The sequence below is a fragment of the Apteryx mantelli genome, chromosome 5 (genome assembly GCF_036417845.1).
Source record: "Apteryx mantelli isolate bAptMan1 chromosome 5, bAptMan1.hap1, whole genome shotgun sequence".
Taxonomy (NCBI): Eukaryota; Metazoa; Chordata; class Aves; order Apterygiformes; family Apterygidae; genus Apteryx; species Apteryx mantelli.
Window position 1 is genome coordinate 7,233,441 of NC_089982.1, and position 121,896 is coordinate 7,355,336.

The following is a 121,896-nucleotide window of genomic DNA, read 5'->3' on the forward strand; positions in this document are numbered from 1 at the left end:
GGCATTTGCCAGATGGGTGACAGGTTGTAAACTGTAAATTATAAATCGTACAGGGGTGGATTGCAGCTCCAGGTAAATGGCAGAGCATTTAACCAGCTCTCCCCTATGCCCATATTTGAAAAGCTAATCCCCAGTGATTAATAGCCTTACCCCTTGCTGCCCTGCTACGGACCAAGTTGTGTGAGCTTTAACCCAGGGACGAAACTACACACACACTGGGCTCAGTTCTCATTAAAGAAATGGTTTCTCTCCTGCTTATTCCTACTTGAAAATGAAAGCCTTTTACCAAGAGTAGGTTTTCACTCTATCCATGCATTTAAGGTGTTGGGCAAAAATTAGGCAGGATAAAAATGGCTGGTATTTTTATCTTAGCTTAGCCTTTGTTTTAGCAATATCTGTATGAATTTCATATTATAAGAGCTAGAATATAATTTAAAGGCCTTATAGTTCACAGGAAAGTCAGTCCATCCAACTGCCTGTCCTCCCTATGTGGTTAACACGGGCATACTTCCCTGCAATTCCCTTTTTATGGATCTGCTCAGGGTGTTTCTAGCCAAAAACCTTGACAGAGGGGAAGAGCTCCAGGAGAAGAGTTACAGTGATGCAGACTGGCTCTTGTGCGCAGGTCTAGCTAACTGCAAAGTTAAAGTGGCGTGGCAGATAGCTAAATGATAATGTATTTTTCCTGCCAGCTTCACCTCTGCTCCAGTGCCTTGAAAAAAACAGAGGTGCAACGTAAGTACAGCTATTATTTTGCACTATATCGGAAGTGTGCCGGTGTGCACCAGCCCTGCTTCGTGGTGCTGTGACTTCCCTGGGCTGTCTGCAGCGCTCGCAAAACAGGGGCCGAGCTCCTGGGATGCCCACAGCCTGCTCCTGCATGAAGGGTGGGCTGCCAGGGACAGTGAAATCTGCTGGCCATCCCCGTGCCTTCTCCCGGGGATGTCACGGGTTACATATCACAGGGCTTCCCAACATACGTTTGGAAACCAAGGACAGAAATACTCACGGGCGTCGAGAAGGCTGTGCTTGCGAGACACACGCATAAGAGGGCAATGAGCATCTTTGGCGATTCCTAGGGACACAAAGCCAGGCGTTACTTAACGGTTTTGCGCTGCGTGTGACTGTAAAACACACACGTGAAAGCAGAGGCAGCGTGCCTGAGGGGCTGCAAGGCTCTTGGGAAGGCCAGCTGGCCGGGTGGGAGGGCGCCATGGGAAGAGGCTTGTTCACGTTTTCTCCCTGCTGCCTGCACCTAGCCTTGTTTAACCCTAGCCGGGTGGTGAATCACGAGCACTATAAATAGGAGCTGTAGGTGAGTTACAGCTACCTCCGCACAGATCTGACATTTGCTCTGCGGAGCCTGGATGTCTCAGACGGGACCGGGAATAAAAGGACCAAGAGCACAAGCTCAGGTGATAGTTTTATGATGGTCATTAAAGTTTCTTCAGCTCTGGTTCAACAATTCTTGCACAAACCGTTTGGTCAAAGCAGTTCTCAGGGACAGTCACAATAAATGAACACCAAAATCTCTGTCAGTTAAGAAATACAATTGTACCTGGAGTGATTCATGTAGCACAAGCTTCGCTGTTGTTCTCAATCTCTAAATTAAGAAACTTTCACACATACTGACTTTCCTATATGTTGTTTTCAGCAGCAGTAATAAATGGCAGGCAACAGCTAACAGCTATGTTGAGTAATAAGTCTCATTTCCTTCATCCTTCCTGGCCATGGCTTGCAGATCTAGTTGTAAAACTAATTTTCGGCTATGCTGATATTTCTATAGAAAACATCCAAAGGAAATTCATACATTATGATCATCGGTACAAAGCTTTTCCACATACTACATTCTGCTTAGCCTATATTGCATACAAAGTCATACATACTAAATTCATCTTCTGTTGGCCACCTCAGTTCCCCCGGTGAACGGACAGGGAGAGAACGCCAGAGCTACTCTACTAGGGGAAAAAAAAATCAATTAAAAGGCAGGGGAGAGACAGGGTAAGAAAATTACCTTTTATCTTCAGGAGGTGAGGTCCCTTGAGCAGCGTTTGGAGGCTCCGTGCACTTTGCTGAAATTTAAAGTTGGCTATAACTCCCCGGAGCCAATCAGCTCCCGTTCACGGACATTTGTCAGACCTGGAAGTGCCCACAGATAACCAGGGGGAGTAATTTTAATCTAAAAATGTGTTTGTGGTGGAAGACAGCTATCAAATGTTCCACCCCGTCGAATAAACAGAAAGTACAGTTTATAAATATCTGTTCTGAAGCTTAAATTGCTCGATAATTAGCATTGATCTTAGCACGGCACGCTGCCAATTATGTTATTAATAAGGAGGGCACACAGCAAGGCGCAGGGTGTTTACTGTGACGGACATGGGAAAAGGAAGGGACGTGGAAAGCAAACAGAGACCGTGGAAAGGGAGAGAACAATATACGGTGTCAGGTGCCCGTTCGCAGCCCTGGCGATGCCCACCTCCGCCACGACCTGTGCCGTGGGGCTAAGCCCCGGGCCCGGCTTCACTGCATGACGCCACTTTGAAGTTATAAATGTCCCACAAGGCCAGCGTTCAGCTTCCGTTGCAAGTAAATTTAAAACAAGCTAGGAAAAAAAAAGGCCAAAATCGGAAATAATTGAGCTGCAAAAGGGATGCTGGTGCCGGGGTGCCCGAGCAGCGCCGGGGCTCGCTGCGCGGGGGCAAGGCGGAGGCTTTGGCGCGGCGCCCGGGCAGGGGAGGCTTTACGCAAGCCTTACGCAGGGAAAGCCTTACGCGCCCCGTGGGAGAGGGCTGCCGGCCCCCGGGAGGCCGAGCCCCGCTGCGGCCGGGCGGCCCCCCGCGGGCACCCCCGGCGGCCACCTGAGGGCTTCCTGACGTGGCCGCTGTCCCCCGGGGGGGCAGCGAACAATAGGGCTGCGCTTTCCCACGGCGCCGGCCCTTTCCTGCGGTGCCGGCGTTGCCGGCATTGCCGCCCCGCTAGCCCGTGGGAAGCAACCCCCAAGGGGGCAAGCAACCCTAAGGGGGTCTGCAGCACACGGTGCCCCGGGCTACCCGGACGAAGGCGGCCAGAGCACGGCTTCGGTGTAATTAAAGAGGTTTTGTAACACGGCCAGCACTTGGCGACGGCCGCGCGTGAGAATAGCAACTCATTTTCCAGGTCGGCCTATATTAGGAGTTGAACACAGGTTTCTTTTCTAGAAGTGTGAAGGCAGCGCAGTAACTCCCCTTAACCCTCACGGTGCTCAGCGCAGGGCCCCAGCTCCTCCGGTTTTCGGCACCTGCATAAGGGCACCCTTGCTGCAACACCGCTGATGCAACCCTCCTCCTGCCAGCTGCAGACACCCGCCGGCTCTGACCTGCTCGTGAAGCTCTGGCTCCAGCCTTGCCCACGAGGAGCTGCCTCCTCCCTAAACGACCTCCTTGAGTAGGTCTTTGCTTTGTAGCTGAAGGTGGTTTAGGGCAGGGGGCTCGAAGCTGAGTAAAGAAAAAGTGCCCATGCGCAACCCTGAACGCCGGGCAGTGTCTAGGGGTGCGCCGGGAGAGGTTAAGGATGCCACCGCAGGTGGGTGCTTTTGGAAAATAAGCCGAGCCGTAACCATGTGCCAAGCCTTAATTACAGTATCACCATAGCAAAGTCTTTAGGAGGTGAATTAGAGTAAATCCAGACTGAAAGTGGTTTTAGATGGAAAGCAAAATTTGGCTCTTTACATTTACTAATATAAATATTGCCTGATATGTGCAATGGAAAACATATCATTGAACAATGGAAGACATGGTCATGTTATCACCCAGATATCGCAAATTCATTTTAACTGCACCAGTTTTATATAGGACACGCTGTTAATCCACAACAGTTACCCTAAAAACGCCTTTTGGTTTTTCTGAGGTGACTCCGGAGAGGGGTTTTCCCTTAGCCTGTCTGACCCTAGCTTCTTATGTGTGCGTTTGAGATGAAATATGTCGATTTGACCCCATCTGTGAACACACAGATCTAGACCTTGGGCCCACGAAGGCCACACGGCTCTGCCAGCTCCAGCCCTTGGGGAGGTTTGTACCAGCTTGAGGGGTTTCCCAAGGCGCTAAAAAACTAGCACCCGAACTGCAAACTCACAAGCCAGTTCTCCTTCATCACGAACACGTTCGGTTCAGTTGCTTTATTTTGATTTGATTCGTGAGATATAAAACCAGACGAGAGAGAGTGCTCAACAAAACCCCTTCGACAGCCCCCTCTGGCATGCAGTAACTCTTCGGACGGGGTGGAAAACCAACAGTCCCCACCGGCGCGTGGCGCCGGGGAGGGAAGGGACCCGGCGTGGGGGGGTCTCTAGCCTGCGCCCCTGCCCAGAGCAGGGCGCCGGAGCGGCTGCTGGGGGCTTTGCCCCGGCGGATGTGCCGAGACCGGTCAAAGCCAGTGGCCAGGACGCGGCTGAGCAGGGAGGGGGGTTTTGCTTTTTGCAGGCACGGCGGGATTGCATGTTCCTGAGTCAAACCCGGGGAGGAGAGCGGGGGACAGGCGGGCAGAGCGGTAGCGCCGGGGGGGGAGGCCACCACGGGCTCCCCCCTCATTGGCTGTAGTAGTAATCTTGGCCGTAAACGTCGTAGCCGTGCCCCTTGTAGTAGCCGTACTCGTCCTCGTAGGCCCGGTAGCTGTCCCCGCGGGCGTCCCCCTCCTCGTGGCCATAGTCGTCGGTGCGGCTCTCGGCGCCGCCGACCGTCACCTCGTACTCCCACTGGTCCCTGGCCGCCGTGGTGGTGTCCTGGTAGCCCGTGTCTCCCGGCGTGGTCGTGGCGTAAAGCCCCTCGTCGCCCGTGGTGCTGACGGCGGTTGTCGCTTCGCTTTCTTCCTTTTCCTCCTCTTCCTCCTCTTCCTCCTCCCCTTCTTCCCCCTCCTCCTCCTCCTCCTCCTCCTCCTCCCCAGCTGTGCTGTTGCCTTCCTCAGCTGCGGTGGTGCCATTGCCATGAGCCTCGTCTCCTCCCGCGGTGGTGTTGGTGCTTGTGCCGTTAATGCCCTGCCCGTTCTCCTCTACCTCCTCCTCGTTTTCTTCCTCCTCCTCCTCCTCCTCCTCCTCCTCCTCGCTGTCCTCGTTTTCAGAGTCCTCGCTGTCCCCGCCCTTGGCAGGACCTTTGCCCGTGCCGGCTCCCGCCAGGCCTTTGCAGTCCTGGCCCTGCGGGGGCCAGCGGAAAAGAATTTGGCGTTAATCGTGCCCGTTGGCGTTGCCGCTTGCCGAAGCCCGAGGAGCAGAGCCGCGGCCCCTCGCTGCCCCGAAGTGGCTCGTCTGGCCCCCAGCCGGGCGCGAGGAAGCTGTTAACCCACCCTGGAGCAATGCCCAGGGCTGCCAGCAAACCGCAGGAATCCCAAAACATGGGCAAACCGGGTGCAGGAAACCCCGCGGGTGCCTGTCGGGGTGCAGCCCCCCCGGGGGAGCTGGGGGGACGCCCCCTCCCCGTCCCCTCCTGCCAGCGGGGTGTCACTGGTGCCCCCCCACCCAACGTCACCTTCTGCGAGGCGCCGGCCTCTCCTGCACCTCCGGCGGCAGCTTTGGCGCCGGCCCCGTCGCCCACCGCCTCCTGGCCCTTGTGGGTCGGCCCCTGCCGAGAGACGACGGGTTCAACTCGCACGCTTAAAATAAGGGTACGTACGAGCCGGGAAACAGCCCCGCGCCGAGCTGCTCTGCCGGGAGCCCGGGTGCGCTCGCAAAGGCCAGGGCAAAAACGCACCGCTCCCTGTAAAAGCAGCGGCGCGCCACCAGCGGGACAAAACCGTGCCGTTTGCCCCGAAATACGGACTGCCGTCGCCCAGGGTCGGCGTGCCCGGCGCCCTGCTTAGTGCCAACAGGCCTTTGCAAGGCAGCCCGGGCGCTCGGCGAGGGGTGTCCGGCCGCAAACCTGTGCAAACGCCAGCCAGCTTCTTGCGCCGGCCCTCCCGCTGAAAGCAAGCAATCACCCCCAATTTCCCACCTCGTGGGCGGAATTATGGACTGCTCGTATTATTAAAGCACCGTTTTGCACAGTTTGGGGATCGAGGATGGCACTGTTCAGAGCAACGTTTCGCAGTAGTGTTTCTTTTTTGCTCTTGCTGTTGCATTTGAACCTCCCCGTTTCCATAATTCAGCCAGGCCTGCTTCTCTCTGAGCCACCGAAAACGGAAACCCCCAAAGTCTGCCTCTCTCATTCTCCTTCCAAAAGGAAAAAGAGAAAAGAAAAAAGCAAAAAAAGGAAAAAGCATAAAAGCGTTTAAAGTCCAGAGTGGAAGCCTGGGGGCAGTCAGTAGTCCTGACCACAAATGGCGGCGAGCGGAGGCTCAAAAACACAACATGCCCCCAATTTTTGCATTTGTTTTTCACGCCGCTGGTTGGTTTGCCATGCCAACAGCCACATGAGTACCTACCCCCTCGTCCTCCTCCTCCTCCTCGGAGCCGTCCCCTTCTTCTTCAGATGAGTCACTGCCCTGCGGAAAGGCAAAGTGAAGGGAAAGTGGGTTTCCCGGCGCTTCCGAATGATGCAGAAGGCCTAAAAACCCCGGGCGCGCTCCCCGGCATCGGCCCGCTCCCCGACACGTGCGTGCACGGTGGCAGGGATGCTCCACTGGGGCCGGCGGTCTCCAGGGCTGGCTGTAGCCAAGGGATGCTTTAGGTCATCGGTGTCACGAGCGCGAGGGCCTCAGCCAGACCCCGTGTGCACGCTTCACCCCAGCCTTTACAGCCCCCAAAAGACCCAGCTGGTGCCTAGCCCGGCTTTGCAACCAAGAGGGTCGTGGCAGGAAGGGTAGCGACTATGACCCTATTGAATTTGGGCTAGCGTCCCTGGAGCGCGCGAGTGGCCAAACCCTCAGCACTTACCCGGTACCTCCTCTGTGGAGGATAGGCATATGCGTATCTGTAAAGGTAGTACCGATGCCTGCTCTTCAAAACCTACCAGAAGAACGAGGGAAGGGGGAAAAAAAATAAAAAACTCATCAGTTTTGGTTTTGAGGACAGAACTTAAAAAAAGCTGGACAGAGCGATCCGAAGGAAGGTGAGCTCCTACCGCGTTTTCCTCCGAGTCGTCCGACTTGGCCCGCCGCAGCCAGCTCTTGACCTGCGGGGAAGGTGGGGGCTGAGCGCAGGGGACCCCGGCGCAGCGGTGGCGGGGAGGGGGGGACACTGCGGCGTGGGGCGAGCGCGGCTACTCACCGAGAAAGCGCAGGCCACCCCCACGAGGCACGCCAGGAGCAGCGCCGTCCTCATGGCTGCAGCCGGGAGCTGGGAACTTAGCGAGACACGAGGGGGGAAGAGGGAAGGCGGCGCGGGCGGGACGGCCGCGATCCGGCCGGCCTTCTCCCCAAATCCCTGCAAACAGCGACCTGTTGGGCAAACACCCTGGCCACCGCTCGCCCTGTGCTCGCGGACCAACACCCCCAGGAATCAAATCACCCCGGGAAGAGTTTAATCTCGGCAAGAGAAAAAAAAGGTATCAGCCTCTGAAGTCTGCCATCGATGAAAAGAGCCATGGCCAGAAGCAAACGCAAGAAGCCCAAAGCAAACCACGAATTTCCCGTCCTGGAAAGGGGCTGTTTCTGCTCCACGCCAAGCTCGGCGTGGGGCACCTCTGCCTGCTGTCGCCCCGGCTCCAAGCGGTGCCTTCACCGTCGCCCGGCTCCAAGCTCCCCCCAGCTCCATGCACCAAACCTGCCTTTCCCTGCTGCATCTCCAGCCCAAGCAATGACCAATCCGGCCTTTCAGATGGGATGCAGCCAAAATAAAAGGCTGGGCACCCCCTGGGATCAGATGCTTCCCCTGCACGGAGGCCGGGATATACACCCGGGGCTCGCAGCCTCGGCTGCATCACGGTTATTATCATATTTGTCTGCACTCAGAGTTTCCCTGTGTTCATGAAACTCAGGCCAGAAAACAAGTGGCTCTGGTTATTCAGCGAGGCTTTGGATGAATTTCCCCTGCTCCTTAGCGCTGATTATTTCACTCCACTGGAGACCCAGAAAACAAGCCCTGGTGCAACACAACCCCGCTGGGCTCCTGTCTGGGCAGCCCCAGCTTCACGGCGAGCCCTCAAACCTCAACCCTTCGGTCCCCTTTCAAAGCAGCGGTGGAAAAGCAGGTGGAAATAAAAAAGCAGGTGGGGAAGACCATCAGCTAGGAAACCACCCTCCCTAAACCTAGCAGCCTTACCCGTTTGCAGTCCTGAAAGCCAGTCCAGGGAGTGAGCGGACACAGATTTACTCTGGCCTCTGCTTGCTCACTGCCACCCTTCTGGGATATAAACTCTATTTTTGCCCTGCAGCAGCCAATCGCCACCTCGGCCGGTGTGACGCCAGCCGGCGGGCTCTCACCAGAAAACCCCCAAACTTCGACACTTCTCCAGGCACAGATTTAGTATATAAACATAAAGCCCTGCCCCGCTGCCAAGAGGTTTGTACCATTCCACTTAATTGAAGGTCTGGTCTGAGATGAACGGTTTGGAGGCTGAAATGTATAATAAAAGTTCTTGATTTAAAATAAAATAAATATTGGGAAATCTGTTTTAAGGGATTTTTCTAGCTCCCTTTTTGGGAAATTCTGTCAGTGTTTTTCAATAAAATAATAAAAAAAAAGCCCAACCCCCCCCCGCCCAATTCCACTGTCGTTTAGACACAGACATTAACCAAAAAAAAGCTACAAAAAAAAAAATCATAGCAAACATTGCTGTCTGCACTGTCTAAGGCCCGTTTCACCTCTCTTTTGAAAAAAACAGGCTCCAAATGTCCCCTAAAGACCAGTGAGAATTGCTGCTGTCAGGGACGCCCCACAAAACGTATGGCTATTTAGCCTCTCCCCATCGCCACACACGCACAAAACTCTGCCTAGGGGCTCATGCCCTCCGCTCGCAAAATTCAGCTAGCTCTAGGCTGAAACGTGGCAGCTCTCCACAAGTTCCCAGCAAAGCCAAATAATCGGCTGGGGCGACAGGCAAAACATACCCTGCTGGCCACCCAAACTGCAGGGGCACGGGGACCTGCAAGGTAGAATATAGCTGCTATATTATAGTCTAGATATTCTCCCAGCTACATGGGAATTTGGTCGGGCCACCGGGGACACAGTCCCGCCTCCGAGAAGCGCTTGTGGGCGCCCGCCCGCGGCCGAGGAGGGCCTGGCTGGCGGGAGGCTGCAGGACCCGCGACGCTTTTCCCAGGGCTGCAGCGTCCCCAGTTCCCATGCCTTTCGCCTGCCGCAGGGCCAGACTTTTGGGGGAGATTTGACCCAGCCGAACGCAAACGCTGGTAAGACCTGGGCTTTGGTACCGAGCAAAAAACTGGAACAAACCACTGCAGAGCGGCTGGCGTAGCATGTGATGGGCACATTTGGGGTAAAAGCCTGCTGGAAACACAGGAGCTGGTATTTAGGCAGGGACCAAACCGGCCGGGCACCCCGGCATTGCCTCAGCTTTCTACGGTGCTGCCGTGTCGCCTTTCCCAGGCTCGCACTGAATTCGTTCACAAGGGTCCCTTGGATAATCCCGCTTTTATTCGCTTGGCCTGTAGCCGTCCGAAACATAATGCCCAAGGGAATTAATGCCCAAAGCGAGCGTCGCTGGCTCCCAGCCTAGAGACTAAGCGTTTCAGCTCCTTTCCAGCCCTGCAGCGGCTGGTTGGAAAAATCCTTAAAAATCCCCACGTGCAGGGAGCTGGGGCTGGCGGAGGTGCCCAAGGGGGGTTCAGCCCCTCGTTGGGGTTGCTCTGTGCAATAAGGTCCCTTTCCGCCATCCCGGGGCCGGGTGGTCCCAGCGGCAAGCTAACCCATGTGTCCCACAGCCCGTCGCCACCTCCCTGCTGTCCGGAGCTCGGCGGTGGGCGCTAACGCCGCGCCAACTTCAAAGCCTCGCGGCAGCTCGCTGCGACGCATCCTAATTACAAGGGACGGCCAGAGCCGGCTGCGGTATTCCCGCCGGGGCCTCGGGCCAGGCAAACCCACAGAATCAAACAGCCGCTCCGTTCCCTGGTGCCAGCACAGCAGCCCACGGCCCAGATGGAAACCGCGGCCTCAGCACAAGTGGCCGCGCCACCCCTGCCGGGTACCCAGCGCCTGAACCTCCCGCCCCCAGCACGGGAACCCCTCCGGCGCGGGAAGCCCCCCGGCTTTCTGTGCCGTCAGGGACGGGGTCTTGCTTGCGGCCAACATACCCGGCCTGGGAGTCAGACGTCCTCCCGGCCCGTTTTCGCAAATGTTATGGAGATAGCCCAGGGATTGCTTGGCATCTGGCTTCACCGTGGGCTTCCCCAGGCGGGAAAGCAGCAAGCACTCGCTTCGGTTTAAGTTTACATTTAATTAGAGCCAGGCAACGGAGGGGGCTGGCGGGAGGCATTTTTTAATCTAATTAAAGGGCCGCTGCTCTAGGCTTTTAAAAAAAGCAGCCTACCTCTCCAAATGCATATTTCGCCCAAGATCCCTAAAAAGTGCTGGCACAGCCGGGACCTATGTTTAGCTTCTGGCCCACGAAAGCAAGGGAAGGCCGAGCCGGGTGAGGGCCAGCAGACAGCAGCCAGGCCTTGCGGCACCACGTGTCTCCGGACAGGAAAAAATGACAAGCCGAAGGGCCCCGAGCTCGGCTCCCCCGCGTCAAAAACCCAGCAGCAGAAACGCCTCCCCAAGCACGGCACCGAAGCGAGGCACCGAGCGGGAGCCCCAGCTGGAAAATGAGCAAAAGCGGAGGGCAGAAACCACACGCTGCAAGAGAAAGGTGACTCGGCGCCGCCGGGCGTATTCGTCGCGTCAAACGCTAGCGTGTCCCCGTTTCAAAGGGCCCGGGGCGAGCGCGCCTCCCTGCCGAGCGCGTCCGATGAAGGAGGAGAATTGGCCTAATTGCAGCCTTGGTGTCCGGAGGAGAAACGACTCGCATCCCAACCTGCGCGCAGCAGGTACCGGATCCTACCAAACCCTGGCTTTGCGGCGCCGGCAGCACGTGGCCGGCGAGGGGCGGCTTGGCCCCGCGGTGCCACCGGCGTGAGCCCGCGACAACATGCGGCGGCGGGAGGCTTTATTTTAGCGTGAGCTCTTTTCCCCGGGGCCCGATGCCTGCAAGGTGGTTAAAATTGGTTGTCAGCACTAAAAATGGGTGGGTTTGTGCCCAGAATTACTAGCCTGGCCAGGCACAGTGACAGGGTCCGTTTTTATTTTAATTGCCTGCGTTTTCTAAGACCTGACGGTCAGAGTGTCCCTTTTTGGCACACATTGACCTGGTTGCTATGTTCAATTTTAATTATTATTTTTGCAGGGCAGTAAATGAGAAGAGAAGCATCCCTGGCTGTGCCCGGGCTGTGGTCGGCGATGTGACAGCCTTCAGGCACCCTCCGCCTTCTGCTGCCCTATTTCCATGCTGTGCAGCTATTCTGGAAAGAAACCTCAGCTCCAAAAATAAGTAAAGAAAACAAAAACAGAAGCGTACTCGTGAAGGTCGGGGAGAGACCGATGTGCTTGGTGCAACTGTGCTTTTTCGTACAGGCAACAGCCCCATTTCTTCTACCGTACCCAGGGGCCCTGCCGCTGGCCCCAGCTCGCTGCTGCTGCACCTTAGCAAAACCCAACTTCCTCACTTAGGCTGGGAAACTACCTGCTCGCGAAGCCATTTCAAAATAGGAAACACCATGAAAAACAAAGCGAAACGCTTCTGCGCTGGGGGAGCCAAGGGCCACATCTCAGCTAAAATGCGCCAACGTAAACCATTAGTGCACATTTTTGATACATAGCTGCACTACAAATAATCACGCCATTTAATTTGCAGGGGTTTGGGGGGGGGGGCAAGAAATCAGGTAAAGGGAATCAGTTTTACCTGCGCATTTTGCAAAAAGCAGATCACAAATAGCACCCAAGTCCCTGGCCAGGTGGGAGCCTGGGGGGGACGTTGCAACTTGCAGCACAGACAAGGAGATCCGCGGACACCAGCGGGAAATTGCTGAGCTGGAACTGACTTTGGAAAATTGGTTATTATGCATTATATGTTTATATACATAGATGGACGTAAACAGATAATTATATGCCTAAGTGCACAGTAAGCACTTTAAACTTCAAGTAACCATTTTATCTTTGGAAAAAAAGAAGGTTCTGAAAGTATTCAGACTGTAGTGAATCTATTTTTTGCTTTGCAGCTGAAACTGAATCAGGTTTCCAATGGCAGAGGACTGGTTTTGTCTCCATGCAGTTTTAGACTCTGCTCCTGCTCAACAGAAACCCGGTGCCTACTGCTAAAATAAAAAATCACTTCTTTCCAGCTTTGTATTAGCGGGTGATAAAACATGAAAGCACGTACTTAGCCCCTCTGTAGCTTTCAAGTCTTCCCATTAAGTTATGGGATGCAGTAAATTTATCACACTGTCTCCGTTAATTATAAAGCTTTCACTTCACATTTAGTCTGATGGTGCCTGATTACCGTGGGCACCAGCGTGGGTCAGCAAAAGTCATAGCACATCGCTGCAGACTGGGAGGATGGACACTATAGGTGTATAGAGGCATTTAAGTGTATAGCACTAAAGGGAGCTGAAAGAACAATTTCTTTTGAAATGCTTATAATATTTGGGGGTTTTACTAAGTTCTGAGATTGTTTTCCCATGGTTTAGAAGTTTCTTTTGTTTAGATTTATGACAAAGTTTGTATCTCTGGGTTTGTTCCCTCTCAGCGGGAAGGACGAACACACAAGCTGGATTTGCTCAGCCTCGCTGCACATTTTTGCCGGCAGTGATTTCCCGGCACGGAAATCATCGGGGGAAAAAGAGAAACCTCAGATCAAACTGCTTGTCCTGCACATACCCTCGTTTCGCCAAAGGAAAAAGGCGGCCAAGAGAAAGTCCTCCGGCCCTGGTGGGTTTTGGCAGCACGGCTGCAGCTCTTTAAATCCCAGCTACTGACTCCTAGCTAAATCACTGCCTTTGACTCCAGATTGCACCCCCAAGGTAAGAAAGAAAGGTAATGCAAATAGACAGGAAAAACTCATACACTGACAGGCATTTTTCCCTCCTGCCTAACTCATCGGGCAAAGGGAACCTCCATCATTCCTCATGCGGTCAGGCTGAAACGTAATGGAGAAACACCTCTAATGAAAGCAGAGCCCGGGGCTGACGTTTCCAGCTGCTTTGCCTTTGCGTCAAACAGCACAGGCGCAAAAACCCCAGGAGCTCTCCCTTCGGGTGCCCACCCAGGAGAGCTACGTCCCACAAAAGTAAACAGAGGGGATGCTGCCAAAACTGCTCAAAATCCTTGCCTTTCGCCCACGCTATTTCTGGCCACCCAAAACCTCCTCCCGTGGGGCGCTGCTCCAGCGGGTCGACGCTGCAGGTCGCCACCAAGCGTCCTCAGGTTGGCACCGGTGTGAGCTGCTGGGGGCACTCCCAATCCTCCATGGGACTCCCCCCAAAAAAAGCCCTGCTTTGCACTGCTGGCTCTGCTAACACCAATAAGCATCATGCAACGGTGGCGTCCCGAAACGGCCTGGCCACCCCTTGGTCAAGGAGGACAAGCCTTTGGGCGGACCCTGACCATTTTATAGAAAAGGGCCTCTGAAATTTGGTGGGAGGCAAAGCAGGTGGCCGAAGGGAGGCACCACGCAGCACCCGGCACCAGGTTTGGGGAGGAGGCTGAAGCTGGGAGCTGGGTTTTGCCACCGGTCCGGGGTGAGCCGGGGCTCACGCCAGCGGCTCCCTCCCTGCCTGCCCTGGTGACGCTGGAGACTTTTCTCCAGAAAGGGCAAACGCATTTCCTTCTGTATGACGCGGGTGAGGAACAGCCTCGTGGGAAGCCGCCCTCCCGAAACCAGCCGTCGGCGGGGAGAGCTGGACCCAGCTGGATTTGGGGAGTAGCCGGAGAGAGGTCACGTTTCCGGGCAGCCTCCTCCCCACGGCCGGGCAGGGGTGCCGGGAGCTGACAGCAATAGCTGCAGCGGAGAGAAAACGCCCTGTGTCCAGCTGGGGAAATACCCTGGGTTTCGAGACAGGTGTTTAGTGCCACTCCTCTAGCGAGCACTGTTTCTCTCGGCAGCCTGCGCGCGCCCAGCACCTGGGCCCCATCCCACGTCCCTGCACGGCCAGCCCGGCCTCACCGCAGCCCTTTTGGCATTGCTGCGGGCTCGCTGCAGGGCTTTTGGCGTTGCTGCTGGCTTTCAAGGAGGTTCCCGAAAGGAGGAATCTCCCCGTCCCTGTGCAATTCGTTTCCTTCCAGCATTACCTTTGATTGCCTACCAGATCCAGAGTAAAATCCAGCGTCAGAAGTACGTCGTTGACCTGAGCAGCAGCACCACTTGCTGGACACGTGAGAATTCACAGCACCATATCCTACCCTGAAATCACCACACAGGAAAGAGAGCAAAAATGTTATTACTGCAATTTTTAACCACAGTGATGGTATTCACCTGACCCTTTTCACATATGGGGCTGCAGTCAAGCTTGTATTTGCTGACTTTTATCCCCATCATCCCCCAGCCTTCATGCAACTAACACAGGACATCCAAACAGAAGGGGCTGCAAAGTGGCTGCGGCCGGGCGCCTATTGCCCTTGCAGTGACCCAGACCACCACCGCAGCGCGATGTCTTGGCAGCAGCCGCCAGCCCCTTCCAGGAAGAGGCACGTTGTGGAGCTGACATACAGAAATAGTGAAAGCTTGCTCAGGACAGGAACAAAAAGTAAATTCCTCTAAAACCAAGAGCTGTTCAGCTCAGAGCTTTTGCAGTGGTGGACGGGGTGCCTGTGCCTACAAATTAAGTGTAGTTTTGCTATAAGCAGTAAAAAATTATCTAGCTTCTTTTCTGGTTCTTTAATTGATAGCTGCATTGCAATGCCCAGCAATTACACCACCGCCCCCAAAGAAACTTAAAACACACACGTTCCAGTCAGCACCTACCTGTTGAGTTTAAGAATATCCACTAAGGAGCTTCAATTCCACGTTGCAAAAATGTACAGCTAAGCAAAAGCCTAGGTGTTCCTTGGTTTTACATAAATACTCATGTTTATTCTGTATATTTTGCCATATAAAGATGAACAAATAAGAAGGGTTTAGATGTTTTGGGTTTTTTTTTAAAACAAATACTGTGTCATTTACTTGTTGTAAGAAAAAAAAGCATGTGAAGTAAAAGAGTCTTTATCAATGGATCTATCTGGCCACGATCCCCAAGACACTCCTAAGGTCTCTGTAATGATTTTGCCAGAGCCTGATGGCAAAATGCATCAGTCATGTCAAATGCGTCCAAAGACACATTTTCTTTGCGACACCAACAACTGGGGATGCTGAATGGGCCCCTCTGAGCTCCCCGTGGAGCAGCACATCCTCCATCACAACCAACCTCTCCCAGAGCCCAAAATACAGCGCACAAGAGAAGAAAAGGCATTTCTTAGAAAAGCCAAAATAGCCCACAAATACCACTAATGTACCTCACCCGTATACTTAGTCCTCGTCCTCCTCCATGGACTGCGAGAGGCTACCGGGTCCCTTAACGCCACCCTCTCCCCTTATGCCCTGCTCACCCACATGCTCCTGCTGTGCTGCAGGCGCCTGCATCTCCGCTGTCGGAGACCTCGCGGCGGGGGTGCTTGGGGTCCAGGTGTCATGGCAAGTGGCTCTTGCCAAGGTTTCATCCCCCTAAAGCCTTTCCCCGTGCTGCCTGGGCCCTCTTTGCTGCTGTGGCCCCAGGGCTCCCCGTCCATGCACGGGGTGAGGGCAATTGGAGCAGGAGGTGGAACCCAGGGCTCCGAGGGCCATGACCACGCTGTCTGCAAAGTATGGTCTGGCATCAGCTTTTATCTTTGAGTCACATTAAAAGGTGGATTGAGGCGCTGGGCTGTAATTTTAGCAGCTCTTCACCCAGGTCCCCAGGCCCTTGCACTCACCTGCTGTCCGTGGCACCTCATGCATCACCCAGGAGCTGCTGCCCCGGCTCCTCGCTATCGCTGCCGAGAGGCACGGGCCAGCCGCGGGCGCCCAACCACAGCCCTGCCATGCTGCTGGCGGCCCCCCAGCCTGGGCCGGGCCCGCAGGAGTGCTAAGCAGTGCCTCGGGGCTGCTGTGGGTCTATGTGTGCGTGTGTTTTTGGCATGACCTAGTGAAAACCAGCACGCGGGCTGTCTCCTCAGAGGCCTGTGTTTCAAAGGCAACGCATGACACCTCTGGATTGCAAGTGTTCAGTTCTCCACTTGGAAATAGCCTGGGATTTATTTCCTGCTCACTGAAGTTTGAGCCCCAAATCACAACACTTGACACTGCCAGGTCAGAATAATAATAAAATCCTGAATCGTGACTATTTAGTCTGATGTTTTTAATATTAATTAAGGAAATAAACAGGATTATTTAATTTTAACTTTGAAATACAAGTGGTATCAATGCAAAAGGATACAATATAATGTTTTCTGTACATTTATTACAAAATATTACATACATCTCATACTGAAGTGGTACTTCATACACTGTGTAATGCATGCCGAGCCAACATGCACTGTGCATATATTGGCTGCAGCTTTCCTTTTTATGTGCAGTACACGGAGTTAATTTAAAGTTCCCTTTGGGATCTAGGCAAAGGATTTTAAGGAAGTGGTAAATACAAGCAGTGATCGTAGGGAACCGTCCTCTCCTGCGTATCCAGGCACAGCTCTCAGCAACGCTCCCAGAAATGATGGAAGAGATAGAGGCAGAATCAACCTGCTGGCATGCCGTCCTCACCCTCTCTCAGTAAGGTCTGATCTCATTTGCATTTGCACCTAATTAGCTATTAGCTAATTCTGCTTTGTTCCTGGTGTGTATTAATTCAGTGTGATACCGTAAACCATTTTCTTTCTTAGTTTTAGTGTTTTCATTTGTTCGGTGCCACCTTTCATTTCACTTCACATTCAGCAAGCTCTGGTTGAAACAGTCAGCCCCTATGAGCCCTGTCCATTTTGTCCACAGCATATTCTCAGGAAGAATTCAACCTGTCTATGTAGGAAATAAATTAAACTATTCCTCCCTCCAGAAAGAAGTCCAGGAGAGATGAGTTTGTAGGGCGTGTTTTAATACCCATCCTGGCAGTCATTGTCATCATAATCGCCAATGTGTTTGTTGTGATAGGCATGGAGCCTTCGTTTCCGGTTCTCGCTCTCCAGGCTCCTCGGTAAGCTGTTGTCTCCATGGCTGGCGGACTCATTTGTGGCATCCTCCCTCGAGTGACTGTTCTCTTCTGCAGAGTGACTGTGTTCCTCTTCTGTGGAGTCACTGCTATCGCTCTCAACAGATGTGCTGTCTTCGCCCGGCACATCTTCACTGTCGTGGGAATCGGTGGTGGGGCCCTCTTCACTGCTGTCACTCTCGTGGGATGAGCTTTGGCTCTCAGCTGACTTGCTGCGAGATGGTGAGTCCTCATCAGGGATGGAGTCATTCCTGTCCTCTTCTGATTCCAAGCTGTCCTCAGTGGATTTACTCTTCTCTCTGGATTCGCTCTGATCCCCCTCGTCTTCTGCGGATTCACTGTCAAGCCCAGATGGCTTGCTGTTGTCCTCAGCCGACTCTCTGTCTTCCTGTCCCTCTTCAGACTTGCTACCACTGCGTTCATCTGATTTGCTGAGCACTTCTTTGGAGTTTTCTTCCTGTGATTCCCTACTCTCTTCATCTGACTGGCTGGCAGGTTCCTCCCTGGATTTGCTGTCCACATCTTCCCTGGATTTGTCAGCACTGTTTTCCTTTGATTGACTGGTCTGCTCTTCAGACTCACTCTTGTCTTCTACAGACTGGCTATCTTCTCTGGAGTCGGCATCTCCCGCTTCCACAGACTTGCTGTCGTCATGTTGCAGGCTGTCATCCTCTTCTGAATCGTCAGGCCCATCAGGGAGCTCTTCGCTGCGGGACTCTTCCTCTGATTGATCGCTGACCTTCAGCACAGCCTTGCCTGCCTCCTGGCTGCTTTCCTGGCTGCTCTCTTTGGAACGAAAGGTGGCGCGGAACCCTTTGGAGTTGCTGCCGAAACTATCAAAGATGGATGGGTCATCGTCCTGCATTTCTTCACTGTCAAAATCATACCTCTCCTCCTGGCTGCTGCTGTCGCTGTCGCCTCCCCTTCTGTAGGTTTGGCCATACCTGCTGGCAATGTAGTTTTTGTATTCCCTGTGATCCAGGCTTCTGCTTTCACTGCTGCTGCTGCTGCTGCCATGTTGTTTTCTGCCCATAACAGTATCCCTGTGGTCACCATTTTGGTCATTGTCACCAAATGTGTCGTGTTCACCTGCTTCATTAGGGCGAATGGTGTAAGTAGGGCCTTCGCCCCTCTCCTCTCCCTCGTTGTTCTCATCAAAAGTATCATCTCCACTGTCATCCTCCTCATCCACCAAGTCACTTCTCTCCCTGTAGCCCCCTCTGGGGAAGAGTCCAGCGGGTCTGTAGAGAAGCCCGTTGCCTCCAACGTTGTAGTTTTCGGACCCATGGCTTGCGGTGCCATAGCGCTCTCCCTTGTCACCATTATCAGCATTATGCACATCCTCCTCCTGTAGATGTGACAAACCAAAATTACTGCAAAGGTTTGTATTTCACAGGCACTATCAGTATTCTTCACTATGCATGCTAAGCATTACTCTGACTTGTGCCAGCACCAGTCCAGAAAAACCTGCAGCACTGAAGAAACACAGCTTTGGAAATAATTTGGCCCAGGATCCATTAAGATGCAAACCTAACAGATAAAAGTTGTTACCATCAAACAGAATGGTTATGGTCACATTACTCCTTTTGTTACTTCAGAAATCATGAAATATATTCCCTAAAAGCTCACTGATCTAATCGGATACATTACATTAGATACATTTAGTATGAATGGAGGACCGCGTGTGCCACAGATTATCTCAAAGCAGGTCAGGAATTCTATTATTTTTGAATTGCCATATAATTATCAAAATCCTCACTTTCAATCCAAAGTCCAGTTCAAGTTTTCAGTTCAAGAACTCCATTCACTGAAGTGAGATAAGATTTAGGGTCAGATTCTTACACTTTTGTATTTATGATGAGTTAAATCTCACTGCGGGTATTTATAGCAAATCATTCCATTGGGTTTGATAAGTAAGGCTTAATATGATGCAAGTAAGCAAAATCTCGTTCCCTCTCTCACAGTCCTTAGCTGAAAACAGCACCTGATTCAGTAAGAAAATACTGCCTTAAAATGAATGGTCTGTGCTATATCTGTAATGGAACTGCACATTTACTGCTTAAGACATTTTCCTGGCAGACAACTGGCAGAACAAGAGTTCTATCTTTCAAACACGTGGTCTCAATAGAGAAGAGCTCAGGACACTCACCAGGAAATGCTTCTCATCCGGGTGTTGGCCAAGGCTATTCTCATGTTGGTCTTCTACCTCATCCAGGTCGCTAGCGTCCTCGTGATCGACCCAGTTCTTATGCTGAGCCTCCCTAATTCTGATTCTCTCAGCACCACCGTTGTGCTCGGCGATCTCTTCATCGACGTCATTTCCATCTGCAGGATCTGGATCATCAGAGTCCCCTGCAATGTCCATCTCTCCCCTTTCTCTACTGGCATAAGGGCTTCTCTCATCCTCATCATCCAAGCCAGCCAGCTCATTCATATGTTCTTCGCTTGCTGTGTCCTGGATGCAAAACATTGTAAAGTATTTTTGGTTTACTAAATGTTAGTGCACATTTACTGATACTACTGTAAGACAACACATGGCTCCTAAGTCATGTAAGCACTGAAGGCCTTTTTAATTGCTCCTGACTCAACAGTTCTGTTGGTTTTGGTGATGCAAGAAAAGAAATCACTAAAAAAAGTAACCGATTTTATTTTGCAGCCTTTACTAGGTTGAAAAAGATATAGGCACCAATGCATTTTTTGACTTTTTAGCCCATGCACTTTGAAACAGTTCTGTAAATTTTTTCTACAGAAACAAATTTTGTTGGATAAAACTAAAGAATGTTATTATTACCCTCAGATGAATAAATACATTAAAAATGAACAATCATGCTTAATTATGGCCAGATATTATTTAGGACTGTAATCTTAAATGTCACTGTAGAGATATGCAAAAGCATAAGACGACTTTGAACTCTGAAAAGTCCCAAGCTATGGTGGTTTGGAGCACAGAAGTTCCATTATTTAGGACCAACACAGTGTAATGTGTCAGAAGAATTGAGGCTATATACAGGGAGACTTCATCCTCTTCAGGACCAGAAAGGTCCCATTTAGCCCTGCAGCAGGAAGAAATACCAGCATGAAGGCTGTAACACTTCAAATCCACAGAAGCAGCTGAACTGCTCTGTGCCTTGCACTGCCGCGACTGCAAGGGAGCGCTCTCTATTCCGGCAGTAAAGGAGGGCGATTTAGTCAAACTGGCAGAGCTTCAAACTCGAGCAGGCTCAGGGTAAGTACAGCTCCTCAAGGAACAAGTTACTGGATGGCGCACAGCTGTGGGCACACATTTATCGGTTGGCAATAACCTCCGCTATTGGAGGGACGGAGGTCTATGCATGCTTGTAAAATTAGCTGAAACCATTCTAACTGCAAAAGACTCTGGATAAATGGGTACAGCTCAAAGACCCACAGAAGTGGCAGCTCTTCACTTAAGTGACTCTTCTGAGTACCATTCGCTGTGGTTGACACAGATTGCTTTACAGGCTATTTCCAGCTGAAAAACTGCAGGTAATTGGCTTACCTCCCACTCTGCAGAGCTCCTGGGATGAGCAGACATGTGGTTGGGGACCTAAACACATCGAGGAAACATCTTATGAATGAACAGAAGTTGTACAGGGTGTCTCAATTATGTTAAAATGCTGAGGGCTGGGGTTGAATATTTCTGTAATGGATACTTACAGGGTGAGTGTAGGCTAAAGCCCAGAGGAAGATCATCAAGAAAACAGTCTTCATGTCGATTATAGTCCCTGGAGCTGCAATGAAGTGGATACGTTAGAGCAAAGTATTTATACAGGCCCCTAGGTACAATTCAGCCTCACAAAGCATCACGGCACCTAAAGCACACAGCAAAGCTTTTCTAACTGACGTAACCTTGGCTGCCTCAGCACTCAGTGCCCAATCTGAGACGCCTTCAGAGGAGTCGAGGATTTCTGCTTATGCCCTTACCTTGGCTCCCAGGATCTCTTACGCATTAACTTTCCTTTGATTAGGAGTTTGAAATACTTGAAAATGCTCTTGCAGATTCTTTTTAAACTTTGTCAAGGAATGGGAAAACTCCTCAGAATTTACCATTCCCACAGCAACGACATCTGCAACCCAGCTAAGCTCAGCACCAGGGATTAGAGCTGGTGCCACAAACACGCAGCGCCACAAGACCCCGGGATACAGAATTATATCTTCCACCTGAGGCACCGTAAAGCATCCTGCTGCCTGAAAGTGAAACAGCAGAGGAAGACAACGGTGTGCAGAGCCCTAACTCCAGCAGCGCTGCATCACTTTGATGGCACAGCAAACAACACTGCGGGACAGAAGTAATGACAGCATGCCAAATTTCAGAAATTCCAGCAGTTACTACTGCAAAAGGTGAAAAAAAACACCTTAACTTCTGCCGTGTGCAGCGGGCGGTATCTGTCACCCTGGCAGACACTGTGCTGGAGCTGAAATATTTGGCTCCATGAGCTGGGCGACAGGACGCTGACTGACAGCCCCAGTCAGGACCACTGTGCCCGGGCGCAGAAGCACCAGAGGTTTTTTTTCCTACCTCAGGGCATTTCTCTGTCTCATTTTACAGAGCCCCTTAAGCAAACAGCCTAGCACCACAGCTCCCTGTGACAAGTTAACTGCTCTGTGTGTTACCAGGTACCCGTAATTCATTGCAAAATTCTTCGAAAAAGGAGCAGAGAGCTGAGCTGATTTTTTGCCTTAGGAAGCAACATTGAAATCTTGATTTACAAGAGTCTCTCCTACTCCCTTCCATAAATCGCAAAGAATCCAAACCCAAAAATAATCCAAGGAAATCAAAATCCTTACCTTGAAGTGTAGCTGAAGCCAGCTTTGCCTCGGGCGCTCAGCGCTGGTGGCGGGGGCCAGCTGACCCCGGTGCTAGGTGCCTCAGGCTGTGTGCCCTGGGGCCGGCGGGCAGGCATTTAACCGCTGCCTCGCTGGGGCCCGGGCTCCGGGCAGCCAATGGCACAGGCGGGAAGCACTGCCATGTGCGGAGGCGGCGCCGGGAACCCGGCCTCCCACACTTCCGCTAGCCTCCGCTGGCGTGTTTCCCCTAAAAAAAGCTCCTTGTGGTTCCAAAATGACTAGACAGGTTCACATTTAATGAGGGATTCTGCTAGCTCTTTATTTGGATTGCTAAATTTATTCCATTCACATACCTCCCACTTTTACGCACATAAACAATTACAGCGTCACCCACACCAAGTGCCGGACCCGGGTCACAGCCAGGCTGGGGACAGCTTCCTGTTAATGTATATTTTGAGTCGCAGCTCACGCTTGCCCCCAGAACTGTAGGCAAGCGCTTGCATACACCTACGAGCACTGGCCCCTTTTGCTCACCACCGCAGGTGCTATCACTCCATTCCCTAAATCTGGTGATGGAGGGTCCCATGCCGGGCACCAACAGGGGTTTGCCAGCAGCAGAACAGACCGGACCCCCAGGAACAGTCATCAAAGGGAACAGGATTTTAGCCCAAAAGATGCAAGAGGCCAGGGGGGCTGCCAGCACAGACACAGGCAGCTGCCCAGTGGCCTGGGGCTCCCGCGCTCCTCCCTCGGCGTTTGAGACGCCCAGCGTGGGGCGGACGACGGGACACGTTCCTGGCTGGGACGCAGCCCTCCTTTGTGCCTCTGGGCAGGGACACAAAACTCGGTGCTGCAGAATGAGGACATACCTATTTTTGTGTGCACGTATGCACACACACGCATGCGGAGAGAGCAAGAAAATACTAAACAAGTAAGTATACACAGATAAACGCACCAATCGCACAACACGACAGGGAATCACGCTACATCTCGCCACCCCCGGTGCTTCGTCCAAGTGCTTTCCAAAGGATGAAACCTCTGCTCTGGAAAACACAGGCATCAACATATGCACATGTGTATAGGCATGAATATGCCTATATGGTATACACAGATGTGCATGCCTACTTTTTACATATACACTAATATGGACTTCTCTATCTTTTAGTGTACAAATTATATAGACGTGTATATATATATATATATATACACACACACACACACACTTAGCACACATCCTTCTCCCCAGTAGTGCCCACTTGCCCTTGATTTTGTGCAGGCCATCTGAACAGGCACTTCAGCTGGAGATGTGTTTTCAAGGAAAGTTATTTTCAAAGGGGGTTAACTGAAGATCAGCTCCATATACCTGAAAACCACGTATTTGCAAACACGTACCTGTGCAGATACACACGCATATATGTACAGGCACACACACTGATAAAGTACTCCTGCACATCTCCATATACATAATGTATAACAGTACCAGCACACACCTGCCATATGCTCTGGTGCTTTCCCTCTCTGACGACAAGGGCAGTGCTATGAGAAAAGCACCTCCCTCTGTCCCTGTCCTTGAGGACGACAACTTCCTTGCCTTTATTTGGCCATTGCTAAATCCGCCATGCCAGCAACACACCCCATTTTGCTAACAAAAACACACTGAATATGCAAGTACTTTGTTTTGAAGTGGGCTACACGTCACCATTCTGCAAGTTTTTCTTTTAAAAAAGAGCCTTTCTGCATGCTCCCCTGAGATAGCCTCGCTCTTCTCCCCACGGACAAGCTGTAGGTGACGAATACTGTTATACCTCGAGGGGAAATCCTGCAGCAGGCCCAATGTAAATAACCCAGCCTGAGCTGCTGACCACGGTTTCATTATGCTTCATTCACAAGTGGTGAGCGGAAGAGGAAGATGACTACGTGTGTTTTATCAGGGGGAAAAGCACAAATAATTTCAGCAGTGTGCACTGGGCATTCCTGCTCTTTGATGAGCATTTGCACTTCCCCCTCTCACCGGAAGAAGGTATTTTTGTTTCCCTGGGCAGAAGAAAGAGGCCTTCATACTGCGGCTGATGCCAGGGCCTGCTCCAGGGAAAGAGCTGTGGAAGCTCTTTGTCAGGCCAGCGGGAAAGCCCTTCAAACCCGGCTTGCGCCCCACACCCACACGGCTCACAGCACTACGTCACGCTGCAAAACCCAAGGCAAATTAAAATAAACTACAGCTAATAGAGCCATAGTTTAATCCTCAAGTTTACTTTTACTCAAGTTTCTGTAAGTCGCACTATATCTCGGTGGTGAGTGAGTTCTTCCGCGACCTTGGAGTCTCCCTTGAGTCCATGTAAACTCATAACACTCACAACATCCCCTTAATGCAGGAACACAGGTGCAAACATGAGTGCAAGGTCAGCTGGAAATGCCAAGGAGAGTGAAGGCGCAGGCATGCCCTGACCCTCTCAGTGCTCTACGTACCTCGCTAAAGGAAAGGCCTCTGAACAAGCAACCAGCTCCAAAGAGGAGTCACCTTTCTACTCTTTCATGCTCATGTAGCCTGAGAGGGACCTGGAAATCAAAAAACCTTCTGGGATTTGGATTTTAGCAGTGTCTCTGGCCTCCACGCTTCGAGGGGATGAGTCCTTAAGGATCACTGCTTCCATAAAGCATCCCCTTTGCTGCGACACAAAGGCTCTGTAAAGCTGCTTGGAAAACAAGATGCTTGATGTCATGCTGGTGTTAAGGACATATTATTAATAGTGAGGTGACAATATTCACCTACCTAACAAGGGCCGTATGGGGATCAATCATTAACAAACGTTAGGTATGCTGATGTACAGAGCACCACAAATGGGTTAGACACATTCTGCTGATAAACATTACTGCCTGCTCATATCAGTTCTTCTCATACACAAAAACCCTTGTGTCTTGCTGCCTCCCTCTTATCATTATACATATTTTCTTTAATTCTGGTCTCTCACATACAATGCCTTGAATCCTTATTTTTGTATCTTCTCATATCCATCCTGTATCCGCTCTTTGATCCATCAGTTCATTGCTTTCATGCTACCTCATTTTTTCCTTGCTGTCTTCTGCTTTCTCGCTGTTTTTCTCCTTCCTCTGTCCCCCTACCTCCATCCAGGGTGGCACCCATGACTTTGCTTGCTATTCCACTGGTCTCCCTAAAGCCCACTGCAGTGGGCAGAAGAACTCCCCTGGGGTTCAACAAGCACTTGATCAAACCATTTGCTGTCAAATGCGCATCTTCGGCAGTTACTTTCCCTCTTCTTTCTTATCTGACTATTGCTGTAGATACTGTGGGATGTATTTTCCTTGCAACCTGGGACAAAATTATACCCCTGTCCTTTGCCAGATACGAGTTCACGTTACAAATCTTTTTTTAGGTGCCTTAAACAATTACAATGTGTTTTGTTTTTTTTTTAAATTGAACCTGCATTTAACTCAGCCTCCAAAGACCTCATGTTGCCTTTGTCAAAATGTCGCTGTTTGAGAAAGGGATAAACACCAAGTTTTGCCCATCTGAAAATACACCATGTACCCATCCTTTTTATAACGCAGCCAGTTAGCCCCGGATACCTTCAGAAGGTCATTTACTACAGTCGTATCAGATCATGCAACAGTTGCCACCTCCAGTTTGTTCGCTGTTGGGGAGAAGGGCTGCAAAAGATGCCTCCCTCACCCCCGACTGCCTGCAGCACTCAGGAAACCAGGCCACCAAACAGCACACGCTCCCTGGACCCTGCTTGGATCCAAAGCCAAGGATAAAACATCGGTGAGCACCTACAGTGTAGGGCTGCTTAAACGATGAGAGAAACCTTTGAAATATGGTTTATATAGGCGAGGTACAAGGAAAGAGAATTGCTGCTTAGAGATCGGCTATTTTTACCGGCCCAGTTTTGCACTCCTACTCAGGATGACATCAGGTGGAGGCCATTTTCCAGGTCTCTATACATGTAAGACCAACATGGATCCCTCCCCCTCTGGGTAGCAATCAAAATCCTGCTGTTTTTCAGTTGGGAAGAGAAGGGTTGCAAAAAAAGGGCATGCATCATCTCAACGTGCTGAGGTTTGACACCCTCAGCATGGTGGGCACCATACTCTTTGGGGTCTAAAAACATGCGTTTTCCCAAAACTGGAATTTTAAACTACAGACAGGACTCTGCAGTGCCTGGTCCCCTGTCCACTAGGGTAAAATAATTAACTTTAGTAGTCCTGAGCTGAAAGACCAAGGTCTGTCCCCCAAAACCTTTCTAGAAAGGTCTCTAACACAACGAAACTGGGGTCAATTTGCAGTCTGAGAGCAAATGGGCTAGGTTAACAAAATCTTTAGCGCGCAGGTTATAAAATAAAGTTTGCCCCCGCACAGGCAGGACGGATGCAGGCTGGGAAAGCATGCAGCAAGGCTCCCGCAGGCTGCCCTGGCTGACAGGCTGCCACTCACTTTGCAAAGTCCTTCTGTTCTCACCTTTCCTGGCTTCTCTGCAGATCACTTGTCACCTTTATCACCTGTCTTTCTGACACAGCAATTTGGTGTATAGTAGGGTTTTGGAACTTGGTCCAAAGCTATTGAAATCATGGGATTCCCAGCCCTTGAGTCTTCTCCTTTAATCTTTCCATAACAGCACACAACATGAGGGTACCTGTGAATTTTTCTGACTGACCTCTAGTGGTAAAAAATGGCAAGTAACTAATACAGCCTTCTAAAATTGATGAGATGGTCAAATTTTGTTGTGGCTGTGCTTTGTCATAATCAGAAATAAACCTGCCCTGACTGTTGAAGTCAAGTCAACACCAGTTTTTGGTCTTGAACCCAAATCCACTGAAGTGAATTGAAAATATTTTCATGGATTTCATTGAGTTTATGGCCATCTTAAATGGTTTTCATTTGCTGCCCTGCCAAGAAAGTATTTTCAAGGTCCTTGGTACTATTGTCAAAAAGTGGCAAATAGTCGCTTTTATCAGATCTGTGAATTTGTTGCTAGTTGGAGGAAAACCCTGTTACTGGTTGTGCCAGGCACACATGGATACTGGCACAGGCTCTTGCTCACCTTCACGCTGTCGCTGTTTCCTTCTGCATTCCAGCCTGCCTCTCTGCTGCTCTCCCTTTCATCACCTTTGTTATTCTTGACCCCAAGGCTTTTCTTCCCTGTATCCCCAGCACCGTCTTCTGCATTCTTGCTCTCAGAGTGTCTATCGCGCTCTTTGGCATCATCTTCCTTACTGTTGCTATCAGAGTAGTCTTCACAGTGCTATCACTTCCATCACTGGTAGTGGGATTTATTGCATGCGTGTTATCACTGCTCTTGCGCCCAGTGTTGTCATTGCTACTGGCTGCTCTGGGAATATCCTGAAAAAGAGAAGGAGAAAAGAAGTGCTTTAGAAGTGATGGAGCAGTCACTCTCATCTGCCATATGCAGCACTGTCAGCGGAAAACAGACTCCTTTCCTACCTAACATTGGCCTTAGCTGAGTGGGTCAGGGAAGATACGTTTCCTCTGCTCTCATCAGTGCCCCACAGGAGAGGGGACATGTCTTTTTGACCTGGAAAAGACATTTTTACTCTGTGTGCCAGTTGTTATACCTCCTAATCATTATTCAGCACACTAGCGAAAAAATGTTAGAAGCTGTAAAATGCAGGCACAGGTTGCTTAGCTGTTTTAGGTTAGGTGTCAAGAAAGACCCTGATCCCAGTGAAGCACTTGGGCACATCTTTGATGTGAAGCAAGGGAAGCATCCTACCAACAACCTGAAGCACATGAAGATTTTCATTTAAGTACAGGCATAATTGCTTTCCTCTTTCTGCAGGGGTACATGAACAGTTACTTAACATGTGTGAAAGAACTGTTTGAATACACAGAAAAAATAAATTTTACGTAAACAGCAAAAATTCAGAACGAGTAAAGAAAAGCTATTTTTTTAATGACACAGAATTTAACTGTTTTTTAAATGAATCATTCAAAACTTCCATGAAATAGTTAAGAAGTCCATCAATTGCTGCTGTTTTTTCCTTCTGCAGCAAGTTTCCTGGTAAGGTTTTCCACTACCTTTTTCAGCACTGTATTTTCAGACCTAGACACTCAAACTGCACCCTCAACCCCACCCATGCCCGTTTGTTGCTCACAGACATGCTGTGCTCTTGCAAGTAAACGCAGACATGCCTCACCTGCCTGTCACAATGAGGTGTCGATCCCTACCTAAATCCCCAAAATGTCTCACCAGAATTTAAATGCAATTTGTGTATTTGCTTAAGTTCCTTTGGAAAGCACAACCCACAATTAGAAAAATATGAATCTAAATTTGTTTTAATTTAACATCAGGCACAATTCATAGACTAGCTTTGAAAACTATGTCCAAAAAAATAACGCTGTAGGAAGTGATTTAACTGAGCTTTGTTTTCCTCTTGACTCAACTCACTAATTCCCTGTTACCCATGATTTCAATTGCTTTATGTACTGAGGCAGTATATTTCATAGATAGCATCAGGAGAGGGTTATCCACCCAATGAATGCTCCTATGATAGAAGAAGTAATAGGTAGCTTGGACACGGCTAAGACTCACAGCTTTGAGAAATAATACATAGCTCCATTGCGCCCATGTATGAAAATCATTGCCCATCCTTGCTTCTATTCCCATTAGTTGTTTTGTCCTTTGAGATGGCAGACATGAGAAGTAACAGGGTAAGGGAGATAGTGAGAAAACTGGCCAAGCTAAAGATGGCATACTCAGACTACAGAGGAGGAGGTAGCTGAATCAGAAGAAAGATGACTGGCAGGACTGGTACAAAGATGCAGAAATATACAGCTTTTTGTTTGGACTGCAGTGGACTACACGATGTTCATGAGGAAAAAGAAAGAATACGAGTGCAGGCAGCAGGAGGGATTAGAGAAGCCAAAAAGAAAGATAGAAGCTGGCACTGCAGAGAAGGTGGTGATGGATGGAGGCATATAAAAGCTGTTCTCCAATTCAGAACTCTCAGGATCAAAAACTAAAGAAATTCATATTTTTCCAAAAAAAAGCATGGTTCCATCTCTTTCTTCAGTGCACAGTACCAAAAACCACTAGTGTCATAATATTTATCTTGTTAGTGCACTTTTCTTCTGATTACAACTGTCAGTTTTGACAGCAGCACCAAAACCCCAAAGACTAGAGAACTAGAGAAAGAAAAATCAGAATCAGATCAGGACTCAACACATGAGCCCTCCTTTTTTCAGGCACTACCAGCTCACAGCTTATGTGCAGATCTAAATCCATTTGCCAACTACTTACTAGTGACAGGTGCTAAAATGCAGTGTCACATTTTAAATTCGGAACAGACAGGAAAACCATTGTCTTTAAAATATTAGTTTTTCCAGAATGTACCACATTAGCCTCGCAAATTAACCAGCACCAAATCTGTACCACATTGCTTTGCTTCTTTAAAAGGGGTACCGAATCCTGCAAATTAGCTATTTTTTTCTGTCACTAGATGGTTTGTATGGGCCCAGTCCTATTCCCATTAAATGAACAACAAAACTCCTCTGAGTGAGCAGCACCACCTTGCAAAAGCTGTTGTCGCACCTCCCACCACACCAGTGAGCAGTGCAACTCCAGTGCGCAGGTTCTTCCAAGGCACAATGTTTTTAAATAAATGAAGGACTGGAAGCTGGTGAGACACACAACTGGTGATAATTCTAGGTGGATAAACCGCAACTAGCAGTTGTGGACACAGAAGGGGAGAAGCAGCTTGTTTTTTTGTCTCCTATGCACCTGGAAAGAATCTAAGCAAGTGCATTTTTCTTGTTCTTTAAAGTCTGAGTAAGTATTATCAGCACTTAACAGTGTTAATATGACAGAAAAATGCAGTGGCTAACGATAACGTTTTAGACATTTAAAGAATGGCATGGAGATTTAACTCTTCTCCCTAGAAAACCGACAAGTTACAAAAGGTGTGATACAGCAGATGGAAGTCACCATCCTTGTTTTACAGTGGGGAATCATGTGCAAGTTTGACTTATACTTGCTCTTTAAAACTTGAGTATTTCTCCTCACTAAAAAAAAAACACAAGAAAAAAACAAATCACAGGAACCTCAGTCCTGGAGTCCTGAATTACAGATATACAGGGCCCCCTAAAGGTATAGCCATACATTTTTATCAAAAAGAAGAGCCTTTTTCCTTTGTCTCCTTATAGGAGATAGGATCATTAACCTACTTTTAGACGTCTATGATTAGGCTTCCTTTACAGTCAGAGAAAACAAGTGGTTTTTATGGCACAAATCATTTGACCTATTTTAGATGTCTATTTTAGGATGAAATAAATTGCATCTGTGAAGCATCTGTTTCTCTCCTCTGAAGTGTCACCAGCTCCGATGTAGACTGTACATTGTACGGTGCAGACCTCTGACACTTGTGCAGAGAAATCCCTTCCCTGGTGCCTGTTTAGTAGTTCCAGGAAACAAACTCATAATTAGTGTCAGTCAGATTTTCTGCCAGGTCCACTTAAAAACCTCAAGCTTTAGGTGTTCAGCACCTCTGGGGTGGAGGGTTGGGAGAGGGACAAAAAGAACCCCTAAAAAGCTAGCCATATTTAGACACCCCAAAATGAACATACTCCAAATAAAGACCATTTGTAGCAATGCAACCTAATAACTCCCCAGGGTCAGACCAGAAGTCAATTTTCTCTTTCTGTCTCCCTCTGTTTCTTGCAATTCCCCAACTTCTCATGTTTTGTCATGTTAGAACTGCCATCCCAGAATTACTATGCTTCACCTTAGCTTCCTTATTTGCTGCATTTGGCATGAATAGAAGAATTTTCCTGAACATATGTGCCCCTGCGCTTGAAATTTCACATTTCCTTCAGCTGAATTAATAACAAAACTCAATTATTTTAATGAAACTAATGCCGGAATCATTTTCAGCTGTTAGTTATTCAGTAAAGTGATGAGATGTATTCCCTAGGAGACAGCAGCAGAACCTCAGCATGCTATTGAAGAATTTGATCTCGCACAAAGAGATCAATTATTTGTTCAGTTCAAGCATTTATTATGCCGTATATTGGTCATGCCAAAGATGTGCTGGGCCTTGCACAAACAAACAGAGTCCTTGCCCCAACACTGTAATATTCATAACAGTTAAGCCTAATGAGGACTAAATGTATGGCAGATATTGTCAAAGGTGATGAATGGGCCGATAGGCTTACGTTGTCCTGCCAACAGGACACGTCATGTTCTTTCAAGACTATATCTGTGTTACCACTCCCAGCTCTTCTGGGGACTGTAAGCACACAGACTTGTCAGCAATGATTCTTGCCTTCAGGTTGGGCTGAGCAACCTATCAGGTCAGAAAGGAGCAATTAACTCTGGAAATTAAAAGAGACTATGAGAGTAACAATTCAATTAATTTTTCTAGAGCACAGGGATTGTGAGTCTTGTGATGCTTAAACAGCCTGAGAAATAGGAGAATCCACCTTTAAATAACAGAGAGGTTGAGATCCAAAACAAAACATGCACTTTCATCCAGAAAATCCCTTTTAGAAACAGAGGAAAGAGATAAAGACTTTTTGGTTTCTGTGGAGTAAGAAATAAAGCAGGCAAGAGAATTAGGAGGAGGGCAAAAAGGAGTAGAGCTTGCCTCAGGTTCTCCATTGATGCTGTCATTTCATGCTTCAGTTTGATGTATCTGTGGGGAGAGAAAAAAAAGGATGGAGGGAATTAGTGGGTGTTTCAGGTTATTTAAAGAAAAGAAGGGATCAGTGGAACTAACAGAAAAGCCAGTTCATTTTGCTGCAAAGCACTGAAGCTTACAGAAATAATTTCTTCTTACAACAGAAAGACTTCCTCTGCCAGAAGCGGACCCTTTAGCATAGTAAACAGTAAGTGAAAAAGTCTACACTACTTTCAGAGAAAACAAATCACATTATTCATATAATTCATCAGTGAGTTAAATTCATATCAGTGAATTAAACTCATCAACTCATCGTTCACATAACTCATCAATGCGAAGGACCACTAAAGTCTCCAGCCCTTACAAAAGGAAGATTTGTGAGAAAGACTTACTGGAATTGCACAAGCTATCATCGCGATGTAAAGAAATATAACAGTAGCCTTCATCTCCTTTAGCAATCTCTCTCTGGAGCAATATAAATGACTAGGAAGAAAAAGACTATATATTGACTATAAATCTGAACAGGCATATACACTTTCAATATTACTTAGCTAGCATACTCTGTTAGAGACTCCAGCAGCAACATTTTTTGATCCAAAGCCCCACAGTTCAAATACTATACAGATAAACAGTCATAGCCCAAGTAAAGCAGGGGTATAATAAGAACATGCAATAATAAAAAACATCTATAGACTAATTCACTGACTTGACTGAAAAGGCAGATTCAATATACTGCCTATAAGGACTAATGCTTTTATGAACAAAGGATTTAACAGTCCTTACCTTTGGTTATGGCAAAAAACTGCAAAACGTGTCATACAGTGATCTTATTCACAACATTGTGATGACATGATATATGCATTACTGGCCATTTACGACAGAAAAGTGTTTCAAATTTTCCTTTTCGGGATTCTGTTTTTTCCAAATTTTATATGGCAAATTGATCTTATCTAAAGAGTCCACTAATCAAATAAGATTTGGCTGAGGGCCAATTCTGCTTCCTTTAAACTTTTCAGATAGCAACTTACTCCTAAAGTATTCCATTCATTCCCGTGGACCTGAGGAGTCAAGTGACACCCAGTTCAAGTACAAATACCACAGTGCAGTCCAATAGCTCAGAAAGAATTCCAGAAAGCAAAAAATTAAACATAATAAAATATCAAATCTATTCTTTTGCCATTTAAACTTAGCCAGTAAGAAGAAATCAAATGGACCATATGCATAAAGAGTATCAGCCTTTTAGATACCATAAAGCAACTAATCAGCATACCTAGCAAGTTATGGACGAACTTAAGTCCTGTCTCACAGTGAGACGACTTGCAGAGTTTGGGATTTGACCTTAGATTTCTAAATATATTGCTATTCTAATATTCTTTGATGTTATTCGTAAAGCAGGACAAGGGGAATATATTTTAAGTGTAAACTATAGTCTGTCGGTTTCCTTGATGTTGGACTGTTGTTACTTTTTGTGATAATTCAGTTACAGATCTTGGAGTCCAACAATGCACCTGAGGACTACGCAGTATGTGTGACCTACAGTGGCAGACAATTATCCTGCTTACTGTGGCATAATACATGACAGCTAATGCAGGTGAGCAATCACTTGCAGGAGTTATCCAAGTAAAGCAAGTGAGATTGTTTCTACATGCTAGTGCTTACCAGAAGGAAAAGGTATTTGTGACCTAATCCTGTATTAGCTGAGCAGCTCTCACTAAGCTGAACTGCAGAATGATAAAAACGTAAAATATTTGCCAAACAGTGTTCCTTCCTGCTACAGACCCTGCTCCCTCATGTTCCGATTTGTGCAATACGCCAGGTTAGCCAATGCCCATCTCTTACCTGGATGCCCAGAGGAAGGACAGTTGGAGCCAGCAGTTCTCCAGAAAAACTTCCCTCTTGCTTGGAAAAATGTGGGCAACAGCTATATCTTACTTTAGCATGATGCACTTGGTACCTGCTGAAATTTAAACTCTGTTCACAAAGTTACGCACCAATCACAACTCGCACACCCTACATGCTGCAGGAAGGGGTAGCTGGGACGCTGAAGCACATATTAACCTCCCACGCTCCATTCAAGGGTTGTCCCAAGCTCTTTGGTTCAAAGAAGCTAGAGGGCTAGGTTATCATGTTAAATATATAGAATCAGCGCACAAAAGGATCAAACGGTGCCTTTAAACCTTACATTTTTGTTCCCATTTTGGTCTTTTTAATGTCTAGGTTTTTGTAGTAACTAATGTGCCCATGTGGATCCCCTGCCCAGCCAGAGAAAGATTTTAAGGAATACACTGGTGTAATTGAAGAAATCACTCCGTTAACTGCCACTGATGTGGTCCCAGTACCACAAGACCCTGTCTGAGACTACAAAAAGGGCACTTAATGTTTTTGCCTTCAAGCAAGAGCTACCAATTCATGAAATGGTTTCTCTGCCTGAAAATGAACTCCATTTCAGAACAGGTACCTAGTGTGCTACGATAGCAGACAAGATTCCTCACAGCACTTCGCACCCAAGAAGACCCAACCCACAGCAGCCCATGGAAAGCCAAAGGCAGGGCTGTCTGGCAGCTGCACAGATGCACAACAAGGAGAGGGAGCAAGAAGCTTCAGTCTTCGATGTAGCTATGGAGCAGCTGGGCGCCGCCACAATCTCGTCTCCACATGTGAAATCCACTCCCGCACCGCGGGCTGCTACACTCTGCACCTTTCTGCAGGCAGTTCTTCTGCTGGCCTTTGGCACAAGGTTGAACTCTGTGTGGGAAGTGCATACTATTGTTTTTCAGGCAAAAGGGGTAGAAAGGAGGTGAGTCTCCTCTCCTTTCACACCCTCAGAGAGGCATGTTGAGAGGGTGCTGAGACAAGAACTGAGAAACATGCTTCATTGTATCAAGGACAACACAGTGCAAGGCAATGCACTTTGCTCCAGACCTCTAAGTTGTGAACATTGCTGCTGTTGTGAACGTTACTGCAAAGCCCTCACGTTTCACCAACAGCCCTGTGCACAAGAGTGCTTTAACTGACTGTAGAAATGAATACATGAGACGCCGCACTTATGAGCAACACAAAAATCACCACCCATAGCTTTTAGTTTCTAGGGATGTGAGGTCATTTCGTGAGCCTTAAAAGAAGAAATCATAAGTTATCCAGAGCTGTGTAATTCATTTTCATGAAGCTCTAAACTACAGAATTCAGAATACAGAAGCTTAATTAAAGAAAACAATGTGGCTACACCTCAGCTATAATAAAATATGTGTTTGTTGACCAGGCTAGGAAGAAAGCAAGTCGTATGTGCAGGAGACACACATGCCACTGAACCGCTCTTTTCCCAGTGCTATTATAAAATTGTAACAGTGTAATTTTTTCCTTGGTCCTTAAAAGTTAAAAGGGAAAACAAACCAAACCACCGCATGTTTCCTTGCAAAGAACATCAAAAGCACCCTGCCACATAATCTGTGACTATGGCAAGCGACACACTGTTGGACTGAACTTAGAGAGGTCATTTCCACTGCAGAGACGCATGACCTAGAAGAGACTCCCTGGAACAAAGTCAGTCCTTGCCAGCAGCCCGTCGCCAGCAGCACAACGTTCCTCTGGCGCTAGCAACCCTGAAAGAGACACACAGGCTGCTCTTATCCCAGAGACCTGAAAAGGCTGACAGTGCAGACGCCTTTGTTTCACACTGCTGTTGCAAGTACAATGTTCCAGAGTTGTGGAATGGCATCCAAGAGATAAGCAGTGATGTGCCAATTGCATATGTCCTCCCTGGATGCCAGGGCCCCAAACATTAAAGCAGTCACAGCCCTTTAAATCTGGCAGCCTGACTGCGGGCAGCACGCGCACTTGTTGAGGCAGCAGTGTGCCAGGAGGTGCACTGCTGCTCATATTTCAGAACGGATGTAAGATGGTTGGTTGACAGATGCCAGCCCCATTTCTTTTAAATGAGCGAGGAATACTATTTGTGAATAATTCAGTATGTCCCTATTGCTAACTGTTGATCTTCCAACCAGCATGTAGGCAGCACACTTGGTAAACACATGTAAAAACTGCTTCCTAAGTGGCTACAGCACACAGAAATTAAAAACAGAGGCTGTTCAGCCTGTTACACTTACATTTTTAGGGATACGTCAAGGCTGGTTCCTCCGCAGTTTCTACCTTTCCTCAGCATTTTGATGCATACGCTTCAGTCTCTTTGCGCAGGGAAACTACAAAAACAGCAAAATACATTCATGGCCTGTTTGCATTCAGGCCCAGAGATGCTGTCTGGCACTCCGAGACAAGAACAAGCAAGACTTCCCTAACATTATCGCTGTACTCCCCATTCACCCACAGGGCCCAGTATCTTCTGGTCTCCTCCTCAGAACTTCCTAGTCCTGCACTCCAGGTCTCTCTTGGGATCTGATTCATAGGACAACAGTAATATACCCATTACTCCAATTAAATTGACACTGAAATAGAGAAAAAGCTACCATTTCATATTGCACAATGGCAGAAATTCCTAACCGTGCAACACATCCTACTGCTACATTAAGACAATTGATAATTAGATGTAAATTACTGAACCTGTTCAATGCTACTTTGCAGTTTGTGCTTCTACTCAGTGCAAGAGCAAAATATATAGAGCAATTATTGGTATTCACAATTGTATCCATCACAGTTGAAAATCACAGCTAAGCAGGTAATTAATGCCATTTCTGTCAAGTGTTTATTACTAGACAGAGCCTGACTAAAACACAAGGAGCCAGATTCTTAGGACCTATAAATCCATATTAATCTACTAACTTCAGCTGACTTCACTAATTTGAAGTTATGACATCACCAGCTATGGACTGGGTGCCTAGTTTTAGATCTAACACTTCTAACTTCATACAGATATTACTAAAGATTGCTGGTCTCAGTTAAATGACAGTAGTTTTAGATGCCTGGTTCTACTCTGTGTCAGGAGCTAGTATTTACACAGCTTGCACGGCACACCAGGGAGTCCTGGTCAGCCGAGGCAGTGGATGGCTCAATAACAATAACAACAGCAATAGTAATAGCAATGACAGTGACTCCTGGTGTTTGGTTACTTATAACTTCTAAAATTTCATCTCAAATATGATGTCTTCTATAATTATTCTCTGCTCAGAAGTCAATCTCTTTGGAAGCAGAAGCAATCTTTGAGCACAAGCTGGGGAGTGGTAAGATGTCTTAATGTGAAAAGGCCTTGCCAACTTTCTCTGGGCATACCAGGAGAATACACAGCTTGCCACAGAGAGCTGCCATGGGCCTCACTGCTCCACAACAAGCCCTTGCACTGTTTCTCAAATTTTATTTCAGTGAGTCACAAAGCTATGGCCTGTGCATTTGTGATGTGTATTTTCCATAAAAATCCAAAGCATACACCTTTGCCAGCAGTTGCTGCTCATAAGAAGAGGAACCCGGAGAGGATATGAGCACAGAGCCCAAGCACCACTTGGCTCCCAGCCTGAGGCCCTGAAATGATGGCAGAGTCTTTGTGGTTGCCCAGAGTTAGTCAGCTAATTGCCTGAGTTCAGGTGAACTATCCGCATTGCTGAAACCAGAGGAGATCCTGGGGGCCAGCGGATATCCATCTCTTCTCTGTCAAGTGCACAAGATGAGCACTGCCTTCTCCCAGGACAGAGGGTTCCCAAGGAGCAAGGATAAACCCACTTTGGCTGGATTGCCTTCTCCAACTGCAAGGCTCCTGCAATGCAAAGGAACGCAAGCAAACACTCCCAAATCAATCTCTGAGGCCTGGTTCACAGGCTCGCTTCCCCCCAGCACTTTCCACCAAATTCACCCACTCTCAAAGTGGAACTTCGGAGATTTGTGTCACATACAGGCAAAGCAGTGCAACTCTTAGGAAATAAGATAAAGCAATGAGCTGGGCCCAGCTTTGTCCTGACATCAGCTTACAATTTTGGGTAATACGCTCTGAGTTTTAGGTTTGAAATACAGCCAGCTGCATTTACATGCCTATCAGATTTCCATAAACATTGCATACCACTCTGGTTTGTTGTAGGGGGAAAAATATACAGGAAGAACTGATTGATCTAAATGATTGTATGAAACAGGAACTCCATGAGTGAAAACAAGTGGGTCTGAGGCACATGACTGACTGGAACAGCCAGTGAAGTCAGGAACGTGGTGGGCTACTTGAGGGAAGAAGAAATCTATATGGACAGCCAGACTTTCCTCCTGGAGAGCAGCCAGTACTCTTCTGGTTTGTATACTGTAATTATGCCTCCCTTTTGGCTAAATTTACCACTGCTCAATGTAGCTGGACAGGAAGCATTACCACAGTCCTCCTGAAAGCCTGGAAAAGCTGTATGCATACAGTCAGTATAACCCTGACTAATAGATGGGCAGCAATTTGACTTGTACTTCCCAAAGACGGAAGCCATTTTTCAAAAGCTAGCAATATTTTCCTCATTATGAGCTTGATCCGGTGAAGAAGCTAAGCAAGTGCTTGAGTCACAGCTCCTGAAGAGATCTAGTGTTTCACTTATGCATAAACCTATTTAATTCCCTTGGAGCAAGGCAAAGTCATCATTCAACAACACCAGTGTTCTCATCCTCAACTAGAATGCCTCAGAGTAACTTATTGCAGTTTGAAAAATAAAAATAAATCTATGTTTCACACTGATTGTTTTAAACCTCTTCGGTTGGATATTTCAGATGCAGTGCTCTGCATATCCTTCCCCAGGCTTCAACGAGCCCTGGATCCGATCTCAAACATTCTCACTGAATGCACTTTGAAAATCCTACCTATTTATGAATAATCAGAAGATACATATAATTATAATTCAATATGAGAAAGATTGAGACTTATCCAACTAACTAACATTGCAAATAAAAGTCTGTGCCACTGTCAAAATATCACATGACCATTCATCATGACAAGATTTGCACACTTCTCTTAGAAATATCTCATACTGACCCTACTGGAAAAAGGAATAACAAATCATAGGTCTGGAATATAAATTCTGCTCCAAAATTTCTCCAATTTGCAATGTGCTAAATCCCTGAAATATTTGAGTTGAGATGTTCTCCCCTCATTCTGACATCAAATTTTTGCTCAGCCTTATTTTTTATCTTCAAAATGTTAATGAATTGGGGGGGGGGTAGAGAATTCTCAACAAATACAAGCATACAAAATAATAATAGGACATATGATATTAAATCTTTGCGACAGCAGAAACACTTTCACACAGTCAAGGCGGCCAATTTCTTTATATCCACATTTCCTCCTGCAGTTACAGAGTAATTAAAATCTCTTTGTTTAAGACCAAAACCAAACACACTTATATGGACCACAACATACATTTTGTTAAAGTTTTCATCTGAACTGAAGCCATGCATCACACTGCGTGGGACGTGCACAGTTTAACTGGTCTTTCCATGGCAGAGAAGGGAGATCAAACACTGTAAGAAAATATGTTCAACACAAAAGAGGTAAGAGGAAGGTCTGAAGTTTGCTGGCAGGATTACCTTTCTGGAACACACACTCCAAATAAGTCAAAGAGGAAGGCCAGTCTAAAGAAGAAAGCAGAGATGATCATTACCTGTCTAGAAAAACAGTATTCTGTGGGAACTGTTTGTACATGACCATCTTTAAATATATAAACTAGAGCATATTAAACATGAGAGAATTTTCTCATGTGGATCTTTTGGAAGCTTAGACATAACACAATGCAATCACAGGGAAAACAAAGGCTTTTTTTTTTTTTTTTTTTTAATCCTCAGGAATCCCAGACCCTAGAGACCACGAAGAAAGTCTGGAGAAAGGAAGACTTTCCCTTGGTTGAGGAGAATTGGGTTAGAAATCATTTAGGCAAGCTGGACATCCACAAGTCCATGGGCCCTGATGGGATGCACCCACGAGTGCTGAGGGAGCTGGCAGGCATCATTGCTAGGCCACTCTCCATCATCTTTGAAAGGTCATGGAGAACAGGAGCGGTGCCTGAGGACTGGAAGAAGGCTAATGTCACTCCAGTCTTCAAAAAGGGCAAGAAGGAGGACCCAGAGAACTACAGGCCAGTCAGCCTCACCTTGATCCATGGAAAAATGATGGAACAGCTCATCCTGGATGCCATCGCCAAGCATGTGAAGGATAAGGAGGTGATAAGGAGTAGTCAGCATGGCTTCACCAAGGGGAAATCATGCTTAATGAACATGATAGCCTTCTACGATGGGATGATTAGTTGGGTAGATGAGAGGAGAGCAGTGGATGTTGTCTACGCTGACTTCAGGAAGGTCTGTCTCTCATAACATCCTCATAGGTAAGCTCAGGAAGCATGGGATAGATGAGCAGACAGTAAGGTGGACTGAGAACTGGCTGAAAGGCAGAGCTCAGAGGGTCATGCTCAGTGGTGCAAAGTCTAGTTGGAGGCCTGTAGATAGCAGTATCCCCCAGGGGTCAGTACTGGGTCCAGTATTGTTCAATTTATTCATCAGTGATCTGGATGAAGGGACAGAGTGCACCCTCAGCAAGTTTGCCAAAGATACCAAACTGGGAGGAGTGGCTGATACACCAAGGAGGCTGTCCTGCTATTCAGAGGGACCTCGACAGCCTGGAGAGATGGGCAGAGAGGAACATCATGAAGTTCAACAAAGGCAAGTGCAAAGTCCTGCACCTAGGGAGGAATAACCCCATGCACCAGTACAGGCTGGGGGTTGACCTGCTGGTCAGCTCTGTGGAGAAGGACCAGGGAGTACTGGTGGACACCAAGTTAAGCATGAGGCAGCAATGTGCCCTTGTGGCCAAGAAGGCCAATGCTATCCTGGGTTGCATTAGGAAGAGCATTGACAGTAGGTTGAGGGAGGGGATCCTCCCCCTCTACTCAGCCCTGCTGAGGCCACATCTGGAGTACTGCGTCCAGTTCTGGGCTCCCCAATACAAGAGAGACATGGAGCTACTGGAGCGAGTCCAGCAGAGGGTTATTAAGATGATGAAGGGACTGGAGCATCTCTCTTTGAGGAAAGGCTGAGAGAGCTGGGCCTGTTTAGCCTGGAGAAGAGAAGACTGAGGAAGGATCTTATCAATGCAAATAAGTATCTGAAGGGAGGATGTAGAGAGGATGGGACCAGACTCTCTTCGGTGGTGCCCAGCAGTAGGACAAGAGGCAACAGGCACAAACCGAAACACAGGAAGTTCCATCTGAATATGAGGAAAAACTTCTTTACTGTGAGGGTGACAGAGCACTGGAACAGGTTGCCCAGAGAGGTTGTGGAGTCTCCTTCTCTGGAGATATTCAAAAGCCATTTGTACACAATCCTGAAAACGTGCTCTAGGTGACCCTGCTTGAGCAGGGTGGTTGGACTAGATGATCTCTAGAGGTCCCTTCCAACCTCAACCCTTCTGCGATTCTGTGATTTTGTGACCTCTTAGTTTTGCTCTGTTGGCCTTAATATTTACGAACTTGCTCGCATACAGCATGGGGCATAACTGTTCTCCGAAATGCACGGTGCAAAGCCTTTCCTACAGAGATATCTGCACGTGCTCATTCTTCTGCCCCATCCGCGAGCCTGTTGAGCATAAACACACTACTTGCCTGGTGCAAGTCACTGCAGGCTAAGTGTAGGATCATGTCCAACTCCCTCAAGACACCATGCTGCCATTCCCAGTACCTAGGAAAGACTTCCCATCTGAAACAGGAAAACGATTAAGCCACATACGAGATTAGCTTGTTAGCAAAGAATTTTGAAAATAACTTTTTTGTTTTATTCATGGAACTTGAGGTGAATGTGCTTCTCTCTAGAGCTGATATGATTCCAGAAACATCTTAAATTACCTTCAGGTCAAGCCACATGTTAGCCAGATACAGCTGTAGAGAGGCAAAATATTAAAAGTTGTCTGCTTCCTCTGAGTATGAAGCAGGGAAAAAGAGGGGTACCAGACATGTTCTGGGTTATTCACAAATATTCTTGGGAAATATGAAATCGACAGCTTAACAAAAGACAAGGAGCCTAATAATTTCATCTGCTCCTTTATCCTCAAAAGACAGACAGGTGAAGTGCTTCTGATAGTAGATTTATTGGCAATTCAGTGTCATTTCCAATACCAAAATGATTAGTAAATCCATTCTGATTTTCTTTGAATATACTGTTATTAAAAGGTATTTCATAGGTGTTTTTGGCATATGCTCTTCACTCAGTTGGTGATCTAACACTTTATTAAATATTATTATTACATGAATGCTGTAGCCACATCTTTCATAATGATATCCCATATTATATGAGGGTCTATATAATAAAAACCCTATAGAAGTTATTCTGCATTACATAAAGATCTGCATCCTAACTTTAAATTGCTGTCAGTAAGAAACAAGTATTTAATCAAATGTTTGGGTTTTTTTCTTCTCATTTTCCCTTAGTTCCTAAGAAGTTGTTAAATACTTGGGGGGGGGAGGTGTTTTGAACATTAGAACAACAAAGGAAAACCTGAAGTTGCTAACTGGAAATCTTTTTCCTGGAGAGAAACAATTAAAAAAACACCACACATAATTTGGTGTTGTAAGTAACAAACTAGCAACAGCACTACAAGAAAACAAGAAGAATTTATGTACAGCTTTAAATGAGATCGTGCACAGAATACTGCCAAACTACTAAAAAGTAGCTCTTGAAAATTACTTAAGTACTGAACACCATTCACTCAGGATCCTTAAACAGTAAATTACATATCCATTCAACATGCACATGGATTTCAACAGGAGCTGCATCTTAATATTTCCGAGACCTAGGTTCAGAAGATTTCCTATTTATTCATCCTAGAAATCAATTTACCTAATTCTGATTCAGATATCAGTTATAAATCTGGATCAACCATTCACTTTGAAGAACATTTCAACTTTAACACTCTTCCTAGACTGAAGCATTTGTGAATAAAGTATTTTTTTCCTATTCCTGCTTTCTATTCTGTACCAACCCATTTACATGAGCACATTTTAAATGACAATCTAAATTCTGCTGAACAAGTATATTCACACTCTGTTAAACTTCCAAATGAATTCAATGGTACACCTCAGAAAAATTAATATACATGTGATCACATGTGCTAGTAACAACCTTTTGACTTGGACTATTTCCTATTCACTGTTCCCAGTGTAAATCACTATGATCACACAATCTATTTTTCTGCATGCTGAATGCACACAGGGATATTGCACAGGAGATAATACAGCAGAAATCTTTCAAAAAGGAAAAGATTCACGAGAAATGAATACTAAATAATTATCTTCATGCACAGAACTCACACTTCTGTGTGACCAGTTATTAACAATTCACTCAAACAGGAAGATACAGAGATGTTTGATAAACAAATAGGGAACACTGACACAAACAAATACAGGAGAGATTCTGGCACGGTTGAGATAGGCTTGCTGTTTTCAACCAGTTCTTTTGGCTTCTGTGGTTCCACATCTCAAGCAGATACACAAAGCCTTCCTTCAAATTTTTAGAGCAAGTTCAGGACTCAAATCATTGGTGAAAACTTTCCTGAGGGTTTCTAGTATTTGTGCTGCTTGAAATGTTTATGAGTTGCAGACATACGTATCGCTGAACCTTCTCCCTGCTGCATGTATTGAATGCACTCTCAAGTCACATATGTTAACAGTAAAGTCTCTGAGCTGCTGGGGCAGCCTTGCTGTGCCTAGAAGTAATTATACGGTATGCTCTGCGGTTTCTTTAAGGAAATTGCATAAACCCCACTGTCTTCTGCAAGACACCTCTCCAGAAACAACAGAAATGGAGAATACAAAACCATAAAAGGACTTCCTTCATTAGCCTAGGCTTCTGGAGGGTGAGAGGGTGGAAGAAGGATCCCTCAACAAATCAGAAAGACAGCAAACTTTGAAAGCCTTTTTAGTGATTGTTCATGCAAGATTCGGTTTACCAAATCCACTTTTAACTTGCATGACAGCTCTAAAGAGTAAACCAAGGAAAATGGTCAAGGACTGTTAGTTACAATCCAAAGGTGGTAACCTACAAATCTGGATTGTGCTTTTGTCACCACTGCACCTCAGAGCCTCACCTTGATCTTTTTGGTGCCATACCTCAGAAATACTCAGGTATTCAATCCCCACTGTAAGCAGCAAGTGGCCTAAATAATGTGAAGACAGCAGCTTCTGTTAAAAGCAGTTCAATAGCACTGCCTGCTTCACACGATCACTCAATGCACAGTTACTGTTATAAAACCATTCTGGGATCCCAGAATGAAATTTGATTACACTGGTGACGGACACTGGGCTGAAACAAACTAAAAAAAAAGGTATCGATGGAAAACCTTGCAGCAAACTGCACAACTCAGAGTGCCTGGGCATCCTGCAGCATCATGAGGGCCTAGGCACTTCTCACTGAATAAACAGGGTCCGAACTGTAAAAACCGACAAATCTGATCTTTAATCTTCTCAGAACTGTGGGCTTAAGCACTTCACCCACCTCCCAGCTATACTGAGATTTCACGGATCTGAACCCTTGTCTGCAATAATGCAATTAAGTACTTTCTCAACAACAGCCAGTCCTTTCTTTCAGGAGATAGATGGAGGGATAAACTCTCTTCCTTTCAAGAAAAAACTGTTGGTGTGTATGACTTTGGATTAAATCACTTGTTAATTGGATAAACTCAGACGTAATATGGAGCTGCAGACCAATGAAGAAAAAACAAAGGTGTAAAAGCATGTTAGCAAACATAAAAGTGACCCCAAGTGGATCCTAAAGTGAGGAAAAAGAAACCAACTACACGAACATCATGTTCCTCCTAGCAAAGAACGGGGATGCTGACAGCTCCCATAACACCCGCTGCCGCAACCAGAACGAGGGCCTGAAGGAGCAGAGGAAGGATAACACTAGGAAAATGTATAGAAACTAAGAAATGTGTGTTTAGCAGTATTAACTGTATTGTTATTGAGACTTTTTCTGTATAGAAGTATTCTAACGGTATTATTCTTTCTTTTTCTGTAACAATTAGATCTGGATTAATAATGATTACACTCTTAAGACTTCAGTTATACCAACAACAGATTCTTGGTTATATGTAAGTTGTGCTTCTTCTTTGCCCATAAAGAAGATTTTGAATTTAACAGTATTCATTTATGGGCATGAGCTCATACTGATGTAACTATTGCAGAGATCTCGGTCTTAAATGTGTGGTACTGATGACAGATTGTTTTTTTTCTGTCTGCGGACCTCAAATACTGAATTTCTGGAGGAAGGAAGGTGACAGTCATAACTTCCTGCAATGTAGTACTTACACACTATGTTCTTTTTGTTCTTTTTTGGTTCTTACTTCCTTCTAAGTATATAGAGACATAAACGCTTGCTTGCACAGGGAGAAGTTTTGTTTCTATAGCACAATTCTTCCCCAACCCTCCCCCTCCCCCCCCCCACTCGATAGTAAAACTATAATTTGATTCCCAGTTTTTTCCTCTACCCACAGTTATTTGGGGATTTTCAGCATTGAAATTAGTACAACTCATTCAGCACAGGAAGTCACTGCTTCTGCACTAGATAAGGGTACTTTGAAATAAATACCATTCTTCGATTAAAAAAAAAAAATAAAAACCCATTTAAAAAGGTATATCATTTGCTTGAAGCAAATACAGTGAAGCAGCAGACTGGATATAGGTGCCATATTCCTAGGCCCAACACATTTAGTGAATGATTTAGGATTTTACTTACTCAACTCACTTTCTACTGGTGGGAGCTTCTACATTGGTTGCTTAATTTTTCTGAATTTTGATATGCATATCCTAGACAAAATTTTCCAAATAACTACCTAAACATCCAGCGATTAACATTTCCTACGACAAAACTGGATCTGAAAGGGTAAAGGGGGAGCCTGAGGTGTGAAGAAACACACAAAACCATAATGGTCTTCATTAAATGGAAGCTGATTTTCTGTTGTCAGTGCCACAGGGCAGCAGAACTTAATATCAAAGTTAAACAAGCACTGTGTAAAATGACTGGGATTCAAAATACTCTTTTTTTCCTGTCCTCTTTAAAATACAGGGTTCACCGTAGTTCTGATTTTCAGGATTAATTATGGGTGAGAACCTCAAGAGCAAAGTGTCCAGGCAAATAATTCAAGAAAATATTCAACTCTATTAGTTTGTTTAGGCAAAAGTCAATGGAAACACTTCACAGACTTAAAATACTCTACAACTTATCAGAAAGTTTCTGCAAAGGAGAGGAAATGATCTAACAAGAATTTTTAATGAGAACAAACAACATGACACTGAAATAAGTATAAACCAAAGTTCTATTTGAGATGCATCTTGAACGCTCACAACAAACACAATGAAGACTGTTTGCAGTAGTCCACAAAGTTCTCACTCAAACAGTAATACGCATCCTGTACAAAAAAGTTCAGACCTATTAAACTTTCCTCTACAAAGGCATTACATTTCCCAAATCTGCTTATCTGTGATGCACATGATGCCAATAAATCCATGATACTGCTCTAACTAGCACACATCACATACAGCAAGAACGCGTACTGTCTGGCACATTATCTGTATTGGAAAGGTGTTACTGTGCAGAAGAGAAAATCTGCCTTGTGCAGGGGAACATCTACTGTGTTCTGTACTTAACATTATGCTTAGTAGGCAGCTAAAGCATATTTGCACTTGCTGCTAAATGTTGATGTTTGATTGGGAAATTGCAACTACTTTGAGATGGATTTTTGTCCTAAGTCACCTTCTTGGATTGTTACGAGTCAGCCATACATCTTAAATTGGCTTAACTAAACCAAACCATCACTAACCGCAAACCTTTGCCTAAAGGGGAAATGACGACCTACAAAACCCATGGGATGTAAATAGCTTTCTTCGGCAGTTTCTGGTTCTGGAGGAGCTAGAGATGATCAGGAGCTTAGATGGGGCTTTCTGACAACTCTGTTCTTCCCCAAGAGATCTTATGGCCAGAGCAAGGCACTTACTGCAGTGCTTCTCTCTCTCCACTCCCTTGTTCTTCTTCCTCAGAATGTAGGTAGGTAGGGGTGTGGGTGTGGGTGCGGGTGTCTCAGGATGGGGGGAAGCTGCCTAGTTATTCTAAGGCAGCAAATGAGCCCCAGCTCATCCCATTTTACTCCTGCTTTGCTCCCACTCTCCCTAATACAAGTGATCTGAGCTACCTCAGAAAAAGCACCAGGACTAGAATGAAAAACATCAGCCATTGAAACACTGACACTGCCTAAGTCTGCATGTATTTAGCTCGACTCAACGTCCTGTTCCTTTCATGCTTAATTTTGTTTTTAAATAGGCATCTCTTCAAATACCTTTTTCCACTAGAGAACTAAAATGTTTTGGGTGTGGACTGCCTTCTAAAACTGTTCCCATCAGGTAATTCACAAGTCATATTTTTAAACTCACAGATCAGTGAATGACAAGCATTACACCCACCCATCCTCCCTCGCTCTTTGTCTTGTGAGAGAGGGCTGTAAAAAAGTGAGACATCAAGCAAGCTAGATGACAGATTTGATAGGAGCTTGACCTTCATGGTGTCACAAATAATATATGCTCCTCAGCATCTATTTCTTTTTGAGAAAGAGGCAATTGTACGAAATTATGGATGCCTGAAGCAAGGAAAAAAAACCATGAGAGAACGGAAGAGCAATCACGTATGACAGAAGCCTGCGGCCCAGTGTTGGGGAGGATACATGGACCATTCTGTGTCCTGAATAACTCTGAAAGGAACCAACTAGTGCCAGGGAATGCCTAGCTGTCTTCAGCAAAGTAAAAAGATCCCTAAGAGCTGCACTTTCTTCAAAGGAGTCCTAGAGCTCCTGGTAGCAAGAGAAGCTGAATCAAATTCTTCCTCGGAGTCAGTAAGGCGTAAATAGGGGGTTAAGAGCACCAGCCTGTCCAAAGGGTTTTAGCCCGACAGTGACGCTGAATACTTCCTGTCCAGGGGTGGACACATGCAGCCACAGCATGCAGACACATGCAAGAAGGCACAGGTTGCTTGGTCACACAACGCATTGGCCTGTTTGAATAGTAGGCCTAAAGCCCAGAGCTATCTCAGTAAATCAATGTCTGTGGTCACTGAAGTTATGCATCTGTAATGTTCTTCCTTATCACATACTGCATTTTTCTAAGAAATCTTCGTGCCTAATTGTTTCCTCTCCAGAGGGCAGTTTATGCTCAAAGCAGTCCCAGGTATAGAGGAAATATATTACTCTCTACTCTCATTAATTATGTCATCAGGCCATCATCTGTAGAGAGGCTGACCTTTTCTTTTTCCTCATATTAAAGACTCTGCCTATCCTTATACAGCCTTTGATGGGTGGTCACAAGAGTGATTACAAGTATCACTCTACAATTTCTGAACACGTGGCTGTCATTCAAAGAGCCTGGAAATCCTGCAGAAACTTATCTGCCTATAGCCAATGATATACGGTGCGATGTAACAGCAAGTTGACACCACAGTGATTCAGGTCCACCACATGGCGCTCACTTCCAGCTTCACAGTTTAGACAAGCATGAGATATGGCTTTGAGGATGCACTCTTCAAAAGACACTATCAATATACCCAATGGGAGTGTAAAATGTACAGTTGCTTAACAGCTTTCAGTAAGAAGACTACTAGCAATCTTGAGTGACTTTTAAAAAAAGAAAAATAACAATTGTAATTGTAAATTGAAAAATAACAATGCATTTTCCTGGTTACATTCTAGCCCAGTTAATTAAATTCGGCAACATTGAGTCCTCTCACCATATTGTAAACAACTAGGACAAAATTCACACTTCAGTTTGTTAGATTGGTAGCGTACTTAGGGGTCCTCTAGATGAAAGCCCTTCACCAAATACAGATTTTAGAACAAGAACGCCCTAATTAAGGGAACCTGCCTTTCACCTGTAGCTCACTGTGAAATACTTTCGCTGGATAGTGAACGAAGCATTATCTTGAGCAAGCAGAGTCCTGGAAACACTGGCACAGGTGTCTGGTAAGATCATGAGTCATGTTGCATCCTGTGACTATTGCTTTGTTCAAGTTGTTTTGTCTTGCGACAGCCATAGGAAGTATTTAAAGCTCCGCCAGAAAGACTGGGCCTAGGTTGTGTTTGCAGAGAACCAGGGAAGAAACATGCTCTATTATTTTGTAGCAAGAGAAACAAAACCGAGCCACAAGCTGAAGGATAATATGGGTAGAACTTTAAGTTTTATAGCTGTCCCTGTGAATTGTTATGGGCATGTATTCATTAATACCTAAGGAGTTTTCCGTGGAACTTTTTCCAAACCTTTATCCCAGGATAAGTGGTACCCCTTTATAAGCATCAATGCTTGGTCTTTCTATGACTGAAAATAAGAGGCTTTGTCTCTTTTGTTTCTATGATCCACAACACTGAATTATTAATGCTGTCAACTTATGCATTGATAATAACATAGATTTGTTGTGGAAGATACTTTCCAGTTACATGTCATTTATTGGTAAAACCAAGAAAACTATTCCCCAAAGAAATCCACCTATTTGTGTGATGCTCATGCATTGCCTCTGTGAGGTCTGAAAAGATTATTAGTCTCTATTTTATTCATGGTTTCACAGAGAGTAAGCAAATTCACACAGATTATCTAAAAAATGCCCATAATAGAGCTGGCAAATAAACACACATGCTCTGACTCATATGTCCTGTACATTTCAGTCCACACCTAGATATAATATATTGTTTGAATGCAACAACTCATGTGACTGCTCAGCAATGAACTGAGATAGGATGTTGTTTCTAAAAAAAAAAAAAAACTTTCAGAAGACAGAGTGACATAATCCTAGCTACTCTTGGTAAAGTCCCATGTCACAGAACGTTATACCTGTCTTTCACAGAGTACCATATTATACAACAACTTTCAAAAACTGATCCAGCACCATCTTAAAATTACTGGGGTTTTTGCTGCCAGCACTCCTGCTGGAATACTGCTCTAGAGTCTCTCTAATGCCACAGCTAGAAGCCTTCCAGTTTTCAGCCCAAATGTCTCCAATGCCAATTTCTACCCATTTCCTCTTTGGCCAACTTAATCCTTCAGCTTAAATACCTCTACCCTTTCCTCATTGTTTATACATTTATAGGCAGGAATCATATCCTTTCTCAGCTCTTCTGTGAGACTAAGCAAACAAGTTTTAATCTCCTCTCACATGGCAAAGCTCCTCTTTCTCCAGCTCTCCTTAGTTCCACTCTCTGGACCTGTTCATTCACGCTGCCAGGAGAGCCTTGCTGAAAACATGCTGGGATCACATTTGTTTTTGCCAAGTTTTTATCTCTTTGGTTACTAATGGTCATTCTGTGATCAACTTGTACCGATGGATCCTACTATTCTGGGACCATTTCCAACTGATGAACTCCTCACTTGCAACAGATGTCCTTGGTACTAGTCCTTCGGTGCACAGCTTCAAATTCACATCACTGACTATTTCCATTTATATAAGTTCAGTTCTCAGGGGCATCCTTCCACACAAAAAGAAATCCACATACACATCATGGCTAACAAATACCACCAAATCTACAATAAATTGCCACAGACAGCCCAGTAGGCAACTGTCCAGTTCGCACAGACCTCACTTGGTGTGGAGAGTGACTGGTACGTGCATATCTCTGCTTTCAGAGGTAGCTACCTTTTGCTCGCCTCTGTCCCTTCTTCAGCCAATGGTGGGCTCCAGGGGGCAAAGCTAAGGCAGTTCTAGTCACTTCTCAATATCTCATCTAATACTTGTCACAAGAGACTTTCTCAAAGCATGAGCTGCAAAAGGGTATGTATCTCCTAGGGATGCTCTACGTGACCCCATGCCAGTCCTCCTAAGCCTCTCTTCAATTAAAGTTTTCAAGCCAAACTGATCATACCAAATGTTCTAAATATGCTGGTGCATTTCTTAATGCAGTATTTCACTGTACTATTACTTGAACAAGTCCCAAAGCAAATGAAATACATATTACCTTATGCTGGTGCTGGAAAAAACAATATAGCGAGGCAGATTTTGGTAAGACACCTTAGTCTTCCTGAATTACACTTACTATAAGAATAATTTCAATCTGGCGACTACTACAAAACTGTGGGACTTGGTCAGAATGACCAAGAACAACAGAAGTGAGCCTTTATGTGGGCTACTAAAAAAAAATAAAAATCAAGGTAGTTGTTTTGGATTATTATCTGTGCTTAGAGACCTTCTCAAAGATTAGAAATTCATTGTTCTGTACCCAGAATATGCAATCTAAGCAGGCGACACAGGGAAACAACTTGCTGTGCATGAGTTGGCACTGAGTTAATCACATTTTTCATCAGACTACTATCTCCGTGGATGTATTTCTACTGATTTTAAATTGCTCATATAACTTGGGCTTAAACTGAGAAGTATGTCTACAGTGTTGTTTAGCTAAACAAACTCATAACTGATTATATGCTAACTCCTGAGCAAGAGGGAAACCAGAATTAGAGATAAAATAAATGCAGTCATATGGAATATTAGCAGCAGAAGCAGGGATAGAATAGGAGGTTTTGATACTCTAGTCTCAAGGCCATACTGCTTCCTCAAGAAGAAAAAAAACAACACTAAGTTCAAGTGAAATGTCACCCAATTTTAATGCCATATTTCAGACAAAGGCTTTGCTGCTTGGCATCACAAAAGATAACACATTTTAAACAAGTGTTCTTGTCAAATTCCATTGCAAGTGTCTTTTTACATAAAGTTCCCCATGAGAAGTGGATACAGCTTTTTTCTGCTCTTCCTTTTCAAAACTTCTATTTGTTTCATGATATTGCCAAAGAGCTGCATGCTCACTTCATATGACAGTCAAGTTCAATATTGAATGAAATGATTCCCATTCATAATTTGAAATGCGTTTGAAACCCCTTGAGATTTAAATCAATCTATAGAGGCAGACTGACATGGAAGCACTCAGTGGAACATCGGTAAAGACGCAGATTAGCCACAACTCCTGGTACTATTCACACAACAATTTCTGCTTTTGCATCAAGCTTATCTGGAAGTTTCTAACTGCACTATGTCTCCAAAATGTTTAAATGGAATAATCATAAACTCTTGAGCTAGATATAGAGATGGCATGACTTGTGCAGCTCAAGCGCTTTCAACAGAATTGCACTTAAAACACCCAAGTTGGCTTCATTTTCTGTTTCTCTTTATTAAAGCAAACGAATACTTGAATAATATGGCAAGCCAAAGCACATTTCAATACCCTTGAACTACAGAAGGGTTCAGGTACAGATAAGATGTTTGCAATTTAAATCCACCTCTAACTTGTGTTGGGTTAGGGATCTTTTCTGTTCTTTTTATTTTTCTTTTTTTTTTCTTAAGGATTTGTTCAACAAAACATTTTGAACAATATAGTTCATTAGCTGAGCCTGTCTGGCTGAAATGCAAAAATAGCCATCCCTCAGTCTGAGCTTTAAAATAGCTCTTCCCGAATGAGAGTCAAATGTTCCCAGGCTGTGAAAGATGTTTATTTCTCTCTCGCTCTCTCTTTTTTAAACATTTAATTTCAGCTTGTGTAGGCAATGTGGTCAAAGATGACACAGCCCAGTGCAGGAACTTATAGAAGGCAGGATTAGTCTCTTTAATACACCAACTGCATCATGTCTCAAAAGACTAAAAAACGAGTTAGCATAAGTACATGGGCAGCCTAATCAGAACCTCCACCTTTTTTGGAGCCATTTCCCCATCCATTACAAGTGCAAGTCATGTCTATACGTTTAGATGGCATGAGTCCTGGCTGGAAGTCTATCCCATCTATTTTCAGGCATGATGAAAATCATACATGGAAATACATTCTGTAAAGCATTTAATAAAGACTGATAAAGAAATAAAAGGGACAACATTAAAAAAATCAAAATAGAACTCAAACTATCTTGCTATCTTTTCTAGACAAGATTCCACGTTCACCTGATGAGTGCAGATGACTAGTTTAATTTAAAGCATTTGACTAGATATGACATTTATGCTAAGAAAACCAAACTATATCAAGTCAACATTGATGTGTCCTTCCCTGAATGTAATCAAGAGTGAATTTTCATCAGACGGGTGTATTCCTATTGGGATTGCAACGGGATCAGTTCTTTGCCCCATGCAAACAAATAATACAGTGAACAGATCAATCTCCTACTGAACAATCAGAGACTGTTCATATGAAAGACACGAAGATTACTGAAGGATTAGAAAATGCCCTGTAGGAATGGGTTTAAGGAGTTCTGTCCATCTGCATATTAGAATGACATTTTTTTATAAAGAAAAAAAAGTTGATCATAGGGGACTCTGGACAAGCACATGAGATAAACTTTGAAACTGATTAGTCTGTATGGCTCCATAACCTGCTTTTAAAAATGGAGTAGAGCAAATAGGCAAAAAACAACATATATGAGGATTTTTAACTTTTGACTCTATTCGTGATTTTTTTTTTTGTAATGAAATATCACATTGTCATTGAGGGTTTTTTTTTTTTTTTAACAAAAAAATTCTTACAAACTAGATCAATTTGAAGAATACTCAACAACAGTTCATGGGTATTTATTGTTATTTTCTGATTTAAGAGCTGCTTGTTAATTTTGAATGGACACAGTTCAGATAGGACATTTCTGGTCTCTAATTTGAGAAGTGCAACTTTTAGATTCAAGAATTTGATGCAAATATTCATGTGTACCAATTGAAATAAACTCCATTTTGAAGGTCCCATTTACTTACAAACTCACTGCAAACATAAAATCTGAAAAGGAAAGCACTTGCTACAAAGCATGTGAACAGCAGAAATACAGACTCAAAAGCAAATGCACTAAAACCTCCGAATGAAATCTTTCGGACACAATTCCGAGCATTCACCCAACTATAATACTAATGAAAAGCTGGCCATCCTAGTCAACCTATCTGCATGGTTTCTATCAGAGTATCAAATCACACATTTTCCATCTGTCATCAAATTCCCTTCCTAACCCGCAAGACAACCCCCAAAATCTAGCATTTCACTTGGTTTGGACTGCCCCTCGATTCTGGTGGAGCTGACTTGGAGTAAACTATGGGAGTCATTAACGGAAGACAGGAGGAGACTCGGGTAAAAGACCAAGTGGCGTACCTTATCGCTACGAAGATTAAAAGGTTCAAAGTTATTGAGGGGATACTTGCAGATTAAGATACCCTGACATTTCCAAATTTCAGATACCAGTTGCCTTTCTCGACACATTTTCTCAGACCACAATACTATTGCCTTGTTTTTCCTGGGACAAAAAAGCTTCCTCCCAGTACTTTATGCACAATACTACAGATACATATGCAGAGACATTTTTAATAGCCCCTAAGTCACTCAGATGCTTCTGAAAATCCCATGCATAGATATCGCAATGTCCCACAGAAGCAAATGTTAGGGTGTCCATTTCAACCAGAAATTCAGATGGCATGAAGATTTGAAAAGAAAGCCATGCTAAAATGTAATTTTTTAGAGAGTAAAAATTTCAGTTCAAATTCAGTACAATAACTCTTCCAAAGACAATTCAATATTCATTCCTTTGAGATAAAATGGAAGGAAGGAGTAATGTACTAATTTAATTTAGCAGAGAAGACGAACATTATAATTACTGTTAGTAATTTATTTTCAATAGACATATGAATTTAGAAAGTGGAAAATTTCCCTGTGAGAATACCTAAAGAGCCACAAATATCCACACACCAATATACCTAGATATTCTCCTCAAGGATGAGGCATGAAAAAAACCTTCACATTACTCCTTTGGTAACCAAGCTTTAACAAAGGTGATCAGAGGCACCAGCTCCTTCCTTTCCCCAGCCTGGTCTCCTACTTATTTTTCTACCTGGCAGACTCTAAAATTTAACCCCACGTTAAATGCTTTATCATCCATGTCAATCAAGGCAATTATTCCCAATAGAAAAGGACAAGCAATATTTGCCAACATTTTCAGTGGAAGCTGCTACAGGCTGTGGGCACCCTAAATTAGGGCTGAAAACGGTTGGCACTGAGCAACTGAGTTACGCTAGTGAGCCATAACAAAGCACCAGGCTTCCTGCAATTCTGTAAGAATTTTGAGATATATTATATAAGATGTATGTTATGAGATATTATAAGATATACATTTTTAAGAGATATATTATAATTCTGTAAGAATTATTTTTAGAACCCTGATGAGCAAAATCTCACTGAATACAATTCAGCAGATAATTATACTCTTGATACAAAACCACACAGGGTAGTGGGAGAAAAAAAAAATTGCATTTATAATACATATCTTTTAAAGGCAATTTCCATAGAAATCCAGTAAATAAAACATTTACATAACCCTAAGAATGTAATCACTACGAGATGCTAGAGAAGTGGTTCACAGCCAGTTCTGGTACTCTTAACTAAGGCACCCAACAGTCCCAAGGTAGCCTACTAGCAAATCTGTCCTTTCCATAAAGGCTTTGCTCCAGTAGCACTGAAGTCCTAACAGGGTTTGGACCATGAGGCATCATGAAAGGTTTCAGGTGCATCAGTTGGTGAGGAAATAACCTTGAGACTTTCCTTTAATTCCCTGATCAGCTATAAATTACAACTACCAGTCACAGATATGCTTATAGTCCTATAAAAATAATCTGACAGATTATAATCTGAAAGAAGCAGGGAAGCCGTGGAGCATGCACATCAGCACTGGATGATTAGCCCAGGCTGGAGTCAGACTCACACTGTTCTGTTGGTTTCCCTGCCACATTTAGTTAAAGCTTGCTTAGACATATGTCTGTGGGTGCCACAGCCCTGTCACAAAGTTCCCTTGTAAGTATAAGAAGGCTCTCAGCCAAAACACGGGCAGGAGGGTTCCTTCCCCAGGGAAATCGAGGCAGAAGAGGGAGGCTCGCATTCGCCCAGTTTTAGCCCTTGATGCAGTTGGGCAGTGGTTGCACATACACACAGATCTGGATGCAGAGAAGTGCTCTTGGGTCCAACAGTTCAGGCACAGCTTTAACATCCCCACTTTTCATCCTAACAGGGAACAATAAGGCTTTGTTCACCAACAGACCGAGAGGTACTAGACTGCTGACATTACTAGAAGTCACATAAGTACTAAAACTGCTGTCAAGTGATTTTTTTTCTTTCTTTTTCTTTTCTTTTTTTTTTTTGCAATAGCAGATGAGAAAGTGTGGACTATCTACACGTGCTGTAGGTAGAAAACTGGATACAAGAGAAGCGTGGTTGCACAGTTTCTTTATGTATTGTGAGAAAACACATAAATTCCAAGTTATTCATAGTATTTCAATTCAGCATAAAGCATATTTGATAGCAAAGTCAAGCTTGGCATGTGTCAGAACTGAAACTAGAGTTTGCAGAACTGAGGATAAAAGAAACTCTGTTTAGCAAAACTGGAAATTCAACTCTTGAAGCTGGTGCATCACAGAACTGCATGGCTCAATACCACTCTCTTGTGGGCACAAATCCGAAGGCGCACCAAGCCTACAAAAGTGCAGGCAACTCCACTAAAAATGAAACTGTTCTTTTCAGTCCAACTGCCTCTCTCTTACAGTCAGTCATACCCACACCCCTTTTCTGCCAGGGAAGGCAATGCAAGATAGGCACATTAATAAATCTAACACAAACTTCTGAGCTTTTTCTTGTCTTCCTTTGTTTCGAGCGCCCATTTAACAGGTGTTATAGTGACACTTAGGGATAAAGTTGATTTTTCACATCCCTGTACCTGTCTTCTTTCCTCCGTGTTTAATTTTTCTCTGTTTCATATTTTCCCTTTCATTTTTCTCTACATCCAGTTTGTTTCCTTTCAACAGTCACATCCCTCTTCTCCTCGCTACTGGTTAGACTTATTTAAAACCAACCTATGCTGCTCACCAACAAGCACCAGTATCTTCTGCTCAAACGTACTCTAAGATGTGGCCAGTCCCACACCTCCATTTTTCCTACGTTCTTGCTAGAATATGTATGACTTCACTGTAACACTGTAGGCTACCACAAAACCAGGCATTTCATGGGAGCTACATTGATTCAAGTATGAGCGGGCCATATTTTGGTGGGACAACACCTTCTTTGTACCATACAGTTATCACAGCATACATCAATGCTTCTCAAATGTATGTTGATGGGAGCTGTCACTTGCACTGCTGTCTAATGGCGATGTGTGGATCAGGCAATTTGGGGAGTAGCTGGTCTTGATTAACTAACTTAATCAGTGTTTAGTCCAAAATCTACTAAAACTAAAAAGTGTCTCTGCATTGACAACCCTGCTGGGAGGTGGCCTAGGTTTTTGTATTTAGCATACAGGCTACATGCACAGGACTGAAACACAAATGGAAACCAAAGCAAAGATCAGGCCAGATACCAGTACTGCTAGCATAAAACCTGTATAAAATTAATTCATGCCCTTCTACTGTCAAGCCATAACTGATGCAGTCATATACTCCGCTAAAAGGTCATCTAGCTGTGATAAATACACTGGTACTTGACTCCATCCTCCTGAGTAAAATAAAGATGAGGATAGGGTGTAATTATTCTATTTTCAAATGAAATCATCTAATGAGTCACAGCAATAATCTCTAGGTTGCAGTTTTCCAGCACAACAACTACTGTGGGTTTTTTTCCATGCTTTATCATGATGGTACAGCACCCCTTCCTGGTGATGAAACTGGCAATTGCTAAATAAAAAGGTCCTAAAATTACACTCCTCGGCACAATAGGAATGGCTGCAGATTTCCCGCTAGTACTGATGGTTGTGAGACAAGTTTCAGCAGCCTGATGACACTCAGAAAACAACAAGCATCTTTTATAGCCAAAGCATTTTGTCATCAAAACCAGACATTTTGATTTAATGAAATCTTTTTGCAAATTTATAACAGCTTTGATAAACTGTATCAGTCAATAAATGAAAAATGCATGATACTTCAACAGTCTCAAAACAGAAACATTTCCTTCCCTCCCCCAGTAAGTCTGTTTAAACATAGAAATATGTAAGACTTTGAAATCAAATATGTGTTTTTCAATAACAACATTAAAATCCCTATAGATTTCAGCTTTAAGTTTCTGCACACTTCTTTGCTCAGCAATCTAAACCATGATCTGATCCGAATTCTTTGCATGTGACTCCTTGCTAAAGGTATAAGAAGAGTTATTTCACAGATACATCACTCTATTTGAGAGCAGTCTGGCATTTTTTTGTGAAATAACAATTTCAAGTCAATGTTAATGACCATTATTCTGAACATCTTACAAGAAAAAGAGCTAAATTCTTAGCTAGCATTAGATTAGCATAGGCACGTTTGTCCTGACTTCCGAGGAGCTGCATCTATTTGTATTAGCTGAGCATTGGTACCATATTTAGCATATTTTAAAATCACAGAAATAGACGTCTTCAATCCCCTTGATATTACAAAGGGAAATATTCATGGCACACAGCAAAGCTTTGAATAAAAAAAAAGTTATCATCTTTTATTAATGCACAACAAAAGAAAAAAAGAAAAAAAAAAACACAGAAAGTTCTGAAATCTCATCTCACTCTTCAGATGCTGACTGGTTGACAGACCAGCAGAATTTCAACTCCAATAAGCATGAATTAGTTTCCAGGCAAAGAAGCAGAGATAAAAGGGAAAGGCATTTTAGGAGTTTCTCATGGGTTTTAGTCAAAGTTTTATTTACTGCTTGGTCTACAGACAGAAAGCTCAGCTGTGATTTCAGCCTCTGGAATTTTTGGATTTACTAGGAACAAGCTTCACAGTTGGCCATATAAAACAAGGTAAATTTTCATACATTAATTACTATATTTTGTCTAATCATATATATAAAATGTCTACAGTCTTTTGGGAAGTATGGAATAGAACCTAGTAGAACAGTAACCTGAATAGAAAACATGTTTAAAAGATTATCTAAGATGAATTCATTTGTGGAATTTGCATAACGATTTGCACCATCCATGCACTTTAGTCCTTTTTACCTTGACCAGTCTTCCAATTATGTCAGCACAGCATGCAAAATATCCTAGCTAGTAGAGGATAACACTGGAAGAACATTAAATAGGGATGCTAGATTTGCTGAACTTACAGCATACACCACTGGAACTGCCTTCTGTTCCTACATCAGGGCATGTGAGGCCAGGATCCACCCCAGTGTTTCTGATTCAAGAACCACCTAGGAAGTGTTTCAGTTCAGGAGGTGTATTTTATGGAATAATGGAGGAAAAAAGAAAAAAAAAAGGAGAGAGAGAGAGAGAGAGAGAAAGAGAGAGAGAGACACTAAACTCATTACTACCAAGTCATTAAAAAACAAAAGCTACAAATTGTCTGTTGCACACAGATGCCACTCGTAGAGGTTTTCACACATATACACAGCTTGCTCTGTTTGTACAGTCCCTATTACAGAGTCAGAGCATCATCTTCAAAACAGCACCCTCAGAGTTACGTGAGAATCTCCAGCTGAGTCAATTTTTTTTTACATTTTTAATTAGAGCTTCACTCTTCACTCCTTTTCCATCTTTCTTATTACAGACTTACACACCTCATGTCCAGTATATTGCAACAGCACTGCAAAGCTTAGCAAGGACAGAAAACAAAGTGTGTGTGGCAGGGGAAAACAAGGTGTCTCGTTGATACAGCTGTCACTCCCGCTCGACGCGCTGGCCTCCAGCATCCTCCATGCTTCATTTTCCCCGAGGCTTGCATTGGGGCTGCCCAGACTGATCTCTGCATTCATCTCTTCTGAGGCCAGCCAATATGGCAGAAAATATTGCACCCGGTCCCTTTTGCTCCCTTCCCCCAGGAGACTAAATATGTCCTTTCCACACGATAGCCGAGTTCCCCTGGCCCAGAGCCTGTGACCACTGAACGCTCACACCGAGCCAGTTAATTCAGCGAATTACACTAATTCATTTCCCCCCGCTGCTTATCCCGCAGAAGCAGAGGAGGGTATTTCATTTAGTTTTACCGAGACCCATAGCAAAAGACACTTGCTAAGAGAATCCATATTAGATATCAAAATACATCGCGGAAAAGCAATGAGAATTTGCATGGCTCAAGGGTTTCTAGTTCATCAGTGGCTAACCAAGTAGGAGCACCTTTTCTACTGCTATGGTAGTTTCTTTTTTTCTTTCTTTCTTTTCTTTATTAAAACCTTGGAGTGTCTTTTATCTAACCCTCTGTAAATTTTGTTCATGTCCTGTGAAACAGCTGAAGTTTTCTTTGAGTATCGTTGTTTGTTTTAATGATAAACAATTTCAGACATTTAAATCTGGAGCAGAAATGAATGTGTTCTGTAGAACAGAAAGCACTCTATAGTTATTGTGTCGAGAAGATGACCTTTGCCTAATTGTTAGAGGCCGTTATTTTCCCCTAAGATCCTGCAAAATAGTAAAGCTCTATGTGATGGCCAACAAGAGCTAAGCAAACTGCATGCCTCCTGCAAGAGCGCACAACTGTCCAGTTCAAAGCCACTGTGCAACCTGGCTTCCCAACACCTGTCAAAATATCTCCTGCGATATCAGTCCAGGAATCTCATCCAACAGCAAGGGCCATGATAAGCGGATACACACTTATCCTTTCCCATAACAGTGAAAAGAGATATGAACTTTGGCTGGCACTGGAGGACCCTTTCAGGAAGGTGCGTGTAGAACTGGTAAAAATGCGTAACAAAGAGTGCATCTGTGAAGAATATGCAGATTCAGGGGCATGACAATACCGATCAATTCATATCAAATATAGAATAATAATTCCGGCTACTAAAAAGTCTCATTTTGACCTGAAATTTCAAATGAAATATTTTGACTTCTATTTCAAATTAGCTTTTTTTTATTTGAATTTGATTTAACTGAACAGGGTTGTGAACAAAACCCAGAATTCAACAAGTGGAAAATATAATTAAATGCTTCATTTTGTAGAAGTGAAGCAAATGATATATCAAACAATTACATTAAGCAAATGTGAATGGTTTATTTAAAAAATGCTTCAAGCTGTTCTGAAATACTATTCTATTAACATTGTTTTTTTTTTGATTCAGCCATCAAGGACTTATGGCCAATGGCTTTACAGCTGTAAAACTGGTAGCATCAGAAGAATGGATTCTGATTAGCAGCCATTTGATGGTTCAGGATAAATGAGTAAAAATATTTTATGTTTTGGAACCTGTTTTCATATTAGAGCATCTTCTTTTACTTGGTTCGCATCTCTTCTAGCTCTCTGCCTCTATTTTCTATGTATGTACGCATATATCAATCAATTTATGTACAAATGCATACATATATGTATATACACACACTCATTCACACTCATACAAGAGCTTTTGAAACAGGCCTTTATGTAAGAATGCACTATACCAGCAGCACTTCTAAGAATTGCACACTTATATCTTGGCTATAGGAAGAACAGATTTTGTACCAAGAAATCTAAGGTTCTGCATGGCGATTCATGAATTTCCCCTAAATACTTACACACAAAACTGTCCACTCAAAGTGTTAATGCTGTGATCATGACATGATCATGAAAGCTAAACTCTAAAGCTTCTCTATCATTTTAATAATGAACAAAACCATAGTCTCTTACTACATTTCACCTGCTTTTCTAAGTATTGCAGAAGCTAGTCATGCAAGTCTCACCCCTGTGAGATGAGCTTTTGTTCACACTGAACACGTGAGAAATCGTGCTCCAAAGCTGACCTGTCCTCCAATTCTCTTTTCTAAATGCTGGATAACCTTGTTGCTCAGCTATGATGACAGCAGATTAGGCAACTGCACTTTTTGGAGTCAAGTCTAATGGTGGAGGCCTATGCAGAATTTTCTACCAATGCCAGAACTGAATCTAGGTCAGTCTGCATGCTTTCTTTTGTTGATCATAGGCGAACTGCCACCTTCTGCTGTGGCCTTTGCAAATTAATCGCTTCTGGGTGGCATTTCAAAAGGTGAGAACCTGCTAGGTCCCAGCTGCACGAGGCTTGCTATTTCAGCAGCTGACAATGATTCTGAGCCAAAAACAAAACACCAAGTGGCAGCAGGAAAGGATGCAGATTCCAGCTCTTCTATTCTTGCAGACAATTTCCTCTAATTTGTCATTAGAGATGCAGACTTCCTGCCATGAGCAACAAGAAGCAATGACCACTGGGGAAATTCCTGGGTGACTGGTGTCAAAAATGCATGCAGTGCAGCATAGCTGAGAACAGGCACCGCTGCCAGGGATTTCAGACACCATTATTTAAAGCCCTCTAGACAAAAATAATCTCATCAGTGAGTATTTCAAGGGACTGCTGACACACATTTGGTTAGAATGGCAACTCTACTCTTTTCTAAATCCCAATCAGACAGTCCTCCCGCCAGGATTAAGTCACAAGTAGTCCATCTGAATCCCCATGAGTGCATTGCCGCAGGGCCAGCAAATGCGCCAGTGATGGCATAAACACCAAGAGTGAAATAAGTCTCCCCTGAGCAGTAGCCTCCGTAACCTAGGGTTGAAGAACATGAGCAAGAATTGCAGGTAAAACTGTTCGGTTATAACCTTTGAGTTTCCCAACAGAAGACTCACATCCTTGAACCTTTATATGGTATCCTTTTTTATACATTTATCTTAAGGGTATAATATACATATCTTAAGGATATAAGAAAATGTGCTCCCTCAAAGCCAAGTGATTACCTATTTTTACCATTTTTCTTGACCTTACTTTTTCCCCTTTTCATGCCTGTCAGGAAAGTTTCCCATCCCTTCTGATGTCAGAGGCTGCCCCAGCAAACAGAATATGCCCCTTCTAACTTCCTTCTTGTGCGTAGGTAGGAGGCTTTGCCACATGAGTAAATGTTTCCAAGACTGGGCATACAGTCACTGCACATGGACTTAACTTGACATACTGGAACTAGCCCCACTCCAGTAACCGCTTCCAGTTCCCAAAGCTCAGGAAGCAGTAATGTAGGATGAGAACATGAGGCCGCGAGCCCTTTGAGGCAAGATCTTCAGGCTCTACCCCAAGTACCCTTAACAGTGCAGCAAACAACCAACCATTCTGGTATCTTCCTGACCACACAGCAGTCACACAAAAGCTCTAATGTATGTCATCCTTTTTCTGACCACCTAATGGCTGTTCTGCAAGCGAGTGTCCTGCACACTGTGAAGGAACAGGCTACGTTGGTAGATAGTGATGTACTCCATCTTGCCTATGAGCACACTGATACACCGCAGCCTGCAGGGAAAATACTGAAACTGCTTTCACCGGTAGCACCTGTAGCATGCCTAGATCAAGGATCTTCCTAAAGCCCTTGGCAGACCCGCTTCATCAGTGGAATAGCCCACAGCAACTGCAACAAAACTAGAATCGATTAGGAGGCCCTCATACAGCTGTATGTCTGTAAAATATGATCTCTTGTATGATTATATCTTTGGAGGCCAGAAAAAGCCATTCACACTGACATTCAGTTGGCAGTCCATTTATCCAGCTCTCCTTAACGGAGAGGAAGTGTTATTGTTTGCACGTTTGGGGAGCTAAGTGGACTATAAACGTCTGATGTTTTAAAAACTACTGATGGAGCAGAGATTTCACTTACCCTTTCATACACTTTCACAGGCATAGAAAGTCTGATCCCAGGCTGGCACTGGTGCTCACCAGGCGCTCAGATGCATTCTGAAATGCGAATGAAAGACTGTCGCTTGCAGCCTGTGCTCAGGCAACTGTTCTTCATAAAGCAACTCCACTGAAGTCCCCGTAAGTGCTTTCAGGAGCTGGGACTACCCCAGTGTCTATCAGCAGTAGGATCCTACCTTGGAACTGTCTAATACTGCCCACTGCACCTGGGTCTGACAGGACTGAGTGGGCAAAAGCACCCTTAGCTGGGTGGCAGTTCTGCAGCTGTGCGCTGTCCTCTGATAAAGGGTCATTTGGGGGTTATTTACTCAGAACAATTGTCACATCCATGTCATCAAAGGCAAAACCACTACTTTCCATTTCAAGCTGAGTTGCATGAATGCCTCTGGGAATCCACTGCCATGGAATAAGCAAGTCAGAGCTTTTGTTTGCCTCCTCTGGGCTTCAGGCAAAACTCATTCTTCTTGCCGAGCATACAAAAGGGCCGGGGGGGGGGGGGGGGGGGGGAACGACACTAGTTAGCATTTCCTTCTCAACACCCCAAGCAAAAGTACTGTTAAATTCCTCATTTCTTGTCCAAACACGTCAGCTGTTTACTCTGCTGTGCACAGCAGAGCCCACTGTAGTCACAGCAATACCAGAGCATGCAGAGAAAGGCCTGTGCCACCTCAGTGAAGTAACTCTTCGGCTGTAACTTGCACTGGGAGACAAAGCCTGCAGTGCTGCTCTTGCCTGTTTTTTCTGCTAATGTGCCCAGTCCCTATATGCATTATCCTGCACCAAAGGAAGGGAGACTGTCAGTTCATTAGTGGGCAAAAGAAGGTGCTGTTACAGTATGTATCCAGTTATCATAACCTTTAAGAAGTTAGGAGGAGGCTATAGATGATGTCTTAAAGAAACAAAGAAAAGCAACACTTAGAAGAATGAGGAAGCCGTATTTTTAAGAGACCACTACAAGCAGCCAGCTATAGCCCATTATCATTGGAAGATGACATGATCTTGTGTATTCATTTTTTAAAATTAATTTAAATATCATTATTTAGAGCCTTAACCTTTGGGATTGGACAATGCAAGTGTCACTTTCAGTCATCTTCATATTCACCTCTTGGTCAGATTTCCTACAGATTTTCCCACCGGCTTTCTCCTGGGAAATGTCTGCTTGCATTTAAAAATTGTTTCCAGTTTAATATTTTTTACACTGACAGTTCTGCTACTCTTAAATGTTACAAAAGCTTGTTTTCAGAAGTTCCATTCTGTAGGACAAATTTGGAAATGAAAGAAAAGAACAAAGTATCTTCATATTTAGATCTCAGTGTAAAAATTAATGTCACAATGCAGATCCCTGCATTATATGACAGTCAGCTAAATGTTTAATTTCATCATGACCATCGTCTTAGTTATCACATATTACATGTGGCCCACAAGATCTCTCATCTGTGCATCTGCCAAGCCCACACCCCACTGAGTCCACAGGGCAGGAAGGCTTGCCCACTTTCTCCAAAGAGCTATGCTTCCCTGAGAGTACGTATGCGGTAACAAACAGGTCACAGACCAAGGAGCAGCAGTCAGATCAGTCTACCGGATAAGCCCTCCTGGCTGTGATTAAAAGCGTAACGAAAAGAACTTTTTCTTTCCAGAGTTTGCTTACCGCTGAAAGAATAAATGACAAAGTGCAAAAATCCCATTCACGTGAGCCACGACCTTCACAGTGAAAGGGCAGTACGCTTGCAGGAACAGTTCCTCAGGGCTTTTTCCTCACTAAGGGCTTTACCCTTCAAGCAGAAAATCCCTTTGCTCCTGCTCCAACAAACCACCAACAGCCTTCGCATGGATTACTTGTACAGCATAAAGATGTTTTCCTGGATTCTGGCAAAAGGTCTTGGCGTACCGCACGATTAAAACCTTAACGCCTAACAGAACATTGAGTCACGCCAACAGAAACACCCCTTTCGCCCCTGTGGGACTGCAGGGACCACAATCCATTGGGCAAAGATTACGTTTTTGCTTTGTTGAAGCAGCTGCTGCGATTATTGACTTTGCAGCTACTATGACAGTAATCCCCAGCTTCCCCTACTACTCTCCCTTCTCTATTGGCACTGTGAGCAATGAAAAGGCTTTGTTAGTGTTGCTTTTGAACTTGTCTGGTAGTTTCCGACTGCCAGTCGCAAATAGGTCTCTGTACTGACCGCACAATGGAATTGAGATCACAGCAAGGCGGCAAGGAAGGAAATAACGTAATCGGGTCCAGCATGAGGCAGGATCAGAACCCCACAGCACAAGGGCCTCCGAAACCAATGGGAGTGCACACTTACTGCACAGAAATTGGTATCGCTGCCACATTCAAAAAGGCAAAATAACAAGAATGAGCAATAGCAATAGTTGCACATGCATTACAGTTTAAGAGTGTTTAACTCTGAGAAACGTGACTTAATGCTGTGGGCAGTTTATCCTACTGCAGGTAATTTTACAATCGCTTGCAACTCATTTGGTACTACCACTTCTAGAAAAAAAGATACTCAGGAAGACTATGTTCCTATATTCCCCAGATATCCTGAACAGTTAAAGATTTATGCTTCCTGCAGGCCACTGCAGGCTGCTTACTAACAGCAAAATGGATACAAAAGCCCTATTCTGATACCTTAACTCAGATTTATTCAACAGCTCCGTGGGTCCAACTACTTCTTCATTATTTAGCTAAAGGTAGCAGAGGCAACCTTTACAGCCTGTGATAGAAGCAGATTTGAAAATTATTATTTTAAATAAGATGTAACCTGTAGCGATTTTCATTTACAGCTCTCAAAATAGTCTACCAAAACAAGTACGACTAATGTGATTTTTAGTACGGAGAAACCCTGAAGGGAAGAGACCAGCCCTGAGCTTTATTGTTTGCACAAGCAGACAGGCAAGAATTCAGGCTACCTGACCTTTTGTCTTCTAATTCAAATATTGACTCCCTCAATTACTTGCCAGGCCTTCAAAAATCATGACATACAGATAATAGGGCTACACAATCATACTGAAATTGGATTATGCCCTTGCATTTCTGGCAAGTTGCCTACAGGACCCGCAGCGTAACAAAACTTGCCTTCACCTGAAGTGACTGCCTATACGTTGCACAGTTGGGAATTTCACATACACTCATTGATGGATTTTGTCTTATTCTATATTTCTCTGTAAGAACATCTTAAACAACTAACCCTGGATGTCAAAGAGGCACCTTGTGTTCTATGCTCAGCTATGTATGGGGACTAAATAAATTCAGTGTAAGAAAGATGGTTTGCATACTAGATATACATCACTAATGAAGATTTTCATTCTTCATTAACAAAAAGAAAAGAGACATTGTCCTTAAATGATTATGAACACTGGAAAACACCCGAAGCTTCCAACACTCACACTTTGAGCAGAACTGAGCATGGCAGTAGCCAGGATGCTTTTGCAGGCTTTTATACCAAAATTAACACAATGCTCAATGCAAGTCCTTCTTTCTTGGTTCATGCCCTGGCCCCCATAAACACAAGCTGCCCTGGAATTCTCCTTTTTCAGTTTCAGTGTTTTTTTCCAAGACCCCACCAACTACTGTCTGAATGAATAACATTTTAAAACCACAGATTGTGTACCAGATGCATTTGAATATGGTTGACCTAACTGAAAAACCACTGCCAGTTTCTTCATATGCCAAGGAGTTCAACCTGCAAAAAACTGAGAGGCTACGTGCTTCAGCTAAGGACAGGGCAATAAGTGTTCTGCTTCTACTGATAAAGGGAGAGGGAATGAAAAATGACATGCGTGAGGTGGAAAGTGAGAATGTTTAAAAATGGGGAGGGAGAAGAGAGAGGAGACAGAATTACTAAGGAAAAGCAGCCAGCAGAGTGAGAACAGAATCAGAAGAAGAGGGAAAACCCAAGTGATTCCTGATGAATATAGAAGAAAAGCAAGAGGAAAAGGAAAAGAGAAAGAAAACAATACAGTAGACAGAAGACAAGGGAAAGGAGCAGCAGAAGCTATAGGACTTTTTCCTTTTCCCAGTGATAACAGCCACAGAAACTACAGAAACTTCCCGTACAGGTGCACTGCAAAAGTACCTCCTCAGCAAGGTAAAAATGTGTTGTCTCACTCGCATGAGGATATTAGCAAAAACTGATAAAATTCCTACAGCATTACATGTTCTTCCAACCACCTGTCTTTCTTACTACTGTACAACAGAGATGTTTTGGTTGCTTCAAGAGCAGGACTCAACCAGTCACTCAACCAGCCTGGACAGAGTTTCTGGGGTTTGAGAGCTGCGGAGCCGAGGTTCATCACTTGATTCTTCCTCCTACAGCACCACAGCAGCAGCCAGGAGACACCCTGGCTGTTAAGAAGCCACAGTCAGGCAGCATCTCAGCATTCAGTCCCAGAACTGTATAAAAAGGGATATTTTTCAAAAACTAATAGCTCAGAAGAACAGTGGCTTTACAGGACTCAACCAGTGGAGGTTCATAACTCAATCTTTCAGTAACACCACTAGAGTTTGTGGATAGGGCATATGACCTAAGTCCTGTAACAGAATTAGGATCAAAATGTCTGCTAGAGAAGCCAGCATAATTCCTGAATTTACTTACAGCAGGACATTGCAAGGAAGTTTTGTGGGACTTTGCACTGACCTACAAGTCACAGTAGCCGCTATATTGCTTGCATCAATCATTTTCAAACCAACAGACCCAAACCCTAATCCTGTTTCTTTGCTACTGCTTGCAGAAAGGAAACCTCCAAACCCTACCACTGCACCATTAACTATTATCCCACTCAAGATCTGAGAAGCATGAAGACTGCAGCTCTCCATTTGTCTTGTAGGACCAGCTTTCGCTATTCCAGTAAGTCCTCATTGTTCTATTACTACTGTGCATTTGAACTTCCGCATACCGTGAATACTTTATGTTAACTCGCTGAACTGTACAAGATTTTTATTTATATGCATATTTTTAACTCAATTGTCTAGTCTAGACCTATCCCTTAATCTACAAGCTTGGAATCCATAAACAAAAAACTGCAGAAAAGGTACTTCTGTTCTTTTAATGTTATAAGGCAACTTATACTAATGATCTCAAACATCTAAAACACATTATCACAGATGCATTGGCTGGAAAATTAGTTTACATTAAAAAAAAAAAAATCAAGTGCCTCTCTCCCACGGGAATTATTACAAAGCATCTCATGCCTCACACAGCACAGCTAGCAGCAGAACAGCACAGAATCCAAAGCTTACAACATAAAGTTTCACTTATTTCAAGAAATTCCCTTAAATGAATTCCTAAATATAAACATTATATCTACATATCTATTGTAGAAATAATAAGCTTTACCAGCATCAAACTGTGGTCATCACTTTTCCTGTAAACTAGGAATGTACAATCCCCAAATTATCATGTATTGAGTAATCATGTGCAGTCTCAAACATAATAATTTTATCCATCATAGCTTTTGTTATTTAGTATATGGAGCACTAGACAGATATGTCTCCTCCGTGGCAAAGTACACTGTGGCTAACAGGCCAGAGACGCAGCTCTGATGATGATGGGACAGATGGCTTCAACAGCACTATGCCATGTATGCAAGTTAAGCATAGAGCTCATGTTTTTGCATTTATGGTTGACCCGAATCAACTTTTTTTTTTTTTTTTAAACGAACCACTGTGTTGAGCAGCTGTGGTTCAGGTACTGTGCAGCTTGACTCCAAGCCAACAAATATTTTGTAAAAACACAATCCAGACCATGCTGTATAGAACCAAATGCAACACCACACTTCTTTTGCTTACCTTTTCTCATAGGGAATTATGTCCAGCTCCATGCAATTTTCCAGATGCATTTCATGCCAATCCAGATGGTGCTCTGCATTATGAAAAAAAAAAGTGACATTTCCTATTGTTTGAAGTATGCAGCAGAACAAATTATGGTATAAACTTTTTTTTCAGGCAAATTTCAAGATCACAGTAGACAATTTGCAGCTTACAGCTGTCTCCCAGAAACAACACATAGAGAAAACACCTGCATCAAAATAAAACATTACAATAGCAATGTCAGGTGAATCACCAGTTCCAGGTGAATATGCAACATTTATCAGAGGCCAGTTGTCCCCTAACAGTAGCTAATTACATGTACATTGACTAAAATTTTTGTCATTATATTAAGAGGCCCAAGTATCTTCACAAGCAACCGAGTCCTAAAAGGTTTCTGCTACCCTGGGGAAAAAGATATATCAAAAAAACAAAGGCTAGAAAGCACATCCAGGCACATCTAAATTGAAAGTGTAGTGCACAGTGAGGCTTTGTATCAAGACAGAAGCCACAGCATCTTTCAAAAAAAAAAAAAAAAAAAAAAAAAGCTGTTTCATCAAACAGAGGCAACCAGAACAGAGGATATTAAGGAATGTTTGGCCTTGCATTTTGCAACACTACAGAACTAACAGCCCCTCAGAGATTTTGTTTTAAACAGGAAAAAAACCCAAAAACATACAGTATGTTTTAGGTAGCAGTGCACAAAAACACAGAAAAAGAAAACCACTTGTGAAATTTGATTTTTAATTCACCTTGAAATTTGTAGCATAGATATTTCACTCTTTATTATCTTCAAGAAAGTCACATTCCATCTGGAAAAACATTTGACTGAAATTCTCTTGGATTTCAGTGAACACATTCTTTTCATTAAAAGTTCATTAAAAAGTTAGGGCTGTAAATTACATAGGGAATATTTTGCTTAGTAATTTTACTACATCAGGAAGTTCACCAAGTAAAAGATAAACACTTATAAAAAATGTAGATACCATCCTGACATTAAGAAATTGGGGAAGTTGATCCGCAAAAAAGCCAAATACCTATTTTTAATCCTACAGTATTTAGTCTTTGTTTCAGAGGAGTCTGACTCTGCTCCCACTAAAGGGAGTGTTTTCCCAGCAGTTTAGGTACTTACAAGTACTTCCATCTTCATGAATAATCCCACTGAAAGTTTTAAGCAAAATCAGTGTCAGGCATCATTTTTAGTAAGTAATAAGCAACACTGAAAGTCCATAGGTTTAGTACAGAAAAATATCAGATGTTCCTGCTGCTGTACAGAAGATGCAAGTGCCTGTACTCACCCAGCAGCCATTGCAAAAAAGCCACTCAAACACACCCCTGTGACTCCTGCTAGTGAGCTTATGATACGGTAGTGGCGTTGCCACCAAACACAACAGCTCCTGATTAATTCAGCTAGGAAGTAACAGCGCATCAGATTCAAGGTGGATGAATGTGCTGCACCCCTCAGGAATTACTACCATGGTACCTTGCCAAAGGTGCTCCTTCTCTCTCCTCTTTTCCCAGGCCCTCTATTTACCCGTGTAGGAAGATAATTAGTATCACTCCCTTCCTGAGATAAGTGATAACTACTGCTGCCTAAGGCAGGTGTCTGAAGTTACAACTCTAAATTACTAATTAAGCACTTAGACTGAGATTTCACAAGACCCCCATACACACACATCAAGCTCCTATCAGATCTTGAAGAGAATTGCATAGACTTTTTCAGAAACTTCAGGTTTGTGAAGGGGGGTGGGGGGGACTAATGAACAAACTTGCTGAGAACCCAAAATGACATTGACTGTGAATTTCATGCTCTGAATTAACTTACTGAAGGGAGCATTTATGACAAAAAAGCATAAGTGTGCAGTGTCATACTGTGCTTTTTTCAATATGAGGCAAAAATTGTGTTGCATTGACTTGGGATTGATTAGAATACATTCTAAGATTTATCAATCTACTTTTTAAATGCTTTATTTATTTGTTTTGGAAGGCTCAAGATATTCATTCCATCATCTCAAAGGAAGAGAACACAGAGTATGTAAACAAGGGTGATTCACTGTCAAGTCAGAGAAACAAAAATAAAGAGGTACCACTATCAGATACTGAGCACAGGGAGGAGTCCAGGCCTGCTAAAACATGGAGAAGAAGCGGTAGGGAGCATGAAGAGAAAGATAGCCTGAAGAGCATTAATTTCCTTTCGCTGCACATTAAACCAGGTTTGGCTTCTGACAAGCAGGACAGTGACTCTGGCAGCAGAAGCAGAGAACAGTTCAGCTCTGAATATTACCAGTTCAGCAGACATGAGAAACACAACAATGAACAAGTTATGGATGATGAAGAGAATCCAGTGGATGGTCTCAGTGAACCTAACACCTGGAAATATAATAAAAATACAGTTGGCCTATCTGAAAACACCAGTGAAGGTGATGAAGAGGAAAAGGTGGAGGAGGAGGAAGAGGAATGGGGTGAGGAAACTGACCACAGAGATATGAAGCACAAAACCCACCTGACAAATCAAGACAATCAATACAAAAGACAGCAAAACGAAGAGAGTGGGCAATCTGATGAAATCATGAGAGATTCCAGTCAGCCACTCCAGATAACCAAGAGGCATGGTGAGAAATTTGATCGAGAGGAGAAAGAGAAGGATGAGACCCAAAGAAAGCCCTACGAAGAAGGAAAAATCTCTCTCTCTCAGAAAAGCAGTAACCAAGATCAGGATGACAAACAGCAAAGCCGACAAGGCAAAGACAATTCTCAAGTAAACAATCAGAGTGGTCATGAAACAGTGGTGAAAAGACAATATAAGGAGGAGAGTAATGATGATGACAGTGAGGAAGATCTCAGCAATGCCTGGAAAGAAACAACCTATGAAGAAGGTGAAAGAATCCAGAGTAACAATCCTGGAAGCAGCAACACTGAGAGGGAAGGGGGAGGGACTGATGAAGATGACAGTGCAGTTAGCAGGGATAACAGTGATTACCCAGATGTCAAAATTAAAGACTTTGTTCACTTTGAGGAAGATTATTACCATCATGAGCCACCTAATTCTGACAGCAAGGAACAAATGGAAACAAGTAACTCTGTTCAGAGTGTGAATTCAACGGAACCTGAAGATAAGGTAAATCGCCTTAAAAAAAAAAAAAAAAAGGAAGATTAAAAAAGGGAAAATGGGTCCTAAATTTAAGTTCCTGACGGTTGAAAGAACATTTTGGAGAAAGAACAGGTCTAAAGTTTTCTTAAAATTTTGGAGAAGTCTCATCTGCTTTTACTCATTATCCATCCAGTTCACACTGTGTCACTTCACATAAATAATTTAAATGAATTGGACCAGAAAGTGAGCACAACTCATGTAACACATCCAGGCCCAAAGGACTGTGTAATGAAACATACATATAAATACATATACATGCCTGTGAAACGTATGCACATAAAAAAAATGGAACCCAGTCTCATCCTGACTAGAAAGGCCTGTTCAACTCCTCTCCCAAAGGATCTTAAACACTTTCATACAAAATTGAACAGTTTCAAAAGGAAGGGATAGAGTTCCCGCAATAACTACCAGCCTGGTGGTTAGGACACCCTTCCACAGGATGAAGTATGCAGGCATCCTCTTCAGATAAAGAGGATGTTGCACCCAGATCTCCCATATCCTGGTCAGATACTAGATAAAAAAGGGGATTGCCAAGTGCTTTGTTGTGAAAGAAAGGTGTGATCTTTGCTATGACTGTTAAAGAAAAATCTTAATCTTGAGAAGAGGATAGGAGCTGTCAATCTGAAGCAGGGAAGGCACCTCCCCATAGCACCAAAGGAGGAGCAAGATTGGAGACATTTCTTCCCATTCTCCTCTTAGTTTCATTTGTTTAGCTAGATGTCTTATCATGCTGCCTTTCCCAAGCACTGTTTAAAGGCAGTCAAGGCTCATTGATATGTAGGGATCCCAGATGCTAAATAGGGGGCGAGCTTAGCAGAATTTGTAAGCATTTCAAAGTCAGGCACTATACTACTGTATATCAGGTACTCCAGAACTACCGGGAGTCCAGGCCTTACTGGACTCCCATTTCTCTCTCTCTCCCCCTACTTTTTTCCTACCCAAAAGAGAGCCCTCACATTATCAAAGTTGTTATAGACCTCTCACGCTTAGCACAGCAACCTCTTTCTGCTGCAAATAGAGCAAATTCTGTCCCTGGATCAGCTCTGTATTCATACCTGAAAAAAATTTTCTCTCGGTATTTTTTCCTTCCCAGACTTACCACAATTTCTGCTTTTGCCTGTAGTTTTAACCTTTAAGTCCCAGAGACAGATCATACAGTGAGGGGGAAAGTGCAAGCAACAGCAGTGGGAAGGCTTTCCTGGGTGAGTAAACTGCACATGGAGCCCTCACATAACTGCTAACTCACTGCAGCTGGGCAATCTGCTGGTCTGCATTTGTTTTCTGTGTTCAGCAGCATGCAATTTCACATGACTGAACTGTGCTTGTGCATAATCCTGTATCACAGATACGGTCCTAGAGAAGAATCCCATCTGCATACCCTTGGATTTACTCATTTGTTTCTGAAAAAAACTGATATACAGCACAGATTTTTATACCAGCTTTACAGAAATGGGAGTTATCTTCCATTGAAACCCCTCAGCTGAAGAACGCTAGCTTGAATTAAACTAGGAATAGGTAACCTGTCTTGGATTCAACAAGGACAGATAAGAACTTACACCAAACATAAGGCTGAAAGTGAATGTCTGCCCTTATAACTAACAAATTACTCAAACTTGCAGAAAGTGCTTGACTTCTGGGTGAATATTTGGCTATATTTTGTCTTCACTGTCAGGAATACTTGCCAGGAATGCTGGTTTTGTCACACTGTCCCTAACAATCCCTCCCTTCTTGATCTTATTGCTAGATCCATGTAGGAACTTCCACTGCAAAAGAGGAAAAGTCTGCCATGCAGATGAACAAGAGAAACCCAGCTGTATTTGCCAAGACCCTGCTGCTTGCCCTTCAACTAATGATTATGAGCATGTAAGTATTTCATTCATTGCACAGCATGGGGGAAAACCAACCACAACACTTACAAGATACCACATTCCCCAGGCATTATTTAGAGTAATTCTACCCTAAAAAGCATGTAAGTAGGTTTCAGTGATTTTAGTAATTGTAACTCTAGGTATAGAATACCAAAACTTACAGACTAGTGCTTGAAAAGGGTATAAAAGCACACAGCTACAAAGTACTTAATGTGATTTTCTTCAATTACAGTCTCTCAGTGAATACCAATTTTTCTGTCAGCAAAATTTATCCATGTTATGTCTCAGAGCATATACCAAATACGCACAGACACACATATATATATGTGCAATAATCCTGTAGCAAGTCAGAGACAGTGGTAGTACCACAAAAATAGATTTAAACATCTTGACATTGGGTGTCTAACTACGGCTATCTAATCCTTATGTAGACATATGAAAATAACTAGGGTTTTCAATACTCCTGATCACATGCATTCTCTGTGGGTATTCACAACTGGTACACTGTATGGCAATGATTCTTTTATTATTGTAATGCCTATATTAGTAACCTGATAATTTTTTCTGAGCATGGTGGTGGAGAGTGGTTTGATTTTTACCCTGTTTCTAGGTTTGTGGCACTGATAATAAGACTTACGATGGCACATGTCAACTCTTTGGCACAAAATGCCAACTTGAAGGGACAAAAATGGGACGCCAGCTGCATCTGGACTATATGGGATCCTGCAAATGTAAGGCTTATGTTTTTGTGTATTGAATTTACCTAGGTATAAATATCCGGTAGGCTTAGTTAGCACAAACTAATCCTAATGTATCTGTTTCCTTCCTGTGCTCTCCCCATTCTGCATCAGTTATCTGCTAAGTAAAACTGGCTTCTAAACCTTAAATAGGTCAGACCAGGTCACTTTTTCCTATAAATAAGGGCATTAAGCGCCCTAATCCAAAGACAATTGCAGCAATCTGTTGTCAACACTGCTCTCTCCCCCGCCCTGCACTGTTTTATATATTAATATGGCTCCTATTGCTTTTAATGTATTTATCCTCACTGGAAAAACAGTATTAACACATCCATTTTACAGATGAAAATGTGAAATTCAAAAACAAAGATCACAGAAGGACTTAGATGCAAAACTCACGATCCAACAGCTAGAACTGATTTCAAAGGTCTTGTTCAGTTGCCATGTACTCTTGGAGGGAAGTAAACTCACTTTCAGCCAGAATATTCCTTAAATATCCAAAACTCTGCTTTCCTGCAAGCCCAAGGAACTAAGCAACATATTTATATCATATTTGCTGCAGGATACTGGTCAGATGTATAAGCCATGCTACCATCTTCAGCTGCAAAAGGTACCCAGAATAATGAGTTCAAAGCAAGCTCAGATATGTCCACCTAAGTTGCAGTCATGTATAAGGACTGAATAGATTGGCTTAGCGGTTGGTGCAAGATCACCCAGAGACTCTGTGCAAGTCCTCAGTTCAGATCCCCTAATTCACAAATAACTTTTTGCTTGGGATGGCAATTTTAAATGAATAGCTTCTGGCTTACATGACTGGTTAAGGATGTCAACTAATCACAAACCATTCTAGATGTATAATTCAACCCATTACTTGCATTCTCAGTTTTATGTATTAATAACTATGCCAATTTAAAGCTGACCTGGAAATGTGCTCATGAGAACCAAATCAAACTTCACCTAGAAATGCTTGAATGTCAGCTTTAGATATCTCTTGTTAATGAGAACTTTGTGGTTTGGAGCAGACATCCCTCATTGTACTGACTATGAAGTGGATCAGCTCCCTCTCTGGATGAGAGATTGGCTCAAAAACATCCTTATGCAGTATTATGAACGTGATCTGGATACATCTGGATTTCTAACTGAAAAGCAAAGGAGTAAAGTAAGCAATCCTTTTTGAATTGAACCACTCAATTACACTGCTAGAGCTGGATGAGCCATCTGTAACAAGTAATTTATATCTCAAGTTCTCCCATTTCTTATTAGCATTCTTGTTCTTGTTAAGGTTCTATATACTGAATTATACCTAAGAAAGTCAAAGTCAGGTGTGCTGTTTAGCCTCAATTAGACACACAGGTTGCAAAATACACTTAGATTTCCCACCCCCAACATTATTAAAACAAACATTTCTGCTATGAATGTTCATTTTGTCCAAGAGAACATAAACCAAACTATTATTTTTGAATGAATGCTCACAGACAAGGAGCGGAAAAGAGACTTTAATACAACAGAATTGGCACACATCTAGATAAACACAATTTGCTTGAGAAGAATCAACACAGCTTCTGTTCAGGGAAGTACTTTGGGACAAATTTATTGGAAAGATTAACTAATATGCAGACAAGGATGATGCAATTTGTACAATCAACTCCACTTTCCACAAGACTTAGGGAAACTAAGCAGCTATAGCATGAGGTAGACAGTCTGGGTATGGATAAATAACTTATGAAAAGACAGAAAGCAGAGAATAAGAAACAAATTGCCGAGAGAGAGGTCACCCGTGGAGTTCCACAGCTTGAAAGGACTTGTGCCATTCAACATTTGAGTGACCTGTAAGAGGAAGGTAGGTGACAGAGTTTGCTGACAATACAAAGATATTCAAGGCATTAAGGACTTGGCCTCACTGTGAAGAACTGCTAAAGGACCTTATGAGATTGATTGACTGGACAGTAAAACAAGCAAGATTCAATAAAAATTTGCAATATAGAATTTGAGTGATTTATATGGCAAAAGGGGATCCTTGCCTTGGACTGAACTAAAATAGCTGGGGGGTTTTGTTCTTGGGACACATCTTACACTTTGCAATCAATATAAACATATCTGAAAACTCAGTGAACAGTTATGGGTATTGTTTGCAGTTTTTAAATCCAGCTTCATACCCTCTCAATTTACAGATAAAAATTATACTATGATATTCAAGACCTGTAAAATTATAGGGGTCTGGTACCCAGTTTCTAAGACAGAAAAGGTGCTTTCTATCATCCAGTAAAAAAACCCTGCAGCATCACTTAGAGCAAGAATCTGCTTTAAAACAGAGCAAGCATCTTTTATCATTGGGCCTTTTATTTGAGAAATTAATCCTTTATGTCAAGCGAGTTGGTGACAACAATGTTTCTGAAGATACAGACGTCATAACTGCCAAAACCCCTGCAACTAAGCGAATAGAAGTAACTAAGCCCCTGGCTGCTCTGACTTTGGAGTTGGAGGGGCACACAGCAGGTCACAGTAGGTTTATACAGAATAGCCTTGAGGAACACTGAAGACTCTACTTCCACAATTCAAGAGGCACAGTGGCCTACTGGGAACTTCTCATACCAACTGGTATGAATTAGATGACTTCTGAGATGATTCATTTCACACCAGAAGTTGAGTTGCTTGCCCCAGGATGAAAGTTACACTAATATGAGACAGCTATCTTAGTCTCCCACCCATCTGAGGCTATTGCCCTGCTTAGCCAGGTCTGAAGATTAGGTCACAGGAATTTCACTTCCTCTCCAGTTACTACCAGATTTTATATGGGCACCAACAAAAATCTGCTGGCACACTTGAAACAACCTTTTTGGGCAGCATATGGTCACAAACAATGCAAAACTGATTTCCTCAAGGGTATTTTATCAGGTTTCATTTCTTTAAGTCACCTCCTTTTTGGAGAGTTCTCTTCCGGACACATCTTTGCCACTAAAGAAAAATCCATTCCTCTGTTGGGTTCAGGTCAAAAAAATCTATCAGAATGAAAAAAGTCTCATGGCTGGTGACCACCCAGTTGAGCTTCTCCTCCATGACTTTGAGAAAAATTATCAGATGTATGTGTATCCTGTGCACTGGCAGTTTTACCAGCTTGATCAGCACCCTGTTGACAGGTAAAAGCTCTTTTCATATTCAGTTCTCCTTTGCTGCTTAAGCTAAGGCTGTTCTACTTTTCTAAGTCAAAGTATCCTCTATAGACATGACCAGTCTCTCAGTTTGTACAAGCTAGTATCTCCTCCTTTCAGAAAAGCCACTCATCTCATAAGCCCCAAACTTGTCTGATTTTTATGCTGGAGACAAGTCTGAAGTCAAAGTCTTCTATTCTCTTGTCTTTCATAATCATCATGTATTACATCTTAAGCTCTATAATTTCGTAAAAGCTACTAAGGGCCTAATCCTGGAACAAAACGTGGCTCATGAGGTCAGGTTGTTAATGAAGCTAAGAGCAGCAGGCTAAACTACAAAGGGCAGATGCCTTTCAGCAGCAATAGTGATGTACCGATAGTTTTAAGTTAAACCCGAAAGAACTCTCATATTTAAGGAGCAGCTAAGGTAAAACACCAGTGTCACCATTTGAGGAACCCCCCACCATACTACTTCAGAGAACTTCAACCAAATGTCAGTCCTTCAGCCATGATCCTCATTGGTGGGACCAGGGTTTCAAGGCTGGGGGCCCTGAAGGCCTCACGCTGATTACACCTACTGCTTTAGAACATAGCCAAGCACCTCTGCAAGCTTGTTCTCCTTAAGGTCAATGACAAAATTATGCAACTGATTAATCATGAACAAATCACAGTAATACTTATTCTAGAACAAAAATGGTAGAGAAGAAATAGCAGTTCACATGCATGTTAGTTTATCGGGTATTATATACATCGTCCTAATAACGCAGGACAGATTCACACACAAATTCAGCACTGAGGTGAATCTTCAGACGGGTTCCTGACCCCACAGCAAATCAAGATGTCACCTAACCCCCTTCCCTAGCAAAGGTGGATTTCCACTTGGGCTCTAGAAAGAACTGGGGCAGCTGAAGCGCAGACACATCCCATTCCCCTGGTTGCTACCCCAGGCAGTCATTTTGTCAAAGTGACAGCAACAAAGAGCTTGGGAAGCCACTTAAAGCAGCACAGCAGGATTCACCAGGACTTGTCTGTCAAAGCCACTGTTGCCATATTCTAGCAGCTTAGGTCCTCAATCTTCAATCACCCTGATGATATACCACTACAATACAGCTCTATGTACTTGCTCTTTCTTTCAGATTAACAACTCACTCAGAGCTGGCTCCTTTGAGAGCTTCTCTCGTTCCCATGGAACACTGCATAACCCGTTTTTTCCAAAAGTGTGATGGAGACAAAGACAAACTCATCCCTCTGAAGGAGTGGTGCCACTGCTTTGGGATTAAGAGAGGTAAACCCGATAGAACAGGAAGATGCACAGGACAAAGTGTTCCTCTTAAGACTAGGCAAAGTTCCAGATCACACAGTAAGAGGAAAATTCTAGCCTGAAGCTCATAACTGCTGTGCACTACAGAAGATGGAACAGGGAGTAGGAATAAGACTGCAAGAGATGCAGAGTTCTGGGTTGATTTATACAGATAAGCAGAAGTCTCATCTTTTCCGTCAGGAACAACGTTGAAGCTATTTTTGTACTAACCGTCAAATCGTTCCCTTCTGTGGTGTCTGATCTTGTATGTTCTACTTGCCTTCTTCACTCCAGAAATAACGAATTTTTTATTCAGTGCCTTCAAGGGTAAGGCAAAGCAAGCCTACACTTATAAATTAGTGGTCAGAGCATATTCCTGGAAGATAGATTTAAAAACTTCAGTTCAAGTAGAGAAGATATCCAATCAGTAAGAGATCCAAGTTAACTGTGCTAATCTCTAGATGACTATATACAACACAGATGCTGTCATGCTCTAGTGGAAGACTGAACAGTGCCTTTTATAACCTGTCAGACATGATGCATGCTCTGAGGCTGCCCACTAGGCTGTGTGCATCAGGAGGCTTAGGCAGAGAAAGGTGGAGTTCCTGTATCCTGAATGGCCCAGGCATATGTTTGGTTCAGCTCAATCTGCACAGACATTACCAGGGAAGTTACAAGCTAGGTACAGCGGTGCTTGTTGTGTCTCCATAGTTAGGCAGGAGCTAAACAAACTGCCATGACAGCAATTTTAGATTTACATGACTACACTGTCTAAGCCATTCTTTAGAAATGTATATTCTTATTCTGATCTAGCTCTGAGTGACAGCTGAACAATACAGTCAGTCATTAAGGACAGCAATAGTACAGGCTAGTTCTAGAACATAACAGTTTGGTAGAGAACACACAGGATTAAAAAAAAATTGTACAAACACTGCTAACAACTCCCTAATTTTAACTGGAGGCTGATTCTGGTTGGAGGTCAGATATTCCAAGTCTTCACTTTTCCCAGAATTTTTTCCAGCTCTTCTGATGACACCTTGTCCCACAGTCCCAAACCATGCACGGAACTAAGCTTTCATGAGTTCTCATGATAGGCATGGACTGCTCCTAATGATCGTTTGTCCAAAGTGGGTTTTAGGATCAGTCATTTATAAAGGAGGGTAGGAGGGAAAGGGAGATTCTTTACTGTCAGGCAGCTCAAGACCACCTTCCACAAGAGGAAAACAAATATCAGAAAGGGTCACAATGAATGGCTCCTGAATGTGATATCAGCAGCCATACTTGGTTTTTGTGGGGGGAATGTTACAGTACCTGAGCCCTGAGCCCTCTAAAATTCTAATATATAACTTTCTTCATGATGATACAGCATAAACATGTTTCTTTGGCAAAGACTCAAATGTTTTAGTGACATTTTCTCCTTCTCTGTTGCAGAGGACATAGATGAAAACCTCCTGTTTTGAGCCTGGCTGAACAGAATCCCAGTGCTGTGCGAGTACTGGGCAAATACGCAAATCCAGTTTGTTTCTTTTATTATTAGCAGCTTAATATATCTGAGAAGAAACTATGAATAAGGAAGTTTGCGTAAGGTTTTCATAGGTCAGAGTTACTGTCAAATAACACAAATGCATAAAAACTCTGCATTTGTTAACAGTGGAAGAATTTAAGAACTTCACGTGGTACGTCTAAACAGTATTTTCTTCTGCATCAGTCCATAATCTCCCTCAACCAAGAAATAGTCCTAACCACACGAACTGTTCAAATTCCTCAGTAGATTTATGGGATCTGAACTGTATCATACACTGAAGAAAATTACCTTGAAGTAGGATAAATTTCTTTTATTATTTACTGTATTGTCAGTTTCTTTATATTCTACATAGATGCGTAAAAGAAAAATAAAGCATAACTAGATATGTGGGTTTTAAACTTTGTTTGAAGAATAGGTATCAAGGCAATGGTTCAATGGAAATTTCATTTTAAATTGATGAGGAAAAAAACTACAGCACAGATAAAGCTCACCAATCCTTATACCATAATTCCCCAAAAGCATGAAAAATGGTGGTTTTCAGATAAAACATTTCTGTCTCTTGAAACAGCAGTAATAGTACCAACGCCACGCAGCAGAATTCCTATTTAGAAACTGTGTAACCAGCTGTTTATAGGAGCAGCACAGAGTGAGTGAGTGTGTGTGTGTGTAAAGACAATTTTCAACAGGTCCATCATCACAGGACTTAGAGGATGTCACAGTTCCAGCACATTTTCCTGACTCTGCTTTGCCAGAACAGACTTGCCTTCTTCCCACAGAAGTACCTGCTACTGCCACCATCTTCCTTAAGAAACAATAACTTCCTTTCACCGTTTCCTAACTTTTGCCTACCTGAAGACAGGCACAATTTACACATGAAGAAAGGATAGTGAGAGTATTCTTGAACACCACTAACTCTGATGTAAAGCCAAGCACTTCACTGAAAACACTCCAGAGGCGCTACGTTGTAAGAAGGGGTCCTGAGTGCTATTCCTGCAAAGGAAGATCAGAAAACACTTCACCTGAACAATGTCACCTTTCCAATGAAAACTATGATTCAGATATCCACTTGCCTCCTGCTTAATTTGCTCTTGAATCAGTAGGACTCCTAATCATAATGCTACTCCAATGTGGTAAGGGGGAGACAGAATAAAGCTATGAATATTTTGAATAAAGGAATTTTTCATAAACAAAAGCTTTTCCCACCAAAACCAATTTGACTTTTCATTTCCACTGTAAGCCTTGTCACACTTCACATTCTGCAACATCACACAACAACTTATACAATTCAACCTGGTTTAGATGCACAAGAGCATATCCTCTGCGCTAATTCCATATAAAAGGATCCTTTCCATGAGACTCAGCCTGAAATCTCTTAGGGAGGAAGTAACTTCGACTTCTTTTTTTTTTTTGTCTGATCACAGCCTATTGCTTATTTACCTTTATTAGCCATGAGTCAGCCAGCTCAAAGCAATCACAAACACAGACTACACAAAAGGGACTAACCTGTTCTTTACGAAGACTAAATCCTACCATTATTCCACTCTAGCCAAGCTCTAGAAAAAAAATAGAGCAAAATGGAATTTTATCAGCACAAACAGGGAAGATTTTCTGTTTAACAATCCAAGTTTTGCAGGGAAAACAACTGTCATCACCAAGACTGTTGCAGCCCTGGAGATCTGAAGCACCTAGTGTATGGAACATCAAGTCAACATCCTACCAGTTTAAGTTCAGTGATGTGGCCACTTCCACATTTCTTCTGTAAGAAGAGAAGAGGAGCATGTGCTGATGTACACATTGATAAATACTGTGATCAGCAATGTGCTATATCAGAAATTTTCAGCTGAGCTGTTATACTCTGGGAAAAAGTTTTACTTTTCAAAATTTAACCTATAAATTATAAATAGAAACATAAGAATTCTAAGTGAAAACTAGTTTAACCTGTCAGTGTTCTAGATATATTGTTACAATTTTAGGTTAAGTTACATTTTAGTGTTTATCAATGCTTAATGTTTTAATATTGTTGTAGTAGATTAAGTCAAAGATGGTTATCACTTATGACCTTCTGTAGGCTTGATTACTTCCACTTTGTTTTAATAAACAGATTAAAAATCTGTTTATAAATATATTAATGCACATACACACATGTAGGTATAGATCTATAGATATATATCATACACTCAACAAATGCAGCCATTGTACACTCTTAGAGCATGGCATGATCTATTCTGTTGCAACTGGTTAAAATATGAACAGGGCTAGAAATACCTGAAATACTGATTTTTTTTTTTCCTCCCCTGTATTTCAGTTAAAACATCAGGTCAATGTTAAATGAGAGGCAAAAAACCCAGCAGTTAGAAGTTCTTAGACAGGTCCATTTAGGGATATAAGAGATGCAAACATAACCCTCAACCCAAATTGAAGGTTGACAGCATCTAGCATATTCCAGCAGAAATATCAATCTGCACTTCATCTGTTGTCATATTCTAATCCAAACCACCCACTGCTAGAGATATGACACCTGACCAGACAGTCCTTTGCTCTGATACTGTATAACCAATGCTAAGTCCTTTGCAGATCAAGTCTGTCCTCGGTTTTTAGAATTGTGCACGTTAGGGGCAGTCTACTTTGTTAATTACATACACTAATCCTCATTATAAGAGATTCTTAAACATAAATGACATGATCTGATCCAATTAGCTGTCATCTGTTTTGAGGCCGGACAGTCAACTCTCAAGGCAAGCATGAACTTAGTTGTGCATTAAAAAAAAGCAGTAGAATAGGTTTAACAGAAAATAGCAGTATTTTGTAAGGCTAAAGAACAAATTAAACATCACAAACACCACAAACCAGCTTATTCCTCAAAAATGTATACAGCAATCTTTGATATAAAATACAGGCCTTGGCTAAGTCGCATGCACCATTATGGTTATTCTCCTCATGCCTTAAGATTCTGAGCAAAATTATTAAAAATAACACATAATATTCAGCACTATCTTGCCCTCAATAACTGTCTGGAGTAGGAACTCCTCAGCATTAGTGAAGGCAGCACAATATCTGGTTTCCAGCAAGCAGCACAGAAAAGCAGTTTCCCAGTAAGCTGTTCCACTGAAATTGCTCAGTTTAAGCGGGTCCTCCGCATGCATAGGGGTACAAGGATCTGATCCAACATTAGCAAATCAAAAGGATACAGCTGCCAAAGGGAAGTTTGCTTATTTCTTTTCACCAGCTTGGCAATCTGAATCTCCTTTTGAAATTCCCTGTGCTGTTCCCACTACCTGATTTCAGCTGCATTTTTGTTAGGTTTAATCCACCTGCACAGCCACATGACAGACAAAGGAGGAAATACGGGAGACTGCCACAGTCTCCAGTGGATTCTGACTCCATGGACCCTAACAGATGCAGGGTCGCAATTTCAGCTTGTTACAAAACACAGCTTTGCCTGAAGACAGGCCTGGAAAAAAATCCTTACACTAGGAACCCCAGATGACATTTTCCCCCCTTGACACCATTTCACATACCAAACAGGCAAAGAGCAGATTAGAATTTATGCACATTTTCCATTTATGCACATTAGACGGTTGCTTTGAGGATGAAGACTTTCAGATGAGTCAATAAACTTCCAAAACACAAAAGCTATACACTATAAGAGAAAACCCTTTAAAATACAATCTTTTGTTCTTGCTTCCCTTTCATTCTGGTGCTTTACAACAGTTATCTACTATGCTGCCTTCAAGGCAGTAAAATAGGAAACTTTGTAATACATTTTGGACTTCATCTTGCATCCTTATCGATTATGGGGACAGCAAAGATGCGATCCAACAAGGATGTATTAACACCCTCGAAAATATTTTGAAAAAGAAAAAAGATCACAGTGTTGAGCTGCTGATGTCAATGGTCTGGAATAGATTTAAGATAAAAACTTTTGCTAATTCCATCCTGCAAGATTCTCCCAGATAATGTATCCATTTAATCTTAAATTACCAATTAAGCCTCTTCTATTAAAATATCACAGAAGGACGAAGCAAATACTGTAACTGAAAACATATTCTTCAGAGCCTTTGTTTCTGAATATCTTTTGCTTAACCCAAGTATATTCAGACTTAAGAAAATGCAGCTCAGACTGCAAATACACTGCTGGCATACAGCTTGCCTCACAAATTAGTGACTTTAATTCACAACATCACATTTGTTCAGGAAAACTGAGCTTATTTTTGAAGTTTTAATTCGTCTTCTCAGTTAGCAATTTCAGCATTCTAACCTTTGTTATCACAAAAGCACTTGCACAGCAGCCCTAAAGCGCAGAATCCTATGATCAGAAGGGTATCTATCTTGAGAAAGATAAAATAAACATTCCTTTCATAACACACATACATTTCCATTGCCAAAACTGTCAATCGTCCAAAGATTAGTAGGAATCATAAAATAATCCGGCTGCTTTATCAGATGAAAAGTAATTAAACTAAATCTCCAGTGGGTCTTAAGAAGGTATGATGCATGACATCTTGTGGTTTTCTGATTTAAGCCACAGTACTGGAAACCCTATATATATATATATACACACACACACCAGTCATTCACACAACGATATCACTGGAGCCGGCTAACTTCTGGTCTGATCCACCACCCAGCTGTTCAACATGCAAATCAAAGGTAATACAAAATGCTTGAGTGTTATCTGGAGTAAATTTCAAAAATATAAATTATTTTTGGCATGGCTGTATACTGTATGTATGTGAAGGGGAAGGAGAAACAAGCATGTTAGAGCTATCCAAAAAATACCAATGGATGTTCTGTTATTCCTAGTTTAAAAGAAAAAATTGCAAATGGCTTCCATAGGCATTGTTAGGAAAGAGTAAAATTAAAGAAAAATAGTGAGGGAAAAAACGCAGACAGTATCTCAATCAAAGCACAGGCTAGGCAGCAGAAAGCAGAAGCAAAACAAGCTTTATCCCATAATGAGTTATCCTGACTATGCATGTGAGCAAACAAGATACAGAGATGACATAATTAAGGTCACATCACAAGCCACTTTCAGAACTAGGAATACAGCTCCTGCTGCCTGATTTTCCATTCTCTCTACACTGAGAAGAGCACCATACTCCCTTAGATCTCTCCTTTTGCCAAAACAATAAGTTGTAACTCTGTTTTCAACTTACTCCACAGGTGTCTCTATCAAAAGGCAATTCCTGTTGCTTTCTTGTCTTCTGAGTATTTCCTTTGCTCTCCCACTACCAGTAAGTACTGAACAAGAAACTAAATAGGCATCAGATGTGAGAAATCTTAACACTCTAAACTGGAAATCAAATATTTGGCTGACAGACTGTCCTTAAAAATATTAATTTCTTTGGTACAAGCTGAAATGTGTTTGTTATTCCCATTATAAATTTATAATTTAAGATTAAGCCCTCAAGCTTCAAAGAAAATAAGAAACAAATTATAAGCACCAGTAACAAGATCATACCCAGGCTATCAACAGGGCCCGAATTTTTTCATTGCTGACTTCAGCTGACAATCTTCCAGACACTGAAGAACAGCAAGCTCCCTTTTCTGACACAACTGCTTTCTAATGGGACAAAAAAAGATCAAAATCACAGTAAAGTACTTGATAACATTTGTACAAGCAGGATGAAATACGCCTTACCTTAAAAGAAACAAATTCTCTTTCCTACAGCTGGTTGGTGATCTTGCAGGTTCTGCTTTGGGCGGTTTACCGGTAAGCCTCCTGTTTATTATTCCACTAGGTCTAAAATTTAGGTTTAACTGTTTATTTTTGGTACTTGTGTTTATGTTATTCCCATTATAAATTTATAATTTAAGATTAAGCCCTCAAGCTTCAAAGAAAATAAGAAACAAATTATAAGCACCAGTAACAAGATCATACCCAGGCTATCAACAGGGCCTGAATTTTTTTCATTGCTGACTTCAGCTGACAATCTTCCAGACACTGAAGAACAGCAAGCTCCCTTTTCTGACACAACTGCTTTCTAACGGGACAAAAAAAGATCAAAATCACAGTAAAGTACTTGATAACATTTGTACAAGCAGGATGAAATACGCCTTACCTTAAGAAACAAATTCTCTTTTCTATAGCTGGTTGGTGGTCTTACAAGTTCTCTTTCGGGCGATTCAGCGGTAAGCCTCCTGTTTATTATTCCACTAGGTCTAAAATTTAGGTTTAACTGTTTATTTTTGGTACTTGTGTTTATCTTATTCCCATTATAAATTTATAATTTAAGATTAAGCCCTCAAGCTTCAAAGAAAATAAGAAACAAATTATAAGCACCAGTAACAAGATCATACCCAGGCTATCAACAGGGCCTGAATTTTTTTCATTGCTGACTTCAGCTGACAATCTTCCAGACACTGAAGAACAGCAAGCTCCCTTTTCTGACACAACTGCTTTCTAACGGGACAAAAAAAGATCAAAATCACAGTAAAGTACTTGATAACATTTGTACAAGCAGGATGAAATACGCCTTACCTTAAGAAACAAATTCTCTTTTCTATAGGCAAATGGTGATGTTGCAAGTTCTCTTTTGGGCGGTTTACCGGTAAGCCTCCTGTTTATTATTCCACTAGGTCTAAAATTTAGGTTTAACTGTTTACTTTGGTACTTGTGTTTATGTTATTCCCATTATAAATTTATAATTTAAGATTAAGCCCTCAAGCTTCAAAGAAAATAAGAAACAAATTATAAGCACCAGTAACAAGATCATACCCAGGCTATCAACAGGGCCTGAATTTTTTTCATTGCTGACTTCAGCTGACAATCTTCCAGACACTGAAGAACAGCAAGCTCCCTTTTCTGACACAACTGCTTTCTAACGGGACAAAAAAAGATCAAAATCACAGTAAAGTACTTGATAACATTTGTACAAGCAGGATGAAATATGCCTTACCTTAAAAGAAACAAATTCTCTTTTCTATAGGTGGTTGGTGGTCTTCTAAGTTCTCTTTTGGGCGGTTTACCGGTAAGCCTCCTGTTTATTATTCCACTAGGTCTAAAATTTAGGTTTAACTGTTTATTTTTGGTACTTGTGTTTATCTTATTCCCATTATAAATTTATAATTTAAGATTAAGCCCTCAAGCTTCAAAGAAAATAAGAAACAAATTATAAGCACCAGTAACAAGATCATACCCAGGCTATCAACAGGGCCTGAATTTTTTTCATTGCTGACTTCAGCTGACAATCTTCCAGACACTGAAGAACAGCAAGCTCCCTTTTCTGACACAACTGCTTTCTAACGGGACAAAAAAAGATCAAAATCACAGTAAAGTACTTGATAACATTTGTACAAGCAGGATGAAATACGCCTTACCTTAAGAAACAAATTCTCTTTTCTATAGCTGGTTGGTGGTCTTACAAGTTCTCTTTCGGGCGATTCAGCGGTAAGCCTCCTGTTTATTATTCCACTAGGTCTAAAATTAGGTTTAACTGTTTATTTTTGGTACTTGTGCTTATCTTATTCCCATTATAAATTTATAATTTAAGATTAAGCCCTCAAGCTTCAAAGAAAAAAAGAAACAAATTATAAGCACCAGTAACAAGATCATACCCAGGCTATCAACAGGGCTTGAATTTTTCTCATTGCTGACTTCAGCTGACAATCTTCCAGACACTGAAGAACAGCAAGCTCCCTTTTCTGACACAACTGCTTTCTAACGGGACAAAAAAAGATCAAAATCACAGTAAAGTACTTGATAACATTTGTACAAGCAGGATGAAATACGCCTTACCTTAAGAAACAAATTCTCTTTTCTATAGGCAAATGGTGATGTTGCAAGTTCTCTTTTGGGCGGTTTACCGGTAAGCCTCCTGTTTATTATTCCACTAGGTCTAAAATTTAGGTTTAACTGTTTATTTTTGGTACTTGTGTTTATCTTATTCCCATTATAAATTTATAATTTAAGATTAAGCCCTCAAGCTTCAAAGAAAATAAGAAACAAATTATAAGCACCAGTAACAAGATCATACCCAGGCTATCAACAGGGCCCGAATTTTTTCATTGCTGACTTCAGCTGACAATCTTCCAGACACTGAAGAACAGCAAGCTCCCTTTTCTGACACAACTGCTTTCTAACGGGACAAAAAAAGATCAAAATCACAGTAAAGTACTTGATAACATTTGTACAAGCAGGATGAAATACGCCTTACCTTAAGAAACAAATTCTCTTTTCTATAGCTGGTTGGTGGTCTTACAAGTTCTCTTTCGGGCGATTCAGCGGTAAGCCTCCTGTTTATTATTCCACTAGGTCTAAAATTTAGGTTTAACTGTTTATTTTTGGTACTTGTGCTTATCTTATTCCCATTATAAATTTATAATTTAAGATTAAGCCCTCAAGCTTCAAAGAAAATAAGAAACAAATTATAAGCACCAGTAACAAGATCATACCCAGGCTATCAACAGGGCCCGAATTTTTTCATTGCTGACTTCAGCTGACAATCTTCCAGACACTGAAGAACAGCAAGCTCCCTTTTCTGACACAACTGCTTTCTAACGGGACAAAAAAAGATCAAAATCACAGTAAAGTACTTGATAACATTTGTACAAGCAGGATGAAATACGCCTTACCTTAAAAGAAACAAATTCTCTTTTCTATAGCTGAATGGTGGTGTTGCAAGTTCTGCTTTGGGCGGTTTACCGGTAAGCCTCCTGTTTATTATTCCACTAGGTCTAAAATTAGGTTTAACTGTTTATTTTTGGTACTTGTGTTTATCTTATTCCCATTATAAATTTATAACTTAAGATTAAGCCCTCAAGCTTCAAAGAAAAAAAGAAACAAATTATAAGCACCAGTAACAAGATCATACCCAGGCTATCAACAGGGCCCGAATTTTTTCATTGCTGACTTCAGCTGACAATCTTCCAGACACTGAAGAACAGCAAGCTCCCTTTTCTGACACAACTGCTTTCTAACGGGACAAAAAAAGATCAAAATCACAGTAAAGTACTTGATAACATTTGTACAAGCAGGATGAAATACGCCTTACCTTAAAAGAAACAAATTCTCTTTTCTATAGGTGGTTGGTGGTCTTCTAAGTTCTCTTTTGGGCGGTTTACCGGTAAGCCTCCTGTTTATTATTCCACTAGGTCTAAAATTTAGGTTTAACTGTTTATTTTTGGTACTTGTGTTTATCTTATTCCCATTATAAATTTATAATTTAAGATTAAGCCCTCAAGCTTCAAAGAAAATAAGAAACAAATTATAAGCACCAGTAACAAGATCATACCCAGGCTATCAACAGGGCCCGAATTTTTTCATTGCTGACTTCAGCTGACAATCTTCCAGACACTGAAGAACAGCAAGCTCCCTTTTCTGACACAACTGCTTTCTAACGGGACAAAAAAAGATCAAAATCACAGTAAAGTACTTGATAACATTTGTACAAGCAGGATGAAATACGCCTTACCTTAAGAAACAAATTCTCTTTTCTATAGCTGGTTGGTGGTCTTACAAGTTCTCTTTCGGGCGATTCAGCGGTAAGCCTCCTGTTTATTATTCCACTAGGTCTAAAATTAGGTTTAACTGTTTATTTTTGGTACTTGTGTTTATCTTATTCCCATTATAAATTTATAATTTAAGATTAAGCCCTCAAGCTTCAAAGAAAATAAGAAACAAATTATAAGCACCAGTAACAAGATCATACCCAGGCTATCAACAGGGCCTGAATTTTTTTCATTGCTGACTTCAGCTGACAATCTTCCAGACACTGAAGAACAGCAAGCTCCCTTTTCTGACACAACTGCTTTCTAACGGGACAAAAAAAGATCAAAATCACAGTAAAGTACTTGATAACATTTGTACAAGCAGGATGAAATACGCCTTACCTTAAGAAACAAATTCTCTTTTCTATAGCTGGTTGGTGGTCTTACAAGTTCTCTTTCGGGCGATTCAGCGGTAAGCCTCCTGTTTATTATTCCACTAGGTCTAAAATTTAGGTTTAACTGTTTATTTTTGGTACTTGTGTTTATCTTATTCCCATTATAAATTTATAATTTAAGATTAAGCCCTCAAGCTTCAAAGAAAATAAGAAACAAATTATAAGCACCAGTAACAAGATCATACCCAGGCTATCAACAGGGCCCGAATTTTTTTCATTGCTGACTTCAGCTGACAATCTTCCAGACACTGAAGAACAGCAAGCTCCCTTTTCTGACACAACTGCTTTCTAACGGGACAAAAAAAGATCAAAATCACAGTAAAGTACTTGATAACATTTGTACAAGCAGGATGAAATACGCCTTACCTTAAGAAACAAATTCTCTTTTCTATAGGCAAATGGTGATGTTGCAAGTTCTCTTTTGGGCGGTTTACCGGTAAGCCTCCTGTTTATTATTCCACTAGGTCTAAAATTTAGGTTTAACTGTTTATTTTTGGTACTTGTGTTTATCTTATTCCCATTATAAATTTATAATTTAAGATTAAGCCCTCAAGCTTCAAAGAAAATAAGAAACAAATTATAAGCACCAGTAACAAGATCATACCCAGGCTATCAACAGGGCTTGAATTTTTTCATTGCTGACTTCAGCTGACAATCTTCCAGACACTGAAGAACAGCAAGCTCCCTTTTCTGACACAACTGCTTTCTAACGGGACAAAAAAAGATCAAAATCACAGTAAAGTACTTGATAACATTTGTACAAGCAGGATGAAATACGCCTTACCTTAAAAGAAACAAATTCTCTTTTCTATAGCTGAACGGTGGTGTTGCAAGTTCTGCTTTGGGCGGTTTACCGGTAAGCCTCCTGTTTATTATTCCACTAGGTCTAAAATTTAGGTTTAACTGTTTATTTTTGGTACTTGTGTTTATGTTATTTCCATTATAAATTTATAATTTAAGATTAAGCCCTCAAGCTTCAAAGAAAAAAAGAAACAAATTATAAGCACCAGTAACAAGATCATACCCAGGCTATCAACAGGGCCTGAATCTTTTCATTGCTGACTTCAGCTGACAATCTTCCAGACACTGAAGAACAGCAAGCTCCCTTTTCTGACACAACTGCTTTCTAACGGGACAAAAAAAGATCAAAATCACAGTAAAGTACTTGATAACATTTGTACAAGCAGGATGAAATACGCCTTACCTTAAGAAACAAATTCTCTTTTCTATAGCTGGTTGGTGGTCTTGCAAGTTCTGCTTTGGGCCGTTCACCGGTAAGCCTCCTGTTTATTATTCCACTAGGTCTAAAATTAGGTTTAACTGTTTATTTTTGGTACTTGTGTTTATCTTATTCCCATTATAAATTTATAATTTAAGATTAAGCCCTCAAGCTTCAAAGAAAATAAGAAACGAATTATAAGCACCAGTAACAAGATCATACCCAGGCTATCAACAGGGCCCGAATTTTTTTCATTGCTGACTTCAGCTGACAATCTTCCAGACACTGAAGAACAGCAAGCTCCCTTTTCTGACACAACTGCTTTCTAACAGGACAAAAAAAGATCAAAATCACAGTAAAGTACTTGATAACATTTGTACAAGCAGGATGAAATACGCCTTACCTTAAAAGAAACAAATTCTCTTTTCTATAGCTGAACGGTGGTGTTGCAAGTTCTGCTTTGGGCGGTTTACCGGTAAGCCTCCTGTTTATTATTCCACTAGGTCTAAAATTTAGGTTTAACTGTTTATTTTTGGTACTTGTGTTTATCTTATTCCCATTATAAATTTATAATTTAAGATTAAGCCCTCAAGCTTCAAAGAAAATAAGAAACAAATTATAAGCACCAGTAACAAGATCATACCCAGGCTATCAACAGGGCCTGAATCTTTTCATTGCTGACTTCAGCTGACAATCTTCCAGACACTGAAGAACAGCAAGCTCCCTTTTCTGACACAACTGCTTTCTAACGGGACAAAAAAAGATCAAAATCACAGTAAAGTACTTGATAACATTTGTACAAGCAGGATGAAATACGCCTTACCTTAAGAAACAAATTCTCTTTTCTATAGCTGGTTGGTGGTCTTACAAGTTCTCTTTCGGGCGATTCAGCGGTAAGCCTCCTGTTTATTATTCCACTAGGTCTAAAATTTAGGTTTAACTGTTTATTTTTGGTACTTGTGTTTATCTTATTCCCATTATAAATTTATAATTTAAGATTAAGCCCTCAAGCTTCAAAGAAAATAAGAAACAAATTATAAGCACCAGTAACAAGATCATACCCAGGCTATCAACAGGGCCTGAATCTTTTCATTGCTGACTTCAGCTGACAATCTTCCAGACACTGAAGAACAGCAAGCTCCCTTTTCTGACACAACTGCTTTCTAACGGGACAAAAAAAGATCAAAATCACAGTAAAGTACTTGATAACATTTGTACAAGCAGGATGAAATACGCCTTACCTTAAAAGAAACAAATTCTCTTTTCTATAGCTGAATGGTGGTGTTGCAAGTTCTGCTTTGGGCGGTTTACCGGTAAGCCTCCTGTTTATTATTCCACTAGGTCTAAAATTTAGGTTTAACTGTTTATTTTTGGTACTTGTGTTTATCTTATTCCCATTATAAATTTATAATTTAAGATTAAGCCCTCAAGCTTCAAAGAAAATAAGAAACAAATTATAAGCACCAGTAACAAGATCATACCCAGGCTATCAACAGGGCCCGAATTTTTTCATTGCTGACTTCAGCTGACAATCTTCCAGACACTGAAGAACAGCAAGCTCCCTTTTCTGACACAACTGCTTTCTAACGGGACAAAAAAGATCAAAATCACAGTAAAGTACTTGATAACATTTGTACAAGCAGGATGAAATACGCCTTACCTTAAAAGAAACAAATTCTCTTTTCTATAGCTGGTTGGTGGTCTTACAAGTTCTCTTTCGGGCGGTTTACCGGTAAGCCTCCTGTTTATTATTCCACTAGGTCTAAAATTTAGGTTTAACTGTTTATTTTTGGTACTTGTGTTTATCTTATTCCCATTATAAATTTATAATTTAAGAATAAGCCCTCAAGCTTCAAAGAAAATAAGAAACAAATTATAAGCACCAGTAACAAGATCATACCCAGGCTATCAACAGGGCCCGAATTTTTTCATTGCTGACTTCAGCTGACAATCTTCCAGACACTGAAGAACAGCAAGCTCCCTTTTCTGACACAACTGCTTTCTAACGGGACAAAAAAAGATCAAAATCACAGTAAAGTACTTGATAACATTTGTACAAGCAGGATGAAATACGCCTTACCTTAAAAGAAACAAATTCTCTTTTCTACAGCTGAATGGTGGTCTTGCAAGTTCTGCTTTGGGCCGTTCACCGGTAAGCCTCCTGTTTATTATTCCACTAGGTCTAAAATTTAGGTTTAACTGTTTATTTTTGGTACTTGTGTTTATCTTATTCCCATTATAAATTTATAATTTAAGATTAAGCCCTCAAGCTTCAAAGAAAATAAGAAACAAATTATAAGCACCAGTAACAAGATCATACCCAGGCTATCAACAGGGCCCGAATTTTTTCATTGCTGACTTCAGCTGACAATCTTCCAGACACTGAAGAACAGCAAGCTCCCTTTTCTGACACAACTGCTTTCTAACGGGACAAAAAAAGATCAAAATCACAGTAAAGTACTTGATAACATTTGTACAAGCAGGATGAAATACGCCTTACCTTAAAAGAAACAAATTCTCTTTTCTACAGCTGAATGGTGGTGTTGCAAGTTCTGCTTTGGGCCGTTCATCGGTAAGCCTCCTGTTTATTATTCCACTAGTTCTAAAATTTATGTTTAACTGTTTATTTTTGGTACTTAATTTAAAAATATTGACGCAAAACTTGGATTTTACAGGGCACAGGCAGACGTGCTCGGCTCTCAGCAGGCTCTCCATCTAGAGGCCTTCTCGGCGGAGTGTTGTCTTTGCTGCGGTTGAAGGTAATAGCTATTTTATGGTACAAGGGGACAAAAGACTGCTACATGTAGCCAGGTAGCACTCCAACAGTGACACTGCGAGAGCATCCTCTGAATGACAAATTAGCATAGAAGGGAATTGGGAGGGACTGCAATTTAAGTTATCTTTTAAGCCTTGGGGAACTTTTACATCTGAATTCCGTATATTCAACAAAACTGCATCTAAATTCTTCTCTTTGGCCTATCTTACAAGACTAGATAGGAAAACTATGTCCATAATTTTTACTCCATTTTAGGTCCACTTTGGACTAACAGCTATAGAATGCTGAAACAACTACCCTTGTCATTACAATGTTTTCTGTTTATTTGATAATTGGGGTAAGAAGTCAGAAACCTCAACAATCATGGAATTATTTTTTCTGTGTCTGAGAAAGGTGGTCACCATCTTCCCCAAATAAGGTTACTAACCTTCTAGGAAGCAGCTTCTCAGCGTTATAGTGAAATCAGTGCCCTTAATATAGATAGCACTCCTGGAATTGCATTTTAAAATATTTAGTGTTATAAGCCTGATTCTCATCTCTATGTACCTATAAAAATCTGATATTCCGTATTTATACTCATGGAGTAAATTTAACTTGCAGCAGAAATTTAATTTACTGGATTAGAATATTTTTTCTCCCCCCTAATCCACACCAACTGATTCCATTTCCAGTAAGGCACCAGTCATTTTTTAATGCAACTCATGTGTACAACAATACTAAAGCCAGACATCACTGGGAAGACAACTCCTCAAATGCATTAAATGCCAGGCTTAAAAATTAACAAAGCATTGATACTACTAAGACACAGGCCTATCAAGCCAAATATATGAGATACTGTGCATTCTGAAGAAATGTCTTAATTACCACTACATTTTAGACAACTGTGAGGACTTCGGAAGAGTTAAAACACAATTTGAGTAAATCATTCCAAATGTTGCCTTTTAGCAAAGCCTTTTTTCACTTTATGTCATCAAAACAATTACGATTGTACTATTAAATATTTTGATGCCTTAATGACATTAGTTGTGCTATTTACTTCTTGAACTACTCCTAACCAAGAGATTAATCAGAGTAAACTTCTTTGCTTTCCAATTGTCACATTTCTAGCTCTAAGAGGTAACAGTGGCTTTCATATGAACACTTGTATTTCTTCTGTTAGGAAAAAGTTAGCTAAAGTTCTCTCAGAATTCATACTCCTCATACTATTCCACGGATATTCTTTGAACATTTGTCTTTAGGGTATCCCAATCCTTGAGGCAAGACTAGGTATCTTCTAGATATTTAAGAAAGTAGTTTAAGACAAAAATGAGAGCAGTAATAGGTGGGAGAAGTAAGGGGAGAGAAGGGGGGAAAAAAAAATGACATTCTCTACCACCATACATACCAAAAGTTTTCTAACAAATCTAACTGATTTAGTATAAAAGCTAACATCATCCATAATAAAAAAAATTACCATATTGCAGAGAACTTTCCTAACAAAAAAATGCAGCTCCATTTGCCTTGTTCTAAATTTCAATATTATAACTATGCAATAAGCTTCAGGACCCAAACAGGCATCAAGGCCAGATTATTGTAGGCACTGTGATTTGCATGAAGAAATTGCATTCTGTAAAGCATACCATCTAAGCAGACATTCAACTGCAAAGAAAACTGTCTAACTAGAAAGCTTTATTTAAAACAGAGGACAATCAAACATTTGCATGCAAGCACACTTACCCTTTAAAAAAAAATGCTTTTTGACAGGGGTTAAGTTAAAAAACTTTTCTTTCCAGAAATAACAGACCAGCCATGGAAACAGTGCAGTTTTTCCATCTCGGTGAGTATGCTACTTTCAGAATTTATATTCTATTTTCTTTTCGTGTTTTCATCCTTATTATTGCACATTATGTAAAGTGCTTCCTTGGAAACAGTAATGCTGAAGGAAAAAAGCCATGCTGTCTTGACATGCCACAGTATAGTGCCTCTTACATTCATCCATCCTTAACTGCATATTCATCTTCCAGGAACACAAAGAGGGTTTGCTTGTGTGGTCACGTTTTCAACAGCCAATTATGCTGCTAGTGGCATGTTTTATATGATGCATTAATTATACATTAAAATAACAGCACCTATTAATTCTAATCTGCAATTCTTTTCTTGTTCTGCAGATACCTGGAAAGTTAATGAAGTCTCTTACAGAACGCTGCCACTTCTAGATAATTTGCCATTTTCTACAACTCCTTCCCACTTTTGGCGTCTCCAGTGCACTGGAAGCTGCAGATAAACAAACTCCTGTGCTTCACACACATGCCTCTAGAGTGTGTGTGGGCAACAGTGCACAAGTCCTTCAAACCTTGCTTCATTCTTTTTAAGCTTAAATAAATACTGAGCACTAAATTACTTCTCTTAATCTTTTCTTAAGAAAAAAACACATGCCTGCATCATTTCAGTGGTCCTGTTTCCAAAGACCAGGAGTTCAAAGGGAAGGAAACTTTTTAAGCTGAAAAATGAAGGTAGTTTCTTATGCAACTTGTCCATTCTGAGTTGCACACATACTCTCTCAGGTCTTTATCTTTCCCTACCAGATATTATCAAGTCTCCATTCTATGTTTCTGAGGGCTGATACATCACAAAAGGGTTTGCATAAACAGCCACCAAATCTTATCTGTGAAGTTAAAGCAAACTGTTTATATAAGGAAAGCCTATGGAAACTTATACAGCAACATAAAATATTTATGCTGTTTTAGTAAGGTCCTAGATGAAACTAAACATGGAAGAAAAGATCAGCAAAGAATGAAAGGAAAATTAAGATGCCTTAACACTTAAATTTTTCTTTGCATGTAGTAAGCTATTAACATTACAACATCCCCAGGGTACCCATGACTATCACCCTCCTCCAGATTTCATCATCTAACTGGGAGGGGGGATGATATTGAAAAGGAGCAAGCCTTAAAATCATTATTTAAGGAGAATGTGGCCAACAATCTCAGCAATGCTTCAGAATTCACGGTACTGTGTTATACAAGAAGGCTCTAGGCAATGACAGTTTGCTCAAAGTTCAGTCAGCCACCCTCTGCCACAAGTTTTCAATCACAACTTTTAGTTTATTGTAATCAACTCTGATACTATATAGAAGATACTACATAAAAACTTCATCATTGTACCTCACAATTAACAGCAATTATACTTTGAATAAAAACAACACAGGGAGAAACGTTGTGCAACTATTGTCAGCATAAATGCCTGAAAACACTGATGAAGCAAGAAATAACATGATAGTGAAATAAGAAGTTGACCTGTCTGCATGCTCTCCACTGTAGAACATTTGAGGTTTAAAGAGATGATGGCAAAAATAGCTTAAATTCCTGTGCCTCTTGACTAAAAGTCACTCAAATTCCTTAAACCTAAGAAAAATCCATTTTGGAAGATTAGCTTAATGCAGTCCATTCCAGCGATCCTGTTTATACCACAGCCTCCCAAACAGCTGTACTACCATGAGCATTGTGCAAAACGTGGCACAGAGCTGGATGGAACAGCAAACGAAATGAACTTCTTGATGTGGCTCATCCAAAGCCAGTAATCAAGTTACACTCTCCAAAAGCAGTATTTTTAAATAGAAGCAAAGAAAATACCTTTTTAAACACAGGGGAGAAACACAGACATGCCATCTTCCTGTACACTATACACAATCACTAAGCAGATCACAACAGCAAATGATAAAAAGGCATGGTCTTAAAAAGGATTTTTCAAGTTGAATATCAACAGAATCTTAGCGGTCAACAGCTATATGGCAAAATGCTGTATGCTGAAACTGCATTTTGAAAGGAAACAGTGCCCTGAAGTTAAGGGTGATCACTGAAGTATTTAGAAAGCAACAGTGAGTCCTACCATGCACTAGAAGTTATGGCAAGGGATCTTTGCCATTAAGACAGTGAAAGGCAAACTCACAGTCAAGTTCAGTCCACCATATGTCAAAATGCTTCCAACATTCATAATTATTAGTTATAGCGGACTAGTCCAAAAGCTAAACTGTTCAACTTCACATTCTGAGGTCAATATTGGTAAGCAAGAGAGCTGCTCCCCATCAAGAGAGTGAAGTTAACTGATTTCATACATGGCCTCTTCCAATACCAAGTAAAATAGTTAAAGTCACTTTGAGCCAGCTTTACTTTCCAAGTTAACAGACATGCAGCATGCGCACAGCTGGTTAACACAGTTGAGCTGATGAGTGATAATTCCATTGATCTTGTCTCTCCGTACACTAAAATGCTGGTGAACTCAAGCAAGGGCGCTTGCGTTTAACCAAGTAAAATACAAGTACAAGCAAGGTATCCAGTCATGGGCTCATGTTTTAGTCAATGCATGTGCCTACATAAACTGTATGCAGAGTCAAGATGTGAGTTTGAAGACTGATTATTATTGTAGTAACTAAACATTCAAAGTCTTAAACAGAATAACTTTACCTCACTTTCACTGAAAGGTAACATGCTTTAAATCCTTATTCTCCCAGTTTATGCACTGAGAAATGTATCCAACTGTATAGTAGGACAAACAAGATATGGTGAGATACCTACAGGACAGCAACCAGTGAGACCTTCTGTTTAAGGTTCTTTCCTATTAAAATTCACTGTAGGACACACGTTCAGATATGAATATCCGCTATACTGTATACAAGAAAAAATTTAATGTGAAAACTAATCTCTAAAATTAGAAAAACACCCAAAAGTTTTGTGAAACCACTCAAAAGAAACTACACTTTATTATGTAACATTTAAATTACAGTATGTGCTTAGATCATCATCCTAGAAGTCTCACATCCCTGAATGATTCATCCTCCTGACAAGCAATCAATGCAGAGATACAGAGCTAAAGTGACCAGCCTTTGAACTAGAACAGCTCAGAATCCAAACACTGTCATGCAAATCTAGAGATAATAAGAACTGGCTATAAATAATTACAACAACGGAGAACAAGATAACAGTTCAACATTGGTCTCATTTCATACTAGTTGAAATCAAAAGAAGAGACTTTAAGACTTCTAAAAGCTTCCAATAGATCATGTCTCATTGCAGCCAGAAGTTCTGCCAGATGTTTATCTGGAATATAAGCCCACAGCTGTACAGCACACGCATTTTACACAAACTCAAAATTATATATCATTTGTAGCACTGCCTCTTGAATGAGGGAAGAGGTTTTGCTAGTTGATTTTTAGCATTAAACAGGACAAAGTCATGTTAGTTTAAACACTGGAAAATTGCTATTTCCCTTATGTGTGTCTGTTTCTAGTTTATATTTGAATTTCAGAAACATTATTCATGACACTCAGGACCAGGATCTTCACTCCAATGGGCTCCCCGTTTCTCAGTCACAAGCTTAATGAAGTAGCTATGATTTGCATACAGCTTGAGTTTTTCACTGATGTCAACCCACTTCACTTTCCCAGCATCGTCACCTGCTTCCAGAGGCAAATTATCCATTGTCTCACCTGATCACAAAACAAAAGAGTTAGGACATACTATTACATCTTCTTTCCTGCTTTTCATTCTCACATCTGACCAGTTCCTCCTTTCTGCAAAGCTCTTTCATAAGCAACCTTCAACTACTTCTCATATAAAAACTAATTGTTTTTCACCGACTCCGTACCAGAAGCCTTTCCCATACCTACATTAACTATTTTAAAGCAAATTTGCACAGCAGAGCCATAACTCCTCACCACCACTCCTGTGGTAACAAAAGTAGCCTGACAGGTTACTAGAAATCAATATGGCAACATGCACTCACTACCGCAATCAGTTTAACCAATCCCTCCAACTCAGATTTTTTTTTTTTTTCAACTAATGGCTGAGTGCTTCCTTTCTCAGGACAAGCATTGAATTCTGAAACTAAAATATGTTTATGCAAATCCATATTAACTAAAACTCTAGCAGAGCCCCAAAAGTTAAAATAGCACTTAGGAAGGGATGCAGCAAAGGCTTTTGAATTGCTCTAAGGTTTCAACCTTTGGTTTCCAAAGAGAGTCCGAGTCTTTCATAGGCAGCAACCAAAGAAATGCTCTAACAAATGTTAAACAAATGTGTATTAGAAACAAAGACCCAAGGCACAAAATCTTCATTAATTCTTGGGGCTGTTAAACCAAAGGTCATCTTCAGCATTGCCACTGGTATCTATTAAACTATCCAAGCACAGTGGAAATGTGCTTGTATGAATGCACTGTTCAACTTCTACAAGTAAGAGATACCTAACTAGGTTGATTTAATCTAAAGAGCTTGAGATGAGAATCCAAGATTAGAGATGTATCTAAGAACTTGCCCATTACAACTTATTTACAAAAGAAAAGTAAGGCAGAGTAACAAAGACAAAGGGTCTCTGAGAAGAAAATTAAAACAAAGCACAAAAACGTAGTCAATATCTGAAAAGGACCTGAGGTAGTGTTCCTGAAGTACACTCTAGCTCCTGAAAGAAAAATTTTAAAAATCCCAGTATATCCTTCCTCCTCAGAGTCATTAAAAAAAGAAATGAAACCAACTTAAGCAAAATACAGTAACAAGAAATAAATCTAGTCAAATGTTTGCTCTTCATAAAAAGGCACATGTTTATTGATTTACAAGTAGCTTATGCAGAAATAAATCATTTTCATGCCAAGTCCTTATTTTCCTTATTTCAGAACTGAGATAAATGGAATGGTAACAACAACCTGTCAGGGCTGAGCATCTTCGGAGAGAAGAGTTCCTCACATCCACTGTTCTTATTCCTAAAATTTATACCTGACTTCCATGTTACTCCACTTTCATTGGCAATCTCAGCCTAACATATGTCCTAATTTCAAAACCATATTTTTAGTAAAGAGCAGCTCAAGGTATAGGTGGAGATACCCACCAGATTCATCATGATAGTTCACAGCCTCCGTCTCCATCCAGGCATTATCGGTATTACGAGGGTCATCCACGTATCCTCTGTACACCTAAGCAGTGAACAAACAGAACAAGTTCAATGTCACAACATGAAGTGAACAAGCTGAAACGATTAAGAAGCTTTTTCCTCAGATACAGAGATACAGTAGCCCATATAAAATTTTCAATATCCTCTTCAATTTCACATATCATAAAAACCTGAGCATCACAACTTATTCTTTTAACTAGAGCTACATTTTTTCCAGCTTCCTAGTAGCTGAAAGTCACATGGATAGCTCACAAGGCAATCACAGAAGACAAAAAGCTTACCACAAAGGGTTCCTGGCTGAATAGCCTGTGTAGTTGCTTTTCCAATTCTTCTTTTTCTTTAGGTGATTTCTGTAAGGAATTCAGGGCCTCTTCACCAAATTCTCGCTTAAGTGTAGCACTAATCTTCTCTCCTGGATCTACCATCCCCTTAAAGAAAAAAGGAGAGTAACCCTCAGACTCCATTTATTATTCCTTTTGACTTGCACTTTGTATATTACATCCATCTACATTATACTCAGAATTCAAAATGTATTTGTCAAGAGCAAGCATATATGTCATTCAGAAACTGCAATGGATTAGATCATGTCTACATTAAACAAAAATATGGTCAAAAATAAACAAAAATACTATCTTGTAATGAAGAAATAGAAGAAAATGTAATAACTGATGCTTTGGTTAAACATTATGATTTACAAAACATTTCCCGTCATCTCTGCAACATTATGTCATTCATAAAAGGCACAATTTTACCACATGCATACCAGTTACATTCTCATGGCTTACAAGAGGGGAAGTCTACAGTTCTATTTTTGTCCTTACCCCCGGAATGGCCCACTCCCCACAGTCTCTCCTCTTGATAGCTACAAACTGCAGAATGTTTTTGCCAGTAACTGGGTGAGCTATTTTATTGCCACTTCTATCCCTCTTCCACCTGCAGAAGATGACAAACAAGCAAATTATTTTATACTTCTTGAAACTGAAGTCAAATTGTGATCCGAAATATTAACAACAAGACTCCTGCACTATTTGTTGTTATATGGCAAACGAAGCCAAGAACTAAGGCAAGGATGAAGACAGGTGATAGCTGTCTCAGAAGATCTAATTCAGAGCAAATAATTTTTCACATGAGTCCACTGACAGTGTTTTCCTCATTTTCCAGGTGCTTTCCAAGCTGTTGATGCCTAGATCAGCAATGTCAAACAAAAGGTTCACAACTGAAAGGTCAGCAGAAATTATAACTACCAAGCAGAAAAGCAACACGGAGTGGAGAAGCAAACATTTGTTTGCACGTGAAGAGAAACAGAGGTGGAGTCTCTGTTGATGAGCCTAAGATTAAACTCACATTTGAATGGTGAGATGGTTCTATACCTACCACTACTATAGACAAACCTAAGACAGCACTGTAGCCAAAGCAGCGGGAACTGCCCAGCCACTGTAATTTTGTAACCACATTGCTAGCAGCGGCTATTTTTAATCACTAGGTCCAGCACCTCTGTATCAACCGCAACTCTTACAGTGAAGGTTTACCTACTAACTTATTTTGCCTACCCATAAGATGAGGATAATCGTACCCTCTTCTGCTATAAAGAAATAGCAGTCTAGACTGCACCACTTCTGAACCATTCACTCAGCACCAACAGAAAACGACAAATATCTGTCATAATGCATTCAGTAAAGGATTTAAAAGATCTGCTTTAATTAAAGCAAAAAGATATCTGAATGAAGAGAAAAAAAAATCTGAGCATTTCTTTTCCTTTAAAGGAAATAAAGCAGCAGCAGCACTGGGAGACTCAGGAAGCAGAAAAATTAACATGCATTGAGATTTTTTTTTAACAACATGGTTGCATCTTCAGTATGGCATTTCCTAACTTGCACCTTTGGTACCTAAGCAATTTCAATTGCATTTTCTGTGTAGTATATTTAGTGTGTGTGTACACACACAGATTTTGAAGTCAAAATCATCAAAAAACAACAAGCACTTCAACTTAAACAAAAAATAGGCCATCCAAAACCAGCCTCCCCTACTATCCTAAGCCAAGTTAGTATTCCCAACAGTGCAATCAAGGCACACTATTTATTTTGAAATTGAGTCACTAATAGATACAAAATCTAATTTCTGTAATCTTGGATAAAATATTTTTGATACCTTGTGTAAGGCCTTTTGGCATGTAACACATACACCATAAAAATATCATGTACCTCTTCCAATTTTTATATTAATTTCTAAAGATTTTATTTGTATAGTGTATTCCTGTTGAAGCACAATTTCTGTTTTTTTTTAAATCAGCTTCCTCAACATTTCAGAAGTGATGGCTTGTCATGAATTAAGTTCCTACTCTTTTCCAGAGACAAAAATAAAAATTTATGATTTTCCACCTATGTATCTCTCCATAGATACATATGGGCTTATGCATAAGCACATACAACATAAAATCTATGTGACAAGTAAAAGCCTGTTCACAGATGTGTAGAACACCAAGGTGTGTATACTTCTGTTCTGCTTCCTATCACCTTTCAGTTATCTGTCCCTTACCTAGTTACAATAGGATCAGCAGCATGATTTGGTCCCCAACGCCCTAACAATCCTCTGCCTATGAGACCAGTCCTTCCTGCAGGATTTCTGAAATAAAAAGTGGCATATTGTTAAAGAATCTATTTTCCCATATGCATTTCCAAACATTCTAAAAAAGCAGTTTTGCTGAAGCACAAATCGAAGTACCAAAAGGACAGCAACATACACGTAGTGCCAACATACACTTTAAAGAACAAGAGAGCATGAGAGCAAGAACAAGCGAGAAAAAATGTTTTTTCCCCCTCTAACAACCTCTATGTTTGACAGTACAATGAAAGAACAAGTGCAAAACTGCTTTGTAAATTCCCAGATTTGTCTCGTGATGCTCCTAATCACGCGTTATTCTCATTGTTCATATAAAACCTCAGGTGAGAATTAATGTAATGTAGTTTTCAGGGCACAAGACTACAGACCCACAGAGCATTTAATTATTTACAAATCACACACAAAAAAAATCAAAGTCAGATAAGAGTGCATCTGTGTTACATCAGGATTTGTCAGCTGGAGGAAGTTCTGTTCTGGTATAGTATACACGAGTGGTACAAGGGCTGGGCCCAACGCCTTGTCAGGTTGGCAAAACACAACTTAACCAACATATCCCTACTGTCAACAGGGTTATAGCTCTCTCCTCCTTCAGGAGTTTCACCACAACCCACCATCAGGGTTGTATTACCTGGAAACCTTTAAATGCCTCTCTGCTCCAGGCTTCTTCCAGAAAGATTTTTCTGGTGTTGAGGCATCATTTTTCCTATTTTTATGGGAGACCATCTTGATTTTGTTCTAACAGGTAGCATCTACCAAAACTGATACAGACCAGAAACAGCTCTAGAACTACATCACTGAAATGAAAATGCAAGTGAAATCACTCACCGAGGCCTCCCATTTTCAACCACATACAAGCCATTCAGACTCCTCCTCTCCACTTCTCCATCTCTCTCATTAAATGTGGGAGAAAAGTTTTTATCACTGTGTGGAAAAGAACAATTTAATAGAGGTAAGTTATTAAATGTAACATCCCTGTGCCCCCAAAAGCTTGAAGGCCAATCAAATCCACAACAACCACCATTTAGCAAATGTCCAGTTTTTCCCAGAGTTTAAGCATCAGGCCCTCCTTCTCTTTGGCTATAAGGTCTCCACATTTACTGACTACAGTCTCTCTCAATAATTAAATCTGCAGACATATAAGCATGCCCACTCTAAAGTCTTTAACACATCTTTTTCCTACACTTTCATTTACACAAGTGTTTCAAAGGTGTTATTGTTAAGATTAGAGAATATAAAAGGATTTTATCCATCTGACAAAGCTAAAAACTTCACTAATTTAAAAAAACTAACAATACTTTTTGAAAATGTATACAGAAACAAACGGCTGAGGTTCTGAAAACTTTATTAATACAATTCTACTGAGCAGATTAGTATTATTAGGTATGATTTATCAAAGTTACAAGCTGCCAGGCAATCACTGACTTTTAAAATGAATTCAGTTCCCATCTCCCATTTGCACCTTTGAAAACTACATAGCACATTTGTAGAGAGACTTTTCCCAAAATCATTTCCCAAACCATCACAGGTTTCAAGCTACTGACTAGCTTTTTCCACACAGTTTGGGAAATTACACTAATACCTAAAAACTGACTCTGCGTTTTCAAGTATTATGAACATATCCAGTAAGAGGATATTGACACTTTCCCTACTACGCCTTGGTAGAAGATAGCCAGCTCTGAAAAGCCCAGAGAATAGAGTGCCCTGCGATCAGTAGAATACGAAACCCAATTAACAGTAAATGCAAACATATGTTCACACAGCAATGGGAAATAAGGAAGGTAAGACTGAAACAGAGTGCCATCATCTTTGGGGTTTTTTTATACAGCTGTGCATACACATGATTATATTAAGTGGTAATTCCAGTTACATTAGAGGCATCTAACCTTCTAGAAAAGAAGCATCTAGCATTCCCTGAGAAACAGAATACATACACACAATTAATAGAAGTAGACACATTTGCAGCTTTTGCATTTCTTGAGTCAGACTGCTCAGCTCAAGAACTACAGTTCTGCATTACTTTTTTTTCTTTTTTTTTACATCCAATCTATGAAAAATCTCTGAAAAATAAACATCTATATTATGAAAATTTCCTCCCAACTTTAACACCGCAGCACTATTCCAGCTCTGGTGTCAACAGCGATTGAAAAACCAAACCAGAAAGGACTATGAGAATTTTACTTGTAACAAAGAAAAGCAGCATTACATAGGATAAATAGCTGTTCATTATTCCAATAACATTGTTGTTTTTTACATAAATCACCGGTTCATTAAAACAACATCTCCAAGACTTCCAGAGCTGACCCAAACTATTCAGTTCTGACAAGCGTTCTAGGTCTTTACTTTCAGAAATCATTGTAGAAGGATGTATCATTTAAGCTGATGAACTTATGAACTTAGTTTGTAAGTATTTCCTTCTTCCCTTTACACAAGAGAAAGGGGACACCATTTCTGCTCACCTGAGCTGGGGATCTGCCCACTTGGGTCCAGCCAAAACAGAGACTGAAGTGTACTCCACAGGATTATAATCTTTCCACTCAGTCAACCAGTCCACTTTATCTTCAGGAACTTGGCTACGCTCAATATTTGATCCTGGATACGGGGAGGTGAGAGCTTTGCTGTGGTAGAACTTACTCACACCACAACTGTTAAACATTTTAAGAGAGTGAAGATGGGACCAATGGGCTGGAGACAAGTTACTGAAAGAAAAAAACACCAAAAAAAAAGTAACTCATACATTAAGTATTAACCATGTCACTTAATTCAAAATCAGAATGTTAAACTATGAAAAGCAGAACAGACTGTTTTCAAAGAAAACACTAAAGAAATATATTATTGCTTCTTTTAGAAGGCATGTAAACGTGTACACAGGACCAAAAACTCTGAATTTCATCTGCAGCTTAGTCAAGTTCTACTAGACAGGCATGAATATTTAGCACAAGTGAGAAGCTAAGAACTCAAATGGTCATTCAGTAGTGTGTTTAGTACCATGATCACAGTTATCAATTGCTTAAAAGTTACAGCTCAGAAATATTTACCATGAAATACCATTGGAAGACCTCCTTCAGCATTAATTCTCCATGTAGGCATTTCACCAACACATTGACAAAGCCTTAAAAAGCTCCCTGCTCTCACAGGGAAAGGCAGCCCAATAAAGGGCAAGTATGAAGCATCCAGGAAAGCCCAAGCAGCTGAACTCTACAGGTTGCTATGAGCACTGAACCATAATTTTGTGCTGTACTAGGTACAACAGCACCACATACAACACATTTGGTATTTCAATTACTTAAAATAAGGCTAGAACAAGCCAGCTTCTTCAGTGAAAGGGAAAAACCCTTGAGACATCCAGTAATTTTACAATGCCATGAAAGATCAAATATCAATCAATAATCAAGTACAAAAAAGCTGTCTGGGTTACAGTATCTGACAACCAAGCTTTCTAAGAACTCTACACAGATTTCCTTCAGCACAGAAACTGGCCTTTCTATATTCAGAATAAGATTTAACTATTCCAAAAATAAAGGAGATAAGGTCCAGACTTCAGCATGGGGCTATAATCTACAAACGTACTTTAAAAACAAGATATTTGAGAGATCTTAGGAGGAGGCATTTCTTTCAAATCAGTAAGGAGTCACTGCCAGCATGTAAGAAAAACTATCATTTCTGCAAAATATATACCAAGATCTCAAGCAGCTGGCAGCAACACTCAGGTGCTGTCATGCTCACTGGGAGCCCTGGTGAGGTACTGAAGAACACTATTCACCTCGAGAACCACACTGTGTTCATGAAAACTTTCTCTAGAAGAAGGGGGAAAGGTGTACTCCTGCATAGGGTAGCAACTTCACTTAGCACACTAGAAACGGTTGCGTTGCTTTTTTGTTTTTTAAAGAACTGTGGTCGCTTCGGTCTAAAGGAGGGTTTGCTTCGCTTTCCGCCAGGTCAAACGGCGATGACTGCAGCCTGGGCTACCCAGTACCGTGCCTGCGCCTCACGGCTCCCCCTCGACAAGCGTCCGCCGAGAGGGCGGCACACGGGGCCGCCCAGCCGGGCGCTGCACGGCGCCTCCCTCGGGCGGGCGCCCTCAGCCCAGGGGCCGCGCGCCCCGCAGCGCCGACGGGCCGCAGTACCTGAGGGGCGGGCGGAGCCGGCAGCAGCAGCGGGCGGCCAGGGAGGAGAGCGTGACCGTGAAGGAAACCACGGTGACGGCCCGAGCGAAACACGGCTCCGCCACCGCACGCAGGGCGCCGCCGAGCAGCCGCATCCCCGCCGCCCCCCTCCTGGCCGGGCAATGGGCCGAGACGCCGGCGCCAGCGCGGCACTTCGCCCCGCCCCGCCCCCGGAAGCAGGGAGGGGCCAAGCGCGGCCCGTTCCGGCCGCTCCCCGCCCCACCCGCCTAACAGCCGCTGCTCTGCTGGCATCGCCCCTTTTTGTAAGCTCGCCTCTCATAGGGCGGAGCCACGGCCCAATCATGCGCCGCTCCGGGTGGCTCGTGCGCATTGGCTCTCCCTTCCCTTTGCCCCGCCTCCTCCTCTCCGCCCCCCCGCCCCTCCGATTCTGCCCTCTGATTGGTTCGTTTACCTGTCCATCAGGAGGCGTGGCCGGGCGCGCGCGCCGATCGAGTCGTTAACGGCCGCCGCGCCGCGCTTCGCTCGGGGCCCGGTCTCGGCGATCGCGTTCCCCGCATTTCACAGGGTGCCAAAACGAGAAGGAGGTGCCGGTGGCAGGGCAGGGGACGTGCGCGCCGGGGCGGGAGAGGCCCGTGACTGACAGGTCCGAAGGGGAGGGGAGCAGGGGCTAGATGCGGCATCGGGCAGGGCGCGCGCGCCCCCTGGCGGCGATGGGGGCGGGGAGCTCCACTCACGGGGCGGTGGCAGCAGCAGCCGGCTGCCCGCCCAACGGGAATGGCCAAAGCACCCTCATTTACCAGGTTGTGTAATGTGTTATCAAGCATATAAAATCAGGCCATTGCCCTCTCTTAGGAGCCGTACCGAAGCTATGCTTTCTTCACTGCGTTTTAGTGCTTAGGGCCGGCTTTTATCTTTTTCACTTCTCTGCCATGAAAAGGTGATCGGGTTTGTCACAAAGTAGTTTGTTAATCCTTTAAACCTAAGGAATTCTTTTTTTTTTTTTTTTTGGCACTTGACAAAACTTATTTACTGCTGTTATTTTCCGTGGAGGACTACTACTGGCTGCTGGTAAATCAACAACCCACATCACTATCAAAACAGATTAAAGCTCAGCCAGGCAATAAAAAGATTTTTAGAAGAAAAATGAATCTGTTTCTGGAATTGCTGCTGTTTTTAGCAATACTAATCTACTCCTACTTAGAAGCTTTTTTGAAGCTTTTTATTCCTGTGAAGAGAAAATCTGTCTGTGGAGAGATTGTTCTGATTACTGGTGCTGGCCATGGAATAGGGAGAGCTACTGCCTTTGAGTTTGCCAAGCGTCAAAGCAGATTGGTTCTGTGGGACATCGACAAGGTAACATTAAAATTCATGTCTTGATTCACTAATCCCTGAAGCTGCTATTGTTAAACAGACAGGAAAGTTTTCAGTCGTTGCGTACAAATCTCCACCAACTATGTACACTTACACCTGCTTATAGTCAGATCGCTAACTGGTACGCTGAGTGAGCAAAGTTTCAACTCTGCTGCACAAAAGGACACAGGTATCTGATTCCCACGGTTTAATCCAGAGCCCAGTGTCAATCAGTATGGTTCCATGTACAGCTTTTCAAAGAATACCTCCAACTGGGAGGCACAATGATCAGGAAGACGCTGACAGAACTGCAGTTTAAGCTGGCAGGAAAAGAAACTGAAAACAGAAGCATGTTGCTGCAGGAAAATAGGACATGTTCTGCCTGCCAGTTCTCTAGTCCCATATATTTTGCATATGTTGCTGGAAGAAGTGTCTGTTTATTCATATCAGTGTGTATCCTTGTGGTGAGCTAAGCTGGTCTATGCTGCCTTTTGGTGCTGTTGTATGTCATAGACATGTCCTTGTTAAGTTTTACACTAGACCAAACTCTCATTTTAGATTATTTGATTAGATATCAAAATTATCTTAATGAATGGAGACTGTATAGATAAAAATATATAGAATGTTGTTCAGTGAGAATAAAGACAAGGTACTATATGTAGTATTAATCAACTGTACAGAGAGGGAATGAGTGGCTAGACAGCAGTGCACAGAAAAAATTTCTGACTCAGTAGATCAGAAACTGAAGATGAGTTCATGATGTCACCCTGATGCTGGAGAAAAAAAAAAAAGAACATGATAGTGGGATGTGTAAATAAGAATACTATGTAAAATTTTCAGTGTCCTTTCATGCTACCCATTACAGATAAGACCATACTTAAAGTAGTGTGTGCATGTTCAGGCACCCTGTCCATGTTCTTCAGAAAAGATGCAAGAGGAGCAACACAACATAATAAAACCTGAACCATGATGGAAGTCTTGAAGATTGTGAATTCTTTCTTTTTTTTTAACCTCAAGAAATAAAGCCTCAAGGAGGGGAGAGGCATTACACCAGTCTTCCAACATATTAAAAAATTGCTGCAATAGAATGTTATCCATGTTCACTGGAATGGGAGAAGAATAAATAAGCTTAAATTTGTAGCAAGGGAGATTTAGCTTTGGTACTAGGAAAAATAGTCTAATGGTGATGATAAGCAGACACTGAAATATATTGCCAAAGTAGGCAGTGTATCCTGGAGGTTTTTAGAACATTTTAGATAAATGATAGATGCTTCGAGGCTGAAATATGGACTATTTCTTTCATTATAATGTAAAAGATGGGCATCTTCACTAGTTCCTTTTCCACGCTAGTGATTAAAAAAAATAAAAGGCAGCAAGAACTGCATTTTATGAGGGGGATTTTTTCTGTATGATTTAGGTAGCTATGAGACTTGCTTCCTTGATCAAGCCTAGTAGGGAACTTACTTGGAAAAGCCTTATTTCCTGGGTGCTATGAAACTTAAACAGCAGCTGGGTGCTGAGGTGGGACAGTTAGAGACACCCACACTAGGGTCCTGTGTAGCTTTCATCAAGTAAGGAGATTTCTCAGGTCATTTGTAATCTGGTCTTGTCACTTCACTATTCCCGGTTCATGTGGCTTTCTCTCACCTTATGACACAGAAAACAGCAAATTCACTTCTGCCCCAACTTGCTGCATTGTTAGAATGGCTTTAGAAATTGCTTGAGTTGGTTTGGGGAATTGTAATTGTGCCTCTGGCCTGCTTGAATCGTTGCAGTCTTTCACTCAGTGTAGCACAAAATTGTTTAGCCATTTCCACCCGAGTTTCTCTCCAAAATGTTTGTTTGAATGATGAAATGCCTAAAACACACCAATGGAGAAAAATGTAGCTGCATGAAAATAGTATCTTCTTATTTTGATAGTCTTTGGAACAGATTTTCAGAATTCTTTAGCACTTTTGAAATTCCTAACTGCAGCCAAAAGGGGTAGCAAACATAAATAGAAAAAAATCTGTGTATTTAGTTGTTCTAGTTAGACAAAGGACCAGTAAGTCAAATGAAATAAATTCTTTTAGACTGAAATAAGAAAGAGTTCAAGACCAAAATATGTGCCTGCTCCTAACCTAGCTCTGTGAAGGAACTTCTGTTTCAGCTTGTGAATCAGGACAGAGTTAGGAAAGACTGGTTCTAATGGCATGATATTATTTATTCCAGTTAATGTGTAGCCTAGAGTATAATTGATTTCATGTTTACCATCTGAGATAACTGCATGAGCAGTCAAAAAAAAAAAAATCACACAACTTCAAACATAAAAGACCTTAAATTTATTTGTGAACTGAGCAGATGTTTTATGGTATTACTGAGAAACGATGGCTATGTTATCATGACTGTAAGGATTGTCAGTGTTGAGAAAACTAATATACAGTATTTTGCCATGCTCATAAGTGTCCAAATACCTCCTCTGAACTTTGGATTGTATAGTCACAGCAATAGGGGTAGCCTGCCCCACATGCGGCATAACAAGTTCTCCCAGCTAAAAACCTGTAAAACCATCATCCCTTATGAATGTGGAAACTTTGTTGTTCCTTTGTAAAAGCCATTACAATCTGTCAGCACAGTTTTCTCATCTAATGGATAATATGTGTTTGCACAAATATTTTTCTAAATTCATAGCCTTGCACCTAAACCTGCAGCTCTGTTTTATAGGCATTTCTTAGAGAAACCTAATTCCATAAAAATAAAACACAGTAAAGTAGACCATTCATGTTTTTAAACCTGCCTTTGGATCTGATAGCATTTAGCCCAGTAGTTCTTGGCTGAATTCCTACTAGCTGCAGAGTAATTATAATCTGCATGTCACTCTTACTGCTAGATTGCAACCATGGGAACATACATGTTTGAGTTTGTGAAACTATGCATAAAAATGGCCAACCTAAGTATTATTTTCAGCCACATCCTCTTCTAACTAATTTCTTATGCAACACCTTTAAATCACTGAAGCTGTACAGCGGAGCACTTGCTATGCAGTTACAGCAGATGGATATTGATTCTTGCACACCTGAAACAACATAATTCAAAAGCACAAACACACCCAAGACTGAAAGATCTCCTTTTAAATACAGTATTTTGTATGCTACAGTGAACAGTTTTATCTGGAGTGATCTAGGTTAAGACCTATGACCTGAGCTCCTGTGTACAGAAGGGACACTTGGAAGAGAAAGCCAAATCTCACAGGTCCCTCGAAGCAGTGGTTCTGTTTGCAGTGGATTTACTTCAGCTCTCTTGCCAGTTTAGAAATTCATCATCTGTCTTCAAATTAAGCATTTTGCCCTAAAACAGTAATGACCTTTTTTTCTCTTGTCTTTTGTAGTAAAATGAGTCTGAGATATTTTTGACTGAGAACATTTGACCCTAAATTCTTTTTGCTACAGGGGACGTTCTCTCTTCAGGGGCAAGACTACCAAGAAAATCCACTCAGAAACTGAGTTTTTTTTTAAAGGAAGGGAAAGAATAGGGCTTAAAATAAAATAAAAAAGAACTAAGACAGACATTTTATACTTTTTATTCAGAGCAAGAAAAAAACATACTTGTTTCCGGGGAGTAGTCCTTGGGCTCTGTCCCTGCACTGGAATCACACTTTCAGTTCTTTGTTCTGGAAAGGCAATGTCCACGAACTCATCTTAAGAGATCTGTTGCATATTTGTCAAATACTGTTCTCGTAAGAAACGTCTGTCTACAATTGTGTACCGTGGAGCACACCTCTCTTCTCACGACCAGTCAATTAATATTGAAAAATGTAGGCCCACTTTTTTATACCTCAGAGGTGTGATCTGGGCTTGTGTGTTAAGAGCACTGCTTAGAGTTGTGCTGTCTGCCTGCTGTGCTTTAAAAGTCATTGCGCCCTTTCTATAGTCTGGGTAAATGTGCTTTACCAAGACAAAGTAATTTGTATCTCCACATTCCCTTTCTAGCAGTCAGTCTATGTAAGTCATAAATTTAAGTCAGAATACTAGTCCTTCTAGAGATCCAGGCTACATTCCCTTCTCTGGGTAACCCTGAACACTAAGTGGACTAAAAACAGTTACACAATCTGGATACATCTTTAGCCTCGAACTTGTCTATAGTGATGCCCAAAGGACAAAACGTGGTCAAGGTACAGTTGAGCAAATCTATCTTTTTTTTTTTCTTCTTATAGCATGGTATTGAGAGCACAGCAGCAGAATGCAAAAGGCTGGGAGCCACTGTTCATACCTTTGTGGTGGACTGCAGTCGGAAGGAGGAAGTCTACAGTACTGCAGAAAAGGTACAAGTAACAGGTGCCTGTTGTAAGGTTTACCCAAACATGCTTGATTTTCAGAACAGTCTGGAAAACAAAACCTGAGGTTTCTCTCTCTCTCGCTCTCTCTCTCTCAAATCATTCAAGTCCTTGAAATTGTACCCCTTTTTGCTGCTTTCTGTACGAAGAGTGATGTAACACTTCGCATATTGCAGCCAAGCTCATCCTCTTTTGTAAGTCTCCTAAGTATCGTGCCTTTTTCAGAGTTCGTTCTTCAGACTTTAAAAACCCTGAAAGAACTTGTTCCTTTTACTGTCCTGTACAACATACAGGGAGCACTGAGGACTTTTGAATAATTTACTGTTGAGAATATGAGTCAAATGGCTCAAAACATTCTGTGTGTTCATAGTACTGAATGTGACTTCACAGAGCACACTTTGTCTGTGAGTAATGTGTAGAAGGCTGTAAATACTGGGATTAATTATTAGCAGAACATCAGATCTACAACAGATTTCATTATACTGTGTAATTCCTACCAAATCTGGATACTTAGTATGATCTTTCTCTCCCCCCAAAACAACTGTAAATCTAAAATTAATTACAGAGCTACTGTCATAATCTTTGCATTTTTTGATAGTGAATGAACAGCATCTTTATGTTCTCTCAATTAAAAAGGTGAAAAAGGACATTGGAGATGTCTCTATCTTGGTGAATAATGCTGGTGTGATTACAACTGCAGACCTGCTCTCAACTCAGGATCAAGAAATTGAAAAAATGTTTGCAGTGAACACTCTTGCTCATTTCTGGGTAAGGGTCACTAGCATGTTGGTATCTTCATTTTTTGTGTATATTATTAAGGATATAAATCCTTAAACATGTGAGATAATATTACAGAAACCTTAAATTCTTGCATTACTGGATAAGAGTTATTCCCTAACATTGTATTATTCTAGCCGTTATCAGATTTATTTGTGCACAGCTGCATATGCCTGTGAAAGCAGTGGTCATAACTTATTTGTATAATCGCATTTTTGAAAATTGGCACTCCCTGATTCCCTCCTTGTGCATAATATGAAAAAACATTAAACACCCATCTCATTTGACTGTTTGGAGACCGTTAATTAACTTCTTGCTGTTCTGAGACTTATCCAGTTTTTCCATTCTTTCTTTTCTGTGTGTTAGCTAACCAGTGACAACCTTATATGCAACACAGGTTGGTCTGTTTTATAGGTGTATTTAAGGTCCCCTTTGGGGTCAGTTTGTGTCTTTAGCCAGGCACAGAGACTCTGTAAGCAGGATCTATGCAGCTTAAAAACGCAGAACAATTCTTTATCGGCTCACACGCACAAAAGGTGGCTGGGCGGTAGGTACCTCTGAAAGGGTCGTTGCTGGCCAGGCAGGCACAGGTTGGGCAGGATGGGGTTGATCCCGCAGCTCCGGAGCGCAGCTCCCTGGCATTGCTGAGCCGTGTCTCCCCCACTCTAATGACACCCGTGGCTCCGGCAGCTTGACCCCTCGGCCCATGAAGCCAGATTCGTCCCTGACTGTGCCCACCAGCCTGACTAGTGTGCCCAGGCTGTCTGCCTGTAGGATTTTATATCATCCTGTGTCGATGTTGGATCCCTGGATCCATGAACTGATACTGACTTAACAGTCCTGCCTCTGTTTGTTATTTTTACCTTTCTTATCTCTTTGTAGATTTTCTCACAGCTCTTTCTGAGCAGTTTGAGTCAAGGTTATGCAGCTGAGCCATATCAGAGCTGGGCCAACTTGGGTCCTTGGCACAGTAACAGCTAATCCCAGGGATGGGGTGGGGGAAAATTTTAGCAGGGGTTGCAGAAAGAAGGTTACAGGTAGTAAAGACTTTTTGTTTGCGATGGAAGAAAAGAGATGCTACATATTGACAAGAATTTTATTGTACATGCTTGTGTGAGACACTGACAGCATTTCTGCTGACAACTGAAACCTAAAAAACAACGTAGGAAAAACATGAGAATCAGATTGTGTTTACATCCTGCTTCCCTGCAACATCCATTTTTTCAAAAATAGGTTGATAATTGTACCAGTGAAATTAGGAAAAGGGAGTATCTGTGTTTCTCAAAATCTTACATGATGCCAATCTTAGGTACCTATCTTGGGGTGCAGCAGCTGAAAAATCTAATTTCTTATTTGTAAAATCCTAAATGAATACATGACGTTATGGATAACATTAGTCATTTATATATATATAATTGGTGTGGAATATGCCTAAGAAAACATTGTTCTCTCTCCCTCCCATTTCTGCCTTTTTCATACTTTCAAGACAACAAAAGCTTTTCTGCCAACAATGATGGACAACAACTATGGTCATATTGTCACAGTGGCTTCAGCAGCAGGTCATGCTGTAACTTCTTTCATGCTGGCATACTGGTAAGTGACTTCAAAATTCAGTCCCCTTCACTTTTTTTAAATGTGTCTTCCCCATCAACAAACATCACATAACGGAGATAATCTTCCAACTTCAAAATATGCTTCCAAAAGATGGTGCTAAGGAAAAAAAACAGAACAACATGTTAACATGCATAGAGGTACCAGCTGATTTGCTGATTGAATCAGGAGCAATCATTCAATGAAGGAATAATGATGTGACAAATCAACTAGTTAAAATTTATATTTTTTCTTCAATATTTAGAGAGTGGACATGTTGACTTTGAGGAGGCAGACTGCACCTTTCAGTTTTATCATACAGCTTCTGTCTATGCATGATCAAGTTCTAAGTTCCCTTCTTAAAAAGACTTCCCTTAAAAAAAATCTCAAGAATAACATTTAAAGGATAAAACATGATAATATTTAGTGCTGTTAGCAACCTAACTGACCAACTCAGAGATTGATGCATAGCCTGTATTCACTAGAAGCACATGAAACTCTGAAAAAAATTGTGTTACATGAACATAAGAATGGACATACTGGATCAGATTAAAAGCTCACCTAGCCCTCTGTGATAGTGGTTCAAGGTGGAGCAATCTTTCTTGTGATATATTCCATCTCCTGTAGCCATTGATGGCAACTTGATAACTCCTGAGCCAGGGGCTTTACCTGGATTATAAAGTCAAATTTAATGGTATCGAATAAACATCTTTCTGATTTTACTTTCTTTTGGAGCTGATTTATTCTGTTGGCCTCCACAAATTTCTGTGGCAATGAGTTCCTGAATGCTGTATGCATAATGGTTCTTTATTTTAAAACTTGTGTGTGAATGTCACATGATGCTCCCTTGTATTACAAGAAACAGTAGATAGTTGTTCTCTATTTCTACAGTCCCCATCCTTCTTAATTTTACAGAATTATGATGAATTCCATCTTCAGAGCTTTCCCCATAGTGAGAATTGATAGACACGTCAGGTTCACTTTGTAAAATGGAAACTGCACCTTTTAAATGGAACTGCACCTGACATTTGAGAAAGGCAAACTCCATAGACTTATACATGTTTATTTTTTTTCTAAGAATTCTTGACATTCGTCTGACTGTTTACTACTAAGCCTACTTGTTGAGAAAGGTATCCACCCCATTTCCATAATTTCTTTCCTAAGTAGCAATATCTAACTCAGAACCCTACTGTGGCATAGGCAAAGTCAGAATTAGTCCCTTCCATGTCTCTCAGGTGCTCACATTTTTTTGCCCAATCAATCAGTATTGCCGTGATCTTTCAGTCAGTTTTAGTTGGCATAAAGTTAGAAACAGTATTCCTGCCTTCACATTTATGCTTTTTTTTCCCCCCCGCAGTTCAAGCAAGTTTGCTGCAGTTGGATTTCATAAAGCCCTAACAGAAGAGCTGTCTACACTGGGGAAGGATGGAGTAAAAACATCTTGTCTTTGTCCGGTTTTTGTAAATACTGGCTTTGTGAAAAATCCAAGTACAAGGTAATGTTGCAGTAGAAGAAATATTTCAAATCACCGTCTTCCCTTCTTTGCATCTCTGCATTACATATTTGTCCCTGCTTCAGATCTGGTACTCAAGTATATAAAAAATGAGATAAATTCATATATACAGTTGGTTAAAGACAATCATCTGCAGTGTCACTTAATCCACATAATAGTTGTATTTGAACTATCTGTGTTTATGAGCCTTTGACCCATCCTACTTCATGTTCCACTGTCCCCCATCCCCCACCCCTACACCATGTTTTACTATTGTGGCTCTTAAATGTACATTTTCCTTTCATTTTAGGCTTGGAAATGTTTTGGAAATTGAAGAGGTTGTAAACAAACTGATGGAGGGAATACTGACCAATCAGAAAATGATTTTTGTTCCGTCAAATTTAAGAATTGCGTTATTTTTTGAAAAGTGAGTAGCAAAAAAAAAAAAAAAAGACAAGACTAAAAACATATCCAAGATAACTACCTTCAAGCGTACAAACATCAAACTTCTAAATTTTGATTTCAAGCTTTGTTGTAGGAGACACTGCATTTTGCTCTCATAGTAGTAAAAGACAGGGTTTGACAACATAGGAATCCCCTTCTATGGGATTTACTTCCAGGTCCCAGAAGTAAATATTCACCCTCATTTCATTTATTTTCTATTATACTCATTCAGTGTTTGACATCAGTATACCTATCTTCACTGGACAGTGTATATCTGTAGGAGAGATTTTAATTTTTTAAACAATTTACCATCTGAAATATCGTAGTATATGAGAAGAACAAGTTCCAAGGCAATGAAATAGGACAGTGGTTCTTTCCAATGACACCTGTAGATTTTATACACAGAAGGATTTTTCTGAGTCCCATCTTAGTTCCTTAAGGTTCACTTTTTCAAAGTAACTACTGTATATATTATTGTATATGTACAGCTGAGGGTCTGACAGGGAAAGAGAGGGAGGAGAATGCATTTTTCTTAACAGGTGTTTCCCATCCACTTCAGAAAACAGTTTCTCTAAACCAGCAGCCCCAGAGAAGTTTCAGAAAGAGCTATGGAACTGCTGCTTATTAGTTTTCCTCTCTTCTTTTTACCATCAGAAGATTTAGGTCACAGAGCCTGAGGCAGTATCTTTAGAAAGGCTCCAGTGCTTCTCTCAGCCATGTGAAGCAAGATTTCTCCTCTCACATCCCTTTTTAATAGCCAGTGTAGCTGCTCTGGTAAGAGAGTGTTTTCACCAGAGCTCAGGTTCAAAACCTAGAATTCACATCAGAACAACTAATTTAACATTTCAGTTAACTTCTACAGTGTCTGAAGAAACATTTGATAATAACCTGTTTATGTAAACTGACAAATCTGGGTCTAACTTCACCAAAAACACTACATAGTCTCAATATAATGCCATTTCTTTTGTTGAGGTGGTTTGTAGGGTTTTGTTTATTTATTTTTTTAAATTCTGAAATAACCAGAAAAGCTTTGAAAGCAAAGAAAAAGCAAAATTAATTCCCACCTCATTTTTAAGTTCTTAAGCTTGGGAATAAAGGCTATACCATATAATGTATCAAGTGAGCCAATGTACTAAAATGTGCACTGTGGTGGCAGTTTGAGTTACAAGGTTTACTGGACATCAGATAAAGTGAAAAGCTATTATTTAATAAGTTTTTTTTTGCATCTCCAGGGGACACTTACTGAATGTTTGACAGAAGCATGGAGAAGTCAAACCTAAAGCTATCAAAGCCCTTTAGATACCAACCTTTAAAAATATATATCTTAATTTGGGACGGGGGGAACAAATAGGCAAAATTCATGACAAAAAGAGGAGAAATCCTCAGAAAAGAAACTACATCTCAAGTTGCTCGTATATTTACCATCAGATCATTTCATCAGCTTGCTCCTTGTCAAAGCAGGAAAACACTCGTTATGCACATGTTCAGTATTAAACCATCCTTGATCCTTCAGCAGCATTGCACCCAAAATCTTACCCAGTAAATGTCCTTGGAATCTTAACAAAAGAAGGAAGGTTGTGAAGGGATCAGAGTTAAATCTAGAAAAAGATTTGAGGTCTATATATAGTCTTTGGAAATATTCCTAGTTTCAAGTCTTGAGTGAATCAATATGTATGCATATGTTCTGCTCCTAGACCAGCTCTCTTCTCACCTGTGATGTGGCTTTTTCCGTAATTTCAAATTTTTATCATAGATTTAATTTCTTATTATTATCTCTTTCAGGTTATTGCCAGAACGTGCCGTGGGAGTTCTGAGAAAAATGGATTCTGTTAAGTTTGATGCGGTTATTAGAAACAAGCAGTGAGAAGTGAATTGGTCCCCCCCCTTTACAATTCCATGAACGAAAACAGAACAAGTGCTGATTCTAGTTCAGTTATTTTGATTTAGAGCAAAATGTAAGACAAATACTTCCCAGCCTCCATCTTCCAGTACACCTAAAGCTGTAGCCAGAATCTGTAGTAGGAACATACCTGTATAATATGGCGTGATAATAAAGCAGAGATGCAGCTCAAGAGGTCAAAAGCGCAGTTTTGACTGTACTTAATATTGCCTTTGTCTCCAAGCACTGGGACAGATTAGAAATTCCAGCAAAGCCCATTTTTGTCAGCACAGCTATCTACATGACTGTGAGGGGATTGCCTGACTATATGTTAATCAGGACTCAGCAGTGAGCAAAAGCATGCTATTTTACCTGAATTTATCATTTTAAGTTTCAAAAAACTCTAATTCACACTCACAATTTCATGTGCTTTCGTAGTGAGTACCTGAAGTAATGTAGCTTTTGAATCAGATGTTATCAAATTACATTAATTATCAATTATGCATTAGCACAGTTGGCACAACTTATGCAGAATAGAGTTCTTAAACCTGATGATTTCCTTTATCAGTTAAACTCCTAACCGTGTTCTAGAGGTATATTTTGGTATAGTTCTAGGTATATCAAAAGGTGTCGTGTCATGTAATGCACCTTTTCCTTCTATCAGCATCAGTCTCCCAGGAGCTCCCATTAAGGACAATAGAGGATGCTGCTGAAAATAGCTCAAGAGAAGGGCAACCAAAGTATTTTTTTGTCCTCACCCTCTCGATCCAATCCAGAAAACTACTTTTTTGAAATGAAGAGAATCAATTCAGTCCAAAAAAAAAAAAAAGTGTGTGTGTGTGTGTGGGGGGGTGCACGTGCACGTGTGCGCACACACACACTCTAATTTTTGCAGACCTGAGCTGAAACTGAAACTAGAAAACCAAGTATGGAGCTTTGCCAGACAGAAGCTGTTGCAACTCGGATGCTTGCAATTGAGATAGGTCTGCTACTAGGAGAGTGGAGCTGTGGATTTGCTCTAAGATTCAGCAGGATATGTATTTCAACAATAAATAAAATGCAGATGCTGTGATTAATGGGTGAGAAAAAGCTGTAGCTATTTGCTTAGCAGCTACAGCAGTTTAACCTTTCCCCCATTTGTTGAGGCTTGAGAGCAGAAAGCAGACACCAGAGGGAGGCAGGAAAATGAATAAAGCCTGTATTTTTTCCCGTAGGAAAAAAGCTGCTTAAAACATAGATGAAAATGTTCTCGGTTCATTTTATGTTTATAGGCAGGAGGAAGATGGCTGGCTGGTCAGAAGATCTATCCAAAACTCTCTTTTCTGGTAATTCATCAGAAACTGTTCAGCTACAGAACTGCATTTTTACCATAATTTTTGAAGTATCCCATGAGTTGATTTCAGGTGATCTCAAACACCAACTTAAATTAAATTTAGTTATGTTTTGTTGGAACAATTTATCAAATTGCTTGTCTATAATTTCCAGAAATCTTTAAAACACCTTCCTGTGAAATCAGTGTAGTATTTCTCTACAATTCACTGAGTGCCTTATTTCATACATGCTAGAAAATTGTCTTATTTTATAAGAATGCTGAAAACCAGTTGGAATATTATTTTTCTTATTTTACAATGCAAAAAATCCAACCTAATATAAATCTGTAATGTATCTGCTAAACTACTCACAAGTCAGACTCATGTATTAAAGAAAATGGCAAGGATTTGCTTAGACTGGAAAGCCTTCACGGACATGCAGTGGGTGTGTTTGCAGCGGTGGGGGACCCCTTCAGTATTACAAAAGTTGGCAGCTAAAAGAACCAACATAATCGTTTTTAGAGAAGGGAAATAATCCCACTGAAGTCCATCATAGGGCTTCTACATCTGCACAGAAT

General features: G+C 42.0%; 7 protein-coding genes across 18 annotated transcripts in view; 3 read left to right on the forward strand and 4 right to left on the reverse strand.

Moving 5' to 3' along the window:
* Nucleotides 1-1,063, reverse strand: part of MEPE (matrix extracellular phosphoglycoprotein) — a 4,308-nt gene extending 3,245 nt beyond the window's left edge. The window contains exon 1 of the mRNA XM_067296996.1: nucleotides 1,010-1,063. Within this exon, the coding sequence (XP_067153097.1) occupies nucleotides 1,010-1,063 (54 nt within the window). The remainder of the gene's footprint in view (nucleotides 1-1,009) is intronic.
* A 3,498-nt stretch (nucleotides 1,064-4,561) lies between these two features.
* On the reverse strand, nucleotides 4,562-7,242 carry IBSP (integrin binding sialoprotein). The gene is made up of 6 exons (XM_067296997.1): nucleotides 7,172-7,242; nucleotides 7,026-7,076; nucleotides 6,839-6,910; nucleotides 6,388-6,447; nucleotides 5,496-5,588; nucleotides 4,562-5,164 (listed from the first exon to the last, which is right to left on the reverse strand). The coding sequence occupies exons 1-6, from the start codon at nucleotides 7,223-7,225 to the stop codon at nucleotides 4,562-4,564; spliced, it is 933 nt and encodes a 310-aa protein (XP_067153098.1). The 5' UTR covers nucleotides 7,226-7,242.
* A 9,024-nt stretch (nucleotides 7,243-16,266) lies between these two features.
* LOC106496652 (dentin matrix acidic phosphoprotein 1) lies at nucleotides 16,267-22,498 on the reverse strand. The gene is made up of 6 exons (XM_067296998.1): nucleotides 22,424-22,498; nucleotides 21,913-21,940; nucleotides 20,782-20,855; nucleotides 20,624-20,671; nucleotides 19,256-19,561; nucleotides 16,267-18,454 (listed from the first exon to the last, which is right to left on the reverse strand). The coding sequence occupies exons 1-6, from the start codon at nucleotides 22,496-22,498 to the stop codon at nucleotides 16,991-16,993; spliced, it is 1,995 nt and encodes a 664-aa protein (XP_067153099.1). The 3' UTR covers nucleotides 16,267-16,990.
* A 17,123-nt stretch (nucleotides 22,499-39,621) lies between these two features.
* On the forward strand, nucleotides 39,622-80,559 carry SPARCL1 (SPARC like 1). Its single transcript, XM_067296999.1, is given in 11 exon segments — nucleotides 39,622-39,810; nucleotides 67,897-67,935; nucleotides 68,066-68,119; nucleotides 70,882-72,065; nucleotides 73,195-73,247; nucleotides 73,790-73,908; nucleotides 74,524-74,644; nucleotides 75,673-75,809; nucleotides 77,639-77,787; nucleotides 78,936-79,084; nucleotides 80,531-80,559. Coding segments are annotated over 11 exon segments (2,223 nt in total).
* Nucleotides 80,560-85,203: 4,644 nt separating this feature from the next.
* On the forward strand, nucleotides 85,204-97,501 carry LOC106496673 (uncharacterized PE-PGRS family protein PE_PGRS46-like). 7 transcript variants are annotated; one of them, XM_067297403.1, is made up of 19 exons: nucleotides 85,204-85,274; nucleotides 85,788-85,858; nucleotides 86,296-86,337; nucleotides 86,715-86,756; nucleotides 87,134-87,175; nucleotides 87,554-87,595; nucleotides 87,973-88,014; nucleotides 88,391-88,432; nucleotides 89,648-89,689; nucleotides 90,066-90,107; nucleotides 90,903-90,944; nucleotides 92,161-92,202; nucleotides 92,579-92,620; nucleotides 93,418-93,459; nucleotides 93,838-93,879; nucleotides 94,258-94,299; nucleotides 94,403-94,486; nucleotides 96,276-96,319; nucleotides 96,651-97,501. In XM_067297403.1, exons 1-18 carry the CDS (start codon nucleotides 85,262-85,264, stop codon nucleotides 96,279-96,281), a joined length of 762 nt encoding a protein of 253 aa, XP_067153504.1. In that variant the 5' UTR covers nucleotides 85,204-85,261; the 3' UTR covers nucleotides 96,282-96,319; nucleotides 96,651-97,501. The 7 variants fall into 7 exon arrangements, with proteins under 7 accessions (XP_067153504.1, XP_067153502.1, XP_067153505.1 ...); XM_067297401.1 differs by lacking the exons at nucleotides 90,066-90,107; nucleotides 92,161-92,202; nucleotides 92,579-92,620 and adding exons at nucleotides 90,484-90,525; nucleotides 91,323-91,364; nucleotides 91,741-91,782; XM_067297404.1 differs by lacking the exons at nucleotides 90,066-90,107; nucleotides 92,161-92,202 and adding exons at nucleotides 90,484-90,525; nucleotides 91,323-91,364.
* Nucleotides 97,502-97,565: 64 nt separating this feature from the next.
* Nucleotides 97,566-108,359, reverse strand: NUDT9 (nudix hydrolase 9). 3 transcript variants are annotated; one of them, XM_067297398.1, is made up of 8 exons: nucleotides 108,165-108,359; nucleotides 106,497-106,736; nucleotides 104,866-104,961; nucleotides 103,957-104,043; nucleotides 102,243-102,354; nucleotides 101,703-101,849; nucleotides 101,359-101,443; nucleotides 97,566-99,967 (listed from the first exon to the last, which is right to left on the reverse strand). In XM_067297398.1, exons 1-8 carry the CDS (start codon nucleotides 108,296-108,298, stop codon nucleotides 99,792-99,794), a joined length of 1,077 nt encoding a protein of 358 aa, XP_067153499.1. In that variant the 5' UTR covers nucleotides 108,299-108,359; the 3' UTR covers nucleotides 97,566-99,791. The 3 variants fall into 3 exon arrangements, with proteins under 3 accessions (XP_067153499.1, XP_067153501.1, XP_067153500.1); XM_067297400.1 differs by lacking the exon at nucleotides 108,165-108,359 and adding an exon at nucleotides 107,801-108,020; XM_067297399.1 differs by lacking the exon at nucleotides 103,957-104,043.
* A 282-nt stretch (nucleotides 108,360-108,641) lies between these two features.
* On the forward strand, nucleotides 108,642-121,682 carry HSD17B11 (hydroxysteroid 17-beta dehydrogenase 11). 4 transcript variants are annotated; one of them, XM_013957411.2, is made up of 8 exons: nucleotides 108,642-108,807; nucleotides 109,215-109,517; nucleotides 113,707-113,814; nucleotides 114,463-114,594; nucleotides 116,090-116,196; nucleotides 117,551-117,688; nucleotides 117,996-118,112; nucleotides 119,912-121,682. In XM_013957411.2, the coding sequence occupies exons 2-8, from the start codon at nucleotides 109,308-109,310 to the stop codon at nucleotides 119,991-119,993; spliced, it is 894 nt and encodes a 297-aa protein (XP_013812865.2). In that variant the 5' UTR covers nucleotides 108,642-108,807; nucleotides 109,215-109,307; the 3' UTR covers nucleotides 119,994-121,682. The 4 variants fall into 4 exon arrangements, with proteins under 4 accessions (XP_013812865.2, XP_013812867.2, XP_013812866.2 ...); XM_013957413.2 differs by having other exon boundaries at nucleotides 109,266-109,517; XM_013957412.2 differs by having other exon boundaries at nucleotides 108,642-108,748.
* Nucleotides 121,683-121,896: the final 214 nt, after the last annotated feature.

Bases quoted from the DNA above. Each gene is read 5' to 3' on its own strand.
- IBSP (XM_067296997.1), bottom strand. From the start codon at position 7,225: ATGAGGACGGCGCTGCTCCTGGCGTGCCTCGTGGGGGTGGCCTGCGCT. The intron at 7,077-7,171 runs GTGAGTAGCCGC...CCTTCCCCGCAG, and splicing joins GGGTGGCCTGCGCTTTCTCG to GTCAAGAGCTGGCTGCGGCG. The intron at 5,165-5,495 runs GTGACGTTGGGT...TGGCCCCCGCAG, and splicing joins AGGCCGGCGCCTCGCAGAAG to GGCCAGGACTGCAAAGGCCT.
- LOC106496652 (XM_067296998.1), bottom strand. From the start codon at position 22,498: ATGGGACCCTCCATCACCAGATTTAGGGAATGGAGTGATAGCACCTGC. The intron at 21,941-22,423 runs GTAGGTGTATGC...TGAGCGCCCGAG, and splicing joins AGCAAAAGGGGCCAGTGCTC to GCAAAGCTGGCTTCAGCTAC. The intron at 20,856-21,912 runs GTAAGGATTTTG...ACTTCATTGCAG, and splicing joins GGCTTCAGCTACACTTCAAG to CTCCAGGGACTATAATCGAC.
- LOC106496673 (XM_067297403.1), top strand. The intron at 89,690-90,065 runs GTAAGCCTCCTG...TCTTTTCTATAG, and splicing joins CTCTTTTGGGCGGTTTACCG to CTGGTTGGTGGTCTTACAAG. The intron at 90,108-90,902 runs GTAAGCCTCCTG...TCTTTTCTATAG, and splicing joins CTCTTTCGGGCGATTCAGCG to GCAAATGGTGATGTTGCAAG.
- NUDT9 (XM_067297398.1), bottom strand. From the start codon at position 108,298: ATGCGGCTGCTCGGCGGCGCCCTGCGTGCGGTGGCGGAGCCGTGTTTC. The intron at 101,444-101,702 runs GTAAGCTTTTTG...TTCACTGCTTAG, and splicing joins TCAGCCAGGAACCCTTTGTG to GTGTACAGAGGATACGTGGA. The intron at 99,968-101,358 runs GTGGGTATCTCC...TTTTGTGATCAG, and splicing joins GAACTATCATGATGAATCTG to GTGAGACAATGGATAATTTG.
- HSD17B11 (XM_013957411.2), top strand. From the start codon at position 109,308: ATGAATCTGTTTCTGGAATTGCTGCTGTTTTTAGCAATACTAATCTAC. The intron at 116,197-117,550 runs GTAAGTGACTTC...TCCCCCCCGCAG, and splicing joins TCTTTCATGCTGGCATACTG to TTCAAGCAAGTTTGCTGCAG. The intron at 118,113-119,911 runs GTGAGTAGCAAA...TATCTCTTTCAG, and splicing joins ATTGCGTTATTTTTTGAAAA to GTTATTGCCAGAACGTGCCG.